The sequence below is a fragment of the Sturnira hondurensis genome, unplaced genomic scaffold (genome assembly GCF_014824575.4).
Source record: "Sturnira hondurensis isolate 20B ecotype Veracruz unplaced genomic scaffold, ASM1482457v3 Scaffold0018805, whole genome shotgun sequence".
Lineage (NCBI taxonomy): Eukaryota > Metazoa > Chordata > Mammalia > Chiroptera > Phyllostomidae > Sturnira > Sturnira hondurensis.
Genome location: NW_028091436.1, coordinates 1179175 through 1319807, shown reverse-complemented (window position 1 = coordinate 1319807; position 140633 = coordinate 1179175). Strand labels below are relative to the sequence as shown.

Here is a 140633-nt window from a genome sequence, read left to right as displayed (position 1 = left end):
CTGCCCTTTCTCCGTGCGCTACGGTCCAGTTTGCTCCTCGATTCCCCCGGCCCCTTGCGGGGAGCGGAGGTCACTTGGGGAAATGGATTATTGACTCTTCCTAAAATATTACTTTCCAGAGATGATGAGCCCGGGTTAGCCCTGGAGAAATAAAGTCGCGGCTACTCCCCCTGGCTTGGGAGAGTTTCAGCGAACGCAAAATTGCAGCCCCGGGCGTGTGTTCCCCCTCACTGACACAAACGTCGGTGTAGCAAGGGGACTGTGCTCTGCATGTGCCGCAGGCCAGGTGGCCGGAGGCGCGAGTGTCCTCAGGGCTCTGAACCGCAGACAAGACCAGGGGACGGGCTTGCATTTTCCGAGGGGCTGAGGCGCTGGCCCCGGGTCCTGCCTCTCAGAGACGGGCGGTCCCCCTGGACGGGCGGTGGCTTTCCGGGCACGCCCTGTGCTGGGTTCCTTCCCGGTTCTCATCTCCTCATGCCCTTACCTCGCTCCTTTTGTGCCGTGGGCGTGTTTAACATCACACCCAACGGTGAAGGCTCCCAGCCCCTCATCCACAGCCCCAGTGTCTGGAAGTCAGTTTGCATCTTTGACGACTAGGCCGGAACGGGGCTTGGCTGGTGTGTGGGCGTTCGCCGTGTTTATTCTCAGCCCGGCAGGGACATCTCCCCACACAGGGGCCTCGGTGTGCTTCCTCACGGGGTGCTGCCCTAGGGCCCCCCACTGTGCAAATGGTACCTAACATGTGGTTTATGCCCTCTATGACCTCGCCTAAATGGGAAGAAGTCTGCGGCGCGCCTGGCTCTGAGGATGTGGGGCGGGGATGCTGCGGGACCTGCCGCGTCCGCGATTGATAGGTGAGGAAAGGAGCACAGGTTGAGGGTGCGGGCTTGGGGGTGTTTCCTGGTAAGGGCTTGTGCCCAGAGGATGCTGGAGCCCACGGAGTCCTGATGTGCCACTCAGGACGAGGGCCTCACGGGGCAGGGTCCGCCTGCGGCGGCTTCCACTGCGCCCCACGGATCGCCCACCCGAGGGGGAAGTCAGGCTGGGAGGAGAGCGGGAGTGAGGTGCAAACCAAACTCCAAACAGGAGAAAAGGCTGCGCACCTTTGTAAGGTCCGTCCTGCGGCCGGGACCCCAACAGGGCGGGCAGCTCACGGCCAAACTCTGGAAACCCACCTTTATTCCAGCTGCGTGGAATAGCCCATTTCAGTGGTGAAGGCAACTTTTAAGTCATGAGGTTTGACCCTCAGAGGAGGCAGGTGCTCATGTTTTGACGCCGGAGGAGAGACAGGGAGCTGGGTGGGCATGAACATGGCAGATTCAGCAGAGACGGGCGGTCTTTCACCTGCTCTGTGGCAAGGATGAGGCCACGGCCACCAGGGGAACCAGAGGGTCGTCACTGGTGTGACCGAGTGGCCCGGCGTCCCCGGGCATTTTCAAGGAGGCGTCCCCGGCTTTCTCACAGGTTGTCCCAATGTTCGTTTCACACGCAGTGCCTTACAAACCAGCTGGGGACAGCGTGGGGGGCTCTGGCCAGCACGCAAACTCTTGCTGTTGCCAGGACACCAAAGAGACAGAAGCTCCAGGCTTCTGTCTTCCGCAGGCTAGACATGTGTCCTGGCCGTTCCGCCGTGGCCACCGAGAGGCCGTGCCACCGTTGCTCCTGGAGTTTTGGAGTCGATTCAGAGTGTCACTGGGTGTCACCCTGACCCCAGAATGTCAGCCCGGCAGGTGGCACAGGTGGACGGGCTGCCGGGCCGGGCACCGCCGGCGTCTCGGCGTCTCTCCGCAGTGAAGGCGATCCATCAGCGCTGGAATCTGCCGGAGCCGAGAGGTGACAGGGAGTAACGCCGCTTTCTCTTCCATCGACAGGGGCAATAACTCCTTGCTCTCAGGGGACAGATTGTAAAAGCCAATAGCCGGGAGCCGTGAAGCAGGCAGCAGGGAGGCAGAAGAACGGAAAATTAAAGAGGGGCGGAAATTCGGCGTCAGGCCTCGGGGAGACGGACTGAGCCTCCCTCGTCAGCCTCTCAACTGCCTCGGGGTTGGCGTGCGGCTGATGACTGGCCGGGCGCCTCCCGTCCATGTGGGTTCTGCCGGTTTTGTGCATTCTCCTAGTGACCGTGGTTAGGACGCGCTACTTAGTATCCGAGGGTCTTTGAGGTCCCTGCTGGGAAGCGCTTATTGACAATGTGTTTTAAATGCCGCCCCAAAGGCAGATGTCCGAGCCCACCGGGGCGCTTAAAATGTATAAGGACTGTCTTTATTCCCTCCCCCACACTTGCACACTCACCTCGCCAGGACACCGGGGCGTTCAGTGCATTTCCAAGCCCCTTTCAGATCCACCTAAATGCATGTGACTTCAGTCTTTGAGTGACAACCAATGACACACCCACGGCTCTTAGGGCCTGCGGTTTCAGCGAGAGCTTCCCAGCCCCGGGCCCCGTGAATACATGAGTTTCGAGGGGGCCCAAAGCCTGTGTTCGGTGAAACAGGCAGCCCCCAGAAGCCTTTCCCAAAGAGGGGCCTCCGGACGCGGCCTGCCTCCGGACGCGGCCTGCCTCTGGGAGACGCCCTCCCTTCTCCAGCGTTGACAGGGGGGCTGGCATTTACTTCAGCCTCGGGCAGGCTCACCTCATGGCCGGTGACGGGCAGTCGCTCGAGCTGTGAGGAGGTGGACGAGACAGTCCATTTTTCAGGTTGCGACAGGAGAGCTTGTTAGAGGATCGGGGTGGGGGTCAGGGCGAGCCTGTGACGCCCGAGGCAGGGAGAGAAGTGAATTCACTCTGCGGGCACTTTGTCAAGCGCCAGGGGCTCCCCATTGAGAGCCAGTCACCCATTCCGGGCTCTCGGCCCCAGAGGTCACTCCCTCGCCATAAATCAGGGCGTCACGGCGGCGCGGCCACCTCCCGCCCCTGGGGACGCGGTGAGAAAGAGGATGCTGCTTGGGGTGTGAGGACGACTCCAAACATCCCACCACGAGTTGCTGCCCCGCACGCCGCGTGCCCGGGCATCGATCCCCTGGATCCAGTCATTAAAATGTACAGTTTTTGTTTATTGGAATGAAGCAATTAAATGGTCCAGTTATGCCAGACCTTACCTTTTCTGATGAAAACTATTGATTTCTTGCCACGGCTTTATAAGCGACAATATTTTTGATTACTCTTGACAAACCTCCTTGGAGTGTTAATTAAAACCGCACCACATGAGCAGGTGTGGGAGATCATTAGCGGGCGTGGATTGCCGGTTCTGCAGCCCTTGCATAATGAACGGGGCCGGGGCCGGGGTCGGGGGGAGGGGGGACAATATCTTCATCAGCAGGATTAGCGCCTTCCCGTCCTAAGAACCCCGGGTGGCGTCCCATCTTGGGTCCCTGCGGCGGACTCGTCGGCTCACGCCTACCGCGGCCTGTGATCCCCATGTACTTTCTCCCTTCTGCTGTCATTGTCTGAGTGGCCCAGTGGCCGCTGTTCGTGTTTCTGAGGTAGCAAATGTCTCAGCACATGTTTACACGGAAAACTGAGGACTCGGAGCTCTCCGTGAGCTTATGCAGATGGAGTCATGAATATTCATATGATTCCATGAAACACTTAAAAGTCCCTCAGATTTTACTACTCGTCTTCAGGACCTGCATGAAATATGAATATTTGGGAATATGCTCTCTGAAAGACTACATTCTGTTAATTTATCATCACAGCTCTTTTGGGGGGGGGTATTTTTTTGGCTATAATAGCTACTATCGGGTTGTTATATTTTAGAAATTAAAAAATAAAGATTATGTATAAAACAGAGGCAAATACTATCCACGTTTTCCAGAACCAAGTGGTCTTTACGTTAATGCTATTTGTTCTGAAACGTGATTTAATGAGGACCATTAATAAAGGCATTCTTGTATAATTCAGAGAGTGTAAGCCATCAAAATTAGACGCACAGCCCTCCGTGAGCTGGTGCACGTCGGAACGAGGCCGCTGGTGTTGCTGGGGTGCGGGGGGCCGTGCAGAGAACTCAGGGAGGCCATCTGACTCAATCCCTGGCTGCCCAAGCGGCTGTTTAAAAATGCACTCTTTTTCATTAGTTTGGAATTTCAAAAAGGACTAATGAGTTTATAAATGCATTATTTACAATATTCTGATCCTGTGTGTCGAGCTGGAGCGCACTGTTCGACTTTGAAATACCTTTTTTTTTTAAATGTTGAGATCTCCACTTAGTAGAGCGACTCACGGTTTACCAAGTCTCTTCCTGCTTTCATTCTCTTGTTGGATTAACAACCAAGTTGCGGGTTTCGGGAAAGGGTTGTCTCCCTTTTTCTCGTAAACCCCTGGCCCCGCGCACGCACTGGCTTAGTCATAATTACATGCGGTAATCGTCCCATGCCACGTGGCTGTTTTGTGGCCTCTGCTGTGCAGCTACAAGGCAGATAGATGTCACGGAAGCTGTAGGGTGTGTCTGCCCGGATCTGACCCGGCACTTGTCACGCGGTGCAAGCCGGCACGTGTGATGTCACTTAAAGTATTGCACACAGTGCACACGAAGCGCTTTGCAGGCAGTGGGAACCCCAATCTTAGGAACTAGACCTGTTTCTGCGCAATGGACTGCCCCCTACGCGAGCGGTCTGGGGCAAAGGCGTCATGCGTTTTATTCATGGCTCTTCCGTCCGCTCGGAGTCCATCTGCTGGGAGGCTGGTCCAGGGGCTGGAGGGTCCACTTTGAAGGTGCCGGCTGGAAGGTTGGTGGCTCGTGGGTTGGCACTGGCTGTCAGATGGGAGCTCAGCCAGGGCTGTGGGGTATGGGGGGCACACCACGTGGGCCCCCCACTGGCTACCCGGGCTGCCTTCAAGCAAGGCAGAAGGACATGGAATTTTAAAATTCGAGCCTTGGGTGTCCCAGACCATCAGCTGGGCCCTGGGTGAGGCTGGCTGAGGCAGTCCCGGGGATCTACTCAAGTTCAAGCTTCTCCTGGAAGGGAGCAGGTTCAAGGTCAGGCTGTCGGACAGGGACCTGTGAAGGAGCTCGGGGGTGACAGGGGTGGTGGCCCACAGTGGACGATACCATTTGCCACAGAAATCACGCGTTCAACACCTTTGTACGCATGTGCTATTTTGGATATGACTCCATTAGAGAGAGGTAAAAAGCAAATGGAAGATCAAACCGAATTTGAATAATCCAACTATATTCTTTAAAGAACACGCTCTACTTGTGTTTTATTTCAGAAAAAAGGCCTAAAGATAGGTGGTTTTTAATGAGATAATCGGTGCGAAATCACTTCGAAATGTGTAAACTATAAGACGACCTACAGTGAGGACTACAAACCATGGATTAAAAAAAAACCCGTAGCAACTGCCGCCGTCAGCGCACCCTGAACCGTCCTCCGAAAGTCAGTTACGTGCTGACGAAAAGGAGCCACGCTGTTTCAGAAATTCCAACTATTTGGTCAGTTGCTCTGGATTGTTACACTGCAACCTCCTGGTACCGTCTGTTCCGGCAATCCTGCTGGATGCTCGCTGAAATTTGAGATTTCTGCAGTGAAGAATTCTGAGCCTGGGACCTTTCACGCATCCCGGTAACCCTTACCGTGCTTCCATAGCGAGTGGCCTCTGTTCCCGCCACGTCGGAGTCATTCCCAGAGAGGCGCGTTCAGCGTGCACACTTGCGCGCACACCCGTTTTATTCCACAGATATAGTGCCTTTTTTCCTGTGTCCTTGTCTTTCAAACTAAAGCAGAGGCTTTCTTCGCCTACTTTTTAGTCGTGAAACTAGTTCAGTGACGGGATTTTTAGCAGTGATCAGAGGCTGATCGTGTTCTCGGTGCAGAACTAACCCATACATGGAAGTTGGAGAGTTCGGTATAAATCGTTCAATAGAACATGGAGACCTCTTAAAGAATCAGCAGCCATCTACTTAGGCATTTTAAAAATCATTGCTGAGGGTCCCTATCTGCCAATGCAGCAACTGGACAGAACCCAATTCTCAGCGTGAAGTTTCCGATACTAATATTTCAACCACCATTTGTGGAGGTGCGTCCCGCCGTCCCGGGCAGCTCGGGCTACCCAGTGTGGTTCATTCAGCCCCCGGTTGGTGTGGGCGGGGCATGCCTACCGCACAGGTGACCTGTCTGCTCTCCTCTGTCCCTGCAGGGGCACCCCCACCAGCATCTGTGTCACAGGCACAGATGCCACTCAGGCATACAGCTCTCGGGCTGTCCAACCCGGCTGGGAGATCTGGCCCGGCCCCACACAGGGGGTGTCATTGAGTCTCTAATCCAAACGATCTGAGAACGGGTCATCCTATACCCATTCTCCAGTTTCCATGTCTTGTGCACACAGTGGAATTCCGTTTCTGAAACTGTGTTTACACGGGCATAGTAAAAAAAAAAACAGAAAGGAAAGCCGCCACCCTGCAGGGCGCCCAGGTGCCTGTGGGTGTGCACACCTGTTCAGGTGGACGCGTGGAGCACCCTCTCTCTTCCGGGTGGCATGTGTCGCTCCTGAATTGTCCCTCCTCGTGCCCCATTGGAGGGACACGGGGGCCGCCTGGTTAGGAGGAGAGCACACGAGACAAAACTGCGCTTCCAGGGACCCGTCTCCTCTCCTCTCTGGCATGTCCGCCGCCGGCTGTGTATTGGTGAGGTGTTGCCAGGTGCTCTTTGCCAGCAGAGCCCGTGCTCCCTCATGTCTGTGGTTCTCCCCCCCACCCCCTCCCCGCGTGAAGAGGACCCTGCCTGCCAGCAGCACCCGCTAGGCTGCCCTGCAGAACTCTGGCACCAGTCTCCTGCCCTTTCCAGCAGTAAACGTGACACCCGCCTGTGAGAGGACTCTGGCACGCAGCCACGGACGGACGGGGGAGGCCGGCAGCTGGGCCGGATCGGGCGGAGTATTCCCGCACACACTGGAAACTTTTCTGTGAGGTCCCCAGATGGGTCCGGGCGCTCTGCTGGGACTTCCTATACATCAGCTCGCACCCGGAGGCTGTCGTGTTGGACCCAGCACAGTGGGCCGTCCGGATGGCCCAAACAGAGCGAGCGACTGCTCGCTGCCACAAGAAGCTGTTCACATCAGCCTCAGGGGCTCGGGGAGTGCGGGTCACACGGCGTCAGAGCAGAGCCGCTGGTCACTGTCCAGGAAGGCCGGCCCCTCACTCACGCTGCCTCGCTCTGCAGCCCCCTGGGGAGTGAACCTGAGTTAGCACGTTGCATAGCGTCAGCTAGCCATGTCCTGTTCAAGTTTCCGAGTGACTTGCCCCCTGATTCTCTATATTGATCAATAAACACAGAGCAGAGCCGCGTGTCTGGTGGGAGGGAGTCATGGGTGGTGGGGGAGGGGTCTCCACTCTCTGCCTCTGCAGACAGGCCCTCGGCCCCTCCTGGACTCCTCTCGGGGGACATTTATGCAGCAAATGGCTTTGTTTTCTTCCTCCCAGGGGTGGGAAGATCAGGGCCTGTCGTGTTCAGGATTGATATCCATGACTGATAAGCCTGCATTTCCCCCTCTTCCTCCTCCGGGCTCCTGCACGAAGCCCTCACACCCCGCTGTGCTGTGCGGCTTGGTGGGGCCGCCCCAGCCACCCCGCGAACCCAAGGGGCCCGCTGATGCCTGGTTCGGGACTCTCTGGAAGAGCCGTATCTGCGATCGGCTTTGTGAGTCACTACCGATTTCTTCTCTTATAACAGAGCTCAAGAAAAAAAAAAAAAAGGAGAGAAGAGGCCCAGCTAAATGCAGCTGTTGATTTGTCTGCACTGGAATTCGAGGCATTGGGTCGGCCCGAGAGTCCGTTTCGTTTTTCCATAAAACAAGACACTTTTTTTTTCATTTTCACCAGTAACTTCATTGATTTGGATATTCTGAGTAGGTCGGCTGTCTCCTGCTATTGGCTGCTAGTGGGCAGAGGCCGGGGTGCTGCTGAACGTCCTCCGATGCCTGAGACAGCCCCCCAGCGAAGGGTCATTTGGCCAAAGTGTCTGTAGCACCAAGAAACTTCACAGACCACTTCTGACGCATTCAACCAGTCACAGCACCTTCTCCACACAATGCACAAACCTTTTCTTGCGTTTTAGTTGCATTTTTACCTTTCTTAAAATAATAAAGCATAATACACCAAAAATGTTGTGCATTTTCTTCCATCTTCAATATAAAAATGGCTGCACGAAAATTCACCAATTTTGCTAGGCGCCTTTTAAATGCACGTGGATGTGACAGCTGTTGGGATACAATGTGACAAAATGGTTTCAAATGAAGTGAAAGACAACTAAACACTACGAGAGCCATCGTACAGGGGAAAACCACAAACTTTTTGGCCAGCCCAATGTAACAGGAACAGAAAAGACCCTCACACGTGTAAGCTCAATAATCATTTGCGTAAACATTGTCTGTATGGATAGCCCATTTCAACATAAGTTTACGTCACATTTGGGTTCTGTTTCATTCACGTGGAAAGGGGTCAAACGGCATTTGTTGCCTCGTTTCTAAGAGCCGCACTCGGAGTTTTCAGATGAGCTTGTCAGCGTGGGTGAGCTGGCACGTGACGGAACCCCAGGGCCTGAGAAAACGTGACCCGATGGCTGCTTTCCCCAGGGACAACCGTCACTTAAGTCGAGAGCGAGATGGGTGTCGGGCCGCGTCCTCTGCTGTGGCCCCCACACTGAATCGTGTGATTTGCGTTATCCCCAAAGAAGGAAGGAGGCGGGCGCTCAGGGGCACAGGAAAAGGGGGCCCGGCCATCACGCGGGGACGCCTTCATTTTCACGGTTGTCCGGCCAAGTCGGAGCCTCTCGGAGCGTTTGTCAAGGACCTGGTTTGGGGCGCCCCTGTTTTTGTGGGGTTACAGATCTTCTTTGCACGTCGCCTGAGAGCCCAAGCCTGGGCTCCCATGTGTCAGTTTTATAAAAAAAATACACATTGGTCATAAATTGTTAAGTGAGACCAACTACATTCTGTGTTCAGGGACGCAGCACTTGAAAGAGTCCCCTGACCCCGCTTTGGCTGACGGCTGTGTGGAGCCGGCGGCGGCGGCGGCGGGGTGGGGGAAGCTCTGAGATTCGAACCTGAGAGACCATTTCGTTAGTGGTGGGTATGCGTGGAGTTTTCTGTGGATGGCTCGGAGCGACTGCCTCGGATTTTGAAACACACAGACAGTACAGATGGGAAAATAAAGTCAGCCCGACAAGAGCTCCGACGCCTGCCAAGGGTCACGCACCGTGCCCACGGTGGCCGGGCGGCCGTCCGTCTGCCGGTCCACAGGCGAGGCGCCGCTTTCCTGTTTATGCCTGGGCAGAGTCCCCCTTCCCGCAGCTCGCCCTGGGTCCCAGGTTTTTCCGCACACCCCAGGGGTTCTCTTCCTTTGAGCGGCTCATTATTTATCATTCAAGTAAGCCATTGGAATTTTGTTAATTCCTGTTTTACTTAGCACATGCAAAATGCTGTCATTCCCCGGGAGGAGATAGTGCTAACTTGTAACTGTTACCCGGGGCCCTCATCAAGCCACCTTTGCCAAACAAACCTGGTCAGGTGTCTGTGACATGGGCGAATGCCAAGGGGACGGCCTTCCAGCCCTGGGGTGCGGAATCTGAGGTTAACGACCGCCGAGACCCGTCTGCTAGTTGGAGACGGTGTAGGCACTTCATGGTCATGAAACGGGTCAACGTTTAGAAGTCTCTGTCGCTCCAGCCAAATCCTGAGTCAGTCCCAGCTCAGCTGTTTTCGTCTTCCTGCCTCCTCGGTATCCAGACTCCCCTCCAACCCCGCTCTCGCTGCTCCTTATCAACACTCCGGAGCCCGGGAGAGAGAACAGCGTGCCCCACAGTTGGCTGACTAGTCCGTCTTCCCCAGGGCTGTTTGCATTTTAAGATAAGATACAATGCCCAGCTAAGGAAATACAGCTCTGGGGACTTGGGCTTCAGTCCACTCAGAAGGAGAGGCATTTCTGGGGGCGCACACAAAGTCCAGTGCCCTGGGATCGTCTCAAAGCAGAACTCGCTTTTTCAAAGCCGGATCACCTGCATTTGTGGGCGGGAGCATCACACCTCTCAAAACAATTTCAATTTAGAGGTGGTCTGACCTCACCTGAGAAATTTTTCACCAAAGTCTGATGATCCTATTTCCTAATTCTACCCCAACAGAAAGGGTATCTCAGGTTTATTTTCTTCTTGTTTCTCCTAAGACACACTATCCTTTCAAACGTTTTTGATTTTCACGTTTATGAATGTTATGTACTCTTTGAAATCGTATTGGCTTTAAAAAAAAAACAATTTTTAACCCAAAACCTTAAATGCCATCCCAGTTTTCAATATTCCCCTGTTCACTTAGTCCCATAAGCAGGCCCTCCATGCACTGGGTATCCGTTGCCACTCGAGTGTTTGGGGAATAACAGTCCAAAACAAATAGTGATGGGTGGGCTGTGGTTGAAAAGCCGACAAAAATGCACATTCTGACGGAAGCATGTTGCTTGTGTGCCTTGTTGCTCCTATAACACGTGTGATATTTAGTCGGAGCTTTTGCCTTGATTATCACACCGAGAGGAACATTTTCGCCCCACAGAAACTGGTGGAGAGATCTTTCGGCCCTTGGCTGTCTGATTCCTAAAGAGCGCCAGGTTAAGGTGGGGGAGATCAGATTAATCAGATTAACACTGGGTTTCCCTCTCACACACCCGACAGCTGGGGTGATGACGTTAGACACGGACTAAAAGTTCAAGGGCGTGTGTCCCTGTATCATTTAAAAGAACCAAACAAACCGAGACTTGGCAGAGAACTCCATAAACACTCGGCACTTCAGTATCTGAGTTGGGCCGAGACACCCCAGGCTAAATACATGGTTTCATGGGACAGAAAAGCTGTGGCTGGATTCCACCGGGCCTTGGGGTGCAGCTGGAAGGGCCCCTTGGGGTCCGACGCTGCCTGATCCAGTCCCTTTCTCTCATTCCTTGCCTTCACCTCCAGATGCACGGAACTTCCCCAAAGCAGCTCCTTTCAGAGCCTGACGTTTTATATTCGGAACACCGGGCGGTATTGCTCACGTCTGCTCCCTGCTTTTGTATTTTCTTAAAGAAAATGGCCATGAATTGCCGTCGTTTGGGGCTAAGGCGAGCGCTGTGCCGCCAGCCGTGTCTGTAAGCGCCACTCAGAGGAAGCAGGGCAGGGTGTCCCGAGGGCCGCAGAACGCCCAAACACAGCCGTCCTTGGAGACTTGGGCTCACGGGTGGTGACGTGCTGGCCTGCGTGTATCTGTCACCTGGAGAGGGCCCCGAGGCCGGCTGCCCCATGGCCATCAAGGCCACGGGCGGGCAGAGGTCTCATGTGCTGCAGAGGGACGGCCCGAGGAGCCAGAGGGCCTCAGGAGGCCGGCCTGCTGGCCACGATCATGTCATTTCGGTGAAGTTGGGCCTTCCCAACTCACTGCCGAGATGTCTGTTGCCTCTTTTCTTGAGAAAATCCTGGCTGCTGATAACTTCTGCGTGGACGCAGGAGCCACAGCTTCCGTTGTCGTTATGCTGTATCGTTGTTTCCAATGGCTCGTTACAAGGTTGCTGCGAGGGTTAGTTGGCTCCCCACTCACAGTTTCAACAGCTGTTTTGGTAATTTTCATTGAAAAAATTTTGAAGGCTTTATTTATTTTTAGAGAGAGGGGAAGAGAAAGGAGAAAGAGAGGGAGAGAAACATCGATCTCACGTGCCCCAAACTGGGGACCCGGCCCACAGCCCAGGCAAGTGTCCTGACTGGGAATCGAACCAGTGGCCTTTTAGTTCACAGGCCGGTGCTCAGCCCAATGAGCCACACCATCCGGGGCTTTTTTGGCAATTTTCACATGGGTTGCAGGCTGTAAAATAATTATTCGTATCACGGCTGAATTCCTAAGAGTGACCAGGTCTCCCAGTGAGCAGTAGCCGGTCCTGCGAGTCCCCTACACAGCTACAAGGTGACTCGTACATGTGCTCAGCCCACGAATGTTTATGTAGACCTACTGTGTGCCGCACACTGGGGACACGGCGGAGTACCTCGTGGCTCAGGGGCAAACGTTCACACGATAGTGTGAAGCGCCTTTCAGTGCCCCGGGAGTCCCGGGGAAAGGCCGACGCGGCTGCGCCCTGCACCAGGCACGGGAGCCCGTCCTCGGAACAGGCCCCAGGCAGGGCCCATTCCTGGTGGATGCAGGACGGCAGGAGGGCGGGTGAGGGAAGCCCCACAGCACGTGTGAGAGAGGAGCAGAGGAGGGTCGGCCAGCCGGCGCGGCTCCCAGGGTTCAGGCCCCTTAGGAGCCCCAGTGGGCCACGAGGGGGTGACGGGATGTGACCAGAAAGGGGCCGAGTGGGGGGCTGAGGGCTGCACTGGGTGGGTTTCGGTCCTACCCCCGTCTGTCACCTCCAATGTCTGTGTGCTCCTGTCGGGGGACAGCCCTGGCTCACAGGTTCTTGCGAGGATTAAATGAGTGGATCCGTGCAAGGTGCGTTCCTAGTGCGGGGCGCAGTGACAGCTCTCGCACCCCTGGGGGGTCCTGTGCCCTAGGGCCAGTGAGAGCCCCCGTGTCGCAAGGAGAGGGCGGATTAAAAAACTTCCTCTTTGTTTGCCTTTCAGCCTCCTTGTCACAAGGTTGCAGTTCTTGAAATGCTACATATTTGGAAAACCTAAGAATTTCCAATTTATTGCACCCTTGCTCCCGAGAGGAGAACTTCCTGCCAGTCCAATGTCCCTCATGTGTCTGACCGGGGACAAACAGACGTCACTCACCACGGGCAGCCAACCTAGTGAGGCTGAGTTGGGATGGGAGGGGCGGAGGGGGCTTTTTCACTCAAGTCTAACGAGACGACCCAGGCCCAAACTTGGCAGACTCGGCCGTACAGTTTGGTGGGAGCTGAGCGAGAAGTGATGTGACAGGCAGGTGGAAACGAAGCTCGTCTAAGGGTGGCCGAGTCGTCGGCGGGACAGTCCTGCAAACGGGGCCCCTCCCCCCGACCTTGGTGGCGTTGTGCGAAGTAGAGGGCTGGCCCTCCCAGGCGGGCAAGGGGATGTGGGCGCTGTTCGACCCCGTCATTGGCGGGTTAACATAGTCCGTGACCCGTCCCTTTCTTGGGTGTCCTTGAAACTCCTCCCACAGGTCTGAGGGCACGGGTGGGACGGGGCAGAGACCTTTGTCCCTGACTCAGGGTGCAGGTCGAGCTTTGGGTGGTTCCGTGTAGCGCCGCCCTACGGAACAGCGTGGGTGGTCCTTTTTTCAATTTAAAGATTTATTTATTCTCTCTTTAGAGAGGAAGGGAGGGGGAAGGAGAGGAAGAGAAACATCCGTGTGTGAAAGATATGCAGATTGGTTGCCTCTCGCATGCTCCCAGCTGGGGACTTGCCCCGCAACCCAGGCCTGTGCCCTGACTGGGAATCGAACCAGTGACCTTTTGGTTTGTAGGCTGGCACTCAGTCCACTGAGCCACACCAGCCAGGGCTGATCTCTCTCACTCACTCACTTACGCACTCGAACCTAGCTGCTCGATTTCCACCACCTGCAATTTATACAATATTGGTTTACTTTAAATCTTCTAAATGAACGCCCATCTATTGCATTTTTGTGTGTGATACTATCTCTTTTTTAAAATGATGGCTCTGCCTTTTACTTTCATCGCATGCCCTGATTTGAGGTTTTGAGGTCTCTTTTGTTGTTACAGTCCGTTGCACTGGGGAGGACACCGATCCCAGGGTCCCTTTCTCTCTCCTCATCGGAAGGTGACGCTCCCTTTGGAGACCCGCGTTTTCTTGCTCGGGGGTGCGCACTGCCCCTGAGCCGCCTGTCTGGAGGTCACTCAGCATCACGGACGGCTCGGTGCGTCTCAGCCCCGGGTCTCTGCAGCGGCGTGGCGAAGGCCGCCGTGTCTGGGCGAGCCCCGAGAGACTGCGTTTGCCTGGCGACGTCCTCGGCGGCTGCGTGACCTTCCTCGCTCTGCGGGTGACGCGGAGAATCCAGCGAGGCGGAAGCCTTCAGAACCTGTGTGCTGCCCTGCCGACGGCAGCTGAGACCGCGCGGGAGAAACGAGGCAGGCAAAACACATTTTTAGAAAGCAGCCTTATAATTTAGGATGCCGGTAAATTACTAGGAAGTTGCGCAACCTCTGTGTAATGGACACGGACTAATTATAGCCCAGGAGCAGGGCATCCTGCGGATGTGCAATGTAATTCCTTTTGGAGAAGCAATAACATGCTGTTAATACCCTTCCATCTCAGCGTATAGACCCGCAATTTCAAAGGGATTTCTTAAAAAGGGGCAAAGAGCCGGCGTGTAGCGATCCCGGCTTCGGACGTCGAACTAGTCTAGGGCAGCTCTTTTTGCGAATGGAGCCACGCGACTCCAAATGCAGAGTCCCGGTTCTCGCCTCGGTGACGTGCGTGTTTTAAAACAACTCCCTCTATTTGTTAACGAGAACGAGACTTTGCTCTTTGCTCAGTGGTTCGTACGCCTTGTTGAGGGCTGCCCGTGACTCGGAGAGGGCATCGTGACGTTGTTTTACCACAGGTGGGAACCGGTCGCTTAGAGGGGTTTGGGGACTTGCCACACGGGTACCAAGTGGAGGCCCCCAGACCTGGCGTGCTGTGTCATGGACCTTGGTCGGGGTGGTTAACTGTCCCGTGGACGGTTCCGGGGCCGGGTGACTTTCCCTGTGTCTCGGAGCCCTCAAGGGTGTCGGGTGCCCTTGGAGACCCAGAAGGGACGCGTTTTCTAGTCTTGCTCAAAGGCTGCCCCGAGACAAGACAGGGTGTGCACACCTAGTGGTGTTCCTAGTTGATTTCGAAGCACTTTCTGCACATTCTCACAGTTTCTGGCTCCGATTGAGGAACTTGCAGAGTGTTTGTCCATTCACTCACTCACTTGTCCTCTCCCATGGGCCAGTGGCGTTTGGGCTCCGGGGAAATGGCCGTGAAGAAGGCGCAGAGGAGGTCTGCACCCGCTTTGGGCTCCGGTTCCGGTGGCGGCGGAGCGACACTGGGAAGTACAGGAATACGGCGGCAGGCCAGGGGCGTGAGCCAGGCAGAGAAGGACGAGCGCGAAGGGATCTCGCGTTAGTGAGTCCGTTTAGACCGCCTGGCACGGGGTGGCCTCTCTCACGGAGCGACCTGCGGCTGAGCTGCGAAGGATGGGCGGCAGCACCCAGCTACTCGAGGACAACATTTGGGGCGGGAAGGAGCCGAGCCTGTTCAAGGGAGAGAGGGGGTGGTGTCCTGGGCCTTGGCAGCTGGGAGGGAGCCGGGCTCGATCTCCACTCAGCTTTCGGGGTGGGAGCTTGCCTCTGCTGTTCATCTCAAACTCTCAGGTGTTTGGGCGTGCAGAGGTCATGTCCACTACCCACGCCACCAAGGTGCTGTGCCGTGGTGGGTGCTGGGAGGCGGTGATGAGAGTGTTCCTGTCCCTGGGGAACCTCCGCGGTGGGAGGCACCTCAAGCAGGAAGCAGACGTGTATTGCCGTGCAATGCTGATGTGACAAGGGACAGCCTCGGGCTGAGGGACAGGCAGGCAGGGCTGGCAGGCAGGGCTGCAGGGGAAGGGAAGCCCAGTTTGAGGCTGGAGGTGCCGGCAGACATGGGCTAGGCGGAGGGTGGAGGGGGTGGCGGGGGAGTCAGATGTGGACAGGGCTGGTGTGGGGGTGCGCAGCGCGGGGAGGACAGAGCCCCCAGCTTGCTGGGGGCCGGCCAAGCAGGACGTGCCTGTTGTACCTGACAGAGCCATGAACAAGTCCGTCTTCTTATGTTTTATCCTCAGGCAAGGACATTTTTTTCCATTGCTTTGTACAGAGGGGGGAAGGAAGAAAGAGAGAGAGAAACATCTATGTGAGAGAGAAACCCATTGATTGGTTGTCTCCCATACACGTGGGAATCGAACCCGCAACCTTTTGGTGTGCAGGAAGGTGCTCACCAAAGCAAGCTGTGTGGCCGGGGCGAGTGTATCTGTTAAACGGAGGTCTCCTTGGCAGGTGACATTCTACTAGTTTCAGGTGCACCACCCAACGAGCTGACATCCGTACGCACTGTGACGACCACCACGGGAAGTCCAGTCGCTATCTACACACCAGGCTCTCATGCACACACGCACCTTTACATTTCAGAAACAATGTACAAAGTGTTGGGAGAGAGGTTCAAGACCAGAGAGAGGGAGACATTGAAAGCATCTGTGGTTTTCAGAGCAGGTGTGTGACTCCAGGGTGGGTGGTCGGATCCTTGCATCCAGAGGATAGTCGGGTTCAAGTTCGGAAGGGAGCGTGGTCTTTGGTTTCTGGTCTGCCCCTGGCATTCCGCTGGGACCTCTGCATCCCACCGGGGAGAGCTGGTGTCCCTGGTCTCCGTACACGGTACAGGCGCTTTCATAAACAACTTATCTCGGTCATAAAGGCTGTAACAGTAGCAGGAAGGAAGGTCAAGAAGAGACAAGTTACGGGGGAAGCATGGCTTGCCTGACCGTATTTGCTCCCACCCCTGCCCCAGGGCAGAAGTGTTTGCCTCCGAAAAGGGTCACGTGGCTCTCTCTGTGTCCATCCAGTGGACGCCCCAGGCAGAGGCACCGGAAGTGTGTGGCGTGTCTACCTGCCTAGCTCACACTGGCTTGTGGAAGCGTTACAAGAATTAAGGAACAGTCCCGTTGGGATGAGCGTGAACAACTTCTGTTTCCTCGGAGTCATTAACTTATGTGTGTTCAAAAAGACCAGACTCCACAGGAAACTGTATGATCATGTTTGTTTCCTGGGAAGAATTCTGATAAAACCACCCGTTTCTCATCTTCTTGAAAGAAGCCAGACAAAAACGCCAAGTCCTTTGCGGTCTTTAGATGTGTGGGTGTTTCCAAGTGTCCTTTACGGGGAAGAAACTGTAGCGCGCACATGTCCCTACGTGTCTAATGATATCTTCGTGTAGCTGACCGTACCCCCAAATGACACTGTAGCAATTCAACGTGAAACTGTAGGGAGAAACGATCAGCCTATCATAGTGAAGAAAAGGCAGAAGTTTTATTTTGAGCCCTGATTTGAGGGACTTGCAAGTGTAGCTTCCTTCCTCTTTGCAAGTAACCGACACAGGTTATCCCTAAAGTCAGGAAACAGACAGATATGTGTAATATACATTCAGAGTGTCTTCAGTCTTTACGAGAAATGTGTCACATGATTCTTGGGGAGCCCGTGTTAAATGGCCGCTTTGAGGAAGGTGCTTTGCAAGGGCAGCACACAGCATGAGGCAGGCCTGCTTCTCTGCCCCCAGAGAAAGTGCTTTGACCCTTCTGACCGCCACGTCTGGCCCTGCGAGGGGCAGGCTCACGTGTCCACTCCCCCCCCCCCCCGCACCCAGGGTGCTCTTTCTGAAGTTCCTGAAGTTGAAGTAACTGGACATCATTTAGAAAGGGCAAGAGATAACACAAAGTAGCAGACGAGGAAAGCTAAGGGATAGGCAGTCTCAGGGGAAGTCAGGAAGGCTTCCTGGAGGAGGCGGCACTTGGGTTTGGCTTTTAAAGGAGCAGCAGGGCTTGGCCAAGTGCAGAAGGTGAGGGTGGGTGCTGGGCAGAGAAGAACTTCTCTTCCTGTTTGAGCGCCAGAGTGTAGTGATCATGAACCCCTCCCTCACCCGGGCACCAAACCAGAGCCCCAGGGAGTGGCAGGAGCCACCAGCCGTCATGTGCCTCATTGCTGAAACCAGGGGCTGGACTCCCCTCTCCGAGGCTCCCGGCAGCTCTGTGGTTAGTTGTGGTTTATGAGTGGCCAGGCTCCCTAGTTCCTTGCAAGGACAAACAAGAATATTTGCTTTTTCTTCCGCCCACCCTTGCCACAGATGTCCCGATTTCGATGTGGGGACCTCTCTCCCCCTTCCCTCTCTGGTGTGGCTCTGCTCGTCCCGCCCCCAAGGCTTTCTCCCTTTCTCTCTGCTGACGGATACTAAGCTGATGTCGGAGCACAGGGCAGGAAGGGGTGCTGAGTCATCATTCCGGGCCCAGCCTGTTCACTCCGGCCCAGAGGAAGACGGAAGGGGACGGAATTCAGTCCCTCGGTCAGGCACTCGGAACAAGCAGGGGCTTTCCTGCCCTGGGTGGGGGCAGTTCATGGGGGTGGGTGAGAGATTTACTCCAGTGCTGGGCAAAGGGCGAGAGACGACGCCCGGTGTGGAGATCGGGCTGGTGCGCAGCAGTTAGTTGCCTGGATGCTCCTAAGTTTCGCAACCGGCTGACGCTGAGTTGGACAGGATTCCTGAGAAGTCCCAGAAACCTGCTCCCACCTCTGCCCAGGCCCAGGCCGCCCCTCGCTAAGCGGCTCTGGTTCTTACCAATTTGTTTTTGAGGGTTGAGTCCCAGAGGCTGCAGTGAGTAGGAGGTCAGGGTCTTTTGGGCAGGTCGGCTTGGGGGCCGGCTTGGCCACCGTGGCATCCCCGCCTGACCCTGTGCGTGTCCAGGTCATTGCCCAGTGAGCTAGATAGGTGGGGTTTGCTGTGAGGGTCCAGACCGCAGGCTTACCGGTCACTGATGGTACAGTCACCGAGGCAGTCGGTACGATTCTACAGTTCTCCTCCCTTTGCCGGTTCTCCTCGTGCCAAAAATGGGGGGAGATTGGAGATTTAGACTTAAATCCCTCTGGCATGTTGGGAGAACGCCGGTCTTGCACACGCATGCACAGATGTACAAGCACACACGTGGCAGCAAGGCGGGTGGGGACGGCTCCATGTCACGTATGAAACCTGGCTGACCTGTGAGTGTCCTGAGGACGCTGCTGCCCAGATACGGCTGAGGACCCTGCCCGGTCTAGGGTCCTTTGGGGAGTTGTCTGCAAAAGGCTGGGACTGCCGTTGGAGACACGCCTTCCCTGTCGCTGCGGCCGCCGCAACCCCAGGACCCCGGGACCCCGGACACGACACAGAGTTGTGTGCTCAGCAGCGATGCTGGTTCTCGGGAGATTCCAGTAAGTTATCGGGGAGCGAGCCTGGGGGAGCAGGTACCCCAGTCAGCTGTGGAAGGAGGACACCCAGGGAAACATCGCAACGCCTGTCAGAACTTGCGTCCCGGTCGTGCCTGGGAACACATATTCTATTGTGGAAACTTAAGAAATCNGCCTTCCCTGTCGCTGCGGCCGCCGCAACCCCAGGACCCCGGGACCCCGGACACGACACAGAGTTGTGTGCTCAGCAGCGATGCTGGTTCTCGGGAGATTCCAGTAAGTTATCGGGGAGCGAGCCTGGGGGAGCAGGTACCCCAGTCAGCCGTGGAAGGAGGACACCCAGGGAAACATCGCAACGCCTGTCAGAACTTGCGTCCCGGTCGTGCCCGGGAACACATATTCTATTGTGGAAACTTAAGAAATCGTATTTACCAAGAATACGTTTAAAAACCACAAAACTTATCTTGATTTTTCTAGCCGTTGCCATGGTTTTGCATAATCCATCACGAAAGCCGAGGCACTGCTGTGATGGATGCAAGTCATCCGTCTCAGCTGGGCCACGGCTCCGATGATCTATTGGAACCATACATCGTCACGGCGCCGTCGGCCTCGTGATGCATGACACGGCACGCCGCCGCCTTCTGGGTCCGCACACTGGGGCCTGTGTGTCCGGGGCAGGGAGGTGGCGGGCGGTTCTGGACCGAAATGCAGTTGAACTTCGCGGAGCGGTGACACCCACAAAAGCAGGTCTGTGGGACTGGACCGGCGTCAGAGTCCCGCTCCCCCCNCTGGGCCACGGCTCCGATGATCTATTGGAACCATACATCGTCACGGCGCCGTCGGCCTCGTGATGCATGACACGGCACGCCGCCGCCTTCTGGGTCCGCACACTGGGGCCTGTGTGTCCGGGGCAGGGAGGTGGCGGGCGGTTCTGGACCGAAATGCAGTTGAACTTCGCGGAGCGGTGACACCCACAAAAGCAGGTCTGTGGGACTGGACCGGTGTCGGAGTCCCGCTCCCCCCGGGGGGGCGGGCGCAGCGGTGAGTGAAGGGCAGTCATGAAGTCATGTGCTCTGAGTCCGAGTGGACCTGTGTCTGGGGCTGAGCTTCCATGGGAGCGGGGCGGGGGGGGGGGGGAAGAGGGGGAGGGGCCAGCCCAGGCTTCCCCGGGCCCCCAGCCCTGCACTGCTTGCCTGAGCCATTCGATCCCCACGGAAAGGCTGCCAGCTATTCTTCACCTGGTTTTGTTGTTTCATGTATTTATTTTTAAATAGACGGAGGGGAAGGGAGGGAGAAAGGAGGGATGGAAACATCGTTTGGTTGCCTCTCCTGTGCGCCCCAATGGGGGACCACACCTGCAGCCCCAACCTGTGCCCCAATGAGGAATGGAACCCACAACCTTTCCCTTTGTGGGACGACGCCCGACCCACTGAGCCACATGGGTCAGGGCTAGGGACCTGATTTCAGACATTGTAATTCATTTCTGGCTCGCCTCCCTTTAAAGGGAAACCTGCCTGCCCTGTACCCTTCCTCACCTGCCACCTGATCTGCAGATAAGGCCTTGGAGAATGGGTGCCGTCTGCCCTCTCAGCCTGCTGAGGGCGGAGGGAGGCGCGGCCCCGGAGGGCAGCCCTGCGGGGGCCTTGGTCTCGTCATTCTGCCAGGCAGCCTCCGACTGGCAGCCGTGTCCCCACCACACACTCGTCCCGTGCGCAGCAGCCAGAACGGGTGTCTCTAAACGTGGGCCCTGTCCCGTCGCCGGCTCCCTCAGCCCCTGCAGCGGCTTCTCACAGCACATAGAGTGGTATCCAGGCTGGTGCCCTTGGCCGGAAGCCCGGGCACTTGTGAGGCCGCTGGGTCTTTCTTCTGCCCCTCGAACGGGCTCCCTGCGGTCTCAGACTTTTACACTCATCCGTGATCTTGACCGGCTTTGGAGGCTGCGTTGTTGTCATCACTGAGGCCTCTCCCTGGACGCACCCTGCTCGGAGGCTGTCCCGAATCACCAGGCCCTGCTGCTCCCATCTTCTCTCTCCCCGATAGATAGTTGGGGTGTGTCCCCAAGTGCTTCCGACGGGAAGCACTCGCCAAAAATGAGTAAAACGCAAGACCCCGTGTTTGTGGATGGAATGACTGAAATTGGGGTGTTGCAGAAGAGCGGCGGGGGCGGGGGGGGGCGGGGGCAACGACAGAGGTCGGACCAGCTCGTCAAGGGCCTGGGGAAGAGAGCTGACAAACCCACGTAAAGTGAGGAACCCCGGGGCCGGGGACTTAGTGCAGGAATGAGGAGAGAGAGCTGGACTCGAATTTGGGCCCGATCCGTGCCTGCCATGGCCACCTTTGGTGACATTTATGTTCAGGCTGCCAACCACACACCTTGCGTCACCCCGGGTGCGGTTGGAGCTACCCGGGGGCGTTCCGTGTTCATAACAATGGTGGGTAGTTTCGAGTTCTACGTTTGGGTATTTTTCTTTCCTTTTAGAAACGCCCACTAAAAACGTTTCCCCCCGATAACAGCTGACGTTCGTTATTATTCTGTATCAGTTTCAGGTGCGCAGCGTGGCGGTCAGACCGTCGTGCCCTTCAGAGAGTGGCCCCCGATGTTTCCAGGGCCCGCCGGGCCCCATGCAGAGAGTTGTTCCCATGGGTGTTGACCAGCTTCCCTGTGCTGGGCTCTGCATCTCCACGACTGCTCTGAAAATAGCAATCTGTACTCCTCCGTCCCTTGCCCCCAGGCCCCAGCCCCCAGCCTGGATTCCATCCCGGGCTGAAAGTACGTCATGGGGCCGTCAGAAAGGAGAACAGGTGTGCGATGGTGGACAGGTATCTCCATTGACCTACATGGTAGAAAAGGAATTAATGTCAAGTGACCCTTACATCTTAGGAGGGAAGGAAGGGCACCTTCTAATTGGTGACAACTATCCCTTGTCAGAGAAGGCGCTCAGAGCCTGGGGTGAGGGTGAAGAGGGACGTTTCTGGAGTTTTCTTCCCCTCTGGAATTCATCTGTTCCTTATCCTGTTTTCTTGGCATCTTGCAAAGCCACTGACTTTTCAATCTTGGGTAAATTAACTCCCGCTGAGATGCTATTGATTTAGCTCGTCCTCCCCCTCCCAGAGGCATTCGTGGTTAGCACAGTCCCCGAGGGATCTCGGCAGACTAGGGGCAAGCAAGCGGCATTTAGACAGCCCTTCGAGGAAGGAGGTCCTGAGTGGACGGGCCCTTAATTAGCATGCGCCCTAATTACCCCAGCCTGTGGGCGCACTGCGCCTGTGCTCAGCGGTGGGGACTCAGGGGTGACCCAGATCGGATGCCTCCTCTGTTCCCGTGACCCCACCCCCCACACATCTCTTGCCTGGGAAGGACCAGAAGGCGCGCACGGCTTGGCCGGCGGGGCCCAGGCAGGACTTTACCTGCCTTCATGCCAAGCCCGTACGTGGCCTTTTGAGGACACTAACGGCATGGAGTCCAGCTGGGCCCGATTCCAAACCTCGTGTTCCCTGGGCAGGGTCGTCAAGGACAGGTGTGCCTGGGGAGGGGGACAGGGACCGGCAGGGGAGGGGACAGCGACTGTAGCTGAACGAGGGGGGAAAGGGAGGGAAGGAAGGGGGTTTGAGAGGAGACAGGCCCACCTGTGTGAGCAAGAGCATTTCTTGGCCACGTGAGTGGAGGGTCAAGATGCAGGGCTCGGGGCCTTCCTTGCAAGCAGGTTCCTGTTCCCCGTGTTTCCTCATGGCCCCAGGGTTTTCTCCTGCTCCCGTGGGGAACAGGACACCGAGACTCCACCGGGTGCTCCCAGGGTCGGGGCAGGCAGGCCCCAGGTAAATGTCACAGGGCCGCAGGACAGGTGACCGAAACACGCCAGTGGTGTTTCTCTTTCAGGTTTCCTGTTTCCTTCGTTTCACACCTGCCTTTGAGTTGACTGAGACCAAAAAGCCCAACGCAGACACATGCAGCCGGCACCTCCTCCGGGGTCCCCAGGAGTCCCACGCATCTGCACAGTCAGGTCACAGCCAGCCGGTCCCTCCACCGGCGAAGCCACAGGCGCCCAGCTGGAGCTGACAGATGCCGCTCCGTCATTCCCTTTGATCCACATCCCCCACTCCCCGGCGTCTCATTGTGCTGCCCCGTCTACTGCGGGCCTTGTCCATGGGGGTCCGAGTCTGCGGTGGGGGTGGCGAGGGACTGGGGTGTCCCCCTCCAGCCCCGCGGGGCCCCCAGATCTCCCTGGGCCTGTGAGTGGTTGGAGGGGTCAGGCCAGCGGTGAGAGAGTGAGTGGGCTGAGTCACTGAGCTCCTGGCCTCCGAGCCAGGATGCGCCGTGACCCCCACGAGGAGAGACATGCGGACATCTTCCGATGGCCTGTGGCGGTTCCTTGTGCCAGTTGCTCCGACGGCTGGGTTTGCCAGTGGGCTAGAGGCTCCCACAGAGTATGGCTGGTCCCGAGCGTTTCGGATGCTGTGGGATTTCCTGCTGGCCAGGCCCTGTGCATGGTGACTATCGGCACACAAAGACTATTTTTTTAGCAGCGGCATAATACCCCGTGAAATGGATACACTGTCGCTTATTGCATCATTGTCCGGTCGATGGATACTTGGGTTACAGTCAGGGCTGTGTTTCAGACAGCTCTGCCCCACCCATTCCCGTGCGCACACCGTAGCACGCTCTTGCAAGCGTGTCTATACGCCGGGTTCCTAGAAGTGAAGGTGCTTGTTCTCTGGGTGACATGCATTGTGTTGCACAAGCCAGCAGCTTCAAGAATGCTGGCTTCCCCCAGCCCCTCACCTCGGGGCATCTAAACGTCTCATCTTTGCTCACCTGGCAGGTGCAAATGGGTTATCGTTGTGCTTATTTGCCTTTTAAGACGGAAAAGGAAGTCGAGCATCTTTTAATATGTCGAGCCATCTAGAAAATCGGTGCCTTGTAGCCGCGCTGACATGTTGGTGGCCTGACTGTGCCGTACGGTGTTTCCCCCTTAGCCTGCATTTAGTCCTGGGCGTGGAGGGCGGGTGTTCACGGGGTCCCAAAATGTCAGGGCTGAGGGAACCCTGAGGCCCTTCGCCGAGCCGCCCTTCGACACCGATGAAGAGGCAGAGGTCCAGGGCAGCAAAACGGACTGTGCGAGGCTGCGGACTGGGCCAAAAGCAGGGCTGTGTGGCGTGGTTACTAACGGGGGCTCTGCCTGGGAGATTCAAAGCACTCAGTTGAATCTGTTACCACCCCGGTGAGTTTCTTATGGCCGTACGCGCCGACCCCACGAGCCTGCTTCTCCGGCCACGGGGTCCCTTCACAGAGCATTTCGTCACAGCCGAGTAACCTGGAGGCCGGGTCAGCTCTTCGAGAACAGCCATTAAATGTTCTCTGCGGCGTGTGGGGGCTCAGTTAGCATCCACTCAAGACAAATCAAGTGAGAAAAATCAATTTTCTCACTCCTGCCATCACTTGCTGTTTTCATGGATTATTTAATACAATGAAGTCGTGACAGGACACACACAAAACTTCTGGGACTCCGTATTGCGGTCTCATCTTTGGAGCGCGGTGCCCCCCACCTCGCGGAAGGACACCCACTCAATTTCCATCTCGGGGCTAGAGTTTTCCCTTCCTCCCACTCCTCATGGGGCCCTTGCACGATGACTGAAAGCAGAGTTCATTATTCCAGGCCTTTAAAGATGGGACTTGGCCTGTCCCCCCCAGAGCACCCCGGCCTCCACCGCTCCTGACGCACCAGGTGGGGCTTCTTCTACGGAAGGAATGAGACGTCATTATCCTTTTCACTTAGACACGTCCGGGTCTTCTTCAACTAAGTGTTCAGAAAAATTCAAAGCAGTCGGAACCTACCAGCTGCCAAGTTGTTGATAGGATTTTCTGATTGATGAGAAGCATAAGGTTTTCAAGGAAAGAAGTGAAGAAAACAAAAATAAATGGCAGTTTAATATTTAAGTTACACCTTTCCAAGTCACCCACATGAGGAAGCCCCCCCCCAAAAAAAAGAAAAGAAAGGTTCAAATGTTCAAAACAGAAATCGGGGGTGCGTGCTTTGAATGCTGTGACGAGTAGCCTGTCCCTCAGTCTGTGCTCTCTAATTGTTTCTTTCTCACCCAGACGCCGAGTTCAGCCGGGGTCTGCATCGAGGGGACCGAGCGCCCTGTCTTTGTTTTCCAAGCGTCGTTTTATTTCACCTCTTTCCCTTTTTCGATTCCAGGTTCTGCTCGGTTAATGACTGGGATGCTGAACACCGTGCCCTCGTGCTCGAAAGTTCCCGACTTCCTTGTGGGCCGAGGGGAGCCGCGCTCACGGGGAGTTCTGTTTTATTGACCTTCGCTCCGAGTCTATTCATAAGAAACGGTTTAAATCAATCGAACTGTACCTTTGGTTTCGGCTAAATGCAACTTGGGACTGGCTTGTTACGTGCTAATAAAAAATACTCTTGCTTCGTGAAAATAATGGCAAATGGGGATCTTTCTAATACGTACTCGTACGCACGGATGTCTAATGAAAAGCTAAGGCTGAGGCTGATGCAGCCGGGGTGGGGCGGGTGGGGGGAGCAGGGCCACACCACTGTCCCTGGTTCTTCTGGCCAGAGCGGCCGAGCCCGGAGAGCCGGCCTGGGACCGAGGCCCGGCCCCCCGAAGAAAGGCCCAGGGCCTGGTGATGACTCGAAAGCGGGGCACAGTGCCAGGGAAGTGCCGAGGCTGTGGGTTTGGGCCCGTGTCACCAGGCAAGGGCAGTGCCTTACTGGGGCCTTGGGAACCCTTGGGGACAACTGGGGCAGACGGACAACCTTGTCTCTGGGATTTGGGCAGACCGAGGGGGAGAGGCTCAGGGGTACCATTTAGGACCAGGACAGTTGAGCAAATGGGGGCCTCTGAGGGAGTCGGAGAGGCGGTGTGGCCGCGTGGGATTCGGGGCGTGGGGAAGGGAGTGACTCAGGAACCCGGAGAGGACAGTGGATCCCCGTAGACAGGGTGTGGGCGGCGTGTCTCGGGGACAGAGGTGTGTGGCGTCAGTATCCCTGACCTACACAGCATCGCCCGTGAGGTGGATCAGGCAACTGGGTCCGGCAGCCCGGCTGACACGTAAATCTTAGGGACGGGGGTTGTGGCGAAGGGGGTTGGTCCTGGGCCCCCGCGGTTTCCATGAAGACCAGCAGGAGTGGGGGACGTCCCGAGAGGTGTGAAGATCCGGCGTACCACTGGGTGCTGACTGGCCACGGAAGGCAACATGAACCCACTGAAAACCACGGGCCACGAACAAAAAGGGGCTCGACGGTGCCCCCTACGGCTGTGGAGGGACAAGTGTGACCTGCACCTTCTACCTGACACCTCAAGGGAGCGGGGACCAGCGGGCTTCGTGGAGGTCTGCTGGGCCAGGGGACCCTCCTCTGGGTGTAGGGAAGCGCGTGGGGCTGAGGGCACACGATCCCTGTGCCCCGCCCTTCTGGGCCTGTCCGTCAGGCGCTGCCCTTAGAACCCTGCCATCCCTGTGTTCTCGCGGGTGGCTTTCTGCGATGTTTATTAACTGTTGCCAACTCGGCTACAATTCACAAAGGAGCGGCTTTCAGGGGCGTGCAGGCCAGTCCGTCTAGGCGGGAGCGGCCACTGGGGAAGCCATGTCCCAAACGCCAGCGGTTTTGGTGGCCTGGCTTTGTTTATACTCCGAAAGCACAGGTTTGCTTAGAAGGAGCGGCCGTGGGCCCTGTCATTTCTCAGGGACAAAGAGTCACACGGGGCTGTCGTGAACAGGGCATGGACAGGACACAGTTCTGTCACTCCACAGTTCTGTCTCTGACCTTGGTGCTCCCCTCTGTCAAATGGGTAGAGAGCACCCCCTCAGGAGAGGCTGAAAACCGGGCAAGTGTGGGCTGCGTGTGGCCACTTTCCTTCTTCTCCTGTTTACACAGCATGGCAATGGCAGTCGGGCTGTTAGTGTGTCCTCAACGCCGGGGGAAGAGCGCGCCTGGGGTCTTTCCGGATTAAAACTTGCTTATCAGCCACTGCTTACGTCTGGCCTCTCCATCAGCGTGATGTTTATGCACACTTCCCCTCTGCAGTCTGGCTGCCGCCCCGTGGGATGAGAGCCCATGGCGGCCGGGCGTTTTTCTGCTCCGGGGGTCACACTGTCATTTCTGATGGACTGTCTGGGCCTCCTTGTCCCCTGGGCTGCTCCTGTCCCTGCAAACAAACTGCACGGCCTCTGTCTGGTGACCGTTTGCCTGCGGGTTCGTTTTATTCCTTCCTCCGTGGAGGAGGCCGAAGTCTCGTTCTTGCACTGAAAAGTCTCAGGAACTCAGACTGTAACGTGGNTGGCTGCCGCCCCGTGGGATGAGAGCCCATGGCGGCCGGGCGTTTTTCTGCTCCGGGGGTCACACTGTCGTTTCTGATGGACTGTCTGGGCCTCCTTGTCCCCTGGGCTGCTCCTGTCCCTGCAAACAAACTGCACGGCCTCTGTCTGGTGACCGTTTGCCTGCGGGTTCGTCTTATTCCTTCCTCTGTGGAGGAGGCCGAAGTCTCGCTCTTGCACTGAAAAGTCTCAGGAACTCAGACTGTAACGTGGGTGTCGATACGGTTTCTTGGGAGCGGAGTGCCCTGAGTTCTGGGTGACCTGCGGCTGCCCTGATAGTGCTCAGGGCTGCCGCAAAGCCCGGTGTGGCCGGCTCGGCGTGGCAGGTGTGGCTGCTGTGGTCACGCCCACTCACACACAGTGGTAAAGGCCGGCGAAGTCACCATCGTCTGCGTCCATGTGGAAGGCGTGGTGTTTTAGGGCGGAGATGATTCTGAATTTTACCTCCAGGGTTTTATAGGCCAGTTAATTGTGTCAGGATGAGACATACCCTCCTCTTCATGCAAGAAGAGTTTTCTCAGCACCAGGGAGGGGACCACTTTGCAAACCAATGGCAGGGGACTCTGTCCCGCGGCCTTCATGGCATAACTGCTCTCACTCGCCGGTTCATCTGAACTGACCGTTCCTTGGAACAGGTGTGCGTGTCATGTCCCGGGTTCTGTGGTTTCGGACTGCACGCCCCCATCCCCCGCCCCACAGCCTGTCCCTGGGGTGAGCGTTACAGTGTCGGAGCCTGGTTCTCTAATGTCCTGTCCTTGCCGTCCAATCCTCCCCTCCCCTTGCCCCACCTCGGCTTCCTCTCACGCCCTCTGCCACCGGCACCCTGTCTGGGTCACCCTGCACAGCCCGCAGTGACGAGGGACGCACGAGCAGCCGGCACCATCTGCGCCCCTGCGTGCCTGTCCATCAGGAACGTGCTCTGCTCTGAGACCTCTTCCCGGAGAGTGTTTTTAGGGAACCCCCATGTCACCCCCACATCCCACCCCACCCTTCCTCATGGCCCCCAAAGCCCTGTGTCTGTGATAGTATTGCATGTCGATGATACTTTATATTTTTCAGGATAAATTACTTCTGAAATGTGCATGCTAGCGTTTTAGTAAACACCTTTTTAAGAAGAAATGAAGGTGCCTTACTTTCTGTTACCTGCAGCAGGGGCCTTCCTGACCCAAAGGTGTGTGTGTGCTCACCTGGAGACCTTGTTAGTGTGTGGGGCTGTGGGGCGGGTCCCACACCTGCGAAGCCCGCAGGTGACGGACGCAGCTGGTCCTCGGAGCACACTTCCAGGACCAGGGACCTAGAACCCGAGAGACTTGGCCAAAGAGGCGTCCTTTTCAGAGTGAGGTCAGTAACAGACAGGAATTGTTTACTCAGGGAATTCTCACCGAGTGTCTGCTAAGGGTTACGCAGTGTATCATTAGGTGCCGGGGCCCGGAGATGAAGCCAGCGCCCTGTGGGGGGAAATCTCCCGGTCTGAGGGGGGTGAAACCACATGAATGATGTTGGCGGCCGTGGGTGCAGTGATGGGGGTAGATGGGCGCTTTGGGGGTGAAGATAGACTGGGCCAGTGTAGGAGGGCGATGGGCTGATTTTGGTGTGGCTGACCACACCGAGGAGGGTGAGGACGGGCGGTGGGGACAGGTGCCCTCTCCCTCCATCTCTGGGAGCCTGACAGTTTCATTCACACACACTGTGTGTGCCCCTCAGTCCGTGCCGGCGAAGCCATGGTCACGCCCTTCCCTGACCACCACTGAAACTGCAGACCCCACATGGGCACGGTCGCAAAGGCCCAAGGCGTCCCCGTACCTGACCGCAGGAGAAACCCCGGCGGGAGGCAGAGGGCGCTCTGCTGCCCTCTGCTCGGGGCTCCGAGAAGCCAAGGGAGGGGACTAACGACGGGTGTCGGCCAGCTGCTCGCAAACAGCTCCCGCCTTCCCGTTTCCTGTGATGGCAGTGAACTGTGCGCATGTGCTCACACGCACAAGCTCGAGGTGTCCCCTGTGTGTGCCAGCAGCCGCCCCGCCCTCCCTCGGACCCTCGCCTCTGCGGACAGAGGACAGCGCAGCAGCTTTGGGCAAGTTTCCTGCGGAGGCGGGAAAACAGGAAGCTGGCTTCTCCGTGGCCGTAAATCAGCGAAGATGGAAAGCCCCTTCCCTGCCCCCCCCACCCCCCCGGCCAGGGCCCGGGCTCCGTGGCCCCAGCAGAGGGGACACAGGATGTGCCCAGTGTGCTTCGGTTGTGCAGCCCGCCTGTCCCCCCCAGCAGCGCTGCCCTGCTTGGCTGCCATTCTCCCTGGCAGGCGGCGATCCGGGGCCGCTTGCGCGTCGGGAAAGAAAGGCACTTCTCACTGGTGCCTGGCTGGTCCCCCCTTACAGGGTTTTCTTTTGTGTGTGTGTGACAGCCTTTAAAAAGAGTCCCTCCGTGTTACGAGCTCCCGCCCAGGGGCTGGTCTGCTGGCCTCGTGCGTCCTGGTCTGGGAGGCCCCTGTTGTGGTCACCGGTCGGCCAGCCTTGGTCAGCAGCCTCCACACTGAACGCGGCCCCTCTGCCAGCTTCTCTCTGACGGTCGGTTGCTTTTGGGGGGCTGTCTGCCTGCAAGAGGCGCCTGTGTGTTCCTGTCGAGCGTAGACCAGGTTCTGGTCAGAGGCCCGTGCACATCAGAATGGAGTGAGGCCAACATGCAAAACACAGAAAAAGCAGCGTCGCAGTGGAAACGTCTGGGCCGCGCTGCCATGCCTTTGGGTCCAGTCCCACCAAGGGGCCCGTTTTCAAGGGCCTGGGCTGACCGCGCGGCGACGAGGTGTTTCCTTGCCTTCTGTGCGGGCGCATCCCAGCTGACGTCGGGAAGGGAGCGATGTGGACACGGGCAGTCAGAGGAGAAGTGGACGCACGTCTAACCGCCCGTCCGGCCAGCATTTCATCTCACAGACCCTGCGTCCCTCCAGACGGAGACGTGCGCCCGGCCTGGGTTGGATGCCCGGCCGTGTGGTTGGGCCCGGCTGGGTTGGCATCCTGGCCCCCGACCAGCGGTGTGACCTCTGGGAGCGTCCAGTCCGGAGGCCCCGCCTTCCTGGTCCACACAGGGCTCCGGATCCTGCCCTCTGCGGGGCTGTCTTGAGAACTAAGACGGTGATGGAGGTAATGGAGAGCTCAGCACTTTCAGGAACAAAAATCATTGTCCCTCATCGTCGTCCTTATTTTCATGAGAGACTTGGGTGCAGGGCGGGGCTTTGATGGTGGCCGAGTGCTGAGTGTCTGACAGTCCCTGTCCCCCACCCAGGTGGGGCCACCGCTTTCAGGTTCCGGTGACAAGGGTGGGGGGAGGGTGAGTGGGCACTGGCCGGAACTGCCTGGGGAGCTTGGCCCGAGTCCAGGCCACACGACACTCGGGGGGATGCTGGGCACTCCACACGAGGCCGCACGGTGGGAGCAAAGAGGAGATCAAACCCGGGACAGCAGCGCTCCGGGGCTGGGGCACGTGCCTCCACACTTATTTATAGAAAGAGGCTCGCTGCGCCCCAGAGCGGAGCTGCGCGAGGCCCTCACTTATGCCTGGGGAACCTCGTCCGGACACGGTTTATTTTTTTTAAATAGTGAGAACTTGAGAAATGGAGCGAGGGCAGTGGGGGTGAGTCGAAGGACGGCACGGAACCTCTTCTCTTTGCACAGGAGGCTGCTATTCTCCTAGCCCTCCGCAATTTACCCGTGGGGGGTGCTTCTCCAGCAACGGGGGAAGCGACTGGTCAGACTGGGGCCTGAGAAAATCTGGGTGACTCTTAACGCCGGGATGAGTCTGTGGGCCGGGCGAGGTGGTTATGGCGAGGTCTCCCATCGGGAGTGGACGCCTGCTGAGGCTGGTGTGGGGGCCAAGAACATGTTTGGTTTTTGGTGTTATCACTTAAAAAAACACGCCTGTCAGCGCCGCTTGTTTTGACTCTGAAGGAAACACGCTGTTAGTGAATGAAGGTCGGCCCTGCGGGGGGCTGTGGCTTACAACCACCCCGACCTGCGGGACCCCTGCCCCGTCTCTGCCCCGCTGTGGGAGGGTTGGCAGCTCCTTAGTCCCAAGATGGGGTTGTGCAGGGGACGCAAAGAAATCACTTTCGGGCATTAGGGTGAATGCTGCCCTTGGGAGACAGAGGCCCCCAAACACAGCGACTTAAAGAAGGGCAGTCCCCCGCCCCCACCCGAGGCTCACCGGGGCACTAAGGGGCCGGGCTGGGGCGTGTGGATAGAGTCTCGCAGTTGGGTCTGGGGGTCGCTAAGGGCAACCTACCTCCCTGAAAAGTGAGACGCAAACCAGGTGCCTGCGTGTCTCCCTGGACGGACGACTCCGTCTCCCCTTGGCTCCTTCGGACGGACGTGGCCTGAGGACAGTCTCAGATCTAGTGGCCTGGGGGTCCGGCCTCGGACCTGCAGATAGACACATTCCCCAGGGCTCTGCTCCACGCTGGCCCCTGCTCAGGCATGGAGTGGGGCCAGCCCCCCGCCCCCGACTCTGTGGGGTACTCAGTCCTCTGTGTCCAACTCACTTCGGGGAGACGCGGTGAATCGTCCAATGCCACCCTCCCTGTACCTCCGTCCCTCTCCCCTGGTGACAATCACACACGCGGCGTTTCCCATCAGCTCTCAGCCTGTCTGCAGGCAGAACCACAGCCTCGGCCCAAGATGGGCCCCCGTGGGACCGACCCTTCACCTGACACGGAGCCGATGCCTCCGGGAAAGGCAGAGCTGCGGGAACGGTTCCGTGGGGCGGCTCCACTGGGCCCTTCCTGTTTGGTGTGAGGGGAGCCCGGGCTTTCTAATCCCAGGGACCTGTCAAGACCACTCAGTCTCGCTGCGCTTTGACCTGCGCGAGGCCGAACACACTCTCTGAGGGGTTCTGGTGAAAGTACCCATCAGAGGTGGCCTCAAACCGAATGTCAAACTCAGTTAAAGGGACGAACCTCTCCCAAGGCAGCGCGAGGATCGGCCGTGACAATCCAGCACCCGCCGGCTGCATTGGTTTTCTCTCCGGCTGCACCCCGCCCCCAACACTGATGGATTTAGCACCTTCGCGCGTGTTGTTCTAAGGGCCGGCGGCTCGGCCCCGGTTCCCACACCGTGACCCCCGCGGGCCGCGCCTGGGGCTTTGGAGAGCCTCCCTCCCACCTGCCTTAAAAACCACGCGTGGCCTCCGGTGAGGACGTTTTGAAGATGCCGCCCTTTGTGCACCTGACCCGTGTGCCGGTTACCTGGCTGTGTTCAGGTGTAGGAGTGGGTCCCAGTGCACTCTCTGTCTGGGACGTGGGTCCAGTTAAATACGAATATATGTTTCTATTCCCGGGAATGTCAACAAGAATTATTTTTTAAAAAGTTCTCCCAAGCAAGCGGCTGACGAGGCAGGTGTGGTTTGCCACTAAGGAAGTAGTTGCTTCGAAGAAGTCTCGGTTCCGTAGGTTTGGGTCTGGTCCCCTGGGGTCTTTCCACAAGACCCTGAGAGAGTCCGTGTGGTGAAAGGGGAGCGTGGGTGAGGAGGTGGGGGGTGGGCCGGGAGGAGGGGAGCGCTGGGCCGCCCGGGCTCATACACTGCGTGTGAAGGGCTTTGCGGCTCTTGCACTGCTTTGTAACAGAGGTGATGGCTCACTCCCGGAACGGATGTCTGCAGGTTATTTTCTGCAAACATCCCCGAAGACTCAGTTGTCTGGAAGGAGGCTAATATCTGGAACACACACGTGCTGTTTCTCAGGGTTCAACCCCACAGAGTGCAAAGCCTTTTGCTTCTGAGTTACGGTCGTGTGCGTGTGTGCGTGTGTGTGTGTGTGTGTGTGTGGTGACTGGCTGCGGGGATTCCTGTGATCTTCTCTCTCTGGAGCAAACCCTGAGGGTGACCCTGGGTTAGGGACGGCGGGGTGTGACCGACAGCACAGATCCTGGGGCCACGCTGCCTGGGTTCAAACCTGCCCCCACCAACGGGTGCTTTGCGTCCAGCGAGCAGCTTTCGGAAGAAGAAAACGACAGCTCCCAGGGCCGTTCCGAGGCCGGAGTGAGTTAACAAAGTCCTCGGGAGAACTGGTAGAGCGCGGCAGCTCGACCAAAAAAATTAGGTGTGGTGAGGTATTTCTGCCCCTCGGTTCCAACAGTGAGTGACATACATTGTTTCATTTTGTGTGTAGACATGCGATGCCCACGTTGAGTCGGACGCTTCAAGCATCCGACCAAGGACGCTGGATCACTCCCGGAAACATCCGGACGGGAAACGTGTCGATCTGCGCGGAATTCCTTTGACTCCCTCCCTGGTCCGGTGCCTCCACCACCCAGAGCGCCCGTCTCCCGTCGAGCGAGAACAGAAAGGCAACTCCTAAGTGGCAGGCTGCACATATGAATGTTTATTGAAATACTGGGGGGGGGGGAATAAACATCTTGTTGACAAATTCCTGACAAGAACGGACACAACAATGTGCATTTCACTGGTACAGTAAGAAGACGTCAGCACGTGACCGACGGCACACTCTGGACGTGGGTTCGGGCCCTAGGCAGCAGCGCGGACAGACGCTCGGACACTGTAGGGCGCCTGCCGGCAGACAGACCCACTGCCTCGACCAGGCTGAGCCGCAACGCTTTCTACAGGGTCCGCTTTTCCTAAGAAGCCCTGTCCTGCGTCGGTGACGCGTTGCTAAGGAGCTGTCTGGTGACACAGGTCAACGAGGGACACTGGGGACATTTTACCTGTCAGCTTCAGGGGGGCCCCCAGCAGTGTGGAGGGGTCCCTCTGTGTCGCCCACGGTGTAATTCACTAGGCTAACAACATACTCATGTTTGACATTTTTTAGGTTTCTTATGCATTGGGGAGGGTTTTTTTTTTGTTTTTTTTGGGGGGGGGTTGTTTGCAATGTTCAAGACCCTCCAGATAACTTCCCCTCAATCTCCCGCGTGCCCTCCGTACACGGCAGAACCCTTACATTAACTGTTGATGCTTCTCCTCTGTGCCCAACCGGGTTTTGAACTGGAGAGAAATAGGCAGCCGCCCCATGCTTTGGACACGGGCTCCGATCCGCCCCTTCCTGCTGTCCTGTGGGCCACGAGGAGAGCCCAGGGCGCCGAGACTCCGCGTGACGGGCTGTGGACACTCCGCGTGGCGAACGTGTACCCTTCACATGGACGAGGAGTAGAGGTGGTTGGGCAAAATAACAAAATACCCCTCTTTGCACACACAGAAGCAGTAACTAATATCTTTGGTCTACACCTTACAATGCTTGGAAAGGAGAACCAGGGGAGACGCCACCCTCGAGAAACTCGCTTGAAAACAGGAAGCCACGGGTCACATAATTTACAATAGACATTAAATAAAGTACAGAAATAATTAGGAAGATTTACAGACATGTAATCAAGTGAACGATTTGAATTCATTAAGACCCTTCTCTGTCTCTGAACTGTGTCCCACCAACTTGAAGACACGCCGCAGTACACACACACATATTTGGTTTCTTTCGTCTTGGCCGTATCTGTACAGAGGTGAGACTGAGGAGCAATAAATTAGCATTATAGTGGTCTACAGTTGAAACTATGATATACAATATAAATAAACTATTCAAAAGCCAGAAACACTTATGAAAAAATTAAGGGACTAGAAGATACTTTTTTTTTTTTTACAGTTTCTACAAGTGATTGTGCCGCTGGTAATCTCAAAAAAAAAAAAAGAAATTAAAGTCTTAAATGCAATTCCCGATCTTGATTTTAGTGTCTCACGACGACAATTCAGCACTTTTCAAAACAATTACCAATCCGAGAAATGGCATTAAGGATATCACTGCTTCAGCTACTTTGTCCCATCATGGCCCTCTCCCACCCCCCACAGGACCTAGAGAATGTAAACACTGTATTGTAGGTGACTTGAAAAGTGTTCATACTTTATTTCAAATGCTGATTCCCATCGGCACAGCCCCCGTGCAGACGTGTGAAATAAGGCAAGACTTCCACCCCCGCGTCACTGCGTGTCAGGGATGCCGAGGGTGGCCTTTGGCAGGGCGGTGCGCGGTTCTCTGCCTGCCGGGATTCGTTCCACAGACTTCGGTCTGCGAGGCAGAGACGTCAGGTCCGGGAAGGCCCTGCACCAAGCCCCCGTCTTTCCGGCCACAGGTGAACCCCCCGTTTCCATCGCTTGTTAGGGCATATCCGAGCAAGCTGACAGACTGATCAGCTCACCCTGTCTCTCCAGTCCACGTGGCTTCCCACGGGCTCCGGGTGGCTTTAAACTTCTTACAACTTTGACAATGAGACATCCCAGGCAAAGAGGATGTGTGTTGTCTTTTTAAATGGACTATGAACTTGGATGCGTGTAGAGACGGACGTATCCTCGCAAAGCCTTCTGGCCAGGACTTTTTAAATGCAATCCAACTGTGCCCAAGCCGCCTTTGGGGAACAGTAGCAGAAATAAGGTCTCCCTTGCTTTGGCCGGGGGGGGTGGTGGGTGCCTGTGTTTGAGGGTGTATAGTCATTGCCCTTAACACCGACCAATGCGGTTTGCGTACGATCAGAAGAAGAATACCGCCTGCTTTTTTTTTTTTTTTAAACATTATGGACACATGACAAAACAAACCAGGACATATTTAAGCGGCAAGCTAACGTGTTGCTGGGCGGTTCTTTTAAGTTCTTAGCCCGTCTCAGACACAGATATTGAAGATTAGGCTTTTTGAGACTTGGTGGAGCCGGGAGTGGCCATGGCTGCGTCCTTGGGTAGAAGCTCCACGATCGATTTTACTGATCGATCGCAGGACAGAAGGTGCCGGGTCCTTGAGGGGAAGAGAGGGGGACTGTTCCAGGGGTGGCCGACGGGGCCGTGAGCAGTGTGTCAGGTCGGCTTCACCGAGGAGGAACTGTGGGAGCTCAGATCGCCTGCTGCAGGGACGAGGATAGGTTCCCACAGGGCTTCACCGTGGAGGGCACAGAACGCACAGGGGTGGCGCGGCTGGCCGGCGTTTCCTCTCCTGGCCCCGTCGGCGTGCTCACTGCACTCTGCGGCCTCTCACGTGGCCTCCCGGGGGGGGGGGGGACGTGCAGCTCTCAATTCACAGTTTACAGTACAAATACCCTGATACATCACTTGTTTGCTGTGAAGTATTTGATTATTACGCCTTTCTCAATCCAGTCCCTTTGAGCCAAGTTTTCCCTTCGTGTTACTGGGAGCAGTTCAGAGTGTTTTCCTTCTTTCGCCCTTCCTGTTCTCCTCGCCCACCCCCGCCGGGCTCTCCTTCCTTCCCCGGAGCAGAGCTCGGCCGGGGGGCGCGGCGGCTCAGGCCCTCTTGGCGTGCAGCATCTCGATGAGGAGGTTGTTGTAGGGCACGTCCCCGTTCAGGTGCTTGTAGTACAGGTACTCCTCGGCCTGCACGCTGATAGCCCGGATCTCCGGCAGGCGCAGGAGCAGCTGCCGGAACTTCTCCGCCTGCTGCGGGTAGTTGCAGGTGGTGTAGTCCAGCAGCGCGGCGTTCACTTGCTCCTGCACCCCTTCCACCAGCTGGAAGTTCTCCAGGTTTTTGACATCTGGATTCAAAGAAAACAAAACAAAACAAAACAAAGCATGTGATTTCCATGGCGTTTCATTTCTGTGTCCTACGGCCCTGGGCTCCGTTCGGGGAGGTATCGTTCTCCTGACTGACCGCGCACGGTCGACGCCGCGGAGGCGCCCATCGGCACCACGCACCCAGGCCCTCGGGCGAGTGGTCAGAAACCGGCCTCGGGGAGAGCGCCTTGTCGGGAGTCTGCCTGTACCTCCTGTCAGCCAGACACCGACGGGTTTTGGGCAAGGTCAGCTCTTTGCAAGTGTCACCAAAGGAAAGTGTTCAGGTTTGGGAGGAAGAGGGACGGTCACAGCGCCGGCAAATGGGTCCCTGGAGGGAGACCCATCTTGGCCCGTGTGTCGTGCGACTTGGTATTAATTTTCCTGACCCAAGGTGAAGTCTGTGCCCAGGGTCTGATGTAGTTAATTCTAATAAGAAGTGACAGGGTTCTTGTTTCTGTCTGACATTTTCCAAATGACTCTGCAAGCCCCCGACTCGAAGAGCCTATGTTAATGGGCCATCTGGCACACTCCAGTGCCTGCCGGCAGGGCCCGGCTCCCGGGGAGTGCTCAGACGCACATCTCGGCGGCTAATGAGCTTGCGAGAACGCACGCCTGGCCCCTTCGGCAGAGCGCCGGCTGGGATGGCCGGTGCCCTTTCCCCTGGGTCGGGGGCAGGCTCCGGCCAGACACTTCGCTCGTCTTTGCGTCCCGGGCCATTCAGGTAGAGGTGACGGATGCTGGCCGTTCATTCAGCCAGTGGTCACCTCCCGGTGACCATCCCATTGCTTTAAGGCCCCTGCCCTCGAGGTCCTCATAATCACCGAGTGACAGGGAGGCCGAGCCAGAACGAAGACGACGGGCATCCAAGTCCCCACGCACAGAGAACGAGGGCAGGAAAGTGGTGACGGTGCCTTCCCCTTCTGAAGCTGACTGAGGGGTTAGCAGCTTTTAGACGACAGATTTGCAGAGGCCCCCGGAGGGAAGTGCGGAGACGCGTGTGCGCGTTTCCTTACCTCGTGTGAGGATGCGACCCGGGCCAGCCACTCCCCACACCTGCTGCGTTTGCAGCGAGCCGCGGCGTGCTGTGACTCAGAGGTTCAGCGCGGCAAACTCAGCCTGCAGTTACCATGGCAACGCCTACGCCCCGGTTTAGGCACTACTTGCTGGGAGAGTTAGCCCGGGCTTGGTGCACGCCCACGCTGGGGCGTCTGGATGCTTCGACAATGAGGCCACCTGGCATTTGCTGACGAAATGCATCCGTGGTGATTCCTGTGTTTACATCTGAGCCATTAATTTTAGACTAAACACGCTCCCGCCACCCATTCCCCGCCTCTGACCCAAAGTGAAATCAGTGAGGAGCGGGTACTGAAACAATTCTCGTGAGCTTCGGTGAGATGGGAGAATCAAAGATCGTTGGTTATTTATTAGTGAACAGTACGGTGGACGCTGCACCATTAGGACCTCTGGCCTCTAAGCTGACCGAGCACCCCCGTGGCACTCGGCCGTTCCCACATTCCCATCTGTTTTACTGAAAATATTTGGGCATGATTAGAAATGATTTAAAAGTACCTATAAGACCGGACCTTTGGTTCCATCCTGCAATGTGTAAACCACTGGAAACGCCTTGGATGCGCCGGGCCTGGGCCCACGACGGGAAAACCGACGTTGGCCTTAGCTTCGTCTCCCCCCCCCCCCCCCCCCCCCCGTTGAACTGCTACAGGGTCACCTGCTCAGGGACACTGGTCCCTCACAAGGGTCGCGGCAGAGAACCAAGGTGGTGAACACCAGTCCCCCCGGATGTCCACCGTTCAGCTTCTCCAGGCTGCCCCTCTCTGCCCTCGGCCCAGCCGAGACGCGACCGAAAGCAGCTTCCTCTTGTGGGTAAGGCAAGGGGGGGGGTCACCGCAGAAAACCAGCAGCATCCAGAGGAACAAGGATTTAAACACGTTTGTGGGGAAAAAATAGAAATGGGGGATTATTTTGTGCTACAATGGAAGCTATTCTCCCAGCAAGAAAAGCTAACAACAGGCGCAGAGGTTAGGATGCAGGATGGAGACCCTTGCACGGTGTGAAATGCAAGATGCAAACGTCATTTTTTTTAGGATGTAGGTTTTGAAACTTTCTTTTTCTGATAAATGTGCTTTTGAGAAACTAGGTTCTGTCTCCTCTGATAAATCACGGCACTTCGTTAAGAAAGAAAAAAGAAACTACTGGAGAAACATCCACCGAAGCATGGATCACATTCCAGCTTATTCTGTCATTGCAGAGAATAAAGCCTTCAGCTCAGCATTCTGGCCCCTTTGTCCCCAAAGTTTAAAAATATACACAGCTCCCTGCTGAAGAAGATGTACAGATTTTCCACGCTTGGCCATATATGCAACTTTTCTCTAAAGTTCCTCTGAGTGGAATCCACACGACTGAATTAATAATTATCCATTCAGCTATTTCGGTGAGTTTATTACTAAATAGGACAGTCTACGGCCATACCACCCTGAACGCGCCCGATCTCGTCTGATCTCGGAAGCTAAGCAGGGTCGGGTCTGGTTAGTACTTGGATGGGAGACTAAAGAGGACAGAGGCTGCTCATTTCCCCAAAGGTGCTCACTGGCCTCCTGTCCATTTTGTTTCTGTGTCCCTTCAGGCAATTTGTAATTTGGTGGCGAAACCCTGCTATTTAAGCCGTAAGGTTCACGAAGAAAGAGAAAGGTTTGGATGGACTTACTCACTTCCGGACCCCGCGGCTCCTGGACCTCCGCTCTGCTCTGGGCTCTCCGAAGCCGGGTGTCCCCTTCACCGCACGGCCCCCTGTTTTATTAACTGTCCAGTGTGAGGTGAGGACTATGTCTCCTTCAAGGCCCCCGGCCCCTGGAGAAAACTCACGTTTGCTGTGTATCATTCGCACACTCACCCAAGAGGGATACCAGTGCAAACACGCCCGTTGCGGGAGCTATCTCAAAAGCCAACCTCCTTTCTTTTCCTAAGTCCAAGACCGCTTTCAAAAGTGGGTGTACAGACTAGAGCTCTCCCTGACCAAGGGGGGCACAGACGACACCCGCTCTCAGGAGACTCGGCGGGTCCCTTTTTCCACCGTTCACGTGTACCCACTTTCGAGGGAGCGTCAGAAACACGTGTACTCCCAGGATGCCCGTGGAATTAGCTTTTCTGTGAAGTCACTCCCCCGTGCGAAGATTTAAACATGAGACGCACTGAAGTCACAACTGCATCCTCTGGGACCTCCCTCCTACAAACCAAGCACCCCCCCCCCCCCCCCCCCCCCCCCCCCTCCGAGAATGGCTGCATCTTCCCTCATCCACGGCAGGAGATTGTCGCACCGAAAGCCACCAACGAACTGACATTAAACTGCGGAAAACACAAAATCTGGACGAAGGACTACCTGTGTGTTCTTGAGGTCAGCTGTTGGGTTCCCACACTGAGTAGCATGCACCCCATTTAGAATTTAGAGGAGGACCAGAGGTGGTCCCAGGATCCACAACGCTGCCCCCCACCCCATTCTTCTGTGGCTTCTTGGGCTGGACCTCAAAGCCACTCGCATTGGGGATGCCCCGCGACCCTTTGAAACGTGTGTACGCTTCGTTTTCATACAATGAAAAGGCACAAGGTAACGAGCCTGATCATGACACACTCGGGGTGGAACACAGCATGTAAACAGTCAGAAGCACTTTCTCCGGCCTGTCTCGAGTGCCGTTAAATTTTGATGACGGGCCGCTCCTCCAAATATCAATCTCTTACCTACCCCACGCCGTGCACTCAGGGACTAATTACCAACTTTCTATGTGTGATAAGCTTGCAGTGGGGGGTGCTCAGATGTGAGCACCATCCTCACTGGAAAGTAAACCCTGAGGTCTTCATGAATACATTACATCCCCCACTGTGTGGGGCCGTGCGCAGCGCCGGGCGCCGTCTGTAGAGGGAGACGCTGGTTTCTGCTGTCCTGGTCCCCAGCAGGCGGCTCAGCCGGGACCCCCCAGCCCGGTCAGCGCCTTTCAGCGGCTGGTCCTTTACCGAGCAAGGGGTGGCGTGTGGGCCAGGTGCCCGCCATGAAGGGTGCTGTCTTCTGCTGAGAAGACGAATACCTTTGTTAATTTTTCACATGAGTGTGGTGGGGGGAGTCCCATCTGGCCCTTTAAAAGGTAGGAACGTGGGGACCACTTCCCCTTGAGGTTTTCTGAAGGAGGACAGTCTGCAAACTGGCACACTCTGTCCCCAGGAAACCCTGTGCTCTGTGATAAAGCAGGGCCGGGGAGAGGAAATGCATTTTCTGCAAGGAGCTCATTTTGAAAATCATTTTGAAGGGCTCCATTGAAATAATTTGTAAAACTCATCTGGGAGGAATGGCTGGAGAGCGACATGCTGGGTCCTTTCGTCCACTTGCTGGAGCGCAACGGCTGTTTGGGGGGCTGGAGGCGGAAGGACGGGCCATTTCTCGGGCTGATGTCCAAGCCTGGCTGTTCCCAGCAAAACGGAACACCCAAGGTTTCAAACTCCTCACGGTTAAGTCCTTTGCAAACATGTTTTCTGAGCCTGCTCTGCCTCTTGTTTTCTTTCATTCCGTCCCCCTGTCATGCAGGATTGGGTGTTGCCTGGTCTCCTGACGGACACACACCGGTGGGAAGGCCCTGGGCAGGGCGCACCACCTTCGCCCGCCCTGCACGGTGCCCGGACAGAGTGCGTACCTCTTCCACAACTTTTGATGGAAAGACTGTGCCTCTGTGCCTTTGTGCCTCTGTTCCCACTACCCCTTGCTGGTGTCTGGAAGGTCTTCCAAATGTGTCCACCTGTGTCTTCCTTGTCAAGCTTTTCTGGGTTTGGGCCCTGCCCCTCCCACCCCCAGCCCCACTCCCGCCCCCAGCCCCACCGGACTGTGTTCTCCCAAAAGGCAGGAAGCCGGTCTGCTGTCTCCAGTCATGCACGTGGCACAAGTATGTACAGAGCCCTGCACGAAGGACACTGCACGCGTGCCGTGAAACGTGCTAACTTGAAGTAAGCTCCCGTGACGAGGACAAAGCCCCTGCAAACTAACTCCCCGTCACTGTGACCCCCCCACCCCGGGCGCAGGGTCTAGCTGCCTTTACGCCACCCCCCCTTGCGACGTCCATCACCACTGTCGGGTCCGACAGGACACAGCTCTGTCCCCAGAGGAGCCCGATGTGACTCTAAACTGAAGCCGTCCAGGGGGAGGCCTGGGAGCAGGAGGGACCTTGGTGTGTCTGATGCTCTGACCTGGTGCTATGGACCCGTCGGGGGCTGTGCTGCGTGAGGGTCTGCGTGGCCACGTGGAGCACCCCGACTCTCCGTCTTCTCGGGAGGAGAAAACGAGGAAGGAAGGCTACGTAAAGTGGGTTGAAGTTCATGAATTAAGGCAAGTATGTTCGTCAATCTACATCCCAGATGACAGAGAAACCACAGAAAAACGCACGAAAATCAAAGGCGAAGCATAAGGTCTCTGGTTGGGGATCGATGGGATACTTTGAGCCAGAAAACAGAATGGCAAGGGGCACAGGATGAGGCAACTCCCCGTGTCCCAAGTTTCGATACAGTGGGGGGCTGGGCAGACCTAACCCTGAGGGCAAACGCAGTGTCTGCTAACCAGGTAGCCTTCGCCGGCACCCAAGACGCAGAATCACAGCTGCCCCGACCGTGGGCCTTGGGGGTCACTGTCCTTCTCATCCTAGGATGACCACCTGTCCCCTCTGACCCCGAAATGTCCCCTTCACCCAGAGCAGCCCCTCTGCGGAGAACAGCTTGCCCCTCTGTTCTGCGGTCACGTCCCGACACAGGTTTTGCGTTGCACGGGGGCCTCGCTTTGCACCCAGACACTCCGGGGCTTTCCGCCAAGTCCTCCTGTTCTCGCAGATAAGGTGCGAGGTTCAGTCTGTTCAGGTGGCAAGCCAGGACTCCGGATAAACCGACGTTACCATATGAAAGAGAATTAAACAGGCATATCCAAGTGGGGATATATTAAACCAAATTTCAGCTCCGGAGGTTGAGTTTAGCCCGCGCTAGATGTCTGGTTTGCCTCGGGATAAATCCAGCTTTCCAGCTAATCGAAAAGGGAAAACCGCCTCGGGTGTGATAAAATTTACAAGAGGGCCTGCCGAACAGTTCTTGTTAAAAATATTAGCTTAAAGGCATTCTTATTGTCTCTGGGATGAAGACTGTATTTGCATTTAATTATTTGACTTCAAACTTTCATGAGCCCGGATCAAATATTAGCTTCGCCAATGAAAACATTACCTTGTGTGCGTGTGGCTCAGGGCCCAGACGCTGCTGTGTGTGCGACGCAGGAGTGTCCGCGGCTCTCGCGCCGGCGCTCTCGGGGGTGCCCCTCAGAGAGTGGCGGAGGTACCGTTGGGGGGTGTAAATGTGCATTTAGCAGACGAGGCACTACATGCGAATCGTTGACTTGGAACCTGTCCCCACATGGCAGTGTTAGTCTGGAGGATGCCTGCTCCCAGGCGTTTGCACCGGCCCAATCAATACTGCTCCATAATTCAGCATTTGAAAGAAATCCCTTTCTTTTAAACGGCTCGCGTCAGCCGCAGCGCGCTCGCATGGCCGGGAGCAGCTTCCGCTCCTGTAGGTCTCAGAGGTGGCCAGGGATCGGGGTGAGCAGGGAGGAGGGTCCACTGGGAAAGAGGTGGACGGGCAGTTACGGGGCAGAACACGCTTCAGACGCCTTCGCAACACGGAACCGTGGGGGAAGCATTCGCCATCCCCAGGCATCGCCGGCTGGCTGCCGGGTGGGAAACCTCATCACATCCTTCCTGGGACTTACACTCCGGCGGCCACAGACCCTCCCGCCGACACGTCGCTGGGTGTGAGCGAGCCACGGTCTTGGGACTCACCTCCCTGTCTCAGCAGAAGGCCATGCCCAAGACACAAACGTGACATCCTTGTCACTCAAAAGCATCAGTGTGGATCACTTTAACAGACACACGAGAGTCAGTCCACGCAAGGGCGCCTGGCCCGGCAGGAAACACCCCCCTCCCAAGCAGCCAGGACGGTAGAAGCCAGAAAACTGTGCACAGCTCCCTGGCCGGTTTACTAACACAGACTCGGCCATGGGGTGGCTGTGCCGCCCCCCTCGGTGCGCCGGGTCTCCTTTCCGTCGGAAGTTCGCAGAACGCCTGTCTGTTTGGACCCCGAGCCTCTCGCTCGGGAGAAATGCACTCTACCTCAGACCGGCCACCAAACTAGAGGTTCCAGGAACAGGGAGGGTGGTGAACGGCTCCTCTCTTTGAAAGCCTAATTTTAAACAAGGAAGATCTTTCATAAGGTGCTTATGAAACGTAAGCTAGTGCCCACGTTACGGTTTCCGAGGACAACACATGTGTTTCGTTCTTTGGACTTGCCTCCAAGCCCTTTCCTCTACTTCAGGAGCATCTTCCAACACTTCCGGGAAGGCTAGTCTTGTCCTTTTTGAGAGACACACGAGGAATCAGTGGGAGAACTGGGGGGGACAGCGGGGACTTCAGGGTCACGTCCGATGCTCCCAAACTCTTTGAAGGGGACCTCACAGTGCTGGCCACAGGATGTGAGGCAAAGCACTGGGTGGAGGCCACCAAAATCGCGTTTCGGCTTTTCGCTGCCAGTTGGACGACCGGTTCTGAATTAGCGAGGTGCCCCGGACGGGGCCTGCCCTGTTTCCGCTGGTAGCCAAAAGCAGCCCCGCCCTCAGTCAAGGCCTGCGCAGCTGCGCACCTGCCCCAGGACCGGGTATCTGTGCTGCGCAGCCGGGCGCTTTCCCAGTCTGCAGAGCGAGAATGAAACTGCTCTCGACGAACGTGATATACTTGTTTCTTCTCCTTATGTCAGTCCCCTTAGCGTATTAAGATTCGGCTCACTAAGAGCAGGGGTTGAAGTGAAGGGGGGGAAATCACCGAGCTGACCCGCCCCTCCTCTGAACTCTCTGGGCTGCACAGACCGAAGCGGCCTTCGGAGGCCAGAAACACGGGGGAAGCAAACTGATCACCCGACAAGATCATTAAAGCCAAATACGGATCAATTCTTTGCATAACTGAAATTAATAATTCATCCAATGGCTCAGGGATCTGGATTTGTATGCGAAAGACAGAAAATCCATATTACCCACGTGGTTCGTGGTTTTCAACCGTGCAACAGAGAAAACAACAGGAAAGTTTCATTTAAAAGCGCTTATGACATTTTGCAAAGAAAGCCACCCTCTGATTTTGATACCTTTTTTTACGTGTACCCATGGAGTTTGCTAAGGCAGCGGTCCTGGCGGGACTGAAACCCTTTGTGTCGGAGGGTGTCTGTTTTATCCAAGGCGACGCTCAGTTCTGAGCCCCGTGTAGGGAGGGCCCGGAGCACGGCGGTCACTCCGCCTTCGCACACCCAGGCATCATTGATGTACGAGGTGGAAGATGTGCACGCTCTGAGACGTGATCAGTCTGTGCATTTCCATGAAAAGAGGGGATTTTAAATCTGGGAAACACGTACTCACAGGTACGTGCTGGGACTCTCCGTCCGGCTCACACTCACAGGCACTCACACACTCTCCGTCCTGCTCCCACTCACACGTGCAACCTCAGGACTGTGGCTCACACCGCGCGCGGACGCACACCGGGGGCTGGGGGAGGCCGGAGCAGACGGGCAGCCCTGCCTTCGGGAAGGCGGCGGCCGTGACACAGTGACAGCGAGGAACACACTGCGAAACACAAGAAGGTCCAGTGACAGTTGTCAGATAATCGGCATAAATCGTGTGCTAACACGGCTGGATCCCAGATTAATGCTCCGGCCGGCGCAATTTCAGAACATCCCCTCTCCCGCCCCCCCGACATGTGGACTTCTGCACTTCTCCTTAATTGGGAAGAAAATTCAAATCTGGTGACGAGGCAATGAAAAGACTAGAGTGGCATCTCTACTCCCTCCCTGTCTCTGTCTCCCGATTATTCGCTCTGTCATGGTCACCTCATTCTCGCCGACCCTCCGTTCCCTCACAAACCGCACCCTCTCGCTCTGCTTCTAAGACGCCCTCAGCCCCTGCTGCCCCCCGTGGAGCGGGACCTTAGCCTCTGGGGTGGGGAGCCAGCGTGTCCGCAGCAAACTTGCTGATCTGCTGGGTTCCCCTGGCAACCCAACTCCACTGGGCTCAGGAGCCTGGCCTGGAAAGCCCTGGCGGTGCGGTGTCTGCTCCAGGTCGTCCCGCAGCAGGGGTGTGTCGGTGGGGATGCCGTGACGCTCGGGGCTGTGGGAGCGGACGTTCCCCTGGGCGGCAAGGGAAGGCAGCCCCGGCGTGTTCAGTGTGTGGGTTCCGCATGCCACAGACTGGCTCGTGAGACAAAGTGCGTGGGAAGAAGGTACTTCCTGCCAGACGACAGGCTTATTAAAATGAGTGCGAATGGGAGCTGGAGGGAGATGCCGTGATCCCACCTGGCCGAAAACCGTCCGAACGGCACGCCCTGGTCCTCAGCCCTCCCGTTACAGTCGGGACAACCACAGGGAAGTAGGTTACAAAAACAAACAAATACTGCACGCACATAAGCAAAGGAAACAGGGACAGAAGTAAACGGAAGTAACGTTATAACTCACGATTGGATTACCTGAGTTATTTTTACAGTGTTAATTGTTAGGGATCTTGGTGAGCGAAAGTACCAATAACCCGGTGGCTTCTGCTGCTCCCGGGGCTGCCCAGGCGCAGGGCTCTGAGGTCCCGGCCTCAGGTGCGCCCAGTGCGGGGGAAGTCGCCTCTCCACACTCCTCGGGGGGGGCGAGCGTTCTGGGACACCGTGAACGTCAGGTGTCCTGAGAGTGGACGTCAACGGGGAATTTAAGATCCCCTTGAACATTTCTGGTTGCCTAGAAACGTGGAGGGGAAAAAACCCCCAGAAGTTGGGAAAATTATACGAGAAGGTGGGACGTTTGAAAAATCCGTCACTGAAAACAATCGTCCCCTCCCAGCAAACCCACCCACTTGCGCGGCTCATCAGCGTGGTCCACTGGGGTTTGGGGAGGTGGGTGCACCCCAGAAAGGCACTTCTGTGTTGTTGCCGGGATATTTCCCGACGATATTTGTGTTGCTCCTTAAGACTCTGACACGAATGCAAACAATTAGCAAGGGCCAGGTTTCCACCTTCCTCCTCCACATATCAAGTCTGAAGACAATTTTGGTAACCAGGGCTGGGAGCTGGACCCGAAGGGTGAAATACGAAAAACCCGTGTGCAGATTTCCCATCGGAAATCAGTGTGTGTGTGTGTGTGTGTGTGTGTGTGTGTGTTTGAATGCACTTCACGGTGCGCGTTTTTGAGACGGGGGGGGGATTCAGCGGGCCTCCCGGCTTCACGGGGCTCTGACTCGGGACTCAGCGGGGTCTCCTTTGGAGACCGCCTCTTCCTGCAGAGGAATTGATGCTGGAGTGTGCAGTCGGCCCGAGGCCTTGACCAGCCCCCAGGCGCACGGAGCGCTCCGTTTTTGTTTCTCAGCCTTCTTCATTTACATGCACTAATTGGTAGCTAATGCGCTCCCCGAGGCAAACGCAGGTATTTGTTGCCTCCCAAGTCTTCCCCTTTTTTCCTCGTCTGCTTTGAAAGGGAATTACACTTTGTGTTGGCGCAGGTCTGGGGGCTGGGTCCTCGAGGTCAGATTCCAGCCGGTCCACTCTATTCGCTTGTTTTTTCCAGAGTCGCTGCTCAGCTGGTGCTGAGCGGGTCCACCCCGCAAACATTCACCTGGCACTTGTGCCCAGGGCCCGAGTGACCCCAGGGAGAGGGTCTCAAGACAGAACGCAGGACCTTGGCGTCTGCATGCCCACGTGGGCAAGGCTGCTCTCGTTTGGAAACACCATTGTGTCCCCTGTCCCTGCCCTGTGCACGGCCCTCCCAGGCTCTCCCTTTTTCCATTTGCAAGAAAGCCCCGCCTCTTAAACTCCCTACAGGTGGCCTGTCGGGCTCTGCAGTCTTCATTTAGGCTGAAGACCCCATCCTTTGTGGGGATATAACTGTGTAACGGATGAGGCCCGCCCCTGCAGCCGGGCTCTGCACGGGGGATGTTCACCATCAAGCAAGCGCCTATTGATTTTTCTGTAGCTGTTTGTAACTATTAGAGTTGATACATCAATAGCGGCGCAAAGCGGCAGTGTTTCCCTGGAGGCAGAAACCAGGGATTTGTGGCGTGTGGACAGTAAATCGTGGCAGCGTCGGAGGGGCAGACCGCTGGTCCCTGAAACAGCTGCCCTGGCGCTGCCCAGTGTGTCCCAACGGCACGGTGCCAACGGGCACAGGACAATGTGTCATCCTCCAAAGGAGGCTGTTTGCTCCTCGGGATGGAGGGGGGAGGGGAGTGGTGGTGGTGGGGGCACCTTGCAGCCCGGTGGTTGGCCATCAGCAGCATGGTTCCCCTCCCCCACCCCCTTTTCTAGAGCCCGGATGGCACAGACTTTAAGACGGCTCAGAGCGTGGGCCTCTCCTGGGGACAGTGAGCAGTGGGGGACACACAAGCGGCCATTGGTTCTGAACCTGGGAGGGCCTGGAATGAGGGACAGAGCTCCCCTGGGGCGTGGGCAGTGTCTGTGAGGGATTCCGGGTGCTGGGCCAGGGAAGGTCGCCCAGCGGTTTGTGCCTCCCGGAAAGGTCCCGGGAGCCCCGTGACTCCCGGCTGACGCGCCTATTGGATCGGAGACAGGCTTGAAAAATGGCTGGGGCACCAGGGATGCTGCGTTCTGCCTTACAGAGCCTCTTAGAACCAACCCTTAAATCAGTAACCGGCCTGTGAATTGTGTGATCGCTTATTCCCACCCCCCTCCTCTCTCGTTCTCTCTCTTCCCCTCCCTGCCTCCACCACCTTCATCGAACACTTACCCACCTTTATAGACACAGGTTAACTCTAAAACAGTGACACCTGTGCTGTACTTTCAGCGTTTAAGCCATCTTACAAGCATCTTGTAATCAGTCCATTAATTACTGAGCTTTGAGCATTGCCTGAAGCTCACCCCCATCAATGTATTAATTATTTACCAAGGAGCCGTATTTTTAAGTGGTGCTGATAATCATCCGGGGTTTTACTGTTACAAACACAGAGGCATTAAATATAAATGATACTTACTGGCGTTCAGGACTGGTTTTGCCTTTCCACTAGACTGAGGCGAGTGATGGACAAACCGGTTTACCTAAGAACTCCTCGTACAAACAACGAGTCCCTATTTCCTGCAGTAAAGTATCCACCAGGGGTGAGGAAACAGGCATTAGGTTCTTAGGTTGCCATTTGGCTTCAGTTTCCTTTTACATATGTGTCCTTCTGGGAGGGGAATGAACTGGGACAGCATGAGACGAAGTGTGTAGAGGATGAAAACTGCTTGGTATGGCTTCTAACCAGTGAGTGTTCCAGCCATCCATCCTCCATCCATCCTCCATCCACCCATCACCCATCCATCATGCATCTATCCCTCCATCCATCCATCCTCCATCCATCCATCCATCCATCCATCCTCCATCCATCCTCCATCCATCCATCCATCCATCCATCCTCCACCCATCCATCCATCCATCCATCCATCCATCCTCCATCCATCCATCCTCCATCCATCCTCCATCCATCCATCCATCCACCCATCCATCCTCCATCCATCCATCCATCCTCCATCCATCCATCCATCCTCCACCCATCCATCCTCCACCCTCCACCCATCCATCATCCATCCATCCTCCATCCATCCATCCTCCATCCATCCATCCTCCATCCTCCACCCATCCATCATCCATCTATCCTCCATCCATCCATCCATCCATCCATCCTCCATCTATCCATCCATCCATCCTCCATCCATCATCCATTCTCCATCCTTCACCCACCCATCCATCCTCCATCCATCCATCCTCCATCCTCCATCCATCCATCCATCCTCCATCTATCCATCCATCCATCCTCCATCCATCATCCATCCTCCATCCTCCATCCATCCATCCTCCATCCAACCATCCTCCATCCATCCATGCATCTGTCCATCTGTCCATCCATCCTCCATCCATCCATCCATCCTCCATCCATCCATCCTCCATCCATCCATCCTCCATCCATCCATGCATCTGTCCATCTGTCCATCCATCCATCCTCCATCCATCCATCCATCCGTCCATCCAGGTCCGTCCATCCTCCACCCATCCATGCATCTGTCCATCCACCTACCTATTCCGTGTGGTTTGAACACCCACTATGTGCTGAGCTTTGGCGTACAGACTTCAGACAAGCAATTCAAGCCCTGGTACAAACACACCGCAGGGTGTGAAGCAGGTGTCTTCAAAGAGGCGACATTTGGGCTCCACATGATCAGTGTGCGTGTGCGTGTGAGGGCTGGTCGTGGGGGATTGAGGGATGTCAGGACCCCCAAGTTCATCTCTAAACGTAGGCAGTTCTATTCAAATTCCCAACTACGTTCTTTGTGGAGTGCAGCAAACCAACCCGAAAACGTACATGGAAAGGCAAAGTGTAAGATCATTGTGAAGGTCGATTTGAAACAACGGGTAGAGGGACTGCTCAACCACACATCAAGACTTATTTTTTTAAAAGGGCCTAAAATGAGCCCTGGCTGGTATAGCTCAGTGGATTGAGCGCGGGCCTGCGAACCAGAGGATCGCTGTTCGATTCCCAGTCAGGGCATGTGCCTGGGTTGCAGGCCGGTTCCCTGCAGGCCAACTCCCAGCAGGGGACGCACAAAAGGCAACCATACATTGATGTTTCTCTCCCTCTCTCCTTCCCCTCTAAAGATAAATAAATAAATAAAATCTTAAAAAAAAAGGGCCTAAAATGTGTGATTGGCACTGTGGTGATGAAGTAGACCAGTGGGGCATTGGAAGTCCAGAGAGCAGCACACGGGTCGTGAGAAAAAGGGCAGCGCGACGAACAGGGGGAGGACAGGCCACTCAGCAGCCGGGACAGCAACGGTGGCAGGGAAAACGAGAGCAGGGACGACACAGACTGGGCCCCCCAGGCCCCTGCACGCGAGAGCCGGTTCTGTGCACGGTTTTAACACATTTGGAAAAAAGGGAAAGGGAAATGAACTTTGTGACTTTCAAGGTAGGATTTCCTAGAGAAACTACAAAACACACACACACACACACACACAAAACCAGAATATGGCTCCTTCTGCGAAAGAACGGATCTATTATAAGGTGAAAAGAAAAGCCACTCTAATCTAGTTTGACCTGACCTAACCTAACCTAATCCGTGGAAGGGGGACCTTCAGGTCAATGAGGAACGGCACAGCGTCCAGTGGGCAAAGGACGGGAACAGGCCCTTCAGAGAGACGGAGAAAATGACCCCAAATCTCGCTTGTCTGCAGAATGTGAATTAACCCAGAATGACAGCGCTTCGGTCACGGTGCTGGTGGCTTGGAGACACGGGAGCCGCCCCCCAGCGGGTCCCCACGGTGGCCAGGAAGCACAGCCACCCGGAGAATGGTGGGGGGATTTCTAGAATCGGAAGGACTGCCCAGCCAAGTATGTACGGGAAGACAGGCGACAAAGTTCCCTCAGCGTTGCCGGGGACAGACTCCCAGCAGCCAGAGCTCGGAGCAATGCCTTGTGCAGCACGTCCAGTCGTGAAACGCCACAGGCCAGTGAAAACGGCCCCCGGGTTGGGAGCGAGCAGGGTGAGTGACGACGTCTTCCATCCTAGAAGCCGGATTTTTTTTTTTTTTGTCAGATAAGAACAAGCTTCTGCGGCCCCCTCGCTGGGAGAGGAAGTTCCTTGAAGTTATAATTAGAAATGATACTGTTACAGTAACCCCCCCACCTCGCCCTCTCCACACCGCCCTGGACCTCGGCCAGTCCATGTGGAGATCCGATTTCTCCTAGGATCGCTTGCGGCCGCGAGAACAACAACTTAAACAAAAAAAAATTTTTGAAGACATTGCAAATTCCCAAATTTGCACTCTATCCTGACTCTATCAGAAATGCACGGAGGACTTTATGGTGCAAGTTTGATGTTCGTGTCCTAGAAACACTTAAAAATACGCATGAATCCACTGTTTGAGTTCCATTTCCTACCCTCCCACTCGACACCGGCCAGTCCTCTGGGTCTGAAGCCAGAAATCACAGGAAGCGGAGACGCTGGGGTCAGCCCACAGGAAGCAGCCCCGGTAAAGGGTCCGGGCCCGCCCACAGCCAGGATTCCCGAGGAGGCAGGTGTGCGGACCCCAGGTGCTTCTTGCCGTTAATGAGAAAATCTGCACAGAGCTGGCAGGTCCGCACGAGAGACACGCGCTCTGCCCTCTCCACGGTGCTTCTCGCCCGGCAGACCCGCACCCCATTCCTGAGACCGGGGACTAGAAGCGGCCCCGGACGTGACCCCACTGGGCACCTGCAGGGGTGTCGGCGAGGGGCACCACTACCCCCAAGAGGGCACTTTCAAGAAAAAGTATCAGATGCAGTGGACAAGGATCTGACTCCCCCCGGACTCCTGCCGGGTCTGGTCAGAGGGGGTGGTGTGGTCGGGTGCACAGGGCGCGACGCGTGGGCTCCTCAGTGGTGGGGGATGCGCTCGAGCGGGCCGTGGGCACAGCTCTGCCCCAAACCTTTCTAGCTTGTTGTCCTGCTCTGACCCTGGGGACGGGTAGACCGGGAACGGCCAGCCATACTCGTCCTCTGGGGCTCACCGTGGGGATCAGAAAGGACACGTACTGGGGGGCTCAGGCTTGGAAGATGTGTTGTACTGAATGCAAAGCAAGCATTGCTCTCCGCCAGCACGGCGCTCGGTGCCGAGAACACGCGTGGAGACGGGGCAGCACATTCCCGTGGTGGGACGGCCCCAGCAAACACGAGGCAGCAGTCGTGGTTCGCGGCGGTTCCTCAGGTAGCAGCAGGAGCTCAGAGGAGGGAGGGCAGGTCCGCCTGGGAGGCTGGAGCAGACGCGGGCCCCCAGACCTGGGATGTGGGGCGGGACCTCCACACCAGCCCCTGGGAGCCCTGGGCCTCTGTGCACGGTTCACCGTGTAGGAGACAGCGAACATCTGCCACGCCTCCCCGGGCCCCTGGTTCTGCTTCTGAAGACCCCAGGGCGGCGACCTCCAAAGCCCCACGTCTCAGAACCAGGAAAACGGTTTAATATGGGCTCATGTTCATGTTTGCCCCCCAAGTGCACGCAGCCCCCGGAGAGGGGAGAAGCTGCTAATTTTGCCTTTATACCGTTACTACTGACAACTATTTATAAGGCACAGTAGCATTTTGCTTCAAATTTGTCAAAGACCCCAGTTAACTTCTCTAAAAGGTTTCAGTTCTCAGATTCTGACAATTCCCTCGGAAGGAGTACGTCATCCAGGAGTCAGGGCCAAGAGAATTGGGCTCTCCTCTATGTGAAACCTTCAATTTTCTGTGTTTGCAGCCGTAACTTCTACGGAGCTGTTAGGGTTAGAGATGGAGTATGAATAAGTCGGGAAGGAGGATGCACGACCTCACTTGCAAAGTGGCCCACAGAGAACTCGCAGCCCCGGAACGCCAGAGCCCAAAGGCAGAAGCCCAACGGCCGGAGCCCAAAGGCCGAAGCGTTTCCCCGCACGGGCGCCACCCGACTAAGACCCGAGGGCTCTTTCGTCAGCATCGGACGGACGTCGGTTTGATTCCCGGACGTGTGGTAGATAAAATAAAAGGGGCGTGGGCTGGAGTCTGCTTCCTGTGACACATCCCAAGTCCCCAGGGGCCCGAAGGTGCCTGCGGCGAGTGCGTCGAACTTTCCAAGCTTGACCAGCCGAGTGACCACGACAGTCGTCTCAGACACACAGGGAGACCCTCCCCTCAACCTGTCCCCCAGAGGTGGTACTGGGCCTCCACTGACCTGACTTCGTTTTAATACTTTATTCATGTATTTTTGGAGGGAGGGGAAGGGAGGGGAGAGAGAGGGAGAGAAACATCGGTGGGTTGTCTCTCACATGCCCCGGCTGGGGACCCAACCTGCCACGCAGGCATGCGCCCCGACCGGGCTCGCACCGGCCACCTTTTGCTTTGCGGGACGACGCGCAGACCCCCAGCTCCCACTTTCTGAGAACAGCCACACCCCCGAGGAAGCCTCCTTTGCCGCGGGCTGACCCGAAACCCCAGGTGCTTAGCTCACGCGTGGACCGTGCCGACGTTAGCACAGGTGCCTCCAAGGGCGGCGATTCACGAGCACCACGTGCCAGGTGTCGTCCCGAGCCCTTCCCGCGTCACCCTGACCCGGACCTCGAGGCGCCTGTCCCATGGGGCACGGCCGGGGGTCCAGGTCTGGTCCTGAAAGCCTGGCTGGGGGGCAGACCGCACCCGCATCCCGTCACATGCTGTGCAACCCCTGCCCCCTGCGATGTTACGTGACTGACAAAACAATCTGAGTCCACCCCACATGCCTTGCCCAGCGGGCAGCAATGCTGGGACAGAGCGTGGGGAGGGTTAGGGTTATTTCAGGTGTGTCCTCCGTCTCGCAAACATGCCCCCAAGACAGAACAGACCGTTCGGCTGGCATGTGGCCGTCGCCTCCCCCGGGAGAGGGGGAAGCGTTGCCCAATCCCAGGTCGGCGCGGTCACCGGGTTGCCGCGGCCCTCGCTCAGGTCACGGAAACTCCCTGCGCCCCCCACCTTGTGAGTCGGGCAACACCACGCTCCACAAGGGTGACATTTTTAGGTTTAATTTGAGGGGGGGGGTCGAGAACTCTCTAGACCTGATTTTGGAAACAAGGCAGACGCAGGCCTCGGTCACAGCGGGAACCGGGCCTGGGCTCTTTCTGCCGTGTGGGCTCGGACACTTCAGCCGAGCCCCCGACTCCAAGTCCAGCCTGAGGGGGTGCACCTGGCAGCAGCACAGGCCTCTCTCTAGGGTTCTGGGGTTCACCGTCCCTTCAGGGCTGAGGCCAGAGTCTCTGTTAACAATCGGGAAGCTTGGGGTGCGGGGGTTGGGGCCAGGGGTTCCCACTGAGGCCCCTGGAGGTGACTCTGTGCCCAGTGTCCAGCTCTTTTCATGAGAGGGTCTGGGCTGCCCCCCGTCAGGTCTGTGTGACTTGAGAAAGAGGTTTCCGCTCACGAAACAGGCCCGACGCCCACCCCTTCGTGGGGAAGGTGCGTGGTTGGGCTCCCGGGGCAGAGAGCAGTATGCTGTGGGGGGGGGCATGGCCAGCCGTGCCGGGCCTGGTTCAGAACAACGTCCCCAGGTCCAAAGTGCTGGTCCGAGTCCCGCTGAGGGGCCCTTCTCTTTGGAAAGATGGCACGCGGCCGGCGCTGACACTGTCCTTTACAATGGTTTTGCTCCTTCGGTTGTTGGGTCCGTTTTGTGAAATTTTATCTTTGAAAGGGACGAAGGCCATTAACGAACATCAGGGTAGCCTGTGGTGCCTGGCCTGACCCAGTCTGTCTGGAATTTAACCCTCTGAACCAAATAGAACCGTTTCCTGCTGGGTCTTATCGGGGAAGTGGAGAGGGGTTGGTGGGTGACTTGGCTGTGAGTCATGGGTGGACTGAGCCTGTTCTAGAACATACCCGAGGCCCCGAGCCAACCAGCCTGCGGGATCCCGGCTGCCCAGGTTGACCATCCCAGCTCCGGCGGGGAGCGGAGGACAGGAGTGGATTTGGAGCCACCAGGGCGGGGGACGCTGCTTCTAAAGCAGGAGCAGAGACCCACCCGTCGCCCAGGAGTCATCCCCTCCAGAGCAGGAGTTTGTGAAATGACAACATCAGTATTTACACCCCCCCAAATAGTAAGCATTTCTAAGTATAAGCTCTTCAGAAATGTGCCTGAATAAGGGCTATTTAGGCAATTACATCCCTGGGCCGGCAGAGAAGAAATGGCCGACCCTTCCTCTGCGGCTGTAAGTACATATCGATTAAGTTCAAACTTCGAACTCCAAAATGAATTATCTCTGGCCCTTGCTAAACTGCTTTGCTCACTGCAAGGAAGGAAAAACCCACACAACACCTATTACAGTGCATTTAATTAAGACAAGCATCAACTTTATGTGCTGGTATTTGCTCCGGCCGGCTCTCGGCGGCGTAAATATTGAGCGGCGGCCTCGCCGGGTTGCTGATCAATGCCCCTGACTTCCCGCTGCGGGCTCCCGTTGGGGGCAGGGTTCACCTGCCAGCCCCCGGCCCGTCAGCGAGGCGCTGCTGTAGGGACGTGCGTGGTGGTTTGACAGATGTCTAGTGAGTGTTTTTCTAAGTCGGAATAGCCCACGGGAGACGGTAAAAAGGGAGACTGGGAGCAAATGGTAAGAAGAACCCTGGGGGTCGGCGTTGCCCACCTGGCCTCTCGGGGAACCAGGGACCTGACAAGTGGCAGAAGGCAGGGGTGGACGTTTGCTGCCCTTCGACTCTGAGGGCACGTGGGATGTGTGTGCGTGAGCTGTGAGCGTGCGTGAGTGTGCGCAGTCGTGATCACAGTGAAGTAGAGTTACGTCAGGGCTAGCCTAAAGCAAACGTCGCCCGTGCGTGCTGCCTAAGGGACCAGGTGGCAGTTTGAGGAGGCGTCTAATGTCACGACCTTCCCAGGTGAGACCACCTCAAGCCCGGCACAACCGTGCACCTGGGGCGTCGGTCCCCGAATCGGCTCACGGGACTCTGCCCACGCCAAGGAGCCGCGCCCCTTTCTCAGCGGCCGTTGGTTGGTGTGGGCGGAGAGCCGGTGGGCTTGCACTTGCTGGGACAGTTGTGCATCTTCCAGCAGGTTGGCTTTCCCAAAGAGCTCATAAGTGAGCACCCCACCTTCCCGCCATACACTGGGGGGATGCAAACTGGTAAGAGGATAGTTTAGCGTTGAGGAGATACCTCCACCAATGCTTGGTGGAGATTGTTTGGGAGCACCAGTCCCAGAAAACTAACCTGCACTCGATACAAGTCTTTTCAACCAAACCACCCCCCCGAGTTACGTATCACAAACTACAAACTACTTTGGTAAAGGCTTTGCTTCTGGTTTAGAATGACATCGGGCCACCTGTGCCCCTGTGTTCTCAGCACCATTTCCTAAGCCCAAAGGTGAGTGCCCAGTGCCGTGCTGGGAGCCTGGGATCGACAGAAAGAAGCCCAGGAGAGACAGAGGCCCGAGCGGGAACCCTCTTGCCCAGAGGCGCTCAGAGAGCCAAGCAGAGTCCACCCACTGCCCGAGACTCAGCCTGGAGCGAGGGCTGCGTCACCCCTCGGCGAGAAGAACCAGCGCCGTGACCGTCCCTTGGACCTGACTGGGGACAAGGAAGTGCCTCCAGGGGTCCTGGCTGGCCAGGACACACAGTGACTCACAGCAGGTCAGGGCTGCTTGAGGGGAAACAGGATGTGACAGGCCCCCCCAGGGTTGTCTCTTGCCACTGGGGACATGCAACAGCCCCGTCACGTCCAGCCATTGAGTCTCCAGGCTAAGAAGACCCAACGGCTGGAGGAACATCTGAGTTGGCCAAGTCCAGTCACTTGAGGCACATCGGCCACATCAGTGTCCCCGACGCTTCAACTCGGGACAGTGTGTTCAGATGCTGCAGTAAGAACCTGGGGGCTGCTCCCAAGCTCTGCTTGTTTTCGGGGGACCCAGGGACAGGAATCTGACCACACGTGTGTGGCTCATGCCCCATCTCCTCTCACCAAATCTACCGCAAAACACGCCTTCATATCTCACCGGGGTGGGGGATGCAGTGCAGCCCTCTCTCACCCCTGCCTCAGCCCGAGGGGTCAGCGAGGCTGGGCTGGGATCACAGGTTTCGGGTTCCAGACATGGGGAGCAAGGTTCGGGAGGGTTTGGGGACGGCAGATCCTGGCTTCGGACCTGGGCTCGGCTTTCGAGGTCAAGCAGCCACTTGTGGGCTAGCCCAGAGACCTGAGGGTTCAGCGCCCGTGCACTTCACCCAAGGTGCCCCTCCCACACCAAGACTGATCATTAATTGTTTCTAGAATGGGGGGAGGGTCTTCCCTTCACAAATGGGGAACTATGCCAACTTTGCCACCTGTTATGTTATATCCACTTCTTCAAAAATAAACTCTTGGCTGAAACTGTTCATCTCTTATCTGGAAGCTGTGCTTTTCTTTCTTCTTTAAACACTAGGCAGAGGTCTAAGGGGCTTCCAGGCTAGTCAGTCACTGGTGCCTGGGCCGCTGAGAGAGTCACACGCATTAGACAGTAGAAGGGATGGTAGATACAGCCATTCAACTGGAGAAGGGATGGTAGGCACACTCATTCAACAGGAGAAGGGATGGTAGATACAGCCATTCAGCAGGAGAAGGGACGGTAGACACACTCATTCAACAGGAGAAGGGACGGTAGATACAGCCATTCAGCAGGAGAAGGGACGGTAGATACAGCCATTCAACTGGAGAAGGGACGGTAGATACAGCCATTCGACAGCAGAAGAGATGGTAGGTACAGTCATTCGACAGCAGAAGGGATGGTAGATACAGTCATTCGACAGCAGAAGGGACGGTAGGTACAGTCATTCGACAGCAGAAGGGACGGTAGGTACAGTCATTCGACAGCAGAAGAGATGGTAGACAAACTCATTCAACAGGAGAAGGGATGGTAGGTACAGCCATTCAATAGCAGAAGGGATGGTAGACACATTCATTCAACAGCAGAAGGGACGGTAGGTACAGTCATTCAACAGGAGAAGGGATGGTAAATACAGTCATTCAACAGGAGAAGGGATGGTAGGTACAGTCATTCGACAGCAGAAGGGACGGTAGGTACAGTCATTCAACAGGAGAAGGGATGGTAGATACAGTCATTCAACAGCAGAAGGGATGGTAGATACAGTCATTTGACAGCAGAAGGGACGGTAGGTACAGTCATTCAACTGGAGAAGGGACGGTAGGCACAGTCATTCGACAGCAGAAGAGATGGTAGACAAACTCATTCAACAGGAGAAGGGATGGTAGTTACAGCCATTCAATAGCAGAAGGGATGGTAGACACATTCATTCAATAGCAGAAGGGATGGTAGATACAGTCATTCAACAGCAGAAGGGACAGTAGGTACAGCCATTCAACAGCAGAAGGGATGGTAGATACAGCCATTCAACTGGAGAAGGGATGGTAGATACAGCCATTCAACAGCAGAAGGGATGGTAGATACAGCCATTCAACTGGAGAAGGGATGGTAGGTACAGTCATTCGACAGCAGAAGGGATGGTAGATACAGTCATTCAACAGCAGAAGGGATGGTAGATACAGCCATTCAACAGGAGAAGGGATGGTAGATACAGTCATTCAATAGGAGAAGGGATGGTAGATACAGCCATTCAACAGCAGAAGGGATGGTAGATACAGCCATTCAACTGGAGAAGGGATGGTAGGCACAGTCATTCAACAGCAGAAGGGACAGTAGGTACAGTCATTTGACAGCAGAAGGGATGGTAGGCACAGCCATTCAACAGCAGAAGGGATGGTAGATACAGCCATTCAACTGGAGAAGGGATGGTAGATACAGTCATTCAACAGCAGAAGGGACAGCGGGTACCTGGCCCCATCCCTCAGGAAGCTCAGGCGTGAGGTTCAGCACTCCCCGCGTTCTGTGGCATTGGCACAGAATATAATGATTTTGAAAAACGATGACGGGAAGATAAAAGTGATGAAAACCAAACCTGGCTCACAATTCATCCCTCCCTCTTCCATCGTCACGCAGGGATCCAACTAATTCAAAACCCCACCGATGGGCGGCAACTCAAAGTATTTTGCCACAGAGTTGCTGCAGGATTTCTCAGCCACAGACGCAAATGCACAAGTCCAAGAGACGAATCTCTTGTCACAGCCCAGAGCGGCCTGTGTGATCGCGGCCAGCAGCCCATGCCAGCGTCCTCTTGGTTTTTCTAAAGTCTGTTCTTGGGTAGCAGGCGGGGAGTCGCTCAGCTGGGGCTTCCCCGTCTATTGTGGTCAACGTGGCAACCACGCGGGACTCGGCCCCGGCGTGGAAACCTTTGAACGCCACATCTGCGAGACTCTGTCGTCTTTTCCAATTCTCAGCGCCCTGTCTCTCCTCTACATGGATCACATTTTCCAAAACATAAAAATGTTCTTTCTACTTTAAATGTTGACTACATGTGAAAAATTACCTCTGGTTCTGTTACTTCAAACTCTTCTTTTATGTTGTGCAGGCATGTCAAAGAGGATTTTCCCAACCAAAGCACCGAATTTGGAGAGTTAGACACATCTGTTTCACGTTGCAGTTTGTTTTATTTTATTTCTCGGGATATGAATTCACAACTATCTTATAGCCGAAGACTAAAGAAAAAACATATGTTGGTAAATCTGATTTCTGCATTTTTTCATTCAAGGGACGTTGCCTCCCTCAGCCGTCTGCCAATAAGTAATAAATGGACTTGGCAAAAAGTTTATTTAAGTTGGCTTTATTAACCCAACAAAGTGCAGAAATCAAGTCTGGGACAGGCAGAAAAATCTGTTCCTTTGAAGTCAATAAAAATCCATCTCCTTAATCCTTCTTTTATTGCAAGGAGTGGTGATTTTTCTCATCTGACTCACCGAGAACCTTGATTTGGCTAATCGGTCTTGCTCTGTTATCTTTCTCCTCCGGAGCTTCCCTAACGGCGCATCCCTAACGGCGAGTCCCTCCCCCTGACTGCGGCCACCTTCCGCACGTGCACAGTGGCCCCTCTGGTCCCAAACGCTCTCCAGTTCACCCTGAGGTAGAATGAAAACGCAGGTTCCTAATTACTATCTGTCTTGACAAGAATAAACGTAGCAGCAGGAAGCAAGCTAAAACGAAAGACCCACGGAGACAATCCACAAACAAATGACAGAAAGGTGGCTTGGATCCGATGTCATCTCTCTTTCCCAAGCTGTCTCCGTTACACCTTCTGTCACAACTTCCCATGACTGCCACTTCCTCGTTATAACCACTAAGGACGAAAATTCAGGACCTCGGTCTCATAACTCCCCTTCCACACCCCAACCTGCCCACGGAGGCGTTCTAGTCACAGTGGACGATTTGACGGTGGATTGAGTGCAGGCCTGTGAACCACACGATCGCGGTTCGATTCCCCGTCAGGGCACATGCCTGGGTTGCAGGCCAGTTCCCAGCAGGGGACTCACGAGAGGCAACCATACATTGATATATCTCTCCCTCTCTCCTTCCCTTCCCCTCTAAAGAGAAATGAATAAAATCTTTAAAAACAAACAAACAAAAACCACGCACAAAATTGAAGACACGCAGAGCCCGGCAGCCCGCCGTGACGTTTGGCTGGGCGCGGCAATGAGGACGAGTTTCCTTACCTAAGCTAAAGAGCACCAAGAATTTCAGACACACGAACTCCCGCTGGTCCAACTGGAGAGAGCGCAGTTTCGCCACCAGCTCCTGGGCGTGGCTCATGAGGTTGTTCAGGGTGGCCCCAGCCTGCGATGCTATCATGGCGTAATCCACCTGCAACACAGAACAATGGTCGAGCTCAGAAAGGCACAGTTCCCTTGAGCCCTTTCCCACCTGTGATGCGGATTTGTAACAGGTGGCCTTCCCCAGACAAGGAGCCGAGGACACTTTGTATCATTAGAAAAGGTGCCGCAATTAGTCTGATGGGTCTAATTGTTTCATAGCTTTGTAGGGAATGGTTTTTTAGTAAAATACATATCTGTATCTATCTATCTATCTATCTATCTATCTCCCTTTTCTATTGTGAAATTGCATTATCACACAAGATTAAGACGTTATGTCTCATGAACAAGCTCAAAGACACTGTCCATGAAAAACGAGTTCATTCAACACAGCACTCTGAGTACACAGTGCTTGGTGGGAATGAGCCTGCGAGGAACAGGGAGGCGGAAAAACCTTTCTACTCAGAGACTGTGTTTCAAAGCCCGGATAGATCGCGTGCTGGTGGGCGCGGAAAGCGTCCCAGTTACATTGTTCCGCAGCTTGCGGCTTCCTACAGAGCTACAGCGACTGTTGCCGTGTGATTACGGATACATTTCTCTCCAGAGACAGCCCCGGTCTTGTTTCTAAGAAGAGTTTCTCCACGGAAGAAACAAAACAAAAAAAAAGGCTTATGTCCTTTCTCGTCAGAACTGGTGCCGCGATGCACCAATCTGGGGCTATTCGCGGGGACACGGGAGGTCGCTTTTCTGATAATAAGACGTTGGGCTGGTCGTCAGTGACCCATTACAGTCTGACGGGAAAGCCCAGCCGGTACCTGGCGCGCCCTCCTTCCTGGCCGCCGCGCGCTCCGGCACACGCCTCTTTCAGGTGCGTTTAATCTTGCAGAGGCAGCAAATCTGTCTGGGAGGCGAGGGCTCGAGTGCCAGTCAGCTGGAGCAGGCTGTATGAAATTTTTATATTTATTGACATTTCATTACCATAATTGACTGCGCTCGCCTGTCTAGGAGACGGCACGGGGCCGCCTCCCGAGCAGGCGGGCTGCTCCCCGGAGGAGAATTTGCAATTAAAAACAAGGCAGAATGGATTTTGTTTTTATTGTGTAAATATGATGAGTTGAATTTTCAACTTTACCTAGAGAATCCTGGGTGTACAGAAACGTGCTTTAAGAGTGAGAAAAATTATGAGTCCGTGGAAAGACGACCCCCAAAGGTGTCAATCAGTTTGTACAGAGTCAACGATGTGTGAAAATGCCACAGTGCTCGTGCCCGCCGGGGAGGCCCTGTCTGCCCTGGGGCGCCTGTGGCTTCCGTCCCGGACGCCTGCGCATCGGGGCTTCTAGGGGCTCCTTCGGCTTCCGTCTTGCGTGTGTGAAGGAACAGCCCTGCACGGGGGCTCGGGCCTTGAGCTGGGAGCAGGTGGAGCCTGGGGGCCCCCAGTGGTCAGCTGCCCAGCACAAAAGGACACGTCCGGGATCCTTTTGCCAGTTTCCTTATGGAAATGGCCACTCCAAGGAAGTTTTTCTTACGTAACATGGTGCCTGAGCTCTGCGTCTCTCCGGAACTGTTCTTGCTCTAACTGCTCCAGATCAGGGTGACAGAGACCCTGCAGAAGCAAACAGGACGGGGCAGTGGAGGACAGTCGGGGCCACAGAAGTGGAACAAGCCCGGGACGCAGCCACACAAGACCTCGGCCAACGCGGCCCGTTTTGAACGCCGCGCCTTGGGCAAGTCATCGGACGTCTCTGCCCCTCAGAGCCCAGAAATAAGGCTGTGAAGCCAGATGGTGATGAGGCCCCTCCCCTCCTGTGATTCTCAGGGAGGGCGAGCAGTGGGAACAGCCCTACCCACCGACGCTCAGAGTCAGGGGGGTTGTGGTGCAGCCGCAGCTTCGTGCGCACACAGCACGCTTTGCTCAGAGCCACCAGGCAGGCCCGGCTCGGGAAGGCGTCCTGACACCATGAACATGCTGGCGTTAACTCGGCGGTGAAGACGAGTCCACCCAGTTTGTGTGCCGTTCGACAGGGGTGCCGTCAGTTCAAACCCCAGACCTTCACACGTGCAGAGGCAGTGCCCAGAAACTGCGAAGAGCCTAACTAGCTGATTTTCCTATGACGAGATGGGTGCGTTCGAACTCGATGCGCCTGGCGTTCTGGAAGGCGTGAAGTAACAAGCGTAACCGCTCCAGGCTCATCTGTGCGGATGCAGTGTGGCGGCTGTGGCACGGGACCCCGGTGCCCAGCGAGGTGGACTCGGGAACCCACGGGCACGTCAGCACCTTCAGAGCTGGACATGCACTTACATGCTGACTCGAGAGCCCAAACATGCTTGGTATTACACAGGGGCTCTGATAACACCTCCCCCGAGGATAATTTATCAAACGGCGGGGCTCCGAAGGAGGAGCCGCGCGATTTGTTTGCAGACCAGCGCACACAGCCACGAGGTCCTCACGTTTTATTGCAAACGTAATTACATTCTCATTGTCGAAGGCGGAGTGCGCGCCTGTCTCAGGGGCCGCTGGCCTTGCCTTTTATGTACTTAGTAAAATTAATCGATCGCCTTCTTTCACGTCGTCTGCGTGCCATGAGACTCAAGGCAGGGACTGAAGAGATACCAGCGGCTGGTGGTGTTCCCTGCAGATGAATTCACCCATGGTGAGGGTAGGCACGGTGTGAGCTAAGATGCTTTTGGTTCTAACAGCCAAAACTTTTGATGAGCTGAATGTTGTAAGATGCCTGTCATTTTAATACGATTCGCCCTAACAGAAGATAGTAAGTTGCCAGCAGACCTGAGGGTGATGTTCCAGTGGCTGGTAATTAGCTACAACGTGCCAAGACCAAAGGCAGTCTCCACACAGGGTGCTCTATTGTATCTCGTATAGGTTTGGGGTGCATTTAGTTTTACAGTGTTGGGCAGAGACGGACCCTTGCCATAGTTGTAAGATACCACCCATATAGAATTGATTTGATAATGCTTACTGTTTGTGACCATCATTCGTTCCTTTTTGCTTGACCAGGTTATTTAGTATATACTTATATGGATGCCTGGTTCCCAGACAGAGTTGAAGCACAGTAGCTGACTTTTGCCCTGGCTGGCGTGGCTCAGTGGATTGAGTGCTTGCCTGCGAACCAAAAGGTTGCAGGTTTGAGTCCTGGTCGGGGCGCGTGCCTGGGTTGTGGGCCAGGTCTCCAGTTGGGGGCGTGCGAGAGGCAACCAGACATTGATGTTTCTCTCCCTCTCTTTCTCCCTCCCTTCTCCTCTCTCTGAAAATAAATAAATAAAATCTAAAAAAAAACACCCATGCAAATAAACACTTCCAGCTGTTCAAAAGGGATGGTCACAGGGCCATGGAGAAAAGTCTGGGAGGAACCCTGGAAATTTATGATGAGTGATCAGGGAGTATTGTGCTGGGTTTCTTCTGGTTGAACCTGAGAAGGCAGTGGATTCAAGGTCTGCCCAGCAGTTCCTTGTCACCTAACCTGGGGAGGGGGACCGTGGTCAGCCCCTCCCCCCGCGGATAAGGCACCCAGAGAGCTCCAAAGGCCCCTCAAATTCTCCAGGACCTTCCTCCGCAGCCCCTTCCTCCCAGCTCGCCGAGCCCGGCCGTGGGGCCCCCTGGGGGAGCCCGGGGGAGCCGGGGGCCCAGCCCGTCAGTGAGGGTGGGTTATACCCACCATCTGTGGCAGGTGTGGAAAAGCGTCTAGTGTTTGCCCTTCACATCTCCAATGTCCCTTCATCGACGGGGCCTTCAGACCTAGCCTTAAACCACCTGGGGAAGTCATCCCCGCCCAGTGAGTGGGTGTTCAGGTATTCTCCGCGCTTCTTTGAAATAATGCCGTGTAACTTCTCCCTGTGATAGTGCTGTGCTGATTTCACACGGCGCATCACAGACACAGGCTTCTGTCCTGGCTTCACGGCTCCCTCTGCACAAATCCAGGCCAGGGGGTCGACGTGTCTCTGTGGCAGATGGGTTTACTTGATTTAGGAAAGTAAGACCCCCCCCCCCCGGCCTTAGCATGTTTACTCTAAAGATTGGGAGAGAACTATTACAGAAATGGCTGATTTGGGGAGGTAGCATTACGAAAGACCCCCCTTTCCCTAAGGGATTTATTGCTGCAGGAGCCTGGTGGTGTCTAAGCCTGGGGAGAAGGGGGGCGGGATGAGGTGTGGGGGCGGACACTCTGGATCTTGAGGCCGAGTTAACTCGTTTTCATTAAGCAGTTGGGTTGGGGACACATTGAGTTCTAAGCCAGTCCACTCAGCTCGTGTCCTTTAGTGCCCGACACCCTCAGCATTACACAGGTGTCGTGGAGATATAAATGGTGCCGAGCACCTGGGTGGAAACTCCCTCCCCCTCCTGTGCTTTGGGGCGTCCTCCGTGGTCACGTCCCCCTTCGGAAATCGCAGAGCGCGCAGAGATCGATTTACAACGTTTTATCCGGCTTGTTCCGTGAAAGCCAAGACTTGCCTCAGTAAATGGGAGGGTCTGGTGGGAGGAATCCTTGTTAGGGTCTTCACCTGGGCCAGAGGGAAAGGGCAGGTGGTGGGGGGGGGCGACAGAGACCCGGCCGTCTGGGAAAGTGCACGCGCGCCTTGTCAATAATAGCGTAGGAACCAGGCAGCGTGCCAGACGCACGCAGGTGGTCACTCTGCGTGGTTCTTAAACACCGGGTCCCTCGGTGCACCTGCAACTAATATGGCGTTTACCGTCAACTGTAATTCTAAAATAGTTTTTGAGAAAAGTGTGGTGGGGGAGGAGCACTAGGCTGCAGGGGCTGGGGGAGGAGGGGACCCCTCCCCCCAGCGGTGGGGGCAACAATGCCCGAGACAGGGGACCACAAATGGCGTCCGTGCCTGGGCTGCTCTTGGTTTGGAACAGAAAGACAAGAAATGCACTTTCTCTACTTTTTAAGCGGTAATTACGCCTGCCCAGAGTCGGCACTTAAGGGAAAATGAAATGTGAAATAAGGAATATTTCTAAAGAGCTGGGATGGAAGTGCTCTGGGGGAGAATGGCAGAACCCATTTCGCTGCTGAAACTCAGAAGGAAATGAAATCACATTAATTTGTGGGCTGAGTCCCGTCCTCCTAATGCAGCTCCGAGCTCGGCGAGGGTGGGAGGGGGCGGGGAGGCAGAGCGACGTGACTCTGGAAATGGGTACGTTCCCTGCAAAGACACGGGGCACGGGGCGGGAGCCCCAAGCCAACGTCGTCGGAAAGCGCAGCCAGGCAGCCCCACCGATCGGGCTGTGTGCCCTGACCTGGCATCTTTTCCCAGCAGAGACCCAGAAAGCAGGGCCGGTAGCCACGAAGAGGCTGGAATGGACCCAGTTCGCAAAACCCCCCGAACCGCGCTTGCCTTTCATTGGACTGGGAAAACACGACGTATTTACAACGGGGAAACGGCGTGGAGACAGCCTCTCACTCCCAGAGTTTCTCGGCCCAGCAGAGTTTACGGCCGCCATCCCCGGTGCCGGGCACAGTACGGCCGAAGTGTGGTTGAACACCACAGCAGCGGCTGAGCAGGGACAGTGTCCCCCCCCACGGGACGCCGCTGTCCTGTGTGTTTATTTTGGTGAGAGCTCAGCCACAGGAGAGAGGGTCAGAAATACGAGGGCACGCCCCAGTCCCCAGAAATACGAGGGCACGCCCCAGTCCCGTGAGGTTGGAACGGGGTCCCCTGAGCCGACGTCCTCTGCCCCAGACACCCGCCCAGCTGGCCGTCTCCCCCCGTCAGGTCTGTGCCAAGGCCACACCGTCCACTGCGTGTGCCCTGGCGCGCGTGGGTCACGGATACGAGCCAATGTCCCTTTCTGCGATGACCCTTTTCTGCTCTCTTCAACAGCACCCTGGCCTCTGCGACGGTAGAGGTCTGTTTATGGGGGTTATTTGTTGCCTGCCCACGGCTCCCCGCGAGGAGAGCGCCCTGCTTTCCACGAGGGCGCCCATCCTTCCTGTCCGTCCACTAACCCGTGCCAAACCCCAGAACAGAGCGTTCCACAAACAGTCGTTGACAACACAAGATGTTTTCCCAAAGCAGCAGGAACCAGCAGCAATTTCTCCCTGCCACCTTCCTGTTGAATGACACCCTGTCCCGGACAACGAAGCCTCCAGACCCTCATCACTCTCCTTCCTCGAGGCTGAACACGCAGATTGTCTGTGGCATCCGAGCCCGCCCCTTCCACCCACGTGAACCCAAAGCCTTCCGGGTTCCACGGCTGATACGGTTTTCTAGTCACCGCCACACCGATGAAGCAAGTAGGAGAAGCTCGAGGAAGGAACCCCGGGCCCCCTCCATCGCCTGGGCTTAGCGATCATTTTGACCCTGCACAGCCCGGCAGGCCGGCCGCGGCCGTGTCTCTGAGATCCTGTCTGCCCGGTCAAGTTCAAATGTAACCGCCGGGGCAGGAACACGGTGCACCAGGCGCCCTTGTCCATCCCCTGCTGCCCGCCTCGCCCTTTGCAGCACAAGAACACTTCTGACCCAGTTACGTCCCTGCCGTTCTGAACACGCTTAATAAAAAGACGCTTTCGGATCTCTGCACTCACTTGTTGCCCGGTAACCAGGAAGATGCATCCTTCCTTCCCGTGGACCACCTGCCGGTAAACGTGGTCGAGAATCAGGAGCTCACTCCAGCAGTTCTGAAGTAGCTTCATCTGGTCGTCCACCTGCGGCAGAGACAGAAAAGCCGACAAGGTTACCCCCCACGCTGCTGTTGTCCCACAGTTTCTGGGCATCAGAGAGCCCCCCCATAAGCAGGGGGGTCCCCACCCATGGCCATCAAGGCAGGGATGCCCAGTTTACAGCATTGCTCCTGAAAATCATCATCTCATCTAGGCGAATCTTTTTTTGTCCACCTAGAAGTAGCTAACGCTAACTATTTACAGTCGGCGAGCCGCTGGGAAAAGGCGCTCCAGGACATCGGTCTGCCCGACGTGAACAGAGCTGGTAGAGTCTGCTGGGGGGGGGGGGAGGGCGGGTGGTGCAGGCGCCCATCCTCCCTACCCGCCTCTGGGATGACCCCGGGTGGCTCGTGCGCGTGGGTCTGGAGGCTAACTCACCGAACCGAAGCGGACACCCATCAGCTGCCCACCCGGGAGGATTTATACAGAGGACAGCTAGTCTCACAGCACCAGGGACTTTGGTGGGCGCACCCTGCCGCTGTTGGCAAAACCGAGCGTCCAGGTTGTGCCAGACTCTGCGCAGAGCAGGGTGGTCCTGCGGCTCCCCGGCCGGCTCCTGGGTCCCCAAACACAGCGCCTGGCACTGGTGAGGCTCTGGTTTGGAGTCCCAGGACACACCCTGGGTGTGAGCAGACCCGGTGCCCCTAGGGTCCCAGAGAGGGTGGGCGGCCGCCCCGGCGTCTCCTCCACCCACGCACCAGGCTCTCTCCAGGTCACGTTAAGAGGCGCTGGAGTTTTAGAAACCACGTAAACCTAACTCACTTTTAACACCTTCTCAAGGACGCGGCCACGCCGTAGCACTCTGGGTAAAACAAAGCTGGATGGGTCTTAGGAAGGCTCCCCTTGCACATTAGTAGGGACATGACCCTGCAGCTGTGTCCACGAGTCCGGACCTGGGGACCACGGTCCCCAGTCCTCGTGGTCTCCAGCCCCGAGCTCAGAGCTGTGACAAGGATTAGAGCCACAGCCATCCGGTCTCCACCTGCGAGAGCCAGGCCAGGCCCCTGCCTCTCCCCCCAAACCCACAAGATGGTTCTTGTCATGGGGCAGGAGCACGATGGTGGGCCACAGACCCCTTCGTGGGGTGTGAAACTATACACACTGAACGGAGACACATGCCCCGTTCGACGCGTCAAGACGACCGTGGAAGTCGAAGGGACAGCCGGACCCTGCGATCAGGTGGACACCTCCGCCAGCTGGTCTGTCCCCGTCCGCAGAGGTCCCTTCGTTCAGTACACAGACGTGTGGGGGGCCAGGCCTGGGCTCAGCGCCGTCCCCTCCCTGTGACGCCGCCGCTTTGGGGGGGGCGACGGTCGGTGCCAGGCACCGCTCCTCGTTTCCAGGGAAAGTCTCTGTTTGTGTGCTGTCCTGTGTGGGGCTTGGGCAGCCAGCGGGCGCTGCTGCCCCAGAGGCTGGGGGAATTTTCAGCTCAGAGCGCTTGGCTCCGGGGGTGCCACCGTGTTCTCCAGACAGCCGACACCGGCTCAGTGTCCCAGCTGACGTGCACAGACCCCGGAGGGCCACTCGGCTCCACGACACTTTTTTCCCTGTGACGTGAAGCTTCACTGATTTCTTCAACTCTTTACGGGAGGCCGAAAACACTGTGCTTTGCAATGGTCTCCCCCAAAACAGTTACGTGCATGTTAATGTTGGTGATAACTTCAAGTTGGGCGGGGGAAAGGAGAGGCCCTGGGGTGCATTTAGGGGCACCGGGGGGCATGCCAGTTTATGGGCCTATTCACAGCAAGGACGTGTCTGGTTTCCTCTGTGCAGGTGGAGGATGAAGGAGCCGAGAGTGGCCACCAGCCACACGGACGGGGAAGGCGAGGTGAGGGACAGGAGGGGCCCGGTCACAGGCCTCCACCCTCCGTTGGCCCAGACAGCCCCTGACCTTCACGTGCCGCGGAACGCCGATCCTTCCGATTGCAAGGTAAGAACTGAGGTTCCCCGGCCGCCTGTTCTTTGGGGGTTTTGAATATATAGTTGCAAAGACAAATGTGGTTTGGCGTCATGTTCAGAACAGGAGTTGGGGCGTGGCCTTCAGTCCCTATTCCCGACTCTCTCCCTCGGAAGAGTGGGGGAGGGGGAGACCGCCCAGTTGTCTTCCCGTTGGTGCTTGGCGTTCGGTGCTGTGCTCGGTGGTGTCTGGCTTCACTCCTCTGCGGCACGCCCCGGAGGGTCTCTGTGACGGCCTCGCCTGCGCAGGTTACCTGTCTGCATCCCTCGGGGCGGGGCCAGAGGACCGGGCAGCCGTTTGTGCAGAGCCTGTCCTACCGCCAGAAACGGTGCGTTTTGTAAGAGCTTGTGCAGGATGGGATGAACGATGGGACAGCCTTCAGTTCTGCGTGTTCCCGCTCTTCCCTGAGCGTCCTGGGCCCCAAGTCCCCGGCTGAGTGAGCAGCTGCTTGTGCACGGGACCCTCTGCACAGCCACGGGGCTGGACCCGCCTTCCTGGGGCCCTGGGTGACAGCTTCCTGACCGACTGTACTTGTAACACCCTTCCCGAGCCACTGACTCCAGTTTCACCCCCTCCCGAGGCGGCTTTCCAAGCCAACTTTCTGTCTCGGCATTTTCCATAATTGGTGACGTCGCATTTTCTGTTTCCTGGACACTGGCGGGGACACAGCTCCGCGGGGCTGTGGGTGACATCGTTTCTGTGCATCTCTGAATAAAAGGACAGGGTCGATGTGATGGCCAACGTATTCCTTATCTGCAGATAAGGAAGGTTGGTAATTTACAGGACACTCTTCCTTTAGCAAATGAGCTGGGTGGGGGCACAGGAGAAAAACGATCTGGGTCTTGGAGTCGATTTTTCACCCCCCAGCGCCAGCAATAAACAGTTTAAGAGGGGCCATTTGGGAAGGGGCACCGATGGCATGTGCCTCCCCAGAACTTGGCAATCGCCGTCTCGTACAGTCGGTCCTGGGTTATCAGCTGTAATAAAAGGCAGGCTTATCTCAGAAAGCGAGTCACTCATCGGGGAAGCTGTTTGCACCGATGCCCTGGACGAGTGTGGGAAGGAGCACAAGCCACGTATTGTTGCGGAGTTCAGCTCCCACAACCCAGAGGGTTAATCATTAGAAACCTGCGCTTTCTCAGAAGAACGGGCCAGTGGGCAAACAGCCTGAGGAAGAAAAATGTGTGGATCTTTCTCAAGCCCACATTGAACTTGTCAAAACCTTTCGGTCGCCCCCTCCCTTGCCCTTTCCACCGTCCAGCAGCCGGGCTGGGGTTCGCTCTTGCTGGGTGTCGGAAGGGGGCGTGACGATTCTTTGCGGCTGAGCTTCGGGAAAGAGGCTCGCGGGACACTGTTCTCCCGACCTGCACCCATTTCTTAAATCCGCTCCCTGAGCCGGTGTGCCGGGCCCGTGGGTGAGAACCTTGACGGAAAGTCGGTGACTAACACACAGCCGCTGCCTTCAAGGACAGGAGACGGAAGTGCCACCGGCCGCCATAATCGCAGGTCCCTGGGAGCCGAGGCACTTTCCTCGGTTCAGTTCCTGGGGAGGTGCCCAGGGGCTCCGGGAGCGTCTTTGAGGGGTCAGCCTCAGCAGCTTCTGCGTTACAGAAGCACCCAGCGAATGCTTCCTCACGGAGCTTCCGTTAGAAATCCTGGAACAAAGTACTTAAAAGGTGACGCGAGGGTTCTTCAGAATCGTCCCCAATGAGGTCCAGTTGTTGTTGGTAGTGTCCTTGTTACTTCTGCTTTTTGGCAAAAAGTAAACAAAAATTCCTGGAGGCGGACCCCCATTTATTTACTTATTTTTTACTGACGCAGAGAGAGGGAAGGGAGGGAGGAACAGAGAGAAACATCGATCGGTAGCCTGTCACATGTGCGCCAACCAGGGGCGGAACGCTTAACCCAGGCACTGACTGGGAATCGAACCCACAGCCTTTCCGCTTGCAGGATGAGCCCAGCCCCCCTGCGCCACGCTGCCTGGGGCCCCCACCTCCTTTACAGTTTCTTCTGTGGTGACAGTGACATCGATGGGGGTCTGTGCCGAAGTGTGTGTGGGGGGGGGGGTGGAGGAAACTAAACCGAGACCAATCAGAAGCAACCTCACCATCCTCAAGGAGAACCCGCGGGGGGGGGGAGGGAGGGGGGCAGGCGGCCAGGCAACCACCTCGCTCACCCCCCACTGTTTATACCAAGCACCCCAGTGACTGCAAACTGCTACAAAGTCCAAGAAAGAAAGGACCTCACATGAGCAATGATTAAACAAGCGCGAAGAGCAACACTGCTCCAGAGAAGTCACAGCCGGGAGGGCTCCCTGCTGGCTGCTGGAATACCGGGTGGATTTATAACCAGCGGCCCTTCCCAGCTCCAGATAAGAGAGGCGGGTGCCGGGGACTCTGCTGTCAACAGGCGGCCTGGAGCCTTGTGCTTCCGGCCCCTCTCTACGCACGGGGGCAGGGGTGCACGGTGTTTTCTGCCCCTGGGGCGTAGACTCCTATTGGGCGGCAGAAGCAGGAGGTGGGGGCTCTCACTCCATGACCCCTGCCCCTTTCCGCCCCCAAACCCCGTCTGAGCCGAGCCCCCTGCAGCCCCGTGCCCCCCGCCCCCCGGCCACGGCCAGCTGCTCACTCCTCCCCGTGTTCCGACACAGCAGCCCTGGCACTGGAATGACCTGCCTCCGTCGTGCCAGCCCTTTGGACAAAAACTCATCCTAAATTCCCTGTGTTTCCCTCTGAGGGTCTCTGCCCAAGCAGGCAGACCTCCAGAGCCAGCGCGTGCTGGAATGAGCCCCCGTCTGCCGCCCTGGTGGCCCCAGGCGGCCCCAATGGCAGAAACCCAGCAGGTAAGGGTGGGAAGTGGCTGTCACACGGCTGAGTCCTTAACCTCCGGGGAAGTGGGGACATCCTGGCCCCGCCCCACCTCCACACGATCGGGTGTAACGTGGGGGCGAGAACAGGGATTGGGCGACGGGTGAGGGAGAGAGCCGTGGGCAGAGAGAGGAGGCGGGACATAGAACCACCAGCCGGCACCTCTTATACCTCCACACGGAGTGGCCGGGACACTCAGAGGCCCGGAGGGAACGGCCGTAAGTGGGTTTCACAGCAGGTGCCCACGACCACGAGTCACCGGAGAGTCACCGGAACGGGCCGTGTGAGCAGCCGGGGCCCTTTCATGGAGTCCGTCCACCTCCCAGCCGGTCCCCTCCCTCCCGCTGCCTCTGTGGCTCCCAGCTTCCTGTCTTGTCCATCGCCGCCAGGCCCGCCGCCCTTCCGAGTTGCATTCTGGGAATGTGTGAAATCTAACGATACACTTCGCCCGGCTTTTCCTCCTCCTCTCACCCCCGCTTCCAGAAGCTTCCTGTTGAAATACGCACTCATTACACGCACACCTGTGGGCAGGTAGGAATTTCCACACGGTACCCTGGCCTCTTCCGTCTCGGTGTCTGTACACAGCCACCCCATGCCACCGCTCTCAGATCCCAGGACGGCGGCACGGGGCCCCTCTCCCTGCGCTGTGGGGTCACCATGTTGCACAGCCTCGAAGTCCCCGCGGACCGCGCTTCTGTAGGAAGACGCGGCGAGGGCGTCCCTGCCCGCCCCCCTGAGCTGCCTCCCGGGGATGAGTCGGCCGGCAGGACCAGAGGCCGTGCCTGTGCCAAGCCCCCGCGACAGGGGTCAGCTCCCGGATGGACGCCGGGGCCAGCCCAGCCCGGAGTTCGGGGAACACACACTAAAAGGAAGGTCGGTGTGTGGGCGCGGCAGCCCGGGCCCCGCGTGTCTTCTCCCGTGTGGGCGGGAGCCAACCAACACCAGGTCCAGCGGCCGCCTCCCGCGCTGGGCGCTACGGGGACGGGACTACATGGGGAGCTTGTTCTTGTGTCGTCAACCACACGTTAGTAAGAAACACAGCAAAACAAAACTACTTCCTACCCTCAAGGAACTTCCAAGTGAACAGAACAAACCAGACGTATGATTGGTTTGGCCTCTAATAATTAGAATGTGAGCATCTCTACCGTATACACCCGTGCGCACAGCCACGCCCTTAAATACAAGACGGGAAGCAGGTAATGGGCACAGAGGGTAGGAGACCGGCGGGGGGGCCCAGGAGGACGCGGGCATCGGAGGGAAGTGACGGCGGAGAAACACATTACGCGAGAGCAGGCCCAGCCCCCAAAGAAGACACCTGGGAATGGCCGTCGGATCTCAACCCGGACAAATACGAGGGGCAAACTGTGAGAGGCCCTAAGAGGCAGGGGACACAGAAGAGCCCCTCAGGGCCTGGAAGAGTCCATCGACGACGAGAAGCAAAAATATTTCACGGGGGCTAATGGGACGTGTCTTCCAGGGCTTTCCTCACTGGGTGCTGTTTCCCTGCCCACCACGACCTGCTTCCTGTCGCCCAGAGCTGTCCCCTGGCTAATTGAAGGGACGCGCCCACAGGTCTCACCAGGCAGACATCGTCGAGCCGTGACAGTGAAGCCCTTTAACGTGACAGGTTTTCTTTTGCAGGTTGGAACGTCCCTAAAGCACGTACTTACGGCCGTCGTTTCTGGACTGGGGGAGTCGGGGCACGTCTGTGACCTTCGGGTCCCAGGCACCGATGCCAGGAGTGTGGTGGGCCATCCCCTCCCTGGACACCCGTGATTAAGGTGTAAACTGAGGAAGGCTTGGGCCGCCCTATGCCAGGGGGGCGTGGGCCCACAGCTGAAGTTCTCGGGGAAGAAAGGGACAGGTGAGGCCACGGAGTGACTCCTGGACGGTCTCCACATCATGTCTCCCTTTGTGGACTGCATTTCAGAGCCAGAAAGAAAAAAACCTTCCTAGAGGGGAAAACGTCCTTGGGTCCCCTTGGCCGGCAGCTCCGCGTGGGCAGTTGGCCAAGAGAGGGAGGAAAGAGCCCAAGGGTCCCAAACAGCACTCATTAAAAACACAACCGAGAGGAGGGCAGAGGCGAAGGTGCGGTCCCTGTGGCTGGTGTGGTGACAGGGACAGGGACGGCTGGGAACAAGGGCTCCCAGGAGCCTCCCTCTGTCCGTGTCCCCGGGCCGGCAGAGGACACACTCCCTCCACCCAGTTCGGGTTCTCCCTCCAGGCCGCGGAGCCGAGTGGACAGACGGACAGTTTGTGCCTCAGAGACCCCAGATGGGGACTTGTGGGGGGGCCGTTTTCAGGTAAACCCCACCGTTCCTGCTGTGGGCACGTGGCCCCCCAGACGTATATGTTGCAGAGTGTGTTACGGATGCCGAGAGCTCCCACTGGCCCCCCGGTCTCGGACACTGTGGACGGCGCCCCTGCCCGGTGGGGTGAGAGTTCCCCATGCTGTTCTACTGCAACCCCCCCCCCCTGGCTCTGGACCGACTGTAGGGGCTTAATTAGCATTTGATCGATCAGCACTGAAGGCACCTGGTGTCCCCTCGGGTTCCTTCACAGGGGACACTCACCCTCAGTGTGATGTTGACAGGGTGGCTCAGGTGACAGACAGAACGAGGTGGGAATCCAGGTGTGGAGACCCCAGCCCACGGGCCATCGCTGGGCCCCTCTACCTGGGGTGACGGAGCAACCTCCTCTTCTCTCTGGAAGTTTATTGTTTACATACAGCGTCGCCTCGATTTCCTTCCCACCAGGCATCCTGCTGAGGGAGATTTGATTTTGCTACTGGAAGCGTGCAGGGGGTTGAAATTTGAGGACCCGCGCCCTTTGGAGACACAGACAGAGCCGCCAGGGGACGGGCCTAGCCGAGCGTGGATGTGAAGTCCAGATGGAAGCTCTCAGTTCTCGGAGGTGGGGGGCGAGGGGAAGGCTCTGAAGGCGACTGGGATGGGGGTGCGCGAACTGAGACCTCGCACCGTCCGGCTCCCCAGGGGCCTGTGTGGACACAGGGGCAGGTCTGTGGCTCTGCCGGGACAGACCAGCACCAAGACCAGCACGGAGCCCAGAGACACAAGCTGCTCTCCCTCCCGAGTGTCGAATGTGCACTAATTATTACGCGACGGGGCCGACTGGGTGTTCCTGAAGCTACATCTAGGCGAACAAACACTTACTCTGAGTTGGGACCTTTCCCACAGGCAACCTCATCAGGGTGAGTCCCGTGGGTCCCCACAGAGTGTGGGACACTTCCCTGCTGTCCCCACTGGGCCAGCATTGGGGGTCACCTCTGCACTGGGCGCGCCTGGCTTCTCAGGGTCCCTGGGAGACACTGAGTCGTCACCTCACTGCTGGTGGCAGGAGCCCTTCCCACAGCCCAGCCAGGTGACGTGAAGGACTCCCCACCCCACCGATCGACTGCAACCTGGAAGGAGGGACGTTACTGCCTGGAAATGCACAGTGCCGATATACTGTCACCCCCCCACCCCGCCCCCTTCTGACCAATGCTTTATTTCCCCAGTGCCGGCCAGTTAAGGGGGGACAATGTCCTGCAGTGGGGGCAGGTGCGCCAAAGCACAGGTGTGGGGGCGGAGGGAGGGGTCTGTGCGGAGTTGGGGCGGATGGAGAGGTGATGGAGGCGGGAACCTGTCCGGGAGCCCTCGTTCTTTTTGTCGGTGTCACGGGACGTGCAGAGTGACTGGAGCAAGTCGGGAAACTGGGGTGGAAGGGACGTGTCCCCTGAAGGCGCAGGAAGCGAGAGACCAGAGGTGATGTTGGCGATGAGCATGTGTGCTCGCAAGCCGGGCCAGGTGCCGTGCGGGCCCTGGGAGAAAGGCGCCTCTGTGTTCGCGGGGGAAATCGCTGCGAATGTGCCGTGTCTGTGAGAGGGAAGGGGACCGACTGGAGAACTTGCAGCAAAACGGGGTTTCCGGGCTGGGGAGAAAGCCAGCAGGGAGCAGTAGGAGAAGAACAAGGGGCAGGACCTGGGCGTCTGGAGGGAAGGGGTCTCGGGGACACGAGATGGGGAGGAGGTTGAGAAGACAAGGCCAAGGTTCACCGGCCAAGGTCACCGAGGGTTCAGGTCCAGCCTAGTTTGCTGCCCTTTCTTGTGCTCCAGGTTTGACTGGTTCGGGTATTAACAAATCAATGGGCCGGAGAGCTTTCTACCAAAGGGTCCCGCCTCTTCTTCAATAAAACCGAATGCCTCGCGAGTCCTCCTTCTGGGAAACATGTGGGTGTGCAGAGCAGATGGGAGTGTGAGCTTCTGGGGTTTAGCTGTGAGACGGACACACGTCCTGGAGACTCCACCAGCTTTAAAATCATCGTTTATTCACACGATGTCCACCCTTCTCTGAGGGAAGTTCACCTACACAAAGTTACTGATTGTCAATGCAAGGAAAACATTATTGGTTTTCCTTAATCATTACTGGGGGCACAGAATCACCCCATCATTTGCGGTTTTTTTAATCTTGGACTGGCTAGTTTGCTGCTGAATTATAAATACTTCTGATAAGTTTGCATAGTTAGAAATACTCGCGATCACTGAAATACACATAAAATAAAACGTGTCCCTCCAGACCAGGGATTTGCTTGCGCTCTCTGGGCAGGGTGTCCGCATCCACCAAGCCGACCGCCGCACAAGTGACACTGGGTAAGGAGTCACTGACCAGACAAAGGGACCCGGCAACCTCGGACCCTCCTGCGGTAGTGAACTGGTCTGTCTGCTGCTCCACCCCATTGGGGGTCGGGAAACCCGGGCCCCCGGCGCTCCCCTGGGGCCCCGGCAGGCACCTGTGGTCTCCCGACCCGCACGTCCCGACCCAGGCCAGTTAGCGGCTGGCCGGAACTGTGCCGAGGACGCAAAACTCCCATCTTTCACCATTTGGATTGGCGTCGGGACCAGGACACTCGCTCACATATTTACATTTTAAATTACTTAGAAATGATAAGAAACTTAGAGGAAACATCAAATGAGAATTGCTTTGAGAATTATTTGAATTACAAATGAGAATATTTGTTACTTCAGAAGAGGCGGCTTTGGAAATGAATGCTTCCGGATGAAATGAAATTGAATTTCAGAAACACAGTAAATGGAATGCTTGTATACATTTCCTTTAAAATTCCTTCGTACTCTGCCATACCCCATTTACAGGTCAAAACAATAAAAATTGCTTCTGTATTGACAAAATATGACAGCAAAGTTATGATAGTATTTCACACAGGTGATAGCATGTTACAAAGTTACCACTAGCAATCTGAGTTCTGAAAAAAACTTAACCGGTAGAAAAATTGTGACTTTTCCCCTTTAAATGAAAATTCATGTCATTATTTAAAAAGCAGAATTTCCCAGTCCAGAACCCCCTAGACTGAAAAACTGAGAGGCATCTGTCTGGTCTGAGTTTGGTTTCTTAGGGCTCATGCCAGAGAAGCATCTTAATTTCAGGAAAAAAAAATGCTTTTCCGATAGCTCGCACACATTTTTAGATTAAAAACCGATTAATAAATATAAAAGCTTTGTAGATTCACAGCCAAGTGTTTTGGGGGGTTTAGGTTGAAAGGCTGGTAACTAATTATAAAAGCTTGCCGGGATGAGTCAATTACCCAGATCAACACTAGGTGCCTTTTATACATGTAGACACGGGAATTATATTTCCCCGAAGTCACGTGTGAAAATTGCGAGTCAGAAACCTTCCACTGTGAAACGGGGAGGCTTAGCACCTCAATACACCATGAACAGTCTTTCCCAATAAAGAGCTGACTCGTGTGTGTGCACCAGACCCATGGAGGGTGGGCTCATTTCTGCAGTCGAATTCCTAGTCTTACAGTGACAACCGCGCCCCAATAAAGAACTGATGATACAAAGTCCCCCGGCACAAAACATCAGACGCGACCGTTGCCATAACAACAACGGGAAATTGGGTTTTGTTCTTCAGGGAACTTTCAGACTCGTCCACACCACTGTGGTGCATATTTCTAGTAGGTAAACACCGTTGTCTCTTCGAAGGCGCGTCTCTCGTGCCCAAGTTCCTTTTTGGCGTCCTTCCCACAAGCTGGAGATTTTCCTGTACTCATGGGGACAACGATGTTCTCCCACAAACAAGCTTTCGGGGCGGGGGGGGGGGTGGCGGCTGCCCGTCCAGTACACGCTGTTCCTCCCGCCAGTGAGATGGTCTGTCTCCCTCTGGCATCTCAGGGGGTGGGGGTGGGGAAGGAAGCTCTGAAACAGTCACACCGCAGGGAGACCAGAACTAGACGCGACCAGACACCTGCTGACAAACAGTGACAAATCCCAGTGCCACGGCGGTGACCTCCAGTTAGTCAAGATTTAATTAAGGGCATAATTAAGTCAGTGGAACAGAACACTAATGAGTGTTTTTTTTTTTAATACGGGTAATTACACGTACAAATACAAAGTGTGGCGGGGACCTAGCTATGTCATTAAAAAGAACAGCAGAGGATAACAGCGCGGAGCAGGCCTCTTCCCGGCTGTTTAAAAAACAAGTCCAACGCATCTCAGGTCGGATAATACGCGGGCAAGTTTATGGTGGCTTCACGCTGAGAGCATTTGTTATTCTGATTCTGCGACAATAAGCGACTCTGTGTATTGAGATCCCGGTTCCACTGGCTTTGAAGTCTTTCTGTGTGTAGCGTTTTGTCCGACTGCAAATGAGCCGTAGGGGCCGTCCCTCACAAGCGCCTTCCTGCGGATCGGCTTAGAGAGGGGTCCGCCTGGGCCGGGACATGGACAGATGTGGGGGACTGAGTCCCTGCCTGGTTCAGAAGGAGCGTCCCTTCTCTGAGCCCCTCTGATGGGAGCCTGGCTTATGCCGGGGACAGGAGCACAGGACCGTGGTCCATGGGAGGGTGAAGGGGACTGAAATTAAGTTGGAAACTTTTCAGATGCGAGAGAGGCGTTCGGGTCACAGGCAGAAAAGCACCCAGTGGCCGCAGGTGCTGTGACTGGGAGGCAGGCCTGTGGGGTGTGGGACCCGCCCTTCTGGGGGGATGGGTTCAGCCCCCCTCCCCCACCACGGGGGCGGGGCGGGGGCTGACGTGGCCAGCAAGCTCTTATCCGCTGGTCCTAGCCACAAGGAATGACAGGCAGGCTCCCTTCGTGGCGACGCCGGCCACCCGACTCTGGGCTGCTCCCGAGTCTGAAGCTTTCCTTTAAAAACAGTGTCAGACATTCTTCCTGCAGCGGCGAACACAACTCCTCGGTCTTCCCGGGCCAGACCGCGCTTTTGGGGATTCCAGGGGAAAAAGGAGGGACGGCTTTGTAGCCCCTCACAGCCCATATTCTCCCAGCGTGGGGTCAGCCGTCCTGGAAGATGGTCAGACACCCCGTCCCCCCCCCCCCCCCCCCCCNCTGGAAGATGGTCAGACACCCCGTCCCCCCCCCCCCCCGCCCCGCCAGGGCTGAGCTCGCTGCCTCTGCATGAAGATGGGGTGGGGGTGCCCCGCCCATGTCTGTGGGTCTTTCTGTGACCTGTCACACAGCGTGTCCCTCCCTCCCTCACTCAAAAATTAAGTGCCGATCGGTCCTCATCTACTACTGGGTCGGTCGCCCGACACTAACTTCTTAGAAATACCGACGCGTCTCTGGCCATCATGGGGAGACTGTCCACGTGAAGAATCTGCTTCTGACAAAGCCACTTGGGGTCACCGCGTCCGCTCATGGGATGTGGACATTTCAGACGGTGGCGTGAGAGGTCGCCAGGCACAAGGGCACTGGGGGACGCAAAAGAACAGGAAAACTCATCTTCTGTCCGGGTCGGAGTTGACGGAGCTCATTGTCCCTTCCTGCTTTCCACAAAAGTCAGCACCGTCTCCCCAGCGGGGCTGGCATCCGTCATCAGGAACTTGGACTCGCAAGTTCCCTATACATCCATGTACATAGACATAGACATGTGTATCTCCCCCACACTGGAGTTAGTAATTAATTTCGATCACTCACAAATCAAGGCAGAGTCGAATTCCTAAAGTGTTGATGAATATCACTGTATCTGTGGACCAAGGTCCGGGGCCATCTCAGCTGTGACACAGCTTCTGAGAGGCCACATGGGGTGAACTCCAGTGGCCCCTGACGCCAGTTTAGTGCCCGGCCGAACTCGTCTGTGCCCTGCGAGCCCTCGGGCGCGGTTTCTGGCGGCACTGCCCAGCGGCTCCAGAACACCCGTCATCGCTCCCTGGGTAGAAGCATCTTTTTCCACCTGCCTGTCCTTGCCCCGTCCCCAGACCACTTCAAAGCTGTTTGTCAAAAGCTCTGGGGGTGGGGCGGGGGTCCAAAGCAGCTGTTCCGCGGCGGCGTCCACCTTCCGCGCAGGCGATGTTTGAAACCCAGGCCCATGCTCGTGTCTGACCCCCGACACCCTTCACAGCCCTTTTTAGGGGCGCCGCCGCCTCATCAAGTTATAGGTGGATGAACGCAAGTGCCTTTCGCCCCCCCACCCCTCGCCTCCCGGTTCGAAAGGAGCAGCCAGAAGAGCCGCCGCCGCGCCCCATTCGTGAGGCCGGCGAGGGGTTGGAGAGCTCAGCAGAATTTTTATGTCCGGGAGCCCGCGGAAGACTCGCACGCCGCGGCCGATTGCGGACGGGGGTCATCTATCAGCAGACAAACGCAGGGACTCCAGAATGTCTCTGCTCAAATGAAATAATATATCTTTGAAAGCCAATGCCCGTTCCAGGCCCGAGGCCCATATATCAAGGCTGAGAGGCTGGCGGAATGGCTGCAGGGCCATTAACCTTCCACCTGTTCCCCTTGTCCTTCAGCATGAGACCCTGCCCTTGGATTTCCCCCTGCCCCTGCTCATCTCCCGGCCCAGAGTAAATGTGAAGCAGCGGGCCCGGGAAATAACTCAGAGGCAATGGACCAGGGGCACGGTCACAAATCTCTGCCACAGGCACTGTGACTTATGCAGGCAGTTTGTCACACATGAGCCAGGTGACCTCTGTGACATAACAGAGAAAAATACCACCGAGATCGAAGGCGGGCTGCGGGGGCTCCGGGGGACTCTGCTCCGCAGTCGGCGGGCATCCAGTCTCCCGGGACGTCCCCTTCTTCCAGGAACATCTGTGCAGGTGACCCCGGGAAGACAGGGCAGGGACTTCCGACCGAAGTCACGCCTGGCAGAAACCGGGGGCTTCCCCGTGACACCGGGGCCGGAGCTTCTGCGTTGTTGATACCGCCGCAAATGCCAGGAATGGGCAACGCGAACCCACTTTCTCCCTAATGCGGAGAACCTGGGGGGAGATGCTGAGCGTGAGCCCGTGAACCCTTCGCCGGTTTGAGAACCGAGAGGGACGGTGAGGGAGGTAAAAAGAAAGTCTCGCTCAAGCTAAGGGACTCGCTGCATTTTGCACCAGACCGAATCCTACGGGTTTCGTTACTTACAACTCACGTGTAAAAAAACACGGCAGTAAAGGATCCAACAGAATCGTGTGCACGCAAGTCCACAGTCCAAAGCTTTCTGCAAATGACATTAGAACTTGGGAACACGCAGGCTCACCGAGGCACGGCCGGGAGAAGCAAACAGATGTGTTTCCTGGAAGGAAGCGGCCCGTGTAAATATTCTTACACTCGAATCAGAAGGAATTTCTGGTTTGCGTTTGCTACTTAAGCCCCTGCTTCCTCCAGTCATCGTGGGTATTCTCTGTCGACACGGGCGCCCCTGGGCCCCTTACCTCTGTGACGGGGCATCTGGTTGCGAGTTTTTCGTAAGTTAAACACCACCCCCAGCACCAGTCTCGGCTCAGGGAGCCACAGGCACCGAGTGACAGGCACCTCAGCTGATTCCCTTCCTGTTCCAAAGCAGGGACAGGCCCCGGGACAGAGGCGTCCTTGTCACCCTGCATCCCCCTTGGGCACGCACGGTGTCTCTCTCGAGTTCACAGTGGCCTTTCGTTGGCCAATGCGTGTGTGGCCGTCCCTCACAAGTGCTGACACCAAGCGTCTAATTTCCGACACGTGAAAATGTTTGGAAATAAAAATAACCCCCCCAAAAGAAAAGTTCTCAGGCTAAAGCCAAGTCCGACTGCCACAGGAACGCGAGGATTCCCCGCTTTTCTCTGTCACCCTGGAACCACCAGCTGGGAAGCGGCGGGGTTTTCAGGCAGACCTCGTTCCCTGGGGGGGGGGTCTGCCTCTTTTTCGTCGGGTGCCCAGAGGAGTTTCTGTTCCGAGAAGTCCCCAAAGCAGAACGGGGGCGGGGCCTCGAAGTTCTCTCCCAGCAACTAGAAAAACCTGGGCTCGCCCTGAAGGACCCCAAAGGCACCCAGCCTGACCATCCGTCACCTTCCAGAGACAGAAAAGATGGAGCGTGAGGGAGCCTCCCCACCCCACTAAGAGGACAACTGGCAGAAGTGGGGGACTCCAGCCCCTTCTTCCTACTCTGAGCGGCCCTGACACCGGCCACCGTCATTGCCCACACTGCTGTTCACAGGCAGCTTTTGTCTCCAGTCCCTGAAAGTCCTTTTCCTGGTGTACACAGAAACCTTAGCGTAAGAAATATCTATGCGTTTAGAATAACAGAGCATTCCTCATGCTGGCCGTGGGCATCTGTTGTTCGGAATAAGTGCTCCAGGACCTTCCTTTGCGGACCAATAGAAACAGCACTAGGGACGGGGGACAGTGCGCCCGAATCCGTGTTCCGCTCGCTCCCTGCCGACACCGGTGTGCGCATGTGCGATGAGACACGGTGGGTCTCGTGTTCGGGGAGCTCCGTCCTGCCTGTTTCGTCGCGAGCAGTTTAAGCTTCTCTATAAATTAATATTTAATTGGCCCAGATCAATCCATTGTCTGACAGTGTCAGTCAGCGTGTGGCCCTTTGCAAGAGTCACGGAAATTTGCAGCCGGGCTCACGCAAATGTCACCTATTACCAATAAATGTGTTTCTGCTTCACGCCAGATTACTTTGAATTCTCTACACACATTACTCACAAAATTAAAAAAAAATAACAGAGTTATTTACAAAAACACTAAGCAAGGCATGTCATTATTTCTCTGAATTCGCAGGTAGAAGTAAGGCATTTCATATTTCCAGGAAGCCGCCTCCAACACTCCTTTCCTTTCAGAAGGAAATGCTGGCCCCCCAAATGGAAAAGACACTCTCATAGCTAACTTGTCCTCACGTTCTAGGATTTAAAACAAATAAAATATGGTTTGCCTGCAGCCAAAAAGAAAAAAGAAAAAGAAAAAAGAATTCCTGGGCACGAATCACTGCCCACATTCTTTTCCATCCGCAAACAATCTTGTTGGGGGAAGTTGCCACATCGTATCGACAGTGACAACAAATAGCATTGTCCCGCGGACATCTGTTTCCGACCTCCACACTGATACTGTTGCCAGCCTGCCGGGCCGGCCCTCTTCACAAGTCGCTGAGCCCAGAGGAACTGGGAATGGCGGGCTCGGGCTGTATTATTGGAACACAGGAAAACTTTATCACCGTGCTGGGGAGTTCTGCCTCTTTTGAAATATGGGAGCCGGGGTTACGTTAGCACATTAAACCACGCGGAAGACGGCTTCTGAGGAAAAGGGAGGGGGAAATGGTTTCTCGTCTATTTTGTCCTTGGGCTGAAATTCCCACTCACCTTCATCTGAAGTCCCCCCCACCCTCAGCTGAAAACTGTTTTGTTTCTTAAAGATGTTATTGAGTCGAGCTTCTTGTTCAAATTGAAAGGACCGAACACCAAAGACATTCTAAGCCAAATATGACAAATAAACACTATTGTTTCTAACAGAAATCAAACGAAACCAGAAGAGCTTTTATACACGCTTGTGGGTTTTTTTCTAAATTCAAACCACCAAGCTCCTATTTTCTGAGGACCTGGGGACGAGGGCTCAGAGCCTTCTGCCCGCGGGACCCTCGGCCCAGCCCGGTGGGGTGAGAGTGCTGAGAGACGCCAAGAGAGAGAGACGCCAGTGGGGCGGGGCAGGCGGGGGGCGGCCGCCGGACACGGCACGGGACTCCCTCCTCTGCCCTTGAACTTGGGCTCTAAATCAATGCCCGTGCCAACGCACAGGGCAGCTTCCTGCTCTCCTTTACACCTTCTCTGTGGGCGGCTTTCCCTCCCAAGAAAAGCCAAAAACGGAGGTGCCAGGCGTCGTCCGCTGATTCGACACCGACGCCCGCTCCAAATGAATGTGCGTTCTGCCGAAGCAAGGGGGGGGGGCTCTCCCTCCCATTTGGTGGCTAAAAGTGGCATCATGGATTCACGGAAATGCTGGGGGGGGGTGGGGGGAGGTGCAGGCAACCTCGGACTCGCCTGTGTTCTTTAAACGTTTCTAAAAGACACCGGAGCACGGCGTCTAACGTGTCCTTCGCCGTGGCCGACACTGCATGCAGGAGACTCTCAAACATGCGGGGATAAATCCCGAGACGAAACAGTCCCAGAGCCGCGCGGCTGAACGCGGGCAGCGATAACGTTCTGCGGGCAGGAGAGAATTCTCGCCTTTGTTTTGCTCGAGAAACGCTCTCTTTCTCAACCAGAACACACCTGGGGCGGGAGACGAAGCAACGGAAGCTTAGAGAAGGACCTTCTCACTCCGTCTCACATCTACAGGAGTTCACGTCCCCCAAAAACACCCCAGACCGGCGGATTTGCAATGGATGGGTACCTTTACTACTTACGGGGACATGTATCCGAATTCGGGGGAGTTACTCGCGCTTCGTCGGACGCCGGTCTGCCCGGGCGGAAAACCCAACTAACGCACGTGCACGCGATTTGGGTCTCTCCCTCTCTCTGCAGCTCTCCCACCGGTTCTCGAACGATGATGCTCCCAGTTGCCACCCAAAAAGGAAAGGATCGACCCACAGGCAACAGGAAATTAGAAGCCCCTTTGTCATAGAAATGGGGTGCGCCCCAGGTGGGTGGGGTGCCGCACAGGCCGAGGGCAGTCCGTGGGCATTTCGTCTGCTGTGCTCTCCTGTCTCTTTCACGGCCTCGCACCAGCTCCTCACAGGCCTCCTGCCTGCCGTGGGAAGCTTCGTTTCCTCTGCGGCTCTCTGCAAGGCTGAGCGGACTCCAGCAGCCCGTCTCTGTAGGTTTCCCTGGCGCCCCCTCCACAGACGGAGCAGCTCCGGGCCCTTGCGCATGTATCATCCCCTTGATACATTCTTTGTAAATTGTCATTATGTGTTTGCAAGTCTGTCCCTCTGGGTATTTTTAGGTGCTTCGTCTCCGCAGTGCCCAGCAGTGTGACGGGACTATTGGGGGCTCCGGCGCTGTCTACTAACCCATCCGTCAGGAAAATGGGCGCAGGGATCGCATGGAGCTCTGCCCAGGGCCTGGGGCTCCCTGGTGGCTCAGGAGAAAAGGGGACCTGGCTCCTGGTCCAGGGCTGTGCCCCACACAGCACACCCCACGCCCCCTCCCATCTGCAGCTGCGTTAGGGGATCCTCTGGGGGTGCCATCTGCCAATAACCAAATAAGCTCACAGCGGGGGAGCCATCAGGGCCGACTTCAGGGAGGAAGTGCAGATAAAATTCCTCATCACACCTCCGTCCCCAGAGGAAGCTCTGGCCTGCCCGTCCCACAAACACGCTGGCCGAAGAATTTCCTTGGCAAACAGACCGCATGGAAATGTCCTTTTTAAACACCCATTAACCCCCTCAACTCACGAGCTCGCTAGAAACATTTCCTGTGCAGGGGAATACGAGGCTCCCCACCATGCTCTTCCCTTTCTGTTTCTGGAATCTTCTTTTGTTCACTGATGCTAATAATAGAGGCAGAGCTGGGGGACTATTTATAGTCCCCTGAGCCACAGGACTCTGGGAGCGGTTTATGCGTGTATAGTTCCTGTGGGTGTTGTTGCCTTACCTTTCTGGTAATTAAAAGTGTTCCTCCAGGAGTTTATTTAGTAACACATCACCTGTAAATAGCTTTTCTTTTAATATATGACAGCCTATATTTAGCCTCAATAAGATATTTTACTCCCATTTCCGATGCACTAAAAACAGATTTCAATGGGGGGGGAGGGGCATACGACTGTGTTTTCTTTCCAACTTTTACATGAAACATTATTCGACCTTTAGCTGTTTGGATGAAAAGAATCTCGTGCCCTTTCGGGGCTAGGTCGTGTGTTCTCAAGGTTTGTTGTTTGATACTGAAACAAAATAGCCAGGACAGCTAATCCATGCAGAATTAATTAATCAACAAAGTCTTGACTTAAAAACACATTGGGTTGCTATATAATGTAGTTAGAAAAGACAACAGTTAAAAATGCCCCCTCTTCCCCCAGCCCCCAGCCCCCGACTGCTGACCAGAATACACATCCCGACAAATGGTCGCACCCAGAGATTCCCTTTGGAGATGACGAGTTTTCCAAGATGAGAAGCGTCCAGAATCAGAAAGGTCAATTTTGCTGCCTTTCCTCCATGTGATCCCTGTACCCGGACTTCTGGCGAGGCTGGAAGCCCCCGGCCCCTCTCCCCGTACTTCCTTGTGGAGTCGGCCACAGCAAAGATAAGGCAATTTCTACCCTGCATCTAGAAAACTCACAGAAATTCGCATCTGGGGACCAGCCCCCAACGTGAGGCATGACCTGGTTGGACTGGTTTGGCCTCAGAGTCAAGGCAGGTGGGGCATGACCCTTCCACGGTATCTACAGTTCAGACCTTTGGGGGAAAAGGTGTGCCCCATGCGAGGACTGGCCTTGTCCCCGGGGGCTGAGGCTAAGAGGCTGAGTCACACAGGTGGCCCTGGCTCTCCCCCAGTGCCAGGGAACATCCGCCCAGCTTTCCCTCACAACCTCCACACCCACGAGCACGGAGATAATTAGTTTTTTTTTTTGTCCAAAGGTCTATTGAGAGAAAGAGCCAGCCACTAATTCAAGCGTTCCATCTCAAAAGCCCGTTTTTAAATAGAAATACTTTTTTCTCTTCTGCTCTAAAACCGATCAAACTGAGGATGGGGGAAAGTGGGAGCAATTATGTGGCTGTTGTTCACCAATTCTCGGGGGGCGGTTTGACAGGTCCGTGTGCCCTGCACTCAGGGGCAAGGAAATGGGGTGCTGGGGACACCCTCGTGCTGCGTCGGTTCAGTGTGCCCCCCCCGACTCGGTTTCGATGGAGGGAAAGGGAGGTAGATGCTCCCTGGCTCAGACCCCTCAGTGCGGCCAACTGCGTTCAGATGTCCTTGCGATGTCGGCGGGGGGTCGTGGCCTGCGGCCCCTTCCGGCTTCCCACGTGAAGTGCCGTGGGGCTCAGAGCCTGTCCGAGGGAGCACGGCCCAAGCTTGTGCAGTGATCCTCCCTGGGTCTGAGCTCCCATCCCGGGAGAGCGCAGGTGTTCGCAAAACAGGCAAAAGAGAAGACACCCATGTTTGCACCCTCTTCCATCCAGAGCTTCCCGCATGGCCCGGGCTCTGAGGTCCACACACCTGGGACCAGTTCCCGCTGTCAGTGACCCTGGACTTGGGGCCATAAATGAACATGCAAGAAGGTGTTTCGCCCACAGAGATATCAGACAAAAGCGTATCAGCTCCCCTCCCCCGCCCCAGTGGCTGGAGTGAATGAAGTCAGGTCCTTAGTGGTGGGAGACCAGGCTCCTTTTGGAATACGAGGAGATTTAAGAATTAGCATAGATAAAACACTCATTATTAGCAGAGTTATCGATTCTAGCATGTATGACATATTCGTGCTCGTCTGTAACGTTGCAGATAAATCCCTGGATTTGTTTTATAATCCAAACACCGCCCAGAGCTCTGCGTGGCGGAGAGAGAAGCATAAAAAAAACCGCACAAAAACCAACAACCAGAACAAAACGCAAAACTAGCTTGGCTATTCTGTGTTACTGTAGGAAAAAAATGAAAAAGGTCCTTAGAGCAACAGTGATTGCTAAGGAGTCGGAGACAAAGCTTAGAGAGGACGCTTAAAAGAGTGAGCTTGTCCTCACAGACAGGACTGAGGGGGGACACTGCACCCCGTCCGGGGGCTGACCGCCTCCACCTCTGGGTCCTTGGCTTCCGCAGACTCGGTTTTCAGGTAAGAAAAGTGCTCTCCGCAGTAACGTTCACCCCCTTGAACCCCAGGGGTCCCGAGCAGCCCCCTTCCTTCACCTCTGAGCCAGTCCTAGGACAGGGTGTCCCGGGCGAGCAGCACCTCGAGTTGTGGGCCGTGAGTTGCCCTGTGTGCTGCTGACTGAATTTGCAACCTGGCCAGTTTGTCGGCCCAGGGGCCCCTCTGAACGAGACCCCTCGGACCGGATCGCTGAGGGACGCCGGGGTCCCTTCGTGACCGAGTGGGGACCATGGGTTTCCATGCAGCTACAAGCCTAGCAACCAAGTCCGAGGTTGGCCGCATGTCGGCCTGTGAGAGGGACGTGGAGGGCGTGGCCCGCATTGCCGAGGGAAGGACCCAAGTCCCTAGAAGGACAGTGTCTCCATCCACCTCCGTCAGGTCTGCCCAGGGTGGCTTTGCTGTGTCCTCTCAAACAAAAGTGGGGGCTGGGAGCCATCCGTGGTGCCCCATGGGAGCACCCAGGGACAAGTCCTGGCGGCTGGCCCCATCGACCAGGGAGCTCTGTAGGGAATTTGCGGGCCTGGCTCCTGGGGACTCGGGGGCCCATCCCCACCAAGGGCTCTCAGTGGCTCAAGCCAAAACCTGATCTTGCTCGTCTCACCTTTTTATCCCAGAGGCTTTGTAAACAAACTCCGCGGCATCAACGTGCCCTCGTATCCCGAGTGCACCCACTCCCGCCCTGTCCTGTCCTCGGTCCCGCCCTGGTCAGAGCCACCGTCCCCTCTCTCCGGGCTCGCTGCACCCTCACTCCCTTCCCTCTTCCTTTCCCTGCGCTTCCCTCCTGCGTCCCGAGCAGCGTTTCTTACAGTGACAGTCCGACAGGGTCACTCCATGGCTTACAACCCTCCACTGATTTCCACGGCCAAATGGACTAGAACCCGAGCCCTGCCTGAGCCGGGCCTGGTCAGCCTGTCGGACCCCGTTGAGAGCTGGTCTTGGGGCACTGGCTGTCCTGGGGGCTCCCGGAGACGCCAAGCGCGCCTCCCCACAAGGCCACTGAGCCTGCTGATCCTGTGTCGATGGCGTGGTACGGGGTTCAGGGGGGCCGGCTCAGCCCTGCTCCTGAGAGCTCAGAGCCAGTGTCAAATCTTTTTTTTTTTATTTTAAAGGTCTCATTTACTTATATTTAGAGAGAGGGGAAGGGAAGGAGAGAGGGGGAGAAACATCATTCGGTGGTAGCCTCTTAGGTAGCCCCTCCTGGGGACCTGGCCTACAACCCAGGCATGTGCCCTGACTGGGAATGGAACTTGCGACCCTTTGGCTCACAAGCCAGTGCTCGATCCACTGAGCCACACCAGCCAGGGCACCAGAGTCAACCCTTCAGAGCTGTGTGCTGTGAACCCCTTGGACCTTCGCCCTCCCTGTACCTCCCTCGCTCTTTTGTTCTACCAATTCTTTATCATCATCATCTTATCATTATTCTTATTATTATCATTACACTTGTTCCCCTCCCATTAGAAGGCAAGCCCCAGTGAAAGCGGCTCCCTTGTTGCTCTTGGTCACGACAGTGTCCCCTGAGCCAGACCAGGCCTTGGCACGGTGGGCACTTGACTGACACGTGTTGGGTGAATGGATGGATGCTCCATTGGGGCGGATGTGGGGCCTGGGAGCAGGTCCCTGGAGAAGTGGGCAGGCGGTCACTCTCTATACGCTGGGCTGGACCCCGCCCCTGCATGTGTGTGACTCAGAAGGCTGTTTGGTGCCATCGAACCGATGACGAGGAAATAAATAGCCACAGATCCGTCCGAGGTCAAAAGAAGCCCAAACCAAAAAACATTTCTGTCTTGTTTTGTTATACCGAAGACTGTTTAAAACATTATTTGCTTAAACTAAACACGAAACGAGAACCAAGACCTCAAGCATCTACAGGTCACCAAGGGTGGCTGGCGCTCACCGCGGAGGCAGCGTCCCCCCGAAAGAATAACCAGAGTCACTGAGTCCGTCCGAGGCACCAGCTCCCCACCTTCTCCGCGGCAGCGGCAGAGGAGAGCGGGACCCACTGAAATGAGCTTCCGGCGCACTGTTAGGGGACAACGGGAAAGCCCTGCCCAGGCCAGAGCCACGCGGTCACACGATGCCGGGCACGCTGGTCCCCTGGCCTTCACTCCCCTTTGCCTCGGAGAAAACTACACGGAAGAACCCAGCGCCAGGGCCCTGGCTCACCTGCCCGCCTGAGCCCTTCAGTGTCCTCGCACGCTGGCCCTCACGGCCACAGGGTGACGCGGTCCCCTCACACCTGCCCTCCCCAAGTTCAATGCCAGTGCCTCTGTGCTTTCACACAAGTCCTTCTCTGCAAGGAACGCCTCCCTGAGCCCTTGGTCCCACCTGCTCATCGGTCCCACCCTCCTGCTCACCCCCCAGGGCTCCCCATCAGCATCACGGCCCCCTGTCCCCCGGGGCCAGCATCCCCAGAGGGCTTGCACTGCATTCTGGGCCAGTCTCGGTTTTTGCTTTAAGCATCATTGGACTGAGGACATGATTCTGAAGGGGTGGCCTGCTGGCTAGGCGAGTTAAATGGCAGTTGTCAGTTCAGATAGAATCTTGGCCCCCAGTGCATGTGTGGTGGGGGTCACCTGTGTGTCTGTCACACGAACTGGCCTCCGAGTCGGGGCTCCCACTGAGGAAAGTACGGGGGGAACACACTTGTTTGGGGGATGCGGCCTCTGTCCTGACCCCCAGGAATCCAGCACAGGGGTGGACGTTCCGCTGGAGCTCAGACATTGGAGGTGTGCTACCGAACAGGGACTCAATAAATGCACAAAACCCGGGTCTGGCCTAACGCGAGGTCACAGCTGAGCAGTGACACCCGGGAAGGCTTAGGGACACCCACGGGTGGGATTCTGCTTGTAAGAAAAGTGCCACATCGGGTGAAGAGCACGTACACTGTGTCTCGATCCTTTTTAAAAGCTCAGTTGGAGCCACCTGGTCATGTGAGTGGAATGAAGTTATATGTTCCAGGCGGCACGTGCCACTGAGAAAACTACAGAAGTCACCTTGCGTGGTCAAATAAAACGCCCCTGAAAACATTCAGAGCCACAAACCCCAATGTGCGGGCGCAAACTATTCGTGCGTTTAAAGCAAATCATATCCCGCAAAGTGAGAGGGCCACTGTTTCCCCCGCAGTGACTGGACATGAATCTAGTGCCATAGTCTAGTCTCCCCTCGGTAATCTTCTCGCCACACGGATCTGGGGTTTGTTTTCCCCCCCTTCTCTCCAAAGCTGGAGCAAGAGTCAATTAAAACATGGAATGACGCGTTCGCCAGCTCACACCGCAGCTCACGGGCCAGGGCATTCCGGACCCGGCCTGGCTGCTCTCTCGCTCTCGGCGTCAGATCAGATCCACCGGGCACCGAGTGCGGCCATTCACCGGCTCCACCGGCCCCGCCTCCGCTTTGATGCCGGCTGACACCGAGGCACCTCAAGCCGCCGTCACCTTTGATCATCGAGCCTGCACAGCAGAGCAGGGGACAGCCTGCGAAGGGCTCTGTCGCCAGCCCCGCCACACGCACACCCACCTGTGCCATTAGTTCACAAGGGGACAGGCAGTATTGCTTCAGTTTTTTGGTTAATTAGGCGGTACACAAAGCCTGCTCTCCATCACAACTTGAGATCAAGAAAGCGTAAGTGTGAGGGTGGACGGCATCGGGGGGGAGGGCAGGGGGTACAGAGGGCCCTCGAATGAACCAGCGTTTCAGCCCTGGCCGGTGTGGCTCAGCGGGTTGGATGTCTTCCTTCAAGGCAAGAGGTCACTGGTTCGATTCCCGGTCAGGGCACATGCCCAGGTTGAGGGTTTGGTCTCTGGCTGGGGTCCATGAGAGAGGCAACCGATCAGTGTTTCTCTCTTGTCGGTGTGTCTCTCGCTTCCTTCCCCTCTCACTAAAAATAAGTCAGTAAAATAACCAACCACATTTCGGAGAACGTGTCTGGAAACACGGCGTGTGCTCAGAGCTCTGACTCAGCGGGTGACTTCCCGGGCGGCCTGGGCCGTGTCCCCACAGAAGCGCACTTCCCGTCTACGTGCGACGATGCTCCTGCCCCGCCAGGTACAACATTCAGCAGCAGGTTATTCATCCAGGTGCTGACTCACTGGGGGGGGGGGCGGGGGGTGCTCCTTCCGTGGACACTGTGTCCCATTGACCCAAGGCCTGTGACATCTGTGCCCCCTGAGTGAAAGGCAGGGCAGAGTCCAGTGCCTTGGAAGGGCCTGGGCACAGGGGACGCCCTGCCCCCCAAACGCCCCCATGCTGGCGGAGGAGGGGCAGACTGCAGACCCCCAGTCGGCCCGTCGTCACCCTCTCCACTATGGGAAGGAAAAGTGTCCTCGGGAACGTGGAGTCGGATGGAGTCGGGCCGTCGTGTCAACCCTGAGTGTTGCGCAATCCTAGGGAGGTTTCCAAACTTTTGAGGACCCCTGGTTTCCCCCGAGTGTCCAGAGTGAAGGGACAGCCATGGTGCCACCCCGGAGCACCGGGCGCGTCTCCCAGCTCGGGGTCTTCCCAGAGCACCAGGTGCAGAGTCTGTCCCAGGGTCAAACCAGGGCACACGGGTGTGACTTTCCAGGGGCCAGTTAAGAGTGAAGACAACACAGGTGCCCGCCCCTGCGCCCCAACACAGGTGCCGCTTTGGGAGAAAAGAGGATTTTAACGTCGTTTCTGCGGAAGAGTCACACGGGTCCACACGGCCTCGCCTGCCAAGCCCGTGGCCTCCAAATCCCTTCTCGCCCCTGACTCTGGGCTCTGGCCTGAGGCTCCCACAGAAAGGGCCACTGCGTGGGGTCACCTTGCCCGCTGGGTGGACCCACCCATTCTGTCCACTGTCAGCGAATCCAGCCCGTTTCTACGCCGACTGCTCTGCCCAGGGTTTCTCTTGCCTCCCCCGCCCCTGCTCAGACCTGCAGACTTTCGGCTGCCCCCAAGATGCAGTGCGCTTTGCAGCAAGGGGATGCAGGGCCCCTGGAGCCACCACGCTGGGGGAGGCCTGTGGTGGAGGAGGGGAAGGAAGGGAGCTAAGAAAGGGGGCCTGGACGGACAGACAGGGCGAGGTGGCGGGGGCAGGGCCAGGAGAAGGCAAAGAAAGCAGGGCGGGGGCGGGGGGGTCGGCGTCTCCAGAGGTGCCGGCTGCCCCTGCTGTAGGGGACACGGGAGAGCCGCGGGGACTGGGTCTGGAGTGCTAAGGAAGCCCCGGCCGCCGGCATCGGTGATGGAGAGCGCGTGTCTGCTCGCGAGTCCCGTGGGGTCCTTGGGTTAGAGAGGGATGCCTCTAAGGTGGAGAGTAGCCGAGACGCCCAGCTTCCGGGCGGCCATTCTGCAAATGGGTGCCGAGCCCTCTGAGGTTTGTGTGACCCGCTTCCCAGGAGGCAGGGGAGTAAGTCATTCTCCACTCGGCTCAGCCCGGAGGAGCGGGAGCGGACTTCACACCTTGCGGGCTCGTCGGGCTCGCCCTTCAGCAGTGTGCCGGGGGGCTCACAGGTGAATCGCACTCCTGGTTGGTCTTCTTCCACCCCTGAGCTGACGTGGCGGCAGTGGGCCCCGTGCACAGGGAGGGCCCAGGGACTGGGGGGCTGCCTGGCCCGGCGGAGAGCAGCTAACACGGGCAGACTTCCTGTAGGATCTGGGGGCATTTTGGGTGTCCCGATTATTCCCCCCACACAGGGAGTGTCGAGCAGACAGACGAGTCTTCTGCTCAGGCGGGGGCTGGGGGGGGGGCTGGGGGGGAGGGGCAGAGCCTGCTCAGGTTGGGGACCACACTGCCTGCCACCTCTTCCCCTGCCGGCCTCATCCTCTGCCCCCTCCAGTCTCACCAGTGAAGGCCAAGGAGCTCCAGGGCCACTTGCCTCTGCCTCTGAGGACACACGACTGACCCTTCCCAGGGGAGCTTGGCAGCTCTGGGTGGTTCCTACGATGTCCCCTCTGATTAAGGAAAACCGGACACCTCCTTGGGCCAGTTTAAGATAAACTGCTCTCTGCCGTTTGGAGGTGACCCAGGTCCTGGAAGAGCTATTACTGCAACGGGGTGCTGGGGAGCAGTGATGGCGGTGACCTTCATAAAGGACTCGACCTTTTCCAAAGACACCGCGCCCCCTCTTCGTCTGGGCCGTGGCATCTCTGCCTGTTAGCACTGTGGTTACGGGCAAGTCCGGACCTGTGTCCCGGTCTCGGGACGCAGTCCCATCTGTGCAGCAGGAACGCTTACCCCTCCGGCTCGGGGACCCCCCGGCCTCGAATGAGATAACATGTAAAGCGTGGAACAGTCGTCTGACTCATCGAAAAACCCCGGCCCCGACCGCGGCTGGTATTATCACCCATATCACCCATTGTTGGAACTGGAGCCCGGGGGCAGCTGGAGGTCCTTTCTGTCCCCTAAACCTTCACCTGGGAAGGGAACTTCGTGCCTCAGGGCAGGGCCGGAGACTGACCCTTTCTCCCCATGTTGGCCTGGTCCCCACCCCTGTCCCCTGCCCTGTCTTCCTTGTTCCTTGTGCCGAACTAAGAGGGCTGATTTAGTTGAAAACTAGTCAGCAACGTTTCATGAGGCAGCACGCGTGGTGTCCCAGCGGGTCACCACCACCCTGAGCACGAGCGTGGCGCCTGGCCCAGGCGTGTGCTTGGTGGCAAGGGTCAGAGGCTGCTGCTCCTACTCTCCCTGCGAAGGACACCTGGGGACCAGAGAAGGACCCGAGGGCACTGGGTCTACAGCAGGGGACAGGGGGCCCCCGGTCAGCTCCTTCCCATCCGTCCCCTCTGCCACCTGCCCCAGAGCCGAGCGAGGGAAACGGCTCTGTTCACACCAGAGTGCCTGACAGTGGCCAGGCGAGTTCAAGTCCCGGCTCTCCCCGTGACCCTGGGAGACAGCGGGCAGGTGGGTGGGGGCGGGAGCTTAGGGAGCCCAGCGTGGCACCGGGATCACCGCCACCGCGGCTCCTGCCGGCTGGCCCGGCTCCCCGGGGAGGGCAGGACGCCTCCACACGGGAGCCACCGGAGCACAGCGGGCTGACCCGAGCTGCGGGCGGGAGGGGAGGTCGCACTGCGCCTGCCTGGCAGAGATCGGTCGACTCACTGAAGGAAGCAAATGGAGCACTTGAGGGAAAGTACTTCGGCGTGCATCCCCACGGCGGCTGCCTGGGGACTTGGGGGACACCTCGTCACAGGCAGGGGGCCTTCCCACTGAACAACGAGGCATCGCCCGCAGGAGAAGCCGCTCAGTGGCTAGTGAACAAGGAGCTGAAACTGCGGGTCCCTACGTCAGTGGTGGACACGAGTGCGGTGACCCCTGTGAGAGCACATGGCTTCTCAACATGCCCCACCGGACCAGAGGGCTGGAGCAGAGGCCCGACAGCCTGGAGGGCTGCCTGGAGGAAGTCCTCAGAGTGGACCACCTGAAGCCCCGAGAGACCAGGTCGAGCCTGCTGCTCCAGCATTCCCTCCAAAGCCCCAAGACAAGAGGTCACCCGTGACCACCTCCCGGTCAACCTGGGGCGGCTGCACTGGTCTGACTCTGGTGCCACCGGCGACCTGGTGAAAGGGTCGCGTCTCCCTGGGCTTCCCTGTCCCGTCTGGAGGGTGTCTTCCTGCTGCCAGGGTTTGCGTCCTGCTGCCCGCCCCCTCCCAGGGGTGACCCCTTAGCCCCGGAGAAACAAAAGCTCGGTGCAGCGGAGTGGCACCCGCGACTCTGGGTGTCACGGCAGCCTGTGGGGGCTGGTGGGACTCCGGGGTGTTGGACCTCAGTCCCCAGGCGGAGTGGGGGGCACCGTGCAGACGCCCCTCCCACCCCCAACTAATTCCTCACTGAATAGAAGGGCTAACTGAGCCCTGGCTGGTGGGGGGCTCAGTGGATGGAGGGCTGGCCTGCAAACCGAAGGGTTGCCAATTCAAAACCCAGTCAGGGCACAGGCCTGGGGTGCAGAGCAAATCCAGGTCCCCGGGAGGGGGCGCACGAGAGGCAACGGCACACTGATGTTTCTCTCCCTCTTCCTCCCTTCCCCTCTCTCTATAAATAAAATTTAAAAAAGAAAAAGAAAGAAGGGCAAAGTTGACTGCAGAATATAGCGCACCATTTGGGGTAGAGACCTTAAACTTGGGACTGCAGACCTGCCCTGGTTGGCAGAAGTAAACACAGCTTGGAAAAGGCATCTAGACTGTTCAAAAATAAACAAATAAAGGAAACTCTGCTCAGAAAGCTTCTCTAATGGACCAGAAAAGGGAAGGTGTCCTCCCCCTGCTCGCCGCACCCCACTGGCCCCAGACGCCCGAGTTTAGAGAGAGCTGTGCTGAGGGACCGGCTTCTGCCCGTCCGGCAGTCTCCCCAAGTCTGCGGGGCTATTTTCCGCGGACGCGCCGCAGGCTGGGTGTTTCACACAGGGTGAATGTCAGGTGCTTTTTTGGATTCCTCCCCGTATCAGAATCGTTTGTCGAGGGCAAGTCCTTCTCGCTCGGTTCCCAGAATCCTCTCAGGACGTCTGGTCTCATTAGAAGATCGGATAGATGCTGCAAGTTCATTACTCACTGACGGCGTGTGGAGGGGGCGGTGGTGGGCTCGGGGCCCAGAGGAGAGAAGCAGCCTGGGCAGATCAGCAGCAGCTTCTCACTCACAGAGACGGCTCTTTCAGTGGGGGTGGGGGTGGGGGTGGGGGTGGGGGGCGGCCTGGCATCTGCTCCCCACGTCCCCCAGAACCCGAGGAAGAAGTCGAGAGCACAGGCTGCCCTCAGACGCAGCTGGGTGTGGATTTGGAGGTGCGGTGGAAGTGAGGCGTTGCATTCAATGTGGCTGAGACACGTCCCTCCTATTTCCACGCCTCCCTGCTCATCCGTCCCCTGGCCTCAGTGCGGTGGCCTCTTCCTGCCTCTTTTCACAAACACACGGAAACCCTATCCCATGGGCCCTTGGAGCCAGAACCTCGGGGGGGAACAAGCAGCCGGCGGACAGCGAGGCGTGGAGCCGGTGGGGAGACCCAGTTGCTGAACGACCCCCCCGATGGCCTGAAGGGATTACTGTCGCTTCTGAAGTGACTCACGCACTCCCCAGGGGTCATCTGGGCTTGGAGGAGACCTGTCTCACAGATGGCCAGTGATTCAGTCACTGAGGACTTCTGATCACCCAGAGATCTGCCCTGACCTCCCTGGGCAAGGCCTGTGTGCTCACGGTCAAAGGAAATGCTGTGTGTGTGTGTGCGTGCTGGGATGGGGTGGCCAGGGCAGGGTGGCTCACCCACGTGCTGCCCCTTTGGACTGGCGTCGGCCGGTCCTCAGGCTGCCACTCAGTCGCCGAATAATACTGGGCAAGTCACATCCCCTCTCCTGACTCTGTTTCTTCAAATACGCAGGAAGCAGTGAGTGGGGTCCAAGCCCCTCCCCCACCTCTCCCGGCTCTGAAACCCCCTGCTTTCTAGGCCAGGAGGCTGCTGAGGTCCATGTGCTGTTTCGGCAGCTGCCTGCTGCCAAGCCTCCGTCCCTGTGTGCCCTGGCTGGGGGTGCCGACCAAACTGACCCTTGCAGGCGCAAGGTGAGGCTGAGCGGCCCCGGGGGCCTCTGCGCCTCTTCCCCGATGGCCCGCAGCTCTGAAATGGCGGTTTGTCCTCGAACGCACCGCCCTCGTCTCTGTGGCTGTCCATGCCACCAGCTGCAAGCTGGGGGCCGTGAATTCCTCCTCCTCATTCCAGCATTTTGGACCCAAACCAGGTATCTTTTGTGCACCCAGTAAACATGTGGAAATACTAAACAACCCACCACATTCCCCTCGGCCCTCTGCCCCCTTAAATAGCAAGCAAATGAACTCTGGATTCTCTTGCATCCAGGGCAGAGAAAGTAAGGCTGGGAGAGAGAGCAAGGGGTCATTTGCAAAATTGCCTCATTATCCTATTAGGTTCTGGGAGCCAATGGGGGACTTTTCATCTTGGGGTGGGTGGCGTAGTCATAAGCAATCTGCCCTGTATGTTTATCTCTTGATGGCTAATTTGCTGTGAGGTTGAAAGAAAAAGACTAATGTTTAAAGGGAAGGATTCATCTTTCTTTCTGACATTTGAAGAGGGCAACTTTCGCAGGCACGTAGGTAGGCTGAGGACCGGACTGCGGGCTCCGGGGCGGGAGGGGGGGGGCGGGGCTGGGAGGCCACTCCAGGAGCTAGAGGCCTTTTTCGGGGGCAGGCCTCACCCAAGGCAGGTGGGCGAGGCCGGGGGGACACCCCACCACCCCTTGCCTGGGGCGGGGTTTCCTGGGCTGCCGGTCATGCCTCACTCGTGCCTTGTCAAATCAGTTTAGTGGGTCACGACCAGGAATTTTTTAAGAACATGAAATAAATAGGTAGAACATACCAGAAAGTTTCAAAGCGCAGAGAAGGTGGCGTGCTGTCTAGTGAAACTTTGGTTCAGTGGTGTGTGTGTGTGGGGGGGGGGGGGCGTGCTTGGTTCACCAAATTCTAGTGCAAAATATATTTCCTGCTGTGGGTCAGAGTTAAAAACATTTGAAAGGCATGGCAAAGTTCACGCCCGGCCATCCCTCTGTGCCAGCTTCCAACGCCCGGCCCGGCGCTGACCGAGTCCCTTCGTAAACAAGAGGACAAGGGACTCTTCCGAAGGAACGGGAAAGTCACCCGACGGCTCTATGTTGAACTCTCGCTCAGTCATTCTGAATTCTGCGTTTCCTCCTCTGAAAAACACCTCGGTTGAATCACTCCTTCCCATGGACGCCCAAGGCAGGCGGGGTCTAGTTGGTCTTTCTTTTGGGGGGGCACCTCCCTGCACCCTGCAGAAGCCCCCAGTGGTTTGGACTTGCCTCTGCCTTTCAAGCCGCAGGCTCCCCAAACCCTGGTCCCCCCATCACACAGCCATATGACTGCTTACCGCCGCTTTACCATGCCGGGTCCCAGGGGCATTTATGTTTCAGCCAAACAGCAAACCTCACGCCCTGTTAAAGACTCCTGGAATTTTAGCGCCGGCGGAGGAAAAGAGGAGTTTGGAGAGAAAGTGTGTTTTCCTAAGCAGCCCTGAAGTCCTGACCGGTGGCTGTGTATGTTTCCTTCCCGACGTTGGCTTTTTACTTAAAAACAATATACGTGATTTCTTTCCCTGTGGGTTTGTGAAATACAACTTCAGGGTTTTCGGGGTTTTTTTTTTCTTCTCATAGTGATTGACGAAACTGTCTTCTCATAACACCTTTGAGAGGCAATATGTTGTCTTACTCAAATCAGCCTTCATCTTACACCCAGCTCTCTCTGCCTGGCAACTGGCGGTTCAGTGAGTCATTAACGACTGTTTATTACACAATCACGGTCCTCCAAACAGAGGCGGCAACCTTGTGTCTCCGCATTGAACTAGGAAGAGAGGACGCGTGCCCACTCCTTCCTGAACAGACCCGAGCCGCGCAGAGCCTCCGTGCCTGCTGGTCCCAGCCCAGCAAGGTGCCCACTGGCCGAGTCACCTTCTGTGTGCCGGCCCCCGGGCCTGGGCACCGTGCCCACAGGGTCTCCTGCACTCCTCGCAAAACCTGTCCAAGTGTCGCTCCCTCCCACCTCCTGCCCCTAAACGCCACATGCGAGGTCCAACCACTGAGAACACCAGCCTGCAGGACGGACGGACCCCCTGCCCCCGCACAGGGACGGAGGGGCAGCGAAGTCACTCAGAGCCAGTGCAGCGCACGGCAACGCCGGCCCCTCCGCCCTCCGTGCCCTGGCCTCTCCGGGGCATCTAAAACCATCCTCCTCCTCCTCATTTCAAAGACCTTCCCTGTTCCCATCCGGGCGAAGAAATAGTAAATGAGAGAACACCGGGCGGGTTTTGTCTGGGTGAGGACTCGCCGCTGGCCTGGCGCCGGTCACCCGGGGGGCAGTCCTCGGCCTCCAGAGCGCCCCAACTCCGGCACCTTCCACTCTGCAAGAAAGCAGCTGGGTGGGACCGAAGACTGGGGGGCCTCAGCCGCCCCCACGCATGCTGCCGGGCTCCCCCCACCTAGGCGGATCCATTCAGGTGAAACTTTCCCACCTACGGGACCCACTGTGAGACGCACGACGCCCCACTCCCACGCGGCTCCCCCAGCCCCCCGTCCTTCTGCAGGGACAGTTTTTAGCAGAAACCCTGTAGAGGAGAAGTCTGCTTTGTCTGGTCCTCGTGCGGCGTTAAAGCCCTCCCCAGCTGTCCCAGGTGCTCAGAGGCCACGAATATCAAGCAGGCACGTCGCCCCACCGAGACAGCCAGAGGACGCCGTCTCCCTGGCATAGGCACTTGGAAATCAAACCCAGAATTCACTTTTGTTTTCACAGCAGAGAACGGAACCGCGGACTACCGAGTGGGCTTTGCTCGTCACGCCGAGGTTCCCAGCATCTATATAACGTTCCCATATTAATTCAGCCTTAAGTTTCAGGAAATAAAATAATGACGTCGTTAAACAGAGATCCTTATGCCAACAAGCCCTGTGTTTACAATGTACCAATCCATTAGCATCAGCCACAGGCGTGGGTTCGGAGACCTGACCCTGCGCCAGGCAGGCCGGCCCTCGGCAGGGCCCGCCCCCTCTGCAAGGCCAGTAAACATCCCCGTGGAGTTTGCCCCCCAAATAAGCCTTTACCACCCGAAAGGCAAGGCAAACAGGTAGTAAATACCGCCCTGACCCCGCGAACCAGCGGCGGGGTCTGGGTTTAACCACAGCGCAACGTTGCCACTTCCTTTTTTCTTTTCAAATGACACCATTCTAAGCTAGTTCTGGGCCCGGTCATTTTTTTTTCACGTTTACTAGGTGCTGTTTCCCATGGACTTAAATTATCTAGCCATAAACCATCGGAGTTAAAGGGAATAAGTAAAGACCTTGTACTTTCCAGGAAAAAAAAAAAAGAGCCCGTTTCCCATAATTTCCCTTAAATGCCACCCCTCCAAATTAAGAGCTACACAGCAGCCCCGCAAAAAATCGAGCCACAGGCACCCTGAAGTCAGGGCGCCTCTCTGTCCGTCACCAAAGAGGGGGACGACCGAGGGCATCGATCCCGGCGCCCGCGCGGCCCCCCGCGCGCGGGGGCGGCAGGTGACCTACCTTCAGCTCCCGGAAGAAGACGCTGCTCCGGGCCCACTCGACGATGGAGAAGAGCGTCTGGTCCGCCATCTTGCACATCAGCCCGAAGGTGCTCAGCTTCTCGTGCCGGCTCCGGGCAGCCTGTTCCTGCTGCAGGTAGGCCATGATCTTGGCCTGCACTTGCGGCTCGTCAGGCTCGCACTTCAGAAGTTCCAGGATCAGGGGCGGGATGCTGGCCGGGGAGCTGGTCTGGTAGCCGTCCACGTAGGAGTAGCCCAGGAGGGACTCCGGGGAGCTGGTGTAGGGGTCAGGGTACTCGGACTTGATGGCCCGGCTGGGGAAGTGGCCGTAGGTCTGGTAACCCTGCAGGCTGCCGTGAGGCGGCATGGTCATGCTGATGGGGGGGGCGACAAAGGGGCTCCGGTCGTAGTCGGTGGGAGGCAAGGCGGCGTGGCTCAGAGGTAGGCCCTTGGAGGCGGGGTGGGCGTTCTGCATGGCGGAGGGCAGGCCCAGCTCGGGCGGCACCGCCTGGATCACCTGGGACATGGCTTCCAGCTTCAGCCCGTTGGCGCGGATGAGAGCTTTCTTCTGCTGCTTCAGGGCCCTGTCTCTCTTGTACATCGGCCCGAATTTATTCCTCCCTCCGCGCATGCGGTCGGCCCTCACCGCTGTTGGGGCGGCAAAGGGAGTCAGGGTATCAGTCAGGTGTAAGAGACTAGCGCTCCCCAGCCAGCCCGCTGTCTCAAAATACGGCACACTGACCAGAGCGGAGTGCGTGGTTTTCTTGGCCACAGTCCTCCAAGCTGCCCCCCAAAGCCTTGCCCTCAATGTTTAGGAATTGTTTCCTCCAAGGGTATTTATCACCCCAAAATATTGGGGGTGTGGAGGGACCTCGTAGCCCGGGGCGCCCGGCAGAGATACCTGCACCCCTAGAGGGCACTTTGTGTCGCTCAGGAGGGTCACTTTTTCTCCTAGGCATCCGCTGCTACTATGCCAGTTACATTGTGATTCTCTCGCCCAGAGAAAAAAGACATCCCGGCAACCCATTTCTAGGTGGGACTGTGAATGTTCTCTCTTAGACCGTGCTCCTCCTCCTTCAAAGCCCCGTTGGCTCATTTGCTGGGAAAGGGTTGGGAACACACTTCTCTTTACCAAACGATGTTCCCCCGGACTTGATGGACACACGTCAAGTCACCCGATCTGGCGATTGTGTTTAAGCTTAGCCAAACCGGACATAATGAAAGCAAATTCACTTCAGAAGGGGTCCTGACAGTCCGCTGTCACAGTGCGGCACGGAGTCCGGGGCCACGCCTCCCAAGTGGGTCATTCCCTCCAAGCCCATAGTGGCCAGTGGGGATTAGACAGACACCAGTGACCTCTGACAGCTTGTGACATGCTGAAATGGCTGGAGGTGACGTTTTTGAGGTTTTTATCTCAGGATTAGTACAGCATTAACAATCTATGGCAAATACTAGGCATCCGGAGAGAGCAGAGTTCTCCGTGTGGGTGAGAATTTGCTGAATACTCAGTTTTTCCATTGCACTGGGAATGCAAGTGACTTACAGTTAAGAAAGTACATATATTTTTTCAGGTAAAGAAACGCAACCTTTTTCTCTTGTTAAAAAAAAAAAATCAATGACATCCTAGGAAACCACAACATGGAGCTTCTGACATTTTATTTTCTAGTTCTCCTACTACAGTAAGCCTCTATGACATTGTTTGGCTTTTGAAAAAGAAGTGAGTACTGATAAATTAATCAACCCCCATTACTTCCTTTCACTCTCTTCTGAAAAGTAACACAGACGGAACAGGGCTGGTGGTAACCAAACTGGCTGCTTCTATGAGGAAGGAGTCTATTAGCGATTCGGCAGATTTACTACTGGGATTTGGGGGGTACGTCTCGCCAGTCCGCTTCTGCATAACCGGAAAAACCCCCCAACACAACCAGCCTGCGCCTCACCAATCAGACAGCGGTCTCTCGTGCCGGTGTGCACCCGCCGTGTGCAGGGCCTCTCCCGAGTCATTCGCAGCCCACGCGATCTGTGTGTGTGTGTGTGTGGGGGGGTCGGTAGGTGGGCGTCTGAAGAGCAGCGACACACCGCAGTCACCCACAAATGACAGATTTTACGAGCGGCAGGCCCACAGGAGCTTCCCTGACTGCCAATCTGCACAGTCATTGTCGGGCCTGGCTCTGCTCTTTCAACGTCAAGTTGAAGGTGGCTTTCGAACTGTTTGTTATTTTTCAAGCTTCCTGCTTCTTGATTTTTTTTTTTTTATATTTTGCAGGCTCAGTCATGATCTTAATTTTTTTTAAAAAAAGTGTTTTCCCACACTATCCAAATTGACACTCTCCATGAGACGGTCCTTTGGACGGCGAGCAGCTTTTCATCCTTAGCCAGGAAGCGTGCAATCGGTAGCCACACTTAGACCGGGCACATCGACTTGGAAAAAGGTTCCAGTCGAACTTTTACACGGGCATTCTGAGTTGAAAGCTTGAGGATGGTTTTTTTGCAGGTTATTTTTATTTGTTCTCGGTTGAATTGCTTGTGTCTTATTTTCATCTAGGCTATTTTTAGTTTTACCATCAAATGCAGCTATTTCCACCACCCCCCCCCAAAAAAAAACCCCAAAAGGGGGCATGGCTCCTATTAAATTGTTTTTCCTGGCTGATTTCACCAGGGTTAAAATGAAACTCCGTCTCTTCCATGGACAAAACACCAGGTCTTACATCCCGGTCAGGGGTAGTAAANCTCGGTTGAATTGCTTGTGTCTTATTTTCATCTAGGCTATTTTTAGTTTTACCATCAAATGCAGCTATTTCCACCACCCCCCCCCAAAAAAAAACCCCAAAAGGGGGCATGGCTCCTATTAAATTGTTTTTCCTGGCTGATTTCACCAGGGTTAAAATGAAACTCCGTCTCTTCCGTGGACAAAACACCAAGTCTTACATCCCGGTCAGGGGTAGTAAAAGTCTAGGATGATAATGTTACTCTATTGCAGATGCAACCTTGTTTCAAATCCCGCGTCCCCGGAGGGCTAACAGGCAGGCGTGTTTGGAGGAACCTTACCTTCTAACTTCATTCCCACACTGAGACATTTTTGGAATCTGCAGTAAGGGCAACGTTTCCTCTGTGTTTTGTCAATCTGACAGTTCTGGTTTTCTATACACGTGTACCTCTTGTTATTTTGGACTGTTCGCTTAAAAAATCCCTGTAAGACAGAGAAAAGTGTGAGACACATTGTATACCTAACACTCGTCTCTCTTCCATGGTTTCCTTCGGAAGGAAATCGCCCACAGATCTCTGCACGGCCCGGTCCAGGCCCTTTGTGGGTCTCTGGTTGGTTTTACACCTGGCACCCCCCAAAGTGCCAGGGCCCCGTGCTGGTGGTTCTGGCATCAGAGGTCTGTTCCTGAAATGTCACATCAAACCCGGGGAGGGTCTGGCTGACCACCACTTCGTGGCAACAGTCAGAGAAAAATACTCCTCGTAGGGGCCGGTGCTTCCCCCCCACCGCCCTGCACACCCAGATGGAGACCGTGGGGCCGGCCGGCCTGGTTCCCGGCGTCAACTCCGGCGCAACTCCGGCGACAGACCGTGGCCCAGTGCCGGTGCGGAACGGACCAGCCCAACACCGCAGATCCTCACAAATGTCAACACGGGGCGGTTAAAAGCACAAGGATTTCAAGAGTGAAAATGGGAAAATGTTCATAATTCCACTGGAATGCGTTCCAGTGTGGGAACGGTTTAAAAAAAAAAGTGAAACTAACAAGAGAGCAAGTAGAGCAGAGATGGAGCTCAGCGCGGGGCGTGTGCCGGCCTTGTGTTTCACTCGGAGGGTCCCCGGGAACAAAGCCGGGGCTTCAGGGTACAATAACAGCGCAAACCGGGGCGCTAAGTTCTTCTGTTCACCCTTCCAGCCATAAAGCGAAACGAGCTTGGTCGTGGAGGGGGGGAGGCACTTTCCTGGCAGAGTTTTAAGTAATTGTACTGGGTTTTCCACTTCAAAAAAAAATGTTGAAAAAACAGCGAGTATCAAATATACTGGGAATATATATATAAAAGGACGAAGATAAACCCTTCACGCCTAACTGATATTAGTAACAATATAGTACTTTTCTCAGATTGCTTCCTTCCATTTAAATAGGTCATATATTCGTGGAAACTATTCTATTATAAACTAAGACCCGGTTTCTTGTTCTTTCATGATATAAATTTCTAAAAGTCTTAAAAATTATTTCTGGAGTAAATCAGGGTGAAATCACACAGTCGGGAATTTGGACTTTTACGCCTGGGGATAATAAATGTTCGAGCAGCACAGCAGGCTCTGAAGTGAAAAGGTATCTGGGAAACACTCTGTCATGACCCCTTCTGGAGAACAACGATGCTTTAAATATATATAAGTCAAGCAAAATCAATACTCAGGACTGTTAGAAGAAGTATCTCTACAGCTACATCACTCCCCCGCAGTAAAACGCTTCCAAGCCCCGAGAATGGCAAAGTTTTCTAAACAGCATACACACGCGTCTTTGCCTTCTCCACTCAATCAGACACACATTTCTGAGAAGCATTTCCCCAGGACCGAGGTCTCTCTCTCCTTTTTTAATTGGGTCTAAAACGGCCCTCTCTCGGAGCGGCCCCGAACCACCCGGTGGCTGACCAGGCCCCCAGCACCCCACTTGTCCGGCAGCACCGTGGAACCCCACCTTGCAGCTCTCGCAGGTGAGGAGCCCGTAGTGGTACCCAGACACTCTGTCCCCACACACCGGGCACAGCTCCTCCAGGTCTTCGTCGTAGGAGTAGTTCACCATTTTAAACTGAGACACTGAAAGAGAAGACAAGGACACAGGGGCCCAGTTAATTCCCCCGGTAGGCTTCCCCTGGCCCCAACAGCACCGTGGGGGCTGGTGGGCAAACCCCGCGGGAGGATACAACCATTTCCACCCCGGGGTTCTTTAGAGACCAGCTCTGCAGGTAGAACCTCTCTCCGCACCCAGGAGTGTGCAGTTCATATATCCTTTCTTAAACTTAAAAATAACTCCGGTGTCTCCAACATTCACCCACTGACCCCGGTGGAACACACGCCTGCAACGGAACCCATCCAACTAGAAAGAGGAATTGCCTAAGTAACAATTTCGGATTTCTTTGAAACTTCCTTAGAAGTTCCAAAAAAATGTCACCTTTGCCCGAGGGACAGAAAGAAGCACGCCCAATGTTCCCCCCTCTGGGAGGAAGTTCGTGGCCAGCACGTCGCCACGAGGAACTGCTGGCCCTTGGCGGAGAAACTCAGCCTGACCCCGGAAACCGGGTCTGAGCGGCCCCCTCCCCGACAGCCAGTGTCGCAGGAGGTTCAGGTCAGTGGGGACAGAGGAAACCGGGTCTCCCCGACCCGGGTACTCTCGTCGCTGCCATCTGAAAACCTTCTGTAAGAACGAGAAGGAAAAGGGAAGGCGGGAGAAGGAAGGTGGGGGGGAAAAGGGAAAAAGAGACACCAGAGGGTCTGGGCTCGTTCCCCCACGGAAGTCCTGGCATGAACTTCACCTGTTTTCGGTCGTTACTGCAGAATAGAAACACCCCGAGACCGCCCGGTTCCAGGCAGCCCGAAATGAGGCCGCGGGCCGCGCCGCGGGGCTCCGGCCACCGCCTTCCCAGGACGAAGCCCCGCCGCCCCGCCGAGCAGCTTCGCTCAGCGAGGGTGGGTCGTCGGTGCCCAGAAGGGCAGTGGCCGGAGCGGCCCTAGACCGTACCTGGTCCAGTCCCCTGCCCGAGACTCGGAGTCTGCGCCGCCCGCCCGGGTCGCGCGCCCTCGGGCACCGTCCTGTGAACCCGCGGGACCCACTAGCCTCTCGCGGTTGCTCAACCTCCGCCAACACAGGCGCGCAAACACCGGCTGGGTTTGTTTTAAGTTAATCAGTGGCATTCGCAGGGGGCGGGGTGGGGGGGGTGGGGAGCCGGTGACCGCGCCGAAGTTTCCTGATTTGTTTACCAAAAAGGAAAGAGAGGTGGCCGCCCCCATCGCCAAATACCTGGCCGCTCCGTCTCCCTAGTGGCCTCCTTGCCAGGATTTGCTTTCTCTCAGTCTTTTTCTCCCCCCTCCCCCCACTAGGATTCTGTGGGCCCCGGAAGGGGCCGCGCGGAGGGGCAGAGCAGCCCCGCAGACTCAGAGCCCCGGGCTGGGGTTTAACCCGGAGTCAGGCACAGTTTGCCGGGGGCGGAATGGGGGAAAAGTGTTCGGGCAGAGCCAGCCGCTGGGCTCCGGGGACAGAAATAAGAAGCCCCTCGCCCCGCCCGGACCGCCGGGGCGCCAGCCTGGGTCCCCGCCGGAAGCGGGTGGCCCCCCGGTTTTGAGAACCTGGGGTCTGGGGAGGTGGAAGGTTGGAGAAGTTCGATGCAGTCCCATCTCTCCTAAAACTCGTGACTATCGTCTGCGGCAAGTTTTAGGGACGGAGAAAAAGTGTACTTTACCACGCCTGTTACTTCTGTTACTTCCTACCTCCCTGTCCGCCAAAAGTCAACGCCAACTTCGCACCTAAGGGGCGAAGAGAGACCGCCGTTTACAGGGGACTCGGAGGCCACTGTGGGAACCCTACACCGAAAAGACTGGAGTGGGGACACTCTCGGAAAATTCAAATACCGAAGTCGTGCAGAGAGACCGACGCCTTTGTGCAACACCGGGGCGTCTTTCAGAGTCCCCAGGCGGTGTGTAACCCAGGAAGGCGTTTGGAGAACGGAATCTGTCGCGCCAAAGAAGTCCCTATCTTGAGAAAGTGGAGGGGAGGTGGGGCCTTGGAAAGCTGAGGCCTCAGAGGCCCTCGGAGGAGTTCCCCCGAAGTTGGGCGCGCGGCACTTTGCAGCCCGTTCTCCCCACGCGTCGGACTTTGGCGCGTCGCAGGCTGAGACCAGAGCAAATGTGGGAATGGGGACCGAGTCCCGATGGGCTCCTCCCCAGGGGTTCCTCTCGGGCCGTGTGGCCTAGAGGAAGCCTAGGCGGGCACTTTCGTGCCCAAGGCTAAGCGCGCGCGCGCGTGCGCGCGGCCAGCGGCTTTTCTGGAGCCTGGGGCACAGGGAAAATGAGAGTTCTGCTTTGGGGTGGTAGCTCGTGTCAAGAACGCCCCTCTCAAACTTTACAAAGAAAATGTTATAAGCATTTTCCTCCCACTTCGCTCCCTTAAATTTCAGGCTCTAGCGTCTTCATGGGTCCCTCGGAAACACCCGAGTCAGGATGAGAAGCAGGAACTTCCCTTTTGGACTCAAAAATCGCGCCGGCCTCACGGTCGCCCAGAGGAATCCTCTCTCTCGGCAGCTGGAGCCTGGGGTCCCCAGATACGGCTTCCCTGGCGTCAGATGGGCTTTTCCACGCCGCGCCCCCAAGCCGCCACTGCGTGGGGACCCCAGGGACCACCAGGAAAGGCCACTTTGGGCCAATCCGGTTCCCCTAAGTTGGTCCCAGGGACCTCAGCCCAGGGGACTTCCACAGCCTTTCCTGGAGGGTTGGAGGAACCCCAGGATCGCAGAGACCCCAGGCTGGCCGCACACCAACGCCCCCGCCCCCCGCCAGCCGGTTTTCTCCGCGCGGCCGAGCGGTGAGCTCACCGGCCCTGAACTCCGCTCCCGAAACCTCCCGGCCCTTTCAAGTTTGCTCCGGGGACCGCAGGAAGCGTTCAGGGATCGCAGGCTGGCCTGCCCGTACATCCTGCGCGCGCGCGGGCAGGGGCGAGTGTGGAGACCCGTGACTCTTCCGAGCATTCATTGTTCCCGGCCCGGCCCAGGGCCACTGCGGCAAACTTCTGAAGGGCTTCTTGCAGCCAGAGCCAGAGTCGTGATTTGGGAATTCGGCGGAAACGCAGTCAGCGAGAGCCGCTGTTTTTGTTAGTGATCAGGAGCAGGGAGAAATACACAGGACCGACATGTGCCTCGCTCTGGGGCTGCGACCAGGTGCGAAGCTACCCGGCCCCACCCTCCCGCACCCCTTCCAGAAGGGCCTGCGCAGAGCGTGGGGTCGGGGCCACGTCTGGTCCTTCAGTTCTGCCCGCTCTTTTGAGCTTGGCGGGGCCCCGGGGGCGCCCATCCGCATTCTAACGCCGGAGACAGGCCTTGCCGCGGTCACCTTCTGTCTCTGCGGGAGACCTTCCTGAGCAGACTGCTCTCCTCCACACCGGCGCACTGGTCACCTCCCCACCGATTCCGAGGACCGAGAGCCTGCTCGAGTTCCCAGTGACTCACTCCTTTCCATTCTCAACTACCTCGAGCTTGAAGCCTCCACTCGGGTGGCCAGAGAGCTCGAAGCGTCTGTCTTCTGAATTAGAGGCGGCCAATTAGGCATTACTTGGAAAACGTGCCCCCGCCCCGCATGGTTCTAGAGCCACGAACTTTTATGCCCGCCTGGAGAGGGGGCCTGACGCCCGCGCGTGGCCGCCCAGCCACACCAGACGCGAGCAGTCCAGGCGCTGTGGCCGCTGGAGCCGAAGCGCCGCACCGCTTACCTTGCATGTTTTCCGGCATCTGCCCCTGGTCTCCATGCGATCGAGCCAGGCCCAGGGCTTCCGTCTCCACTTTAGGCAGCATGACAAGGCAGCTGCGGGCGGGGAGAGGGGCTTGGTGTCCGTGAGGAAGCCCCGCGCCTGGGCGCGACCACAGATTCAGCTCCGGCGGTAAGAACGAAAGGGCGCCGGGGGTCCACTCGCCCGCCCGCTCGCTGGAGCGTGCCTCGGCCTCCTGCGGGGCTGCGAGTCCGGACCCCTGTGCTCCGTCCAGTCCCGCAGTTCTGAGCCACCCGGAGCCGCGAGGAGGAGACAGAGGGCTCGAGACCCGGCGGAGCCTGAGCGCGCTGGTTCGGCTCGGCGAGGGCGGCGGCGGCGAGGGCACAGCTGCCCGGAGCGCGGATCAGGACGCGCCGAGCTCTTGGTGCACAGCACGGGCAGTGGGGCGGAGGTGCCGCAGCACAGCCGGGCCGCGGTCTCCGCGGCGGATCGGCTCCGCGACGTCCACCCTCCGTGCGCCTCCGAGCTCAGGATCGGCCGGGGTCTCTCTGGCGCGCGCTGCACTTCTCTCCTCTCCGCCTCTTCCCTGTCCCTGCTCCCCGGCGCGCGCAGTCACAAGTGAGGAGTGTGAAGTTCCAGCCTCGCTCTCCCGCCTCCTTCACGCCTCCCGTGGGTCCCAGGGCAGCTCTTTGCAGCCCCGAGGGTGGCGGTGCAGGAAGGGAAGAGGGGACCAGGGGGAGAAGGGAGGTAAGTGGGCCGGGGGCAGGGGAGCCTGCGCTGAGGGCTGATGACAGTGACCGGGGACTCGGGTTCCGGACTCGGGTCGGACCCCAGGCGCCAGCCAATGAGGAGGCGGCGCATGCCCCAGTCCCCGCGCTAGCCCCAACCTCTTCACCCCGCCTAACCCCCCTCCCACCGCACCCTGGCCCGGGGCGGGGGACCGGGATGCTTCCGGGTCTTACGGCGGGCGAGAGGCGACCTCTGTCTGAATGCAGCTGCGGCGGCTGGAAGGCTGGGGCTGCGATTTCCGTGAGCCGAGGGAGAGCGGAGCGGAGGGATGGGGTGTGGGGTGCGCCCTCGTGTGTACGTCGGGTGAGGGGCTGAAGGTGGGGTGTGGGGGGGGTTAAACACCCTATTCACCAATCTAAAGGGGAAAGATGTTGCATTCAGCTGGCCGCTCTTTTCAAAAGCAGAGCTGACTGCCTCGCCAGGGTCTCCAGGCTCCCTTCCCAGAGACGCTCAGTCTGCGCCGATCCCCGGCGCCCTGGCGTGGCCGAGCGGCTCGGCTCACGGAGGGGACAGCCACGCCGCCGCCGCCGAGAGTTCCCTCGCTTGCCTGAAACTGGAGGAACACCTACCCCCTTTTCTCTTGTCCAGTTCCTTTACTCACTTAAGCACGCCTCCCCGCCGCCCGCCCCGCACCCCAACCCGAGATGGTCTTGGCGACAGGGCTTCCTAGGTTTTGTGGAACTGCGCCCCGTGTAGGACGCCAACGTCAGCCTGGGCTTTCCTCGTCCGCTCCGGTGTCTCCGCGGCGGGCCGGGCCGCAGGAGGCCCAGAGGCCCAGCACTGCCCGAAGTTTTAAAGGGCCATCTGCTGGGCGGGCTCCTCGGCCACCAGCTCAGCCCCCTCTCACAGGCTTCCAGATCCCATCCCGACGGGGTGAAGCCAGTTCGTACGAGCCTCCTGGCGGCCTGTGAGGCGCCTCCTGGTCAGTGTGTGGTGGGACTGGGGTGATGGCCCGAGTCCACGCGAGTGGGGCTGGGTTCGAATCTCAAAAGATCTGCGTGTCTCCTGTTCAAACGGCCGGGCGGTGTGCGGCGCTCGGAGAGCAGCTCCGACCCCTGCTGCGCACGATCGCACTGGGCGCGGGAAGCCTCGTTCCCCACCCACGCGCGCGCGCCTCCGACGGCGGGCGCCGACCCTCCGCGCGGACTGATCCCGTTGCTCCTCCGTATCTATTCACAATTTACTGAAATTTCGGTTTGAAACGCAGCCTCAGGTTTCATGGAAACATTGAAACTGGGGGTGGGGGGGGTGACCATCAATTTGCAAAGGGGAGTGGGCTGGAGTTGCTAAATTAGTGATTAAGATGCTCACATTTTCCTGATATGTCGATCCATTTTCAGCACAGTGGACGACTACTTGTTTTGAATATCACTGTGCAATTTTATATATATATATATATCAGAACAGGAGTTAATTTCAGGGCCCAAATCAGGCCTTTGCCCGTAGATTCAGGCGAACATTGAAAATCAGCAAATCGGTTTGGTGCAAAGCCTTAGTTTAGGACCGGTCCCTCCCCAGCCATCACAGAGCTTGTGGGGCCACTGAGGGTGCCTCCCCAACTCGGGCTGGCAGCCGGGTCCGCTGGAGAGAGGGGCGGGAGGAGGGGGAAAGGCGCAGAGCCTTGGTGAGGGCCGAGCGCAGCGTCTGCACTCGAGGTGGGGCCGACCCAGCCCTGGGGAGCTTCGTGTTCAGGACTAACCCAGAGCGACCTTCAGGGTCAAGCCCGTGCGCCCTCCCACCTTTACCCCTCCCCCAAAGATCGGGGCTGTTGGGGATGGAAGGACGGCTGGTATTCCTTGGCCTCCTCACTAACGAAAGGGGCGAGGGGCCGTCAGGGGCAAGTAGGGCTGGGGCCCCGGTTTTAAAGATCCGCCCTGAGAACAGCGCGCAGTCCTGGGAAGGGGGAGAGGCTCGGGGCTTTCGGCTTTCGCCGAAGGTCCAGCCCAGGCTCACGCCCTGCTTGGTGGGCAGCAAAACCAAGGGGCACCGAAGGCGCAGGAGGCCTCCTGCTGACCAGGGCCGGCCCCATCCAGATGCCCTAGGTGACCTCGGAATCCCGCCCCACCCCCGCATCGGGTCAGGCACTGTGGGGAAGGGGGCGGCTGGCGCTGGCTCTTCTCAGAGAGGACAGGACACGCTCCGGGCTCCTGGGTCTCAGCAGCGGAGTCCCATCCCTGCGGCAGATGCAGAGGGAGGGGCGGTGGCTGGCTTCCTCCGCCAGGCGCGTCGCCAGCACCCTCTCTCTGCCCCCGTGTGACCCCTCACCTCTGGTCCCTTGAGCCCTCCATTCCGCGGCGTGTCCCCCCACCCCACGCCCAGAACTGGGCTCTCACTTGCCCTGTGCCGAGTCTGGGCGCCCCAGAACACCCTCCCCACGAGAGCTGGAGAGGAGGAGCCGCGCCGCAGGCGCTGCCTTGGGTTTGTTACCGGGGGGAATGGGTCCAGGTGGCCGAGGCCGCAGGGCGAGCAGGGAGGGGAGACCAAGAGGCGGGCGGGGAGGAGGGGGCTGGGCTGCCGGGCAGATACACACACTGGTTGAAGGGACCGGGCACCCCCCTTCTCTGCGGGACGCCGCCCGTTGTTGGGGACAAGCTCAGATATCCACAGGCCTGGTGCTGGGTCTGAGGGTCTTACTTGCGCGCCTGCAGCCTTGGGGCACACTCCCCTCCCCTTCCTTCTTTCTGACTGGGGCGGGGGGGTCTCCAGGGCTCCTCCGTGCGGTTCCCACGGTCCGAAAGCGTTGACTGACGGTTGCAATGATAAAGGCTGAGGGCTTGGGGAGGCTCCCGCAGCCTTGACAAGCGCGGGGAGCGGGGTCTTGGCATATTTCATCCCGGCTCCGCGTCGCAGGCCGGGAGCCGCCGCCGCCGCCGCCGCACGCACCCCCACCCGCCGCCTCTCTTCCCCTCCCGCAGCTCGGGGAGCGGCCTGCCCTTGACCTGGACTGAACGCCGACGGCTGCAAAGGGGCACAACGTCAAGGTCCTCAGCGGCGGTTCAAATGTCCTGGGCTCAGCCAACTCAGGCGGCTGCGTCTCAGGAAGACGCACCTGTCCCGGCGGTTGGGGGCGAACCTCACCGGACCCCCGCCCCCACCAGACTTGCGAGAATCTACATCCTTGGAAACAATAACTAGAGCTTCTTTTTGGTGCCCTACTTTTTGGTGTTTTTCCGAGAAATCAGAATTAGGCATTGCTTTTCTTATAGCACGTGTCTACTTTTTCAGCCCCAGAAAATCAACAGTCTAGATTTCTCCATCGCCCCGCCGAAAAATCTGTAACCAGAAACTCCAGAAGAGGCGGCTTCTCAGCCCCCTGACCTCGGGCTCGCCTAACTGACCGCCCTTCCCACTCAAAAAGCCGGAGAGAAGCGCTTTGCTTTTCTCCAAAAATGAAGTTTAGCACGAGCTCCAGAGTCCACTGCTGAGCGCAGGGCTGTCCGCGCCCCCCACGCCCCCCACGTGGAGTGCCCAGCACTAGATTTTAAGTAGAGAATTAAGTTGCAGCTCAAATCTATGAATTACAAGGAACTTCGTATTGGCTGAGGCTTTGAAGAGATAAACGTGAATAGGCGAGAAGTCCTGCTTTGTTTAAAAAACCAGACAAAACAACCCTTTCTACCGTCTGTGTAAATGACCGCGGGGCTGCTGTCAGGGCGCCGCGGGGCGCTGCTCTGGCTGCGCCTGGTCGCCAGCCCGGCCTTGTCCGTCCCCGGGCTGAGCGGGCTGAGGGTCGCGGGGACCTGCGCGCCTCCAGGCTCCGCCCCCCCTCCTCAGGCCGCTTCCCACCCTCGCCCGGGCGGCGGGAAAGGGAGGCAGAGCAGTTGCCCCGGATTTTGGCGGTCCGCGGCTCCCGGGTAAAGGATTCCCTGCAGCATTATTTTCTCTAGGGCGCCCTGTGCCTGCCCAGGGGCCCAGCACCTCCCGCCTTGGGAACCCCCATGACTTTCTGAGCGACCTCGCGGAGATGGGTGGCTGGGGACACAAGTTGGGGCGGGTGGTCCAGGTCCGGTTTAATCCCCCTCTTCCTCTCTCTGATTGAAACGGAGTGAGCCATCCAGCCCTCAGTGAAGCCAGCGGAGCCTTGGGGTCCCATTCCCCTCGTCCCCAAGCCCCTCCTCAACCTGTCCTGGTTGTTCCCACCTAGCGGTCACCAGAGCTGGGCCGGACTGGAAGATGCCAGAGGGAACGCTCGCTAATTGCTGGTCACGCGGGGCTGCTGCCCTGGGGGAGCCGCGAGCCCCGGGTCGCTGGGTCTGAAGATCACAGAGCCAGGGGCGTCAAGCTGTGGCCTCGAACAGTTGGTGTCCCTCTTGGGCGGCGAGGACAGTGGGTGTTGGCGGAGGCAGGGCCTGCGAAGGCACGGTCCCGCGTACTTGGGGACATGTCGGGGTTGTGCGGTTGGGGAGGGGCGTGTCAGCTCCCCGCTGACCTACAGACAGCATTTGTGACTCAGAGATGGTGGCTAGTGTGCCCTGAGGTGGGGGAGGTCCTTTCGCTTCCCCCCCCCCCGGGTTTCTGGTCTGGAAACTGGGAAGTCGCTTCCGGCACCTGGCGAGGGTGGGGGGTGGTCCTGTCGGGGCCGCAGGAGCAGGTGGGGTGCAGGCTGCGGAGTCTGGAATGCAGATGCAGAGACTGGGGGGTGGGCACCGAGGGAGAGTGCGGGCGGGCTTGGGACCCGCATGGCTCTGCTGGAGACACACCCAGACTCATCACAAGTGCTTAGGAAAAGGGTGGTGGCACTTAAAGGCTTTCTCCCTGTCCCATCCCCCTGGGGACCTTGGGTTGGTTACTTAGGTGGCAGGACCTCTTCTTTCTAAAGGCAGGCACTCATTTGGAGTGGGTCCCTGCCATCCTCAGACCTGCCAATTACGACCCACGGAGGCACTGAGTTGTCTCCACGTGTCCTCTCCTGCTCTGTCCCTTGCCACCGTACCAGTGAAACTTCATCCTGCCCTGCTGGGCCCCAGGGCACCCAGGGCTGCCCCCACCCTGAGGCCCCCGCCTATGGGGGATTCAAGTCTCCCTTCCCTTGTGCAATGAACAGGGAGATAAGGAGCCGTGGACACCCCCCTTTCTTAATCCCAAATGCCTTTCCGAAGAGGGTCTGAATGCAGCCACTTGTTTTAGGTTGGAACCCCTTCCTGGCAGTGAGGGGGGTGAGGTGCTCCTTTGAGGAGAGAGCAAGCGCCTCAGATTCACACTCCGAGTTCTGTTTGCAGTTCGCTCCCCCGACACGCTGTGTGGCCCTGGGTAAAGCACTCCACCTCTCTGTTGCACTTTCCCCGGTAAAACAGGGTTTTAACAAAGTCAGCCACATAGGCTCCCCCGACCAAACCAGGGAAGCAGCATCGATGCCCCGCGTTCGGCTCTGCCCTCCTTCACTGCCTCTTCTCCCCTGACCTCCCCCCAACGCACCTCTGTCAGGAAGCTGACCGGAGGGGGCCCTTGGGCAGCGACGGTGACTAAGGTGACTGGCTGGCCGGCCAGGGCGCTCCCCGTCCTCAGGGACCAGCTCCCTTCCCCCAGCTGAGACTGCTCACCCAGCTGCCTCTGCCCTTCTGCGGTCATGGCATTTGGAGCTGAGAAGTTGGGTTTGTGTCTTTTCGTCACGCACGAGGCTTAGGAAGCGGCGCCCTTCAGGGATGTGTCTGGCCGCTTTCAGTCCTCATGGACCCCCCCCCCCCAGGTTTACTCAAGCTCCCTGGCACAGCTCACTTCTCTGGGTCCCCCCAGACCACAGTGCCCCCCCCCAACTCCCCTAGTTCCTGGAAGGCAACTGCATTTCTCTGGGAAGTTTTTGTTCCAAGAAGGGGCCGAGTGAGGACTCGCAGCCCCCCCCCCAAGTAGCTTTACCCTGCGCCGGGTTCTGGGCTGGGGGCGGGGCTGATTCTGAAGCCTGCTCCCTGAGGACAGTCCCTGGGGGTGCAGGTGGGGGCTGGGCCTGCAGGTGGCGGCCTTCCCAGGGCCCTTCTCTGGCTCGGCTCAAGTTCAAGGCTGAGTCCCAGATAACACTAGACGGGGTGTCTGGGTGAAAGGGTCATTTCCAGGCCTCTGTCCTCCCTCCCTCCACACACCTCTCCGTTTATTCAGAGGCACTGAAGAAACACTTTAGCTCGAGTCCCAGCTGTGGGCGGAGGTTGCCGAAAGCACTGGTGGGTGTTGGGCCGGGGTGGGGAGGAGGGGGGTGGCAGGGCTCAGCTTCCAGTCATGCTAAGGGTCAGCAGGACACACGGGCTCTCGGTTTCCACCACTGAGAACCTCCTGGGCACAGGGCTTCCCGGAGGTGGTCACTGCGATACAACGAGACTCCAGGAGGCGAAGGGGACCACAGAGCAGGACACCCTCGTGCCCAGCAGGGACCCAGAGAGACAGCTTCTAAGTAAACAGGGGCCCACGTGCCAGGAGACACACAGAATTAATGTGGAGTGGGCAATGCTGGTGGGCCCCTCCATACCCTGGGCTCAGTTTTGAGAACTGCTCTGTCCCCTGTCCCATCTCAACGCTGCCAGGCGACCTCAGACACTGTGAACAGCTGTGGCCAGGGCTTCTGCCCAGAGGGCCAGCCCTGGGCAGTTGGAACCCAGTCCACTCGTCGGGGGGGGGGGGGTCCGCCTGTTGGGATCAACTGTTCTGTCTGATGACTGCACTGGCCCCTCTTCCTCTCAGTCAGCCCTTCCCGTGAGTCTGTCCATCCAAGAACCCGGGACTGATGGACTGCCCAGCACTCCTCCGAGGCTGCCCCGTGGACGCATGGGCCCTGCCAGCAGCCTCCTGTGGGTGACTCAGAGGTTCCAATCCGCGGTATCTCAGCCACTGGTAGGGCTGCAATACCAGGGAACGCGGCGGAGTGGGCCGGGCCGGGAAGGGGCGGGTGGCTGCGCGCGAGATCCGGAAAGAAGTCCTCGTTTATCGGGAAATGGCCTGGACTTTTGTTATCCCGGGCTCCGGCTCAGGGAAGCCAGCGGACCCGGGATAATACGTTCAGGGTGTGGGGGAGGCTGGCTGGGCGCCTCCCTCGGTACTTTCTCCCGGTCCCGCGCGTTCCCAGCCCCTGCAGCCAGCCCACCCCCCAGCGGCAGGTGTTTCGCGCGCTGGGAACGGACGCCCCCGCCGCTCCGGCGCGGGTGGCTGAGATTGAGGGAAATGCACGCGCGTCTCCTCCCACCCCTGACCCTGTAGAACCGACCGGCGGCCGGAGCGCTGCGCCCGGCGACCCGAGTGTGTGGTCTCGCGGCCCCGCCCCGCGCGCGCGCTGCCCGCGTCCCCGGCTGAGCTCGCCCTCCCCGCGCGCCCCCGAGGCCGAGGCCGAGCCCGCAGATAGCCCCTCGCGGCCGCGGCCTGCAGGGACTTGTCGCCCGCGGAAGCGACTTGGAACCGTCCCGTGCTCCCCTGTCAGCCGAGTTCCCGTGCCCGCAGCGCCTTTTATCTGCCGGGCAATCGATCCCCTGGTGCCCCCTGCGTGCCATTCCCGGGCGTTTGTTTTCCATAGTACAGGACGTCTTTTCGGTAACCATTTCCTCATTGATACACTCCAGCGTATAGTGCGCCCATAAAAAGGCAATCACTGCGCTCAGTGGGGTCAGCTGGTCCTCTGGGGAGCGGGCGGGGGCGCCCGGGCCGCGGCGGTCCTCCTCGGCCGGGCAGAGGCTGGGGCCGGGGCGGCCCAGGACAGTGCCCAGGAAAGGCCTTCAAAACGGGGGCGGGGAGAGGCACTGGACCTCCAAGAGGCCGGTCGCTGCAGACCTCTGGGGTTCCATCCCCTCTGGTCCCTGGCTTTCGGCCCGACCTAGTGCGTTCTTGCCGAGACATTAACAAGTTTTTGACTCTTTTTAAAAAATGAAAATTATCATCACGGGCTTACTCCTGTTTATAAAAACAAGACAGACAGTAATCCTTAACTTCTAATGCTTAACTAATGATTGTATGTGCGGTGTTTTTGGTATGACTTAATTGCCAGAGAAGCAAAAGATTTTCTATGGTATCTGCTATGAATGAGACAGGGCGCTGTGGTGCGGCCCGAAACTTCACAAATGTTTGAAAGCCATCCGGTGAAGTTTGATCAGCGATCGATTCGTCCGTATGGTTCATTTATTTCAGGCTGTTCAAATTTTAGCTTATTATTTCCGATTAAAAGTCTCGGAAAATATTCGGGATGAAATGGACATATTTCCCCAGCTACTTTTGGGCCAACAGAATTATATCCACCAATAGCGCCGATCGTGAATAATCGTCGAAATAGCCATCTGCTTTTGTTGAACTTCAGGAAAGATCAATGTGTGCTATAGATGGGCGTGTGTGCGTTCAATAACACGGAGGGAAAGTGGAGACAAGACTGAAACTATCAATGAGATTAAATGCCACATATTCAGGTAAGAGCCCAACGATACACAGATAATCAGTAGAGCGACTCCTACTTACCAGCAGGTGCACGCGTGTGCTTCAGAGAGTCCGGTAACCCCCCAGAGTCCACCCGGGAAGACATTCTCCGTGGAAGCACGGGTGGGCCTTGGGTGCACAGCAGAAATCATTAGGCTTAAGGAAAAGGGCAGCTTGTCAAATTTTGCGGACTTGCGAGAGGACACAGCTGACTGCGCTGACCCATCCTGAAAGCATGAAAAAAGCAAAAAAAAAAAAAAAAAAAATCCAAGAATTCAGAAAGTTCCAAGTAAGTCTCTCCCTGGACTCTGTACTTTTTTTAGCATTCGTGACCCGCCGTAAACCACACATCCAGTTTCGCGATGGTGTCTAATTAGAAAAACGGGAACTTTTCATAGGCTCGGCGGTGTCACGTGACTCTAGGCAGGGTGATAAGGGGACCCTGTTATAAAGTGACAGCAAAACAGATAAGAACTCTTGGCAGATACTGGTAAAGAAATGATTAACCCAGGCGTGGAGAGGCGCTGTGCTGGGCTGAGCGGAGAAGGCTGCGGGGCTGAGGGGTCAGGGGATCAGAGCAGCGGGTAAAGCTGCACACCGGCTCCAATCCCCCCACCCACTCGGCCCGGGCTGGTGACACGGCCCCTGATGTCACCGCCTCTTTGCAGAGGGGCAGGCAGATGCAGCTCCTCGGGCCTCCGTAAATATGTTTTGCGTGATAACGTTGGCAGATATCAGTCCTCTAAGTGATGGCTAGAGATAGGGCTGACACGTCGAGACTTCGCCGGCGGCTCTGCCTGTTTTTTCCAGCGGTGTTTGCGTCACGCCTGTGTGCCTGCCGAGAGTTGAAAAGGCACAACTCTGGGCAGGCCTGTCTTTTTACCCCCAGTGAACGAAAAGGTATCCTTTGGAGTTAATGCTGGCACAGTGATGACTGCGTAGTACATTTCCCGTGATCTAAGTCATTCTTTGCTCACTTCCAGGGGAGAGGCTGGATCAGGGAACCGTCACTCAGACTCACAAGAGCCGTTCTAGGTTTCCCTGACTTACCCCCGTTGCTCCTCAGAGTCGTAAGATCTGGATTCCTCAGAGCAATGCGTGTGTTTTCCGGTGTGTTTTGATTTTGCTAATGGAGCAAACTTTTTTCAGTCTGACTTCTTCCTATTTGGAAAACTCAGATTGTTTATGAACAGCATTTTCCCCATCAGAATTGTATTTCAGGGGATTAGATTTCACTGCATATAACAGAGAAACCAGAATAACAAGTAACAAGGAAGGCTTACGTAAGACATTTATTTCTCTCTTATAAAAGAAGTTCGGAATCCAAGTCTCCCACAAGAGCTCCCCAGAGTTGCTGGGAACCTGGTTCCTTCCATCTACTACCTCCCAAGTCCTCATGTTCCAAAAGAGCTGCTAGAGTTCCGGCCATTACTGCCGGGAAGCAGTGTGGAGGAAGGGGAGACAAGGCACTTCCTGGAAGTACCACCAACTACTGCTTACATCTCACTAGGCAGAAATTCAACCTATACATACACCTAGCTGCAAGGGAGGCTGGGAAGTGAAGTATTTTAGCTGGACTAGTAACTACGTATTTTAAACAAAAAAGACTTGGCTGATTATAATCATTCATGTCCGTCCTTGGCAGTTATTTCTTTAAATAATCAAACGACAACACGGCGCCACTAAAAACACTCTTTTGTATGCTTTAAAGGACCCAAGACAACATCACGCCCGACTTCTCTGAGCCCCAAATTCTTTATAATAAAAATGACAAAAACCGCGGGCTGCAATCCTGTTTCTTGGTGAGAAGTAGATAAGAAGACATAAAGAAAGTGCTCCGTGTCATGACTGAAAGGGCTTTACACGTGCACAGATGTCCTGTGAAGCCAGTGTGGATGGGTGACTTGGGCCCTGGGGAGAGACACAGCCCCCTTGGTGACCTTGGAAAGACCTCCTCATTTCCTTCACCGTGTGCCAGCCACAGACACCATCTGCCGCCGTTCAGAAGGTCTCGCGGGGTTCTTCTAGCTGAAGGCCTTAGACGGGTTTGGTCTGATCCTCCTCCTCTTTGAACGAGGCTCATAACACAGGTAACAACGGAACGACTGGACTTCATGCTCCGTTCTGTGGTTCTGACCAGACGGGGCAATTCTACGAGACGCACACAGAACACCGAGCGCTGGCAGACAGCGTTACCAGGTTCTTGCTCGGTCCTTGGAGGGTCTTGCAGAAACACGCTCCGTCGCCCTCTGACTCGTGGCCCTGCCGCGCTGAGCGGCGTGCTGCGGCAACGTCGCACGAACGCGTGCATCGGGTCTTTGGAAGCTTGTCTAGCGGGTGCATAGAGACAGATTTTCAGCGCGCTGTGAGAAACGAACGTGGTTTTGTGAAAGAGGACCTAGGTGGTGGTCACGCACGTGTGGCACCAACCGCAGGTGCTGGGAACTCGGAACTTCCCTGTCCCGCCCCCCCACTCCTACCTGGGGGAAGAACGCAAAACCCATCGCAGCCTCAGTTCTTAGTGACCCTTTTTCTCCGACAAGGCACCGTCGGGCCACTTCCTGTTGGCAGCCGCGGGCATTTTCCACTCCCTCCTCCTGTTCCAGGCACCCTCCGAGCTAGAGCCGCCACGGGGCGGGGCGGGCGCTCAGACAGCGGCCGGGGGGGGGGGGGGGGGAAGAGAGAGGAGCGGATGGAAGGGTGTCTGCCCACCGATGTCAGGAAGGGCTCAGGAGTGATTGACAGCTAACCCATGCATCCAAGCCGTCTTTGCCAAAATCCGAAAGGCCTTAACCGTGTCACGAGCACCCACATGTTGCACGACAGTGTTCAAGTTCAGTTAATGAGTTACAGTCCCTGCCAACTTCCTGAGAACTCTCACCGAAGGCCTGGCGATGGGCCAGTCGCAAAACTGACGTTCTTGGAACGTCGGAACTCTGGCGGGCACATGCCGGAGCGCCCACTGGGAGGGCCCCTTGGGTGTGCCCGTAATTCAGGGGTATTAAGAACCGGCACCTAAATCACTCGTCATTCAAATGCACTGGTTGCCTTGAATACTGCGGGCGGGGGCGGGGGTGGTTTGCAGAAAACATAAAAATGCAGAACCAGTCAGTCCCTGCAAAACTATTGCTGAGCTTGTCCCCTTGCCTAACAGGCATTTGCCACCGACTTTGTTCAGGACCTGGGCTGTTTGACACTTTAAAAGAAACCGGCTACCTTGACCACCCCCCTCATCCCCAAACTTATTAATAACTGTGAGAAGTGCCACCTGGCCGGAGAGATAAGCAACTTTGACACGGTACTGTTATGGCCAGGCAAATATCACTCACTTTTTATGGCACTAATCATTAAACAGCCTCGGTCACTCTCGGCCATCACGGCGTCTGCAACTCACTCCTTGGGGAGGCCCGGGTCGAGCGCCCCACGGTTACCGCAGCCTGCGATGTTTGTCTGATGGCTTGCGGCTCCCATCTTTATTCAGGGCAAAGGAAGTAGCTTCAGTCATTCGAGTGGGCGCTGGTGTTGACCTCTCATGCCCCGCTGAAAAGGGGAAGGTTTAATCAGAAACGGTAAATGAGGTAGGATTGAAAAATACCCGTCCCGTATACAGTTTCTCAGCACACAGACATCTGTGACTGATCCAAACATCACTCCGTGAGAAAGGCATACGTAGGTCATAGTTTCCACTGTATTTTGGGAAAGACGAGGAAAAGCCCGAAGAGAAAGGATCATTTGAAAAAACAAAGCCATGGAGACACTTAGAAAGGTCATTCCTCCTGTGCCGTGGCCAGGACAAAAACGCATTGCCAAGAAGTGGGCTTACTTTTCCCTGGGAGTTTTATTTCCAGTGCTCTAACAAGTTATACCTTCCAGCCATCAAGCAGGGTTTACTTTGGGCACTACATAGTTTGGGTTTTTTGAAGTCCCATGGCTGCAGTGAACACACGGCGTGTGTGATGTCCGAGACAGGCGGGGTCCTGGGGCTCCGCAAGGGCCGTCCTCGGGCTCACACAGGTCACTCCGCTGGAGCGGGTCTCTCTCGGCACCGGGGGGACTTCTGTCCTCTCTCACCTGTTCGCTGAGACGTGCGTCTTCCATTTGTCCAAGCCAGCGCCCGGCGCAGTGGCTCGGACAAAGGAGACTCAACGTCATTAAGGGAGCAGAGAGGAAAGGGACTAATGGTCCCGGGAAGGGGGTGGAACTGTTAGGGGGGCAGAGGAGGCGAGGCAGGGAAAGCACTGGAAGGTAATGGGAGGGGCGGGGCTCTGTGGTGGTGGCCAGGCCGGTCACTGGGGGGACAAACTGAGCGAGATGACCATACCCCGGGGAGCGTGGTGGCGCCACGTGGGGAGCAGCGAGCAGGCGCCCGGCTGCGCTCCGACACAGGCGGCCTCATTTCACCTAAGCCCCCGCGTTAGGTCGATGGGGTTCGTTCCTCCATGGGGCAAACGTCCCCCTGAACCGCCGTGCGGGTGGGGTAAGTAGAGACTCCTGAAGTCCGATTATTTGCCCGAGGTCAGTCGGCCGGTTCGTGGGGCTGTCTGGTGTGGAGCCTCGGGGCCCATGCCCCCTCCTCCCCGGTGCTCTAGGCAGCTTGCGCCTGGCTTCAGCGTCTGTCCAGTAAGGTCAAGTGTGGTTTCTCCAGTCACCGGGGTAAATGGCACAGGCGGCCTGGCTCCGCTCTGCTAGTCGGTCACGCAGTCATTGACATTCTTACGTGGCTGTCCACCAGGAAGCTGGATCCGGAAGGTCAGCGTGACCCTGAGAGAGGGCGGCCAAGCCCTTCTGCGGACCGAGCTGAAGGTCCGCAGCGGTCACGCCGTTGTCCCCGGTAGTCGTGATGCTTGGTGGGTGGTCTGCAGAGCCTCGTCCGTCTTCTCATTGCCCACGAGTCCTCGGGGAGAGAAAACTGGGGACCACAGGTGGACTCGGGATGAGGGATGGTTCATTCCCGTGCTCAGGGGTGGACGTCCGCCACGCAGTGGTTCCACTCTAGTCCCAGGGGAGGCCCTGGTCACAGCCTGCCCCTGGTCACTGTCCCTGCCTGGGAGGGGACAGCATGGGGGTGGCTAGTTAGCAGACTCAGGGTCCAGCTTCAGGCAGCTCTCAGAAGGGGGTCATGAGGGGAGAGAGAGATAACAGCTGGGGTGGGGAAGCAAGTGGCACTGTCCCCTTGTCCCTTACATCATGTCCTCCTCCCGCCCACCTGTGTGGGTTTAGCAGCACCGGTTCCAGGGAGGCGGGGAGACTGAGGTGGGGAGATGGAGAGTCGGGGTGACTGAGGTGGGGAGATGGAGAGGCGGGTGAGGTGGGGACGACACGTGCGCAGGAGGCCAGAGGAGGTGCAAGGGTCAGAGAGTCGGGCCAGCACCGTTTCCTACCTGAGTGTGTGTGTGTGTGTGTGTATCTCTGTGTGTACATGTGTGTTTGCGAGTGTATGAGTGTGTATACACATGCCTGTGTTGTGTGTGTGTGTGTGTGTGTGTTTACCCAGAGGCAGTAGAGGGCTGAGTTTCGGTGCCAGAGGCCACAGCTGGGTTGACGTCAACTCAGCTGTGCTGGGTGACCTTGGCCCAGTCACTCGACCTCTCTGTGCTTCCATTTCTTCATCTACAAAATGCGGGCAGTAGTTATACCTGTGTCCGGGGGTTGTTGAGCATTTTTGACTGGAGCTAAAAATTTATGGAATGCTGATTGGAATTGATTCCAGGCACCGTCTATTCATCTTAAACCTACATACACATCGATAGAAAACTTCCAAAAGGCTCCTTGTGGGCCACACTGGGAGTCGCCATTTCCGTGAAGCTGCTTCGAAGCCCTTTGCTGATATCAGAGTTGTTGATATCAGAGTTGGTGCCAGGGGACCCCAGGAGCCTGGTCTGGCGAGGTGGGTGGTGTGTAGGCAGTTTTGTGTCGCGAGCTTAAATCTGAATTTTTTGCGACGCTCTCCTTCTCCTGGTCACTCAACTGCAAAACCAGCTGCAGTCACAAGCCTGCTGTTTCACACTGCGGAGTGGGTGGTGGGGAAATTACTCCAGAGCCCTTCACGAAGTAGGTGCTTTCCTACGCCCGACAGGAGAGTTAGCCCTTGTGACTCCGCGAAGGTTCCCTTCCCAGCCCTGGTGATCGACACCGAATAGTTTCCTCTTCTCAGCTCAGGCGAAAACATCCTTCCACAGCAAGAGCTAGAGTGTGTTTGTGTGCGTGGGTAGGCGTGTTAAAAACACTCCAAGTCTTATTTGGAATTTGAAGACTGTATCACTTTGAAACCTAGCTAGTGTTTCATTTTATCATTGCTTCTCCCACCGGCTCCTCATTTTTAATGGGTCACATGGGGACGACAGTCGAATGTGATGAGAGCCCCCATTGGGTTGCCTGGGGGAACTGGGAGTGACGTCAGCTGTCGCCTGAGTTTCAGAGGTCAAAGGGGCCGCCCATGAACTGGGCCCCTCTCTGAGCTGCCCTCCAGGGGTCCCGGTCCTCTGCGGGGAACGTCCTCGGCCTGTCCCCTACGTAAGAAGATGGGAGCTGGCAGGAGCCACCATGCTGGAGCTGGAAGGGAGCATTTACTTGGCTGTTCTTGGGGGTGGGGCGGGTGGGTCTTGGTCTGCTCTGCATCCGGGGACAACTGTCTCCTTCCTGACAACTCTGGGCTGCCAGCAGCTGCACCCATGGGAGGGAAGGGGGAACTCGTGGGCGTTGCCCGAGAAGGGGCCGGTCCTGGGGAGGTGACTCAGGAGCACGACTTCCAGTTTTCTCTGGGGGCAAGGTTTGGGGCTAAAGGCACCAGGAGGGCTCTCTGCCAGATTTTTCTTTCCTTTCTTTTTTTTTTTTTTCCCTTTAAATCAATCCAGTGCATTGTTTGTCCTCTGGGTTTGACAGGCAGGTTGTCACAAGGTCCTGAGCTGCCCGACTTCTGTGGGCACCTTCCGTCTGAAGGCTGCCGCCTACTGTGACCTGCATTCAGGGAACCACAGACAATGGGCTTAACCATTAACTCTCACACCCGCTTTCAATGACCCTTTTATGCGATGAGAAGTATATAGGCACCTGCTGGATGCTTGTGGGGGAACAGGGAAGGCTCCAGGCTGAGCGAGGCTCTCACGGAACCGGGAGTGGGTGGTCCGGGTCCTGGGACCCAGCCAACAGCCAGCCTGGACCTGGCCAGGTCCGCTGACGCCGTCCAGCAGGCAGTCCGCCGTCCCCGACTCGGCTTTCTGACGCTGAAAAAGTTAAAGAGTGAAGTGAGGTTGTGGCAGCACCTTGCATTCACTGAGTAACCCCCCAGTCTGACGGTATTACTGCCCATAAGGCGTCATCGATGTTTCGTGTCTATTCCCACGCCCCTTCCTGGTGGGCCTTGGGACGGCGACAGACAGAAACAGGGTACATTGTCTTTTCGAGTGATGGCAGAGGCTGAAAAGAATGGCCGGGATCCTGCCCCTTCGGTTCATAATTACCTCGATGAATCTTCTCTTCCACTTAATTGAGCAACACCTCCAACAAACGGGCACTTCTCCAGAAAACTATGCAATCTGGTAATGCCCGAGTGCTCAGTTAATTTTAATAAGAGTTCGTCCCATCCGAGGGGCGGACCTGACCTCGTTGGATTGCGTGTGGAACACTGCGTGTCAGCAGCACGGGGCCACGGGGGTCTTCTGCTGCATCCATGCTCTCGTGGGGTTTGACTCCCACACGGTGCTTTGGGTCCACACGCCGTAGCGCAGAGATGCCTCCCTGTGGCGTTGGGGAGGCCTCTTCCGATCCTTCTGGTAGAATCACTGTTTCTTGGCACCTCTCTCCAGCCCCAACGCTCAGATCCGGACTCAGAAACACGGCAGCCTGCAGCGGGCGAAGCCAGGGCCCCGTGCTCTCCGAGTCGGCAGGCAGGTCCCACGCGGCGACCTGGTCCACGCATGGCCGAGTGGAGACGGGCGTCCCTGAATCTTCTCCTCAGTGTTCCGACCAGTGGATCGCCTGCGTCCCCACCCTGCTTTCAAGGCCACGGCACGGCGTGCCCATCTTCGTGTGGGTGCGCGTGCTCTGGTCTCCCCCAACCTTGACCGAGTTGTCACTCATCTTCGTGTGTCCAAAATGGAATTTTTCAAGGAGACCCACGCCAATCTGCCACCCTCTCGAGGACGAGGACTGTGACCTGCCACTGTCCGCAGCCCCTCCAGGGCCACAACTTTGCGCACCAGGACCAGGAACCGGAACAGGCTTCGTCGGCACTTTGAGGAAACACAGCATTTTGGTGTTGCCCGCCCAGCACTGAAACTGAGCCCCCAGCTCCCCGGTCAGGGTCGGAGTCACCCGAGACACCTTCCCCCGCCTGGGGACGCAGGGAGAGCCCTTCAAGTGGCCTCACTCAGCCGCAGGCCCACGTGCGTGGACGGGGTCCGGAGGGAGGGCGCTCACGTTGTGGCGGGCTCTTGTGAGCATCCCATGGGATGAAGGACGGGAAGTGTTTTGTGAGCTGGAGCACCCGGTGGGTACCAGGGGTGGGGATGACGGGAGCAGGCATGGCAGGACCACCTGTGTGTGAAGTCACCGTGCAAGGTCCTGTCCCTGAGCTTCATGGGGTCCACGCGCGCCCGAGCCACCGAGCGATGCGGTGGCCCCTTCAGGTGGCTGTCCCGCACCCCACCCCCACCCCCTCGGCGCCTGGGGTGGTGTGGAAGTGGACCAGGCTCGTTCCTATTGTCGCTCTCTCTTCTCCCTTTGCTGGACTCGACTGAGCGAACTGTTAAATACACGACCAGTGAAACTGAGTGGCGTGGTCAGCCATGTGGGCCCTGTGGGGACACCATGACTTGTCTGCTCTCTGGGACATGTTGGCCGGGAAGCTCCGGGACCTTTCTGCGTGAGGCCACAGCCAACTGGTTCTAAGAGGAGCTTTCGGGTGAGCTGGCTGCCAGAGGGGGCACTCGGAAGGCTGTTTTTCCCCCTGAAATGTCCTGTCCTAAATAGTCATCTGGCATGGCTCTTGTCACCTGGAGCTCGAGTTCGTGAGGGACTTTTCTCATTGAAGCGGGTTGCCCGGCCCCACCTGGCCCTCGTTCCGGGCACCCCCAGGGCGCTCCATTGCAGAGGGAGGGAAGACTCCCCCCCCCCTGTGCGCAGTTGCCCTGCGGCCTCTTCCTTTGTCTGTACAAAAAATATCGTCATCGGGTGCACCTTCTACGCCGAAGGCTGCTCTGGGTGGCACTCCGGGAGAGAAAGCGTGAACTCTGGGTTCTAGGGATTGTCTCACCTCCCTTTTTGGTCCAGCTAGTTGTCCCAACACCTTCGTTTTTCTCTCATTACCATTGCGACTGTTCTAGCCAGAAAAATCTGTGATTTGGCCGCTCCATTGAAGTCACTGTGGCGGGGGGACTCCACGCATTTTCACTGTGTTGGGAGACCCCGGCGTGGACAGGGAGACCTGCCACCTCCCCTGCATCACCCAGTAGCAGAGGGAAGGGCCACATTTATTTTTCTTCTAAGGCGTGGGGGCGTCCATAAGGAGAGGGGGCTTCTCTTACGCCACTGAGGGAACAGCTTTTCAGGCGAAAAACAGCCTTCTGTCCACCAAGATGGGTGACTGTCACCCCCAACACACACCTCCCTCAGCTCGGTCCCTTAGCGTTCGGATTGCTTCCCTGCGTGCGGGACTCTGGGAGGGTTGTGCAGAAAACGCATCTGCAGAGACGCGTTTGTGAAGGGGCTGAGTTTTCCAGCGGGGCCTGGGAGCTGGCCTTCTCGAGGGCGCGTCCGGGCGGGCGGGCTGGCTTCTCAGGAAGGCCGGCCTCGTGCTCACGTCGGATGCCACCCCAGGGCCTGCTGCTGGGCCGGCCACACCTGCGGGCTGTGGAGCGTGGGGGCAGCCGGCCTGCTGAGCCGCGGGCCATTGCGTCATCCGGGGAAGCGGGAATCGGCGTGCCCGTCCCTGACCGGGAAGCTTTGCTTGGAGGAAAGTCTGGACTCGCCAGGGCAAGGGCCACTGACGCAGGTTTAGGGTTCAAGCTCAATGACAGCATCACAGGCCTGGACTTTATGGCCTTCTGATGTGCCGGTCCCTCCGACGGTGGAAACAGTGTGGACTTGCGTGGATGTCTCTGAGTTAAAAATGTAAGGAATCTGCTGAGCTGCATCTCTATGCATGGGGCTCCGTGTTCTTTCTCTCTCTCTCCTCCCCTTCCCTCCTTTCTTTCTCTCCTTCCTTCCTCTCTTTTTAGAGAAAAGGGGAGAGAGAGGGAGAGGAACCTCAACCCACTGCTCCGCCCACTCGCCAGTTCATTGCTTGGTTGACGCCTGCGTGTGCCCGGAGCAGGGGTCACACCCACACCCGGGCACACCTGGGTGACACTCCAACCCACTGAGCTCCCCTGCCAGGGCCTGCGTGTCCTCTTAAAGNATTGCGTCATCCGGGGAAGCGGGAATCGGCGTGCCCGTCCCTGACCGGGAAGCTTTGCTTGGAGGAAAGTCTGGACTCGCCAGGGCAAGGGCCACTGACGCAGGTTTAGGGTTCAAGCTCAATGACAGCATCACAGGCCTGGACTTTATGGCCTTCTGATGTGCCGGTCCCTCCGACGGTGGAAACAGTGTGGACTTGCGTGGATGTCTCTGAGTTAAAAATGTAAGGAATCTGCTGAGCTGCATCTTTATGCATGGGGCTCCGTGTTCTTTCTCTCACTCTCCTCCCCTTCCCTCCTTTCTTTCTCTCCTTCCTTCCTCTCTTTTTAGAGAAAAGGGGAGAGAGAGGGAGAGGAACCTCAACCCACTGCCCCGCCCACTCGCCAGTTCATTGCTTGGTTGACGCCTGCGTGTGCCCGGAGCAGGGGTCACACCCACACCCGGGCACACCTGGGTGACACTCCAACCCACCGAGCTCCCCTGCCAGGGCCTGCGTGTCCTCTTAAAGGGAGGACCCAGTCCTCGCGGGTTAGTGTTCACAGTTCAGTTGGGCAGATGAGCCCCCCCCCCGCCCCCCGCACGTGAAAATGACTTGCAGTCAAAACCACAATCTAAGTCTTCGGAGTCAAATGTCGGGACAGTGACGGGGAGAGGTTCAGAGGGGGGACGACACGGCTGGCGGCTGAGAGAGGAGACAGGCGGCCCCTGAAGGGCGATGGGGATGGGACGAATGCGGGACGTCTGGGCGAGCAGTGCCCTAAAGACAGGTGAAGGGGCTCGGGCGACCACAATGCCCTCGGGAAGCCGTGGCTGAACCAGACAGACAGCCCTGAAGTGACCGGGAAGGACAAGTGCGATGATGGACAGCCTGGGACACCGGACGTTTTCCCCCGAAACAGCCACAACGACGAAAGACAACTGAGGTCACTCACTGAGTAATCTTATTTAATTGCTCTGCGGGCCGGAGGGCCGGACATCGCTGTCGGGACATTTGGGTGTTGGCCTCGTATTGCTCTTGAGTGGGGCCCCGGTGACGGGGGCGTGGGGATTCTGTGGGGACGGGGGAGGGGGACAGCGGCAGCAGACAGCACCCACGGGAGGCAGAGCCCAGGACGGTGGTGGACACACGTCACCGCACTTGTCCAAGCCCGTGGCAGGCAGGACACCGGGAGCGACCCTCCTGGCAGCTGTGGACCCCGGGTGACAACGGCGTGTCGGCGCAACAATCCCTCGTTATGATGCCAAATGCACTACCTCGTGGGCCAGTGCTGACCACGGGGGGCCGTGCCTGTGGGGCAGCGAAGGGGTCCATGGGAGGTCTCTGTCCCTCCCTCTCAGTTTTGCTGGGAACGTAACTGCTCAAAAAAAAACTCCACTAAAGGAAATTTTGAGAGCGCACCAGCGAGTAATAGACTCACATAAGTTTCTTTTTTTTTAGAGTCATTTCAGATGACCACGGTAAAATTTTTTAAAGTGCAGCCTGGCTAGGGAGACCTATGTGAGGGATTTGGGTTTTCAGCGGCGATTGAAAATTCTCGTGTCTGCTTCTTGTGAAAACCACACTCTTAGAAATAATTGGCCTCGTCCTACCCTCAAAGTTGTATTTCTAGTGTTTCTTGCCTCTCGAATATCCCTTCAAAGCTACCCCTTTGATTTTGAGGGACCCCCCGGTCACCCCGGTGCACGGTCACCGAGCCCCTCTGTCCACGGAGGGCTCCCCAGGGACAGCACTTGGCCGTGCAGACGCGGAAGCTGGGCCGGGGCAGCTCACAGCTGGGCCTGCAGCACCGGAGGGGGCGTCACTCAGAGGGGGCGTCATTCAGCCGCCGTGTCCCTCCCTTTGGTGTGTGGCTCTCGGTTCCTCTCAACCCCCCCCCTCCCCGCCTGCCCCCTGGCTGAGCCAACTCAGGCTCTCGGTTCAGGGGGTTCAGGGAGTTCAGAGATTTGGAAGGAGACCCAGGAGGTGGCAGAGAACTAACTTTGTTTATTTTGTCTATCTGTTCTGTATCACCAAATTCTCTCCTCTCATATTTTATAAACATTTTGACATTCTGTTGAATTTTCCTCAAATGCCTTCCATCTGGAGATGTATTATCGGCCGTCTCGTCCACCTTCAAGCCCCGGTCATTTGATTGCTGACCACAGAAAAATCAACAACCCACTTGCCGAGAGGCATCGCCCAGACTTTCTGTTTTGAAGGACATTAAGAAACAGCGAAGGAGCGATGGTGGATACCGATGAAGGACCAGGAGACACGATTGCTTGTATTGTCGGCTGTCTTTAGCAGTTTCCGTGGTGTATAACGTCTCGGTCCCCCAGAGAACTATCCATCCTCGTGCAATGCACTCAGCTGGGAGAGCTGGTGGGGCTCCCGCCGGCCCCCGCCCCGGGCCCCTGACGCTGCCTCCCACCACCTGCGGCCCACCCGGACCCGGTTCCCCTGGGTGGGCTGGACGCGTGGTTCTCAGGCGGTCGCCCTGTCATTGGAAGTTGGGGTCTGCCCTGTTTTGCTTCTTTGGTTGAATACCGGGACTTCTAAGATTCTCCGACTTGACAAGAGCGCGCCCTCAGGGGAGGTGGGCAGTGGTGCGAGACGAGACCATGCGTGATGTCACTGTGTGGACAACTCAACTGAGTGGATTCACGGGATTTGTTAATTTCGATTTTAGTTTTTAGAGAGGGGAAAGGAGGAAGGGAGAGAGGGAGAGAAACATCAATGTGTACTTGCCTCTCGTGCGCCCCCTACTGGGGACCTGGCTGGCAACCCAGGCATGTGCCCTGACTGAGAATTGAACCTGTGAGCTTTTGATTCACAGCCCATGTTCCATCCACTGAGCCACACCAGCCAGGGCTAATTTATGCATCTATCTTTACTTGCTTTTCTTTCTGTCTTCAATGTATACATTACATTTCCCCCTCACTGTGATATTACTTCAGGTAGAAAAATGTAGAAAATATTTTTAAAGGTATAAAGAAAATTTTAAATTATACTCCTACCATCAAAGAAAATCTGTGTATAATTTGAGAATTTTCTTTCAGACTTTCTAGGGGCATAAATATGTTTTTGAAGAGCATGAAATCTCGTAGCTTTCTTTTGTTTCCATTTGATGTTTTACCAGTAATACTTTCTCATGTCCTGGAACACTCTTGGTACATATGATTTTCTGGATAGTCGCTTCATATTCTATTATATTCATTGAGCACTGTTTTAAAAAAAACTTTCTATTGTCGGAAATGCATTTTTGGTGATTTTTGGCTGTTGTGAATGAGGCCAAGAGGAGTAATCTTGTACATATGCTTTGTGAGTTGTTGCATAAAAAGAACTGAGTGTTTTTAAATTTAAAAAAAAATTTGAAAACACTTGTAAAGTGAAAAATTCAAGCAAACAAAAAACTTGAGTCTAAACAAATTGAACCCCCCAATTCTTGTCTCTTAGGTCCAGCAATTATTAAGATTTTCACCATTTTTCTTCACTTATGAGTGATGACTTTTACTGTCCTAGTTTCTCTAGAAAAAATTCCCAGAAAGGTTGGGCCTGTTTACATGCCCGTGAACTGCCTCGGTGAAAGTATCAGGGTGAGAAAAACCACATTTCACAGGCCCCACATTGCTCTGTTTCAGCTTGCGCTTATCAGATAGCCAGGATCAGACGATGCGCTCGTGTAGATCGGCGTGTGTTTGTTCTTTTTGCGGTGTGCTGTTGATGTGCTGTTTTCTGACACAGCACAGTGTTCATTTTAAGTAGGCGAATCCATGTATCGAAACATCCCGTAACTGTGTTTAAATGCCACATCTGTCCCGGGGTGGGGGGGCGCAACTGGAGTGAGCAGAGCCCAGGGGCTGCACTGTGAGCTCCGGGCCCTGCCCAGAGCCCAGTCTGGCACCTGCCGTTTACACGCTTGACGCGAGGTCACTTCCCGCACCCACCGGGCTCCTCGGCTTCTCCACTTGCACAGCAGAGGCGGCTCTGTCCTGACCGCTCCGCAAAGCTGACGTGCAGTGACCATGGACCTGAGACCCTTTGAAACGGGTAGTGAACTGAGGACAGGTGCCTCTTCAGTCCAAGTGGAGCATTCGGGTGGGTCAGGGGTGACCAGAAAATCCTTTCACAATCATCTTTGTTCACAAACATCTCCGAGACTTTGTGGCGAGCAGAAATTAACAGGGGACATGCATTTAAGGCGTGGATGAAAAAGGAACTAAGCTTTCTTCCCCGAGGTTAAGACAAAACCACAGAATTTTGCTTGTAGATTGTCCTGGAATCATAGAAAAATGCCTACTGTTTAGACACGGAGGAAACGACCTACGATCAGCCCAACCTTATCATTCAGAGTGGACAGGCCCCTCAGCTGTGAGTGGCTCACGCGGTGGAGACCAGAGCCGTTTGGGGTCCAATTCTGTTCTGAGTAACGAGGGAAAACCCACACCCCTCTCCCTCATTCCTCAGAGCCTCTGGGATCTGGAACTCCCTTGCTGTGGAGACCCGGAAACCCGCTGCCCGCTCTCAGCAGGAAAGAGGGTGGGTGCAGCCCGATTTACACCTGAAACCAGTGTCCAGAACAGAAGGAACTGGAAAGGTCCGCCTCCTCTTGAGATGGATATTTGAGGTCCCCGTGGACCTTTTGCATCTGAATTCTCTGGGGAATTGTCACAACCGTTGCTTTTACTTGCTTATGAGGGATTAAACCCACGGAAATGGAGCCATTAAGACGGAAGGTGCTGGGACCCCGCCCGGGCGGGTCACCCTGGGAGAGTCAGGGTTTAGTGGCCGCTGTCTTGGGCGCTGGCCCTGCCCTAGGAAACTGGACAGGCCCGAAGTCTGCATGCAGATGGGAGAGAGAAAAAAGGCTAACGACGGTCATTTCAGAGGGACAGGCACCTCCATTCCCTGGGGGTGTGAGCGTGAGTGTGAGCGTGAGTGTGAGCGTGAGTGTGAGTGTGCTGGGAAGGCGGTAAGGACGGGGTGGGGACGGGGAGCAGCGAATGGTCTCTGCGAGTTTGCAGGGCTGAGCTTTCTGCACGTGGGCCCCACTCGGGTCTGCGTGAGGGCTGGGCAGCCCGGGTACGAGGGGTCGGACGCCTGGCTCTGACCCTCGGGAGAAGCCCTGCAACAGCGATTTGAGCCTGGACTGCGGAACCTGCTTCTCGCCCTGCGACACACTGGCAGGGGCCCGGGGGGCCGAGGGTGAGGCAGGAGGAGCTGAGACCTGAGGCTGGGCGTGGGCGGACGTCGGGAGGTTCTGGGGCAGCCCGTGAAGAGTTTGGCTGGATTTTCGGGGAACTTTCAGGGTCCCCTGTGCGGATCCTGTGTCCGTCACTGGAGTAGGTCTCTCCTTGAGAACCCAGGCATCGCGGACAGAAGGAGGGGTACGGACCACAGCCACCCCTCTCTGGCTTCGACTCGCAACCTTTTCTAAATGCCGGGCATGATGGGGTGAAAAAGCGTTTCACTCCCATGCAGTAGAGACAGAATCCTGCCATGTGTGTCCCCCGTGACGTGTCCCCTCTCAGACTGTGTCGGGTTCATCCACCGTGAAGCGTGCAGGAGTTTTTGAGCCCTTTATTATTAGTGTGTTTTGAAGTCGGGGCACCTAGTCCGCCGTGTGGAGGCCCATTCGGGAATCCGATAACTTCTCAGATGCGGGGTCGGGGAAGAGAGCCGGCCTGGAGGGTTTTCCTGGTTGGTGCCCTGGACGCCGAGCAGAGCCACCAGAGAGGGGCCCGTTCTCGGCGGGATGCGGATGGCCCTGGGCGAACGGATGGAGTGGTCAGCTGGCGAGGGACAGGGAACGGATGCTGGGCGGGGTGGAGGCGGGGCGAGGCAGGGGAGCAAGGCGCTGAGGCTCCCTGTGGCAGAGCGTGGCCTGGGGTGTCCAGGGGGCCGATGGCCGGGGGCCGGGTGGGAGATCGGGCAGGAAGCAGGGGGGACTGAGGGGGGGACTGCGGACCCGCCTGGGAGGGCCGTCGGTGACTGTGTTCCGTGTCCCACTGGGAGACGTCCACCTTGCAACCTGATTGTCAACGTCCCAACGGCCTCCTCAGGGTTTAGGGACGTTTCACGGGAGCCTGGGGGACGGGGGCCCGGAAAATGGGCCACTGGAGGAAAGGCTTGCTTTGGGGGAGCAGACGGAGCCGCTGGCTCTGCTCTTTGAGCTCCCTCAGGAGAAGAGCAGATCCCCAAGACTCTGCCAAGACACTCAACGTCAGGAGCTCACCGCGGCTTACACCTAGGTACCGGATTCTGGCCCAGACCCACAGAGAAGACCCCCAGACCCGCTTCTCCCGCCCAGAGAAGCAGGAATGGCCCTGGTCTCCGTATTCAAATGGGAACACGCACGCTTGGCCGCACCCCTGGGACAGAGCCACGGGCCCGTGACCGGACCGTGTCTCCTGCAAGGCCGGCTACTTGGCTGACTCCACAGAGTCAGCAATAAGTCTGTCGCCCTGAGAAGCCAAGTGGTGACCCAGAGGAAGGAGCCAGTTGTGACTCTGGGTAAAAAGAGTGACCTACCAGGAGGGATCATTTATCACGATGACGCGTCTGCTGCGCTCCCGACCGAGCAGCGAGAAGGCCGCGACCAGCAGCCGGGGACAAGCGTCCTGATGTTCCTGCTGATCGATGGCCGGGGCTTGCCGGCAGCCAGAACTCGTCGCCGTTCAGAGGAAGTCCCCGCTCACCCGATTGGTAACAGGAGAAAACTGCCAGCTTTGATTATTCTCTTTCGGAAGAAGTCACCTCTCAACAGCAGACATTCTTTGCAGGATGAAAATAAATATTCCCCCGGGGATTGGAATGAGGATTCCTGACTTCTGTGGGGAAGCAGGAGAGGACGTGAGCTGGAAATGCTTCAGGAAATTGGCTACTTGGGACTGCTGTCCCCACCCCCTGGTCAGTTAGAAGGGTGGGAGCTGGGAGCTGACCAAGCAAATAACGTCATGGGGGGGCGTCACCAGTCCAGCGGAGACGGAGGGGAAACGCGAGGTTACTGGGACGAGAATCCCACTTTTCCACTTACCTTGAGCGTATTCCTCTCCCCACTTCAGGTCCACTCCACCGGCTGACCGCTGGGCTCCATGCCCCTGGGACAACTTCCACGGGTTCCCTGGTCCTGGCTGGCCGTTGGGTTTGGTCACTGGTGGCACCTACGGGAGGCTAGGGTGAGGGGGTGGCTGGGGGGGGCTAGGGTGAGGGGGTGGCTGGGGGGGCTAGGGTGAGGGGGTGGCACTCATCCTTGTCCCCACAGGTGGCTCTAGCTGGGAGTGTCCCTCCTGTAAGGTCATAACTCCTGTAGGGTGCTCCTTCCTGCTCAGTGTTTTTTATGTCTATACTCCAGTGACCTTGCCCTGCCCTTGACCCTTGGGTCCCAGGGGCGATAAATGTACCCATAGTTCCCACCCTGGGCACCGCCCTGTCTGCACTTTTGCAAATTAAGTCTCCTCCGTGGCGCCTACTGTTCCCTGCCTGGTCTTGGGAGACACACCTCTTGAATAGCTCCTTCCAGAGACCCCAACATCATCTTGGCTTTTCAGGGGTTCCAAAGGTACTTCTATGGGCTTTAATCTCCAACAGGGAGGGGGGCACATGAGACCAGTGATTGGCTGGAGGGTGTGAGGGGTGCACTGCGGGCCCAGTATCCACAGCGGCATGATGCCCCGGGCCCTGCACAGGATGCGACGGTGGTTTCGTCTTCGGATTCAGCCGACGCGTGTAGATGCGGCCAGTCCGGCTCCGTGGCCGCCTCACGTCTCAGCAACGCAGAGGGCTGGGGGGAGCAGTGCTTCGTTTCTCAGGAGCACGGACACCCTGCCTCCCATCACCCCGACGCAGGATGGCCCCTCTTTCCGCTTCGGGGGCTCACACGCCGCGCCATACCCCCCGCCAACGTGGCAGGCTCATCCCGTGTCCCAGAAGGTGGTTCTGGCAGTGAGTTCAGGCACGACAGAGACCTGGTGACTTGCGTTTGCTCTTTGGGTGCCCCGCTTTCTGGGTGCCCCGCTTTCTGGGCGCACCGGGAGGCCTTGCCGGCCGATCTGTGAGCGTCCGAGACAAACATGCGCCTTTGCCTGCTTCCAGTTTTGTTCTGCTTCTGCGATGGGCTCATGTAGAAGGTTCTGGAAGGAGCCAGATGGACTTCTTTTGGGAGAGGAACTGGCGGCAGAGTTAGCTGGTTTACGTCGGAGGTACACGGGTAAGGCGGGGACACCCCAGTCCGCGTGCCGTGGCACCCACCGATGTCACACATTCCCAGTGCCAAGGGCCACAGCTGCTGCTGTTTCCAGGCGGAGGCAGACCTCTGGGAGGGGGAGAACTCAGTTCCTGCTTCTTGGTCTTGTTCTTGACCCGAGACAAGTTCCGCGTTCCTGTGCGTGTCTCCCCACGTTCACTGTGTGTGCACCCAAACTGCGAATGTTTTTTCTCAGAGGGCACCCTCACAAAACTCTGCTGAATGGCATTCTGTAGTGTTTGGTTGCTTATTACGGCTACATTCATTTAATGGTGATTAGTTATAGTAGATGCCTGTAAGTTCCTAGCGAATATGAAGGAGGAAGCAGAATTTATCCATTTAAACTCGGTATCGATACAACAGAGCACCCAACACCCGTAACTGCACCCAACATCTTTCAGCTGTCTTAGGCGTCAGCATCGCGTGCACCAAAGGGGAAGAGAATGGGATGGACACTGTGTCCGGCACTAAATTAAGATGGTTCCATGCAGCTCGTTTTGGTGTTTAAATTGCGTTGACTCCTCGCTCCCAGACTAGGTGCTTGTCTCAGAGGCGCGGCTCGGGGGCCGGCACACGGGCGGCTCTCACTGGGGGCGCTTCCTAGTTACGTCCCCGGAGGGAGCGGTTTGTGGAAGGTTTGTGGTTTTTGCGGAGGTCGTGATAGTCAGTGCGTGGCGAGGTAGGATTCCTCTGTCTTTCTGAGGAAATCCTTCTGCCAGGAACTTGAACGGAACTGAACCAGGAGCCCACACCTGGGGCCGGCTCACCAGCTCCAGCTTCTGAAGCAGTCCATGAATCGGTTAGCCACAAACCAAGGGAGAAATGTTTCCGTTTTAACCCAGGCAGCCTACTCAATCCAGCCGCCGCCGCCCTGAGTGTTTCTTTTTCTAAAACCACAGGACCGCAACACCCACAAGTTTTCAGATCAAACCTAAGTCAGATTTGGCGGGGGCCCTTCAATGTTTAACGTGGAGATGCTGTTGGCATCACCCTCCATGCGTACCCTGGGGGGTGGGGCACTGCGCTGTACCCTGGAAGCTGCTGTCCGAAGGTCACGGTCATGGTCACAGTGCCAAGGTCTGGAAACATTGCTTCAAAGGAGTGGTCTGTGTGGGGTAAGCTGGAAATCCTGCCATGGACTGCAGTCAGGGCCGGCTCCTCGGACAGAGGGTGGTGTCTGGGCAACCTCTTGTTTTGTCCTAACTCCATTGGTTTGGTTTTAGACAGAGGGGGAGGGAGGGAGGACGAGAGAGAGAGAGAGAGAGAGAGAGAGAAGCACTGATTAGTTGCCTCTCATGGACGCCCTGACGGGGATCGATCCAGCGACATCTCCTTTGCAGGATGACACCCAGACTGCAGAGCCACCCCGGGCAGGGCTGGGTGAGCTCTTCAGATGTGTGGGGCATCGGTGACTGAGCCCAAGTGGCAGCAGTGACACAGTTTTTCTGAGGTTTTTACTGACGAAGGAAAGGACAGGTCCGCCTCCCGTTCAGGTGCTCCTGCTGCCTGGAACGGCCGATGCGCCTGCCCTGAGACGGCCTGCGTTTACTGCGGAAATCGGCTGCTGGAGCTTTGGTGGAGGCTCCGCCCCTTCCTCCCAGGCCCAGGCCAGGGTCCTGGGGCTGCGCACAGAGGGGCAGAGGTCCCTGTGCGGCCCAGGGTGGTTCCGCATGCGGCCCAACACAAAATCGTGAACGCACCCCCAAAACGAGATTTTTTATGATCGCGTGTTGCAATGTATTCCACGCATGGTCCAAGACAACGCTTCATCTTCCAGGGTGGCCCAGAGACGCCCAACGGTTGGACACCCCTGTTGGACCCAGCCCTCTTTTCACCCGTAGGGTCAGGGGCTAACTCCGGCGCCGCGTGCCCTCTGTGGATGGCCGGGGGCTCACGAGAAAGGAGGGACGCCCGGGTCCCTCGTGCTGCGCGGAAAGTGGAAGGCTTGGCGCTCATTGAGAGAAGGCACCGAGGAGGCTGCACGGGGCCGGGAGGGAGGCGGAGAGGCTGGGGGCAGTGGGCATCCTGGGGGGTGCGTGGAGGGGCAGACCTGAGGCATCGACCCGGGAGACGGGAGGGGAGAGGCAAACCGCCTTCTGCCCTGAGACACCTTCGCCCATTTATTCCCCCATTTCCTTCCATCTCCATAGATTTTGCCGAAGGCCAAGCTGCTTGCCCTTCTGCTTTGACGATGCCGTACCGAGTTAGGTCTTCAGAATTCTGTGTTCTGGTCAGAGAGCCAGAGCCATGCGCTTGTAACTGAGAGGGACCTGGGGGTGGCCTGTCCCTTTCTACCCTGTCCTGTCCAGGACCTTGGTGGGGGCTGGGGTCTCTGGTCTGGCACCGTGAGGTTCAGAGCGTCTCTCCGCTGCGGCCCAACGAGAGGAAGCCGACTCCTGAACCACACAACACGCCGGCCTCCAGACGGCCGTCTGCTCCTCTCCCGTCCCTCCTCCCATCAGCGATGGTTTTAAAGCATCTTCCCAGGGCTGAATTTGACTCTCTGTTCCTCCAGGTTTCCCTGGCCTCCCGTGACTGTAACTGCAGGCTGACATTCCCCGAGGAGCGCCCAAGGGGAGCCGGGCCGGGAGCATTAGCCGGCCTGTGGTGTGGGGCTCACGTTCACGGGGCCCTTCTAGTCGTCCCCGTCATCAGCTCTGAGTCCAGTCCCCAGGGGACGAGGTTTCGAGGCTGAAAGTGGTCGGAGAGCCGTGGGCCCAGGCTGCCCTGGCAGGCAGAGCCCGAGGGAGGGACCTGGGATGCTTCTGTACACTTCCGTTTGCAGCGTTTCTGGTTTTTCTGTGGTCTGGCTGAAGTGCCCTTCGCTCTGAGAGCAGATA

General features: G+C 56.9%; 1 protein-coding gene and 1 pseudogene across 5 annotated transcripts; one reads left to right on the top strand and one right to left on the bottom strand.

Moving 5' to 3' along the window:
* Nucleotides 1-36206: 36206 nt before the first annotated feature.
* On the bottom strand, nucleotides 36207-119522 carry NR5A2 (nuclear receptor subfamily 5 group A member 2). 5 transcript variants are annotated; one of them, XM_037070507.1, is made up of 8 exons: nucleotides 119216-119522; nucleotides 110012-110149; nucleotides 106235-106353; nucleotides 104598-104739; nucleotides 101551-102197; nucleotides 67566-67685; nucleotides 60925-61072; nucleotides 36207-36716 (listed from the first exon to the last, which is right to left on the bottom strand). In XM_037070507.1, the coding sequence occupies exons 1-8, from the start codon at nucleotides 119277-119279 to the stop codon at nucleotides 36469-36471; spliced, it is 1626 nt and encodes a 541-aa protein (XP_036926402.1). In that variant the 5' UTR covers nucleotides 119280-119522; the 3' UTR covers nucleotides 36207-36468. The 5 variants fall into 5 exon arrangements, with proteins under 5 accessions (XP_036926402.1, XP_036926397.1, XP_036926400.1 ...); XM_037070502.1 differs by lacking the exon at nucleotides 110012-110149 and having other exon boundaries at nucleotides 36469-36716; XM_037070505.1 differs by lacking the exon at nucleotides 119216-119522 and having other exon boundaries at nucleotides 36469-36716; nucleotides 110012-110377.
* Nucleotides 39209-39323, top strand: LOC119003950 (uncharacterized; annotated as a pseudogene).
* Nucleotides 119523-140633: the final 21111 nt, after the last annotated feature.

Excerpts from the sequence above, each read along its gene's own strand:
- NR5A2 (XM_037070507.1), bottom strand. The coding sequence starts at position 119,279 with ATGTCTTCCCGGGTGGACTCTGGGGGGTTACCGGACTCTCTGAAGCAC. Across the intron at positions 110,150-119,215 it reads GCACACGCGTGCACCTGCTG|GCGCGGGGCTTCCTCACGGA; the intron begins GTAAGTAGGAGT and ends GGTCGCGCCCAG. Across the intron at positions 104,740-106,234 it reads TCACCTGCGAGAGCTGCAAG|GGATTTTTTAAGCGAACAGT; the intron begins GTGGGGTTCCAC and ends TCTGTCTTACAG.